Source organism: Argiope bruennichi, chromosome 3 (assembly GCF_947563725.1).
Source record: "Argiope bruennichi chromosome 3, qqArgBrue1.1, whole genome shotgun sequence".
Taxonomy (NCBI): domain Eukaryota; kingdom Metazoa; phylum Arthropoda; class Arachnida; order Araneae; family Araneidae; genus Argiope; species Argiope bruennichi.
Window position 1 is genome coordinate 30,392,058 of NC_079153.1, and position 117,622 is coordinate 30,509,679.

The 117,622-nt window shown below is 28.6% G+C and overlaps 2 protein-coding genes and 1 non-coding gene across 7 annotated transcripts; 1 reads left to right on the plus strand and 2 right to left on the minus strand.

The window, feature by feature from the left end:
- Positions 1 to 20,552: 20,552 nt before the first annotated feature.
- Positions 20,553 to 20,641, plus strand: Trnay-gua (transfer RNA tyrosine (anticodon GUA)). The gene is given in 2 exon segments: positions 20,553 to 20,589; positions 20,606 to 20,641. It is a non-coding gene; the product is annotated as a tRNA-Tyr (tRNA).
- Positions 20,642 to 26,254: 5,613 nt separating this feature from the next.
- Positions 26,255 to 35,390, minus strand: LOC129963799 (palmitoyltransferase ZDHHC3-A-like). Of its 4 annotated transcripts, none has more exons than XM_056078364.1 (6): positions 35,203 to 35,390; positions 32,454 to 32,748; positions 31,373 to 31,594; positions 30,581 to 30,662; positions 29,751 to 29,881; positions 26,255 to 29,654 (listed from the first exon to the last, which is right to left on the minus strand). In XM_056078364.1, the coding sequence occupies exons 1-6, from the start codon at positions 35,220 to 35,222 to the stop codon at positions 29,493 to 29,495; spliced, it is 912 nt and encodes a 303-aa protein (XP_055934339.1). In that variant the 5' UTR covers positions 35,223 to 35,390; the 3' UTR covers positions 26,255 to 29,492. The 4 variants fall into 4 exon arrangements, with proteins under 4 accessions (XP_055934339.1, XP_055934338.1, XP_055934337.1 ...); XM_056078363.1 differs by having other exon boundaries at positions 32,454 to 32,751; XM_056078362.1 differs by lacking the exon at positions 35,203 to 35,390 and adding an exon at positions 34,953 to 35,139.
- Positions 35,391 to 43,912: 8,522 nt separating this feature from the next.
- Positions 43,913 to 100,675, minus strand: LOC129963322 (carbonic anhydrase 1-like). 2 transcript variants are annotated; one of them, XM_056077625.1, is made up of 7 exons: positions 67,000 to 67,136; positions 61,331 to 61,528; positions 55,412 to 55,530; positions 51,934 to 52,029; positions 49,367 to 49,481; positions 46,732 to 46,838; positions 43,913 to 44,469 (listed from the first exon to the last, which is right to left on the minus strand). In XM_056077625.1, exons 2-7 carry the CDS (start codon positions 61,482 to 61,484, stop codon positions 44,332 to 44,334), a joined length of 729 nt encoding a protein of 242 aa, XP_055933600.1. In that variant the 5' UTR covers positions 61,485 to 61,528; positions 67,000 to 67,136; the 3' UTR covers positions 43,913 to 44,331. The 2 variants fall into 2 exon arrangements, with proteins under 2 accessions (XP_055933600.1, XP_055933599.1); XM_056077624.1 differs by lacking the exon at positions 67,000 to 67,136 and adding an exon at positions 100,363 to 100,675 and having other exon boundaries at positions 43,917 to 44,469.
- Positions 100,676 to 117,622: the final 16,947 nt, after the last annotated feature.

Genomic DNA, 117,622 nt, shown 5'->3' on the forward strand with positions numbered 1-117,622 from the left:
ATTCTTATCCCTTTCTTTCCGGATATCTAGGATAAATGATAAATCTAGGATAAGGTTGCGAATATCTTGCACGGTTTTGATTAGCAATAGTTAAGAAATATAGACCTTTAGCGTGAATCTCTCTTGCGAATATGCATTTTGCGCGCCTTTTCCTCCCGATTGATCCCAAAACTCGACATGAAACTGCAGTTAAAGTGACAAGATAACATATCAAATTTCACTGATATAAGTCACTACCTTAATGGATTGTTGCGTCTATCATCAGCAGGAATGGTCTTCCCAAAATTTTCTCGGATACTCTCTTTATTTGAATATTACGAACCGTGTACCACTGACAACCAATAATTACGGAAGAACATATTAGCGTGCGATAATCACTGGAATGCAGCTATTACTCAAACGTCTGAATACCGAATATACGTTTTAATTTCCTTTGTCTGACTACTTGAAAACCAAATTTGACACAGAATTAGAATTGTAGACGCTTTGAGCGAGATTGACGAAATTTGGATAGGTCTTCAAACTGAATATGAGATTTCTATCAAAATTTCAACATAATTCGTTTTAAGAAGTTCGTCTGTCTGGTTGTTCGGATATAATATATTAACTACCAAGCGAAGAAAATTTGATGTATAAAAGTTGATACACAGATTTAACAACTATAGTGAAGATATCATTCATACTTTGAGCCAAATTCAACACGGGATTGAATGTTTGTCGGTCCCGTAAACATGTAAACGGGAACATTCAAAATTGCAATGACTAAATACATCAAATTTGGTATGGGAATTTCTGAATGCAAGTGCAGTTTGTTTCAAATTTTGGTTTCAATTGGCTTTTACGCCTAAAACGCAAATTCGATTTTTATATACCATTAACCACTACCCAGGGACTATTCGCCAAAAAATTCGCCAAGGATTATACGACAGATTCAGTAAAGATGCTAAATTTCCGCCAAAGGTTAATATTTCGTAACTATTGCAAGCCATTGCCATGCAAGTCGTTCTCTGAAATAACTTTTATTGGAGACAGTGCGAGAAAGTTTTAGAGAGATCATTCCCACTGGTGGGTTTATTATTATTATTCACATTCTGGTGATAAAATATATATGGAATGAAATTAGTTCAATTAATTAATTAACTAATAATTAAGTTCTGAAAATATTAAAATGAAATGTTATTACACCGAACACACAAATGTACAAATTTCAAACTCAAGCTTATTAGGAAGTGAGTGAAAAACCGATTACAAAATTCCATCCCTACTACATGAAACTAATTAAGTTAAGTTAAAATTGTGCATTAAATACATTCGAGAAGCTTTAAATTATCCTTGTGGAAGAAAATAGAACATGCTTTTATATATATTTCAACAGAAGAGAATGTAATATATTTCCAAATAATGTTTAATTCATAAATACAGTATTTAAATAAATTAAATTATGTAATTTTTATAATAAAGCAAATAATTCTATCCTTAAAATATTGTAATGCATTAAGGGAGAGAAATTCACAAAATATTTATTTTATTTTCAATATATAAATAATTGTTTTTGTGTAGGTACTTTTCTTGATGCTTTGACTAACCCCATTTGATCCAGCGGAACTGCATACATTCATGAATCAAAGGTTAAAAAAAATTATACGGTATTTCTCTCCAATTAAAAACTGTCACCGTTGCTTTTTAACAGAAATTATTGGACTAGAACCATTGTATGGTCATCGACGAACCAAAGGAAGTTCCTCCATAGGCAGTGTATCTAAAAATCCGCAAATTTTTGCATCAAAAAAAAAAAAAAAAAAAAAGAAGAAGAAGAAGAAGAAAATTATTCACAATACCTTCACATTTCCTTCATAAAAATTTTGTGTTAATCTTCAAAAATTGAAGATATTTTTAAAAATATATTATCATATCAATTTATGAAAAAATAATAATTTCATCAAAAATAATCTGTAAAAAACATTTCAAGAAAAAGATAATAAAAGAAAATGGATATGAAAAAAATGAAGATAGAAAAACCGAAACAGCAAAAACAGAGAAAGGAGGATATTCAAAAAGATACCCTCTGCTGTAATTGTACTTTCAAATTGCATTCTTCTTGCTCCCGTATCGTATATAAAGAGATGAGATACTCAACAGAACATCTGTTGTAAATTTTGTTAGCGGAGACTTATTCTGTTTCACTTGCATAAACACAGATCCGATAGCTTTTACTAGTGGCCATGAGAGTGATAGCCAGACCGAGCCAACGGTTGGAAAACCGAATCTCGATTATCAGGTTCTGACCCGAAGGGATAAGAAATGTGACCACGAAATATGAATTTTTATGACCTTGTAAAGAGTGGCTATTTGGGAGTCAAATCAGGCCGACGCCGAGGTATTTTAGAATCCGAATCTGAAAAACAATATTTTTTTTATCACCATTTTACCCTCTCACCTTCAGTTTGGAAAGCCATGCGTCTAGATTGCCCAAGATTTAATGGATGACTTGAAAATGAGGGAGAGGTAAAAAGAAAAAAAAAAAGTGTCTGGAGAAAAATTATGTACCTTTCAATGCTGAATACGTGATGCAATTTTTGGCATCTTTGCGGATTGCCTGATTACTTTAATCTTGAGAAAGTGAATGATTTTTTTTCGGCTATAGAACTGCTACAAGATTCATAGAACGTGATTTGGCGGTTAAACATCGATGTTGAAAAATGTGTTTTTGGAAGTAGGTAGAACAGCAGTGACTCTGAACTTGCTTTAAATTTGCCCAATCTTTCTTTCATAGCGAATGTCGGTCCTTTTTTCTTTGATAGATTTTGATTTTTAGGAAGAAAAGAAAGAAAGTTTTAGTTTTCCCGTTAAACCATAATATAGTTATTCCTAAGTTATTGTATAGTTACTAGTAATTATATCATAGCATAATTACTTACTGAGGTAGTGCCTATGAAATATTTTGAATTTATTACCCTCTAGTATCCCCCACCTCACCCCGTAATGCATTATAATTGATCGTATTAAATACATTTATTTATTTCGTTATTTATCAGAGGTCATTTCAACAGTTATTTAGAGAAGATCGTAATTTATTTTCTAAAACTGGAATTCAAGCAGAAAACAATAATTACAAAAAAGAACTTTTAAATTTATTATAAAATGTATAAATATAATTGTTAAGTAATTAATGAAATTGAAATAAGCACACTACAGAGATTGACTCCATTTACAGAATACAGTAATTAAAAACACATAAGGTACATAAAAATGCAAGCAGCTAGCAAGGGTTAAAAAGTAAAATACACACAAGCACAATACCAACACAGAAACATGAGTACACATGAATGTCACAGTATGTATAGTTAAAACTAATGTGTAGTCAAGAATTTTAAAAAATAATGAAGTCAATAAAAAAGAAATAAGATCAAGTCGATAAAAGTTGAGAGCATTGCTTTATAAAAGCTTGAAGTGATTTGATGAATGTCAAATTCCCCTGCGATCCGGTTAAAAGGCTTATAAAATTTATACAAACTGAGCCTTTTGATATAGTTAAATTTAGAATAAACATTTGGAAAAGTACTCTACTTCTTTAAAAGATATGGTTTATACTGGTAGTATGGTATTCGCGGTTAGTATTTAACGATATTTTATAATTTGAAGGAGTTTTCTTAATTACCTATGAACTTAAAATGATAAAGAAAACTAAAGAATCAATCCCCCAGCTCAACTACTTCTCAAATTTCGCCAATTTCAGTTTCATATGAAAACTCATGATTTCTAAATATTTCGTACGAATAGTATATTGTAAAGGAGATGAATACGTAGGCGATAGGTCATCCATATTAAAGAGACTGGAAATGGAGGCCTGATTTTTCATTTCACCTATTGATCTTTCACAAACTGGTAGTAGAAAAGCCAAGGTCTCCAGATTTTTAAATGGTGCAGTCTAGCCAAAGTTGACTCTTGCGCCACTAAAATTCACATCCATCACCATCGCCATCCAAATTTTTAAATATTGCAACCTACTTATTAAAAGTCTGTAATGATGTTCTTGTCTTGCAATATTTCTCCGCATTTAAAAATCTGTTATTGCAAATTGCTTTTCCAATAAGCAGATTTATAATTAAGCTTTCAGAATGTGTGTGTCATTTTAAAAGACACGAGATTTGAAACTGCTGAAAAAAGAAAAAAAAAAGATTATAAATGTTTGAAATTATTAGATTAATATCAAGCCAAGTATCTTTAGCATTTTTTTAATTTAATGAAAGAGTGTATTAATTTCCAGACGTTATTTTGTTAAATTTTATAATTACAGAAGTGCGTGAACTTTTTGATTGAAATGCCATCTTTATCCATATTTCACAAAATTATCCTTATTTCGTAAGGTTCTAATTTTATAAGTCTATCAAAAAATTTTATACAGAGTATAAACTTCAAAAATTACTGATAAGAAAAAGTTATGCTCGGGAAAAATTCTGATTGGTGCGAATATGATCAGAGAAATATAGATTCTTTCTTATAAGAAAATCAAAAGGTAGCTAGCCGAAAGAGGGCGCTCACACGTCATACTGAGACACTGTATGCAAATCAGGCTGCCAATGAAACACCTGGCAGGAAATGGATTCGTCATTCGATCCCGGTAGCATGCTAACGATGGTGGTTAAACTTTTCTACAAGAATGTTAAATCTACAACTATTTCGTACCGAAAATTCCCTCAGAGAATAGACTGAAGACAACGAAGATGAAGAAAAGATTGAATGGAGCACTGAGTTTAGTTTTACGGAAACGAAGAGCTTGGAGGTTCGTTCATAAAGTGGCAGACCATCCTAAATGCCTAATTACGTCCATATTGTAAAAAGTGCCATGGAAAAATTGGCAGCTGGGACATCAATGGAAATAATAGAGCAATACTCGTGCATCTAGGAGAATAACGGGGATTCATCGATTGTCAGGACACCGATAAATCCCCCTTTATTGCCAGAACATCGATTCGACTATACTGCATAGATTCCTGAATCTGTAACCACCCAAGACACAGGCTTCTTAACTCTAATGAGCAGCAGATACAGATAGAAGTTCAAACTGCAATATGGGTACTGAACATATGAACCCACTATGGCTGCTGAAATCATATGGAAGGATGAAGCCACTTTTCACTGCATGATGATATTAATAAGTAAAACAGTAATATCTGGGCGAAGTCAAATGCTACTGAATACCTGACGAAGCCACTGCATTATCCTCATGTGACTGTTTAATGCAGTATAGCAGTGTATTTAATTTTGATCTTTTTTTTTTTTTTTTTTTTTTTTTTGAATAGCGTTGTCCGGTATGCAGTTGGAAAGTTTGAACAGTAACTGCAGAACTGTATGTTATACTTTTGCGTGACCATATTGTGTCTGGATTGCAGCAAAGACATGCATTATTTTCTTGCAGACTGGTGCCTTACCCCGCATTGCATGTGAAATTAAGAAGTTCCTGATGGGCGCTTTCACTGAAGACTGAGTGATGGCTGTAATTAAATTGATTATTCAGCGCCAGTGATTGTATTCTTCTACTCAATCTAGGATCATTTGTGGAACCTTACTGGAAGAAAACACTCTGAAAACTGCTTTTTGCTATTCTGATTTGGTCAAGTAACCGAATGAGGAAGAGTGTAAGGTAATGAAAGGAAATTAAACGAGATCAGATGAAAATTACTGGAGAACAAGAGTTCGCCTTAGCTTGTGGATACATTATGGTGGATTGATAGGCAGATTCCATTTAGTATTGATATAAGGAAATTTACATTTGCTGTCGCAATTTGCGTAGTAAGTCTGTTATTGAATTGTGAGATTTGGGTGGTCTATGACTTTCAAAAAAAAGTTTTCAGATACATGTTTCGATATCGAAGTTCTAAGTTTAAATGATCCTCATGATCACCAGTCTTGACTCAGGCAGATTTTTGGTTGTAGAGATTATAAAAGTTTCGTATGCACCGGAGATCTCAGTCGTTAAACTGAAAGATACCATTTGAAAGACCGTTGGTGGCATCGATATCGACATGCTACACTCAGCTGTAATAGACATAGTGATGCACCTCACTTACCTTATAGTGGTGGTCATATTGAACTTGTATTTTAAAATAAATGCAGAGTGTCAAGTTATTGTAATTTGTTTCATTGTCTGTTTGTGTTTCTCTGATTTGCATAAAACATTTCAGTATCATGTGTAAGCGCCCACCTTCGGTTACTTCTGGAATAATATTTATACATACACACACACAAAAAAAGAATCGAATTTAAAACATAATCTCGTCTATCAAAGAATTGTATTGACATCTATACTATAATAAAAAAAAATGTACTAATTGCATTGATATGTGCACAATGTATGTTCCACATTACTATGTAAAAAAATTTTTACATGCCCATATATGACATATTATTTAATTTTGGCAAAAATAAAAATGTAAATTGCTAGTAAAGCCAGTTTTTATTTAAATGGTTTGGAAACCTAACATAAAACACACAAAAAAAACTATTTTCTCAATTATAGAATAAATTTCAAATTCTTTTATATAAAAAAAAAAATACCCCACAAATACGTGAGCGAAACGCCTCACACTAAAAAATATAAATTTATACATCTCGTTGTCGAAAACCGCACGGCAATTATTCAAGGTAGAGCTTCGACAGCTTTATTATTTTGGAGTGGGGGGGGGGGGTAACTGCCCCTCAGCTTGGAAGAGTCCGTGTCTTCCAGAGACACGCTGAGAAAGACTGGATGTTAAAGGCAGTGCTGCTTGAAAAGTGCTTGGATGTGAAAGAGTTAAAGGATCTTTAATTCATAAAAATTGAATGGATTGCAAATAATCTTGATATAATGCGAACCCATTTGGAATTTAAAAAATTCTTGTAAAATAAACTAGACAATAATAAAAATGATTGTGACTTAATGCTTTCAGTTTGCGTATAAAATTAACTCGGCTGTACAGATTCAATGCAAGTCAGGGTTTCAATGAAAAGGCTAATTCTGGAATTAAGAGGGGAAAAATGGCACAAGCCTCCGTAAACAAGACGTATTATCCCTGGAAACCACAAAGAAAGCCTCGCACAAAAACTGGTCAGAAGTATGGATAAATGATGCAAGTCAATACATTTGCCTTTTAATATCTCGGTAAATTTTATAGGTAGAAGCAAAAAAATCTGTTTCCTTGTCGATAAATTGAGGAAAAATGTTTTAATCATTGACATTTTTCCTCCGTGAGGGGGGGGGGTCTATGAAATTTTTTTTTTGTGAATATATATATATATATATTTTATATATATATATAGTTTTACTTTTTTGAGACTCTCTGCGTACGGTAAAATGGAAAAATGTTATTTTGAAGTAAAAGTTGTGCTTCTTTTCAGTTGTAATAAGTTATTGTCCAACAAAAGAATTGATTACTAAAGATATACAAATTGCTATATTAAAATTTACAAAAGAAGTAATTCTTTTTTCAATTAAACACTAAATTTCATTTTCATTTGTTTCCCACACTTCTTCGCTACCTAATTCTTGTATTTTCCTATGTCCATCCGAGGCTCAGGGAAAGGTGTTTACTTTCATACTTACATAAAGTGAAATAGAAATGTTGTTTTCATTTTTTACGTGCATTTTCGATAAATTAGATCATTTTAACTGTCCATAGAAACTCTAATGACTAATCATACTTGCAATAAATATTTATATTTATATCCATATAATTCCTTTAGAAAAAAACTTTCATTTTTAGCCCCCAATCCAAATTTCTGTGCTTGATTATTGGCATATATTCGATTGTTAAGATGGTAATAATTATTATCGCATTTCAATTGTTATCGAATAAAAAATATTTCAACAGTCACTTCTGTTGTTATTGTCAACAGCAATGTAACTGTTTAAATACTCAACAAAATTGCAAGATGCAAACAATGTAGCAGAAGGAACAATGAAAGCATACACTGTTGCTTCCTATTAAAATTCATTTACTATTTTGCAACCGATCGTTGAATGTTTTTTTCTTGTTCTGAGCAATGCTTAGTGCGTTCCTTGACTGTTTCACTGTGGCTACGGCCGTCGGTGGATTCATCGTTTTTGTGATTATTTGGGAATTGATAAAATATTCCCTGTTTCCCCGCTTACCATCTTCTGGGGATTTTGTTTCTGATCCTGATTTGGATTCAAATGCGGTAGTACCATCTCAACCGCCTAAACCACGAGTTGCCGTGGTGCGTTCGTATGCCGTGTTCCGATTTTGCCAGGCATTGGACATTCCAGCTGAACTGGCTAATACTCAAGTCCAGAAAGCTGATGCACCGGTAGTGAAATCATACACGGTTTATAAAATATGCTGTGGATTGAACTTGCCGGCCCGATTGGCTCCCATTGGTGTCCCAGTTGTGGAGTCATATGCCATCTATCAACTTTGTTTGGCTCTGGATTTACCGGTGGAATACCAACAGCGCTAAGAGGCAGTTTTCCGAAAACTGTTTTTGGCTGATGCAAAGATTCTCTGTCGCCAAATGTTCAAAGACTGCTCCGGATACTGGTTCAAAAACTGTTACGTGCTTCTGGAAGCTGTTTAATATCATTTTCAACATCAAAAACTGTCGTTGGCTGTTATATAAAGTTATGAAACAAGCATGTTATCAACATCTAAATGCTGTTATTAAAAAAAAAAAAAAAAAAAAAAAAAAAAAAAAACTTTTGCCGGCTGCAGCGATGAAGGGAGGGTCGGTGGGTGGGAAACGAAAGTAGCCCACCTCCACGTGGTGTTCCCCGGGCAACGGTGCAGTTCACTGGAACTGCAACGGCTAAGAGGCTACTCAAACGTGTAATATCAATAAAGATCCTTTATTTCGTCTTTTAAAACTGCTTAGATATAATTTTTTATTTTTTTTTCATTATCTTGAATTTTTTTTATAGGAAATCAATAATGAATACTTGAGCATTAATTTCTGCATTTTTAATATGTTAATGTTTATGCATACTTTCTACATATAATTCGAGCGATATGTATATCCTGAAATATGTATATCCGATATGTATATTCAAAACTTCACTGCAAATCGAATATTTCATCCCAAGCTGGAAAATTCAGAAGAAATTACTTCTAGGGCTTTGGGCTTACATATACCAGATTACTCGAATCACCAGACAACATAAAAAGCAGAGGCAGTGGTCACTGCAAATCCCACTCACGCGTTCTCTAATAAAGCTGATATTCATATCACCCTGCATAATTACGTGCAACTGTTGTAGGAACACACATAACTTACATGTAATTGGCAAATTTTAATTAGGAAATATATATCATTGGTGTTAATTTAACATTTGTATTGAATATGATGCAGGGAGATGTATTTTCGAGCCCCCCCCTCTTTTTTTGACGTATTGTAACCAAAATTTGACATTCGTTAATTATTGCGTTAAAATGCATACAAAAATACATAGAAATAGACAGTCAACCCTTTGAAAGATTTGGGTATAAATCTGGGTAATCTGGGTAAAGATTTGGGTATATAACCTTTTAGATACTAAATATGTGTACCAAATTTTATACATCTGGCTATTTATGCTTTTTAATTGTTACCGAGCTCGTTTGCACTCGGGGCAGCTGGAATGGCACATTTCCTCTGAAGGGATTACTTTCAAAATTTTATAAATATCTACAAATGTAGTGTTAATTACACATACTAAATTTCATCCATCTTTCTCAAATCTTTGTTATCATTTTGCTGAGACAGCTTAACAGAACGACAGGCAGTTATATTTCCAAAAATGTGTTTTTTGTGGAGATCTGTCGAAATCTCGAGACTAAAATTCTGGACGATTACAATATTTTCTCCTTGCATGACATCGCATTCAAGAAAATAAAAATATAATATATATATATTTTTTAAATCTACGCTCTGACGAATTAAAAATTTTATAGTTTTCTACAGATCCTCGTTTTTTTTAAGTCCTAATTAGAAAAAGGACTTTAAAACGCTACGATTTTAAATAAAATGAAAGGTCCATTCTATTGCGACTAAAAATGGGGGAGTTATGAAAATTTGAATATGACTAACTTATAAAATTACAAGATCTTAGGCTAATACATTGAACATCTTTAAGATGGTAGGTAAATCAATGCCCGGACTTTCTCCAAGACTGATTGACGTAAAATTAGGAATTTTACGTCCATCAGTCTTGGATTTGATTGTCCTAAAATACTGTTATTCAAAACTTTGTAAATCGGTTAGATGTGTTCGCAGAAGAAAGAAAATATTATTTTTAGTTTCTGTTTAAATTTTGCAGTGTCACGAACATTTCATTCCATAATTCCTTAAGATTAAAGATTTAAGAAAGATAAAATGCTGGCTTCATAACATTTTCAGCAGTATACTTATTGACTGAAAGGGAATTAAATATTATTTTTTACATTATTTAAATCCTTTTGAAATTAAAACTAAAACTGAATTTTATGATGAATAAAATAAATTTTTACTGAAATTTTTTTTGAGAATTTACATAAAAAAATATTTTTTTAATACAAATAAGACTTAAATGCTGAATGAATCTATTTTCATATTTTTTTAAATGTTTAGATTCAGCAAAAAATCTTTTAAGATTAATTGAAAATTTATCACTTCCTTTGTATCGCAAAGTTCAAATTTTACGGGAATTGACCAAAAATTAGAGAAGTTCTTAGTACTCTTAACACAACGAGATATGGCTTCTATAATAGTGTGAATTATATGACTATCAAAATTTTAAACTTAAATATATTTTGCCGAAGGAAGTAATTATAAAATATATAATTGAACATAATTTATATAAAATATTTAACTGAACATTTTAGCTACCATGAGCACAGCGATCCAGCTGGTCACCGAAGATCATTAGTTAATAATAAACATGAATACGTGTTTGTAGGTGAAAGAGAAAAAAGACAAAAATGGATTTTTTAACTACATAGGAATGTCCTTTATTTTATATCTAGCTGAAATCAAGCTCATTGTCAAATGGTGTAGCTAGTATAGAATTGATATTTAAATAAATTAATCGATTAACTGACAAGTACTGAAAATATCTTTTAAAAAAGAAGTATGTTGCTTTCGATATCATCTGAATGTACAAAATTTTATATCTCTGGAACTCGAGGGAGTGAATTAAAAATTTATTAAAAAATTCCTAACATGAAGCAATTTAAGTATAAAAATGACATGCTGTTAATGTAACAGTCTCTTTTCTTCATACCATGTGTCTTGGCGCATCTCTGGCTCTTGTGTCACAAAAATCCAATCCAACCAAACCCTTTCCTTCATTTATTTTATGAAAGGACGATTTAAAAACTTCAAGGAACATTTTTGTAGAGGATAGAAACATGGAAAAACCTGAAATATGGAAAACTCTTAATTCAAAACTTGAAAGTTTTAAATTATTTTACTCCAAAAAGATCTTCCACTTAATTTTGAAACTGGAGGCCTACTACCTCAAAACTAAGGCTTCACCGTGAGGCCACCACACTTTTGGTAAACTAGGAACAATGAAAATGTAAGTGTTCATCGCAATGCTTTTTTCTGCGAGACAGGTAATTAATTTTGAACTACTAAATAGTAAATATCGAAAACAATTGGCTCGAAAATTGTTCACTATGACGAGTCGATTATTTGACTGACTTGCATACTTTTTTATTTCAGTAGATTAGATATTAAGGGGAAATGACAGTTTTATCACGTCCCTTCCATCTTTTGATATCGATGACTCATATCTACGAACTCGTTCGAAAAAATCACCCTCCGTACACCATGTTCCTCGCTTGTACGAATCCAATCAAAATGACTGTAGTAAGGAGTGTCATTCTAAATATAAATTTTAAAATATGCCTCAATATCCAGCTCAAATAAATTCATAAGCCTAAAAGTAAAATAAAAGGATAATTTATAGAAGTCTATATTTTTCAAAAGATGCAAAGATGCTCGCTGTGATAAACCGTGACTCCTTCAATAGCGCGCGCACACACACATCAAATAGATGCAGTCCATACTTGTAGTCTTCTCTGTATATTTACTGCCTCCAAATGGATATACGTATTCTTGTATCCTTGTTTAGGATTGTTCGAACTAGATGAATAGAATCTATCAAACATCAGAATTGTAGATTAATTGATAACAACATCAAATTTTGAACCGAAATTCTCCATTGAAAAAAGATTAAAATGCACATTTCGTTATCCTTAGTAGAAGATGAAACTACGCACAAAAAGTGTATCATTTTGTGGATGTAAGCGATAAAGTCGAAGGGAGTATACTATCTCTAGTTCATCTTATGACATAAAATTATATATAAAAGTTAAATATCAATGTTATGATTCTATAGAGCATCATAACATTGTCATTGTAACATCCATGCCAGTAGTCTGTCAACTCCGAAATGAATCAAATAAAAGGGATGAAACATTTCCTACACCTGAAGGCGATGCGTCCAATTAGAAATTAGAAGAGAACAAATATTTTTGTGAATTCAGAATTTAATGGATATATGAACCTATAATTTGCATCATGATAATGCTTTAAGACTGATTCGCCTACATTTATATTGTAAAGTTTGCTCTTAATTTTATGTATGTACAAAATTAATAATGTCGCAAAACTTCCAAGTAATAAATCCAGATTGTAAATTAAAAATGAATATCGCTGTAAAGCATGTTTTTAAGTACTCATAAAATTTATTGAAATTAGAAAAGTAAATGATTCTGAATTAAAACTGATGGTATTAAAAGGCTTTCATTTTTTATTTTAAAGCGATTCAGAATCAGGATTTGTGCATTAATATGTTCCGATGAAAATGAAAAAAATATTCAAATATTGATTAATATTAGATTAAAATGTTGAAGTAAAATTTCGTTGATGATTATCAACTAAAAACAAGTAACTAAGTGACGAGTTCGACAACTGTACAACTGACTGCCTTATTCAGTATTTTGAGAGATACTTTCATCATATATATATCTCTTACAATTTGTAGATATGTCGCATATATTTTACAGACAGTACGTTGTTCTACAAAAGAATCATATCGAAAGCAAAGGTACTTGCGTCAAGCAGAAAAAAATGCAAAAAGCAGAAAAAAAATTTAAAAACATGATTCTAAAATTAATTAAAATAAAGGAAGCCACTAAAAAAAGAATGAAAAGTGAGTTAAGTTTTAAAAAAAAAATCGAGATTGAAACATTAATCTTCAAAACTAATACTTTTGGAAAGGTAAAAACGGTGATGTGGATTCCATTTTATACAACAGAATGCTGAATGCTGACCGATATATTCAGCAATTTTTAATTGGATTTATAATTTAACTATGGAATGGATTTTCTTTCGTTGTAATTTTTCGATAAATTTTTGAAGACAATATCAAAATGCTTGTCTTTTAGCCATCAATGATGATTTCGTTCTCACATGTGAGTGTATTAGTAAAATAATGCAACTTCGTTTATGTCTACTATACTGTAAGGACTTTTTAAGAATTCGCCATGGAGAGCAAATTATGAACACATAGATTAGCAATGGCATCGATTAAAAAACTTTTTACTAGGCATGAAAATTCAGTAACCTTACATGTATGATCATCAATCGCTTGTCTATTACATGGCATTCATATATTATATATCCACCGCTCCCCTGTTTTCTTATTCATTGCAAACATTTTATTTAAAAACTCCGCAATGGAATTCACCAACATCAGCCACTGAATTTATTTCAAAAAGTTTAATATGGTACGAAAACTTTTGATCCCGAGATATATAATCATGGTTCGTTTATTCCTTCCTTTCTATTTTCAGTGATATTGCCAAATTAATCCTTAATATATCCTCCAATTTCACTAAATGGAAAGATTTCGCCACTTTCCTCAGCCAATTTCACTATTTAGTCACTTTGAAATGTATCTAAGCAATCAAAATGTCCCATCATTATTGTGCAGCTTTTATTTATTTTATTGTAACTACAATTTTACTGCATTTCTGGTAGTTTATCAAAACTCACTCGTATATCTAAATTATTCTTATTGGCAGTAGTCGCTTTTGGCAGCCATATGAATGATATTAATATAATCGGCGAACTTTAATGGCATCCTTTTATCAGAGCTTTTACACGAAATAAAAAGGGACAAAATCGATATATTAATTATTTTATTTTGTGGTTGTACCTGAGAATCTCTACCAAGATTTCTCTTCACAGAGAAATTCACTTTCGAAATATCTCCCAGAAATGGAATTATAGAAGGATACTATCGATTTCAGATGAAATTCATTACTTTTGACGACATTCATTTAATAAAAAAATAATAACTGGCGACATCAGTACAGAATTTTTGACTGAATGAATGGCTGTTTGATTTTTCCAATCATATCAAATATATCGATAATGAGCGAACATTTGTTAGCCGAAGGTGTCTGGCAAGAATAAAAATTTGGAGCATCTCTTTTACCAAGTAAAAGTGAAAAACGTTGCATTATGTGTCATATGAAACTAATAAATTTAGCGATAAAAGTTGCAAAATACTCAATTATTCAGTAAAAATTATGTATTTAAGTAACTGCTATTTATAAAATATTGGAGAGTCGAATTAATAACCCTTATTTCCAATGTAGTGACTATTTTGGAACGGTGAATTTTATGACTTGCATATTATAAGATCGCTTTTAGTTAAAATAAAACAGAATGCAAGATTATTCAGAGGAAATTATATGCATGTTGGAAATACAAGCGCAGTGTCTGCGACCATGATATTTCATGTTTCACTGTAGAAGAACAAACTTTATGAATCATATTTACTCATATTACACCCCTCCCCTTCAATTACAAATTATATTTGCTCGAGATGCAATGCTGTTCATCCATTTCTAGCCTCATAAAATCTGTTATATGAACTTTGTGCACTAGCTGCTGCTGGAAAAGAGGGCACTGATTGTGCGGGAGATGAATCTTGGGATAGACTTGAAGATCTGGCGTCTGAAAGCGAGACAGGTGACGAATCTTTTAGAAGATATGTCAGGTGTCTTGTTATGTTATAAGGTGGACAGATGGAAACGGTTACTTCGGATGACAGCTGTAGAAATAAGAATGAGTAGCAGTGCGCTTTGCTTTTATCCTTTCATGGAATCTTTGATCTGTAATCCAAACAATTTGTCTTGGTTCAAGTTCTTGGATAACTTTGTTATGTGATATTTGTCATAATGTTTTTTTTTTTAATTTACTCATTATTTAAATATTTTTTTTATATCTGCTGTGTCTGGAATTTTCAATATTACATTTGTCATAGGTAGATTATTAATTTACGGTCCCTCAGGAGTTCGGCAGGACTGAATCCATTTTCTATAGGTGTTCTCAAAACTAGCATCATTATAGAAGGATCATCAACCCATTTTATAAAATGATTTAGTGATTCTGTTTTTGAATGGACCCAATGAATCTACTCTTCAGAGAATATTTAGAATTTGATGTTACAACAGTCAAACCACGTTTTTTTGAAAACAACCTATAAATTATAATTGTCTCGGCAGTTGATGAGAATTGAGATCCGCCATCACTTCAAACCATTTCTGCCATCTCACAATTAGAAAATATGGACTTCAGGTGATTAATAACAGTTTGCGCGTTTTGATTTTCTTGCAGAGCCGTTTTAAAGAATATGGGTAACATTGTAATAACATTGCATGACATTATAAACATGCATAACATTGCCTTGAGTAAAGCCTGGAATACTTTGCATAACATAAGTGGCATAGTTAGGAAGTATAAATCTTTGACGTGAATCTATCAGGCAAATTTTGTTAACTTTGTAGGTATTAAATTAGACTGAAAAGTATCAAAACATGTCTTTATTTTCTCAAAGAACAAACTAACTTTTAGAAGGTGTTGCTAACTGGGAAACTAAAATATTACTTGTAAAATATGTATGTAATTATTAAATATGTTGGACGCCTTTTTGCCGACCATGTAAAACCAAAATCTGACACGGAATGATAGTTCTAGTCACAAGGTAACTTACCGAATTACATTGATTTAAGTCATTGCATTTGTGAGTTATCACATTCAAACATTTATATGTTTGTGAATGGACAGAACGACAGAAAGTCACCCTCCCCCTGAAAGGATTTGGTTCCAAATTTGATACGAATGTACCTTTTGGATGTTAAACCTGTTCAAAATTTTACCTATCTAGCTCTTTGTGTTTTGCATTTATTGAACTCACTTGTACTTAAACAGCTCGACAGCCAGAATTTCTCGGTATAGATTTCGTTCAATATTTCACTGAAAAATTTAGTCGTAAATCCATATACACATTTTTTCATCGAGCTCAAAGCGTTTATGAGTTATAGTGTTCACATAATGCTCAAAATTTGAGCAACAAATTGGGTGTAAAGACCATATGCCAAGTTTCATTCGATTAGCTCAAAGCGTTTTAAGTTACCTATAACAGTGACAAACATATATTGTATTTCCTGAGGTCAGGGAGATCTGTAACGTGGAAACTAGTCAAAATTTCGAGTTAAATTTTTTTGATAATTACAATAATTCTTCGTATACGAGAAAGTAAAAAAGAGCCATTTGTCATCATCTCGAAACTTAAAGTTTGGCAATTTACCTTCCTCGGTGTTAATCATTATCTCAACTTATTCAAAACGTGTGGTTTTGAATACTTACTCTATTATTCTTTTATTTTTTTATTTACTATTGTTGCATCGTACCAATTTCATGAATGCTACAGATTTTAAAATTATTTTTAGATCTACTTTTTCTCGGTTTTTGCATAGATATAAAACTATACACAGTAAAATAAAATTTTAAAAAATGGTAAAAAAAAAAGAGAGAATATGATGATTATGGAAGAATAAGAAAAGAGTCAAAACACCCTCTCAATTCCAGCCGGGCGGTTTGGGGCTGTTTGAGAATGTACCCTATAACGTCCAAGTGGGTTGGTTTGGGGCAGTTGCTAGCCGTTTTAGGGGAGATGGGTATTAAAAGCGGCTACTCTACTAAACACTCCAGGTGGTCCTCGTTATCTTCGACAATCGCGGCTTTTTCACAGTAGTTTCCCATGTGCCTTAGGCCGGTAGGGGTTGAGGAGGGATTCAGTAAATAAGTTGTTGGCGTATATTTTGAAAGGATTTTAGTTTCTATTTTCATGTGTTGTTAGTTAAAAATTGGAAATATTTTACAGCCATTTATTAAAAATTTTCCACTGAAGTGCTCTGTTAACGATGAATAATATATAAGGATACCGACAAGTGATTTATTTTTCGGATAAGCATCAGACGCTCTTTTCAGTATTAAGACTATTGTAATGATATAAAGACAAACTATTGCATTGTCACTGCTGCCTATTCACATTGCAGTTTTCTCACAAAATGGGTAGCGACTCTTGTTACTGTAGATGGAAGTCGTTTTACACTCCAAGCGTCTTATTCTGTCATCAAAAGACTGTGAAATTTCTAAGGCCAAGTACAAACTACCGCTTTCAAAATAGCAATAAAAGACCAGAAAAAATTGGGAGTATTCTTTATTGCCCCTTCGCAGAGTGAGATAAGTTATATAAATATTGAGTTCCTTTTCCAAATGCCATTCTGAAAATTTCTCTTCAGATGTGAATTTCTACCCTTTATTTTACGTACTGTGAATCGGGGTTTTGGATTATCAGAGTTATTTTTGTATTGAAACGCTTATTATTTCTTCATTATGAGTAAAAGAAATCGTGAACACATTGAAGAAAAAATTAAAGCAATTTTACTTGCTTCTGATGAAAGTGACTGTGATCTATCTGCGAAGATGATGGTTGGCCAAAAAATAATACTTTAGCTCATCTCTCGTTTACTCTAAACAAAGAAGCAGGAGATTAAACTAACGAGGATCAGATGAACGAGAGGGATGGAGATGAGGAGTCAAAAAATGTTATATAATTTACTTTTTATCAAAAATTTGCAAATGATTCTTTCATGCTTAAATTTGAAGAAATTTAATAGGAAACATTTGCTCAAAAATTTATCTTGACTTAACAATACTATAGAAAACTTCACAAAACGTTTTAAAATCAGAAATTCATCATGACAGTTTATACTAAAAAAGTAATATTTATGATGAATGTAATATGTGTTTATAATGTTGATATGTGTTTATAATAATTATGTTAATATAATATTTATGATGAATGTAATAAATGTGCTAAATCTTCATATTTAGTTAATGAAGAATGTAATAGTGATGAATGTTTTAGTAAAATGTTCAGGCTGAAAACTGAAGGAATGTATTTTCAAAATATATTTCGCTGAATAATTTTTCCCCGAATACTATTTCATAAATTTTTATATTTCAGTATTAAATAAAGTATTAAAAATATGTTATCTCATCTATCGAATTGTTTCGATAGATGAGATATATAACGTTTGACATAATATATTCCCTTGGTTAGACAAAAATTTTAAAAGTTATGTTTTAAAAGATTAGTAAATATCAGTGGCAAAATAAAGATATTTTTGAAATGTATATTTACCTCACATTCTTTTTCGGTTATTTAATGTAAAATCAAGGATGTGTAAGGTTTTGGAAATAAAATGTGAAAACTTATTTAAAAATTTAATTAAAGTTCTAAAACTTTTCTCTTAATATCACTATCGAAAATGCAAAATAATATTTTACATTTAAAATTTCAATAAAGATAACCGTTTATTCTAAAAAAAAAAAAAAAAAAGAATGCTAAAGACAATAAAAAAAAATCCTAGCTAAGTGTTGAAAGAGCATATTGTTTTCGAAACGTCTTTCAAATAGTGTAGTGACATTTTTTTTTAATTCAACGAATGTTTTTATTTTGGTATTAAATGAAGATTTAAAACACTATTTCGTCTATCAATGAATTGCATTGACATCTATACTATGTAAAAAAATGAACTAATTGCATTGATATGTGCAGAATGTATGTTCTACATTACTATGTAAAAAAATTTTTACATGCTAATATATGACCTATTATTTAATTCTGGAAAAAAAAAAAAAAAAAAAGATGCAACAGCCTAATGAAAATTAGATGAAAAGATGTTTTGAAATTGTTAGTAAAGCCTGTTTTTATTTATATGGTTTGGAAGCCTAACATAAAACTTTTTTAAAAAACCCTATTTTCTCAATTATAGAAAAAATGTCATATTTTTTGTTAAAAAAATACCCCACAAATACGAGAGCGAAACGTCTCATACAAAAAAATAAAAATACATTAGAATAAAACTCTTGAGCTGATAGAAAATGATTCTTGTTGTCGAAAACCGCAAGGCAATTATTCAAGGTGGAGCGTCGACAGATTTATTACTTCGGAGTTCGGGGGGGGGGGGAGTAACTGCCCCTCAGCTTGGAAGAGTCCATGTCTTCCAGAGACACGCTGAGATTACCACCATCATCCAGAGAAATGGTATTTAATCTTCCGTATTGCATAGAAGGATTTATATGTGTGATGTTTGATTTATGTTTTTAATTGTGTTTATTTCTTACAAAAATTTTCCTGAAATTTACTTAAACAATTTCTCAAAGATGGCAAGATTGTAATAAATAAATAAATATATAAATAAATCTTTATATCTCCGCCTTTGAATTTTTACTAAAAATAACTGAATCTACAAGTAAATCGGATTTTCCAAAATTTAGTATTACTTAGATAATTTTGTAAAGTTTGAGACAGAAAATAACAGTATTTTTTCAATCATTTAAAGAACATTAAATATTTGTCATCAGGACGTCTTTCAAAATCTGTATCCTGGATATAAGTAATTCCCAAGCTCCTTGACTAATTTTAACAAATGCTGTAGAAGAGGGCGTAGAAATAGAAGTTTGCATCAGATGAAAAAATTTATAAAATTGGCCTTGTTTCTTAATCGTAATTTTTGAATGAATTCAAATTTTTAAATTATTAAGTTGATATCGAATAGCCAGTATCTTCTTAGCTCATAAATCAGTCAGTAAGATTTCAATACTTTTTCTTACTAGATGGCAGCACGATCTATTAAAAACAACTTTTTATAGCAAGAGTATTTATTTCCTGGAGATTCATTTCGCACTTTAAATTTATTTATTTCTCCTTTGGAAAAAGAAAATAATATTAAAAAAAAATAAACATTAGGCTATCTCAAAGGTGCTCATAGCTGAAACAAATGAATTTAGAGATAATTTTAATGAAGTGAATTGTTTTGCTTATAAATGTTGCAAAATTCTTTCATAAATTATTTCGAAATGCATAAGTAACAAAAATATTTTTTAGGAAAATAGGACATCAGCAAAATTTTTCAGGCAAAATTTTTGATTTTTTTATATGCAGATGATCAAATGACGAGACACATAATTTTCTTGATAGTATATATACTCGCTAAATGATTGTTTTTCTTTAAATTTATCTCTAACAGAAATAAATTTTTTTTAAAAAATATTTCCTGTCCGTTAAAATTCTAAATAAAGCTTTCTTGTAAATCTCTAATAAAGCTGATGTGATATAATGTGAATCAAATAATATTGCTTTTATACTTTATTTTCGACTACCTAAACAACCGTCGATAGCTCAGTTGGCAGAGCGGTGGACTGTAGGGGTATAAAATCAGTCATCCATAGGTCGCTGGTTCGACTCCGGCTCGACGGATAGTATTTTTTTTCCTTCTTGTTTATAACATTATGTCAATTATTATAAACCTTTTTGAATATTGACAAAAATCTTTTCATAGTGATCTTATGTTTTCAGTGTAGTTGCCCATAAAAATGATTAAAATATAGCATTAAAAAATACCAGTATTTTTTATTAATTATGAAACGTGGAACAAAATATAATATAAATATAGTTTTACCCAAATATGTAAACGCATTTATGCATAATATTTCAATTTTTTTATTTTTTTCAAATTTGATTAAAATTTTCTGGAAAAATTCAGATTTTTTCAAGAAACATATTTCATATTTTCCGAGAATTAATAATGAACTTCAAAAGACATTATTTAAAATATTTCATTGCTTTTTTTTTTAATTCTTTCTATACTTATAGAAAGAATAAAAAACAATCAGTTGTACAATATATAAAAATATAGCAGATATTTTTGTTTGCTCGAACGTGTCTTCGATTTTAGATTGAATTTATAATGAATGAGAGGGAGCGGACAATAATTAATCTGGTAATAACTAATATAAAATTTTTATTATAAATTATTAATAATAAAATTTATACTTTTAAATTAATAAAATTATGTTTTTTTTCTGTGAATTCATGAAAGTAACAAAAATGGCTATTTCATAATATTTATTATATATATATTAATAATAGGGCTTTTTTTCTTTGCGAATGCAGTTATTGATGCTCTTCATTGAAACGACCTACATTTTATTTTGAATAGATAACATGTGACACTATGACTGTTGTATTTGTTATAAACCGTGTTTCTTAAGGCTACCTTGTTTTATTCTTAAAACTTTCTCTTCAAGATTTTGAATAGAATGACATAGAAAAATATTATGGTTGCAGGTAATTTTGAAAAACTCTTCTCCAAATTTCCAGGATATATAAGTAAAAACTTTCGATAAAAATAAAAAAAGAAATCGCTCGGGTATATCTGAAATATTCTTTTATTTATCACTGATTACTTTTTCCTTTATTATATGTGAGTTTATAAATCCCCACTTTGCTTGAGATCATAATTTCGTCTTTAAAAAAAAGAAACTTATTTTAAAAATGCTGCTCTGCGATTTTAAATAGTATCATAAATATGGATTTAAAGAAAAAAACTAAAATTTCATGTCTCCGTTACCAAGTTTGAATTCTTTTTTCAAAGACCATTAAGCCCGCGAGTCTTACATTTTATATTTTTCGAGAATCAATAGCCACAAAGTGAGACATTAAAAAAAAAAATGACCATCATAATTTCGCAATCGTAAAGCAGCATTTTAAGGGTCAGTTTTTTTTCTTTTTTCTTCCCAATGTTCGAAATCTGACTGATAAAAAAAATACTTATAGATATTTTTCGACGACTTCTTTTCTTTTTTTTTAAATCGTTTTTTTCAAAAAATGTTGCAAATATTAATCTGAGATTTTTTATCATTATTCCTTTCTATATAACATGTTCAGAAGAATTCCAAAAATTTCGCCCGTATTAAAAAAATTAGAAAACTGTTTTTCCAAATTGACACTTTTTTAATATTTACTCTTGATATAATTAAGATATATATACAATTAATATTTCCTCCTATACGTAGTATCGAAAAAGTATTGTAATAGTCAAAAAATTAAAATTCCGGGTTTTGACGAATCACCACGTTTTAGGCCTCCCCGAATTCGAAAAACACATTTTTGGAAAATGTCCGACTGTTCTGTCATAAAGATAACATAAAAACACTTTGATCTAAACGGATTAAATTTGTTATACGAACCAAATACCTTTATACCAAATTTGTAGAATTCTTTCAAATTTGGTGCAAAATCCGCTCAAATGAAGTCTGTCTGTCCGAATACAATTTAACACGATAGCAATAAAACGAAAAGAATTATATAGATAAAATTCGATGCACAGAATTAACATCTATAGTCTAGAAAACTTTCAAATTTTGTTCCGAATCCAGTAAGGGATTGACGGTCTGTCGATCTGTGCTTTCAAAAACACTTAATCATGATATCTCAAAGATGCAATGACTTAACTACATCAAATTTGATATGAGATTCTGTGACAACATTTGTAGTTCTATGTCAAATATTTGTTTCAATCGATTGGGAAAAAAGCGTCAAAAACACAAATTTGATTTCCGAATACTATTAAGCGCATGCCAGGAATTAATCGCCAAATACCTCCCAAGGAAAAATGCTGAATTCGCGCCAAAGGTGAATATTTCGTAACAATTATATGCCAATTAAATGCCATTCAAGGCGTTCTCTGGGATAACACATTTATTAGAGAGTATGCGAGAAAGTTTTGGAGAGAACACTCTCTCTGCTTTGATTTATATTTTCCCTGCGATATTAATTATTCTTTTCTTTCCATTTTTTTCCCCATTAAGAGAAGCTGATGAAATTTTCTCCACCACTCTTTATCTGACAACATATCAGTATAAAAACTTAAAGGCCTATTTTGAATAGTCAATTCAACAATTTAAATCGATGATGTCAATTCCGACTGGACTAAGTGGATACTTTCCCTAAGAGGGCTTTTATTTAGGGAACAGGTGATTCCTTATTACAAAAATTCGTAAAGCATTTAAAACATTATGACTTAATAAAAAAACTTGAGCGATATAATACAAATAGATTATCCACAAGCTAATAAAATATCATTCCGGTTCGTTATTGCAAAAAAAAAAAAAAAAAAAAACTATATTTGCAAATCAAATGGAAGTTCTTAAAGATAGTAAAATGGCTCCCAAAAACGTCACTTTTGCTCTAAATATTGATGTCGAAAACACATTTTTACATAACACACATACATACGCACAATTAATTGGAATAAGAAAAGTGGGAGGGAACAGAAAGAAAGAAGGAAAAGAATTCATGCTTTCAGAATTTTAAATTTATTCTTTTTCTGCGATAATTCAATCATTCAAGCATAAATCTGTTATTCTGAAATGTCAATTTCATTTAGTAATGTCACAATAAAAGACAAAAAACGTTCTATTATAAATCTGATAAGAACCAATTGCGATCAAGAAGATAATAATAATGTCTTTATTTGCTATTGCGCATTAGTCACTTTTGGTTCCGCGTGATGATTCAGCAGGATTAGTGCATGCCTGAAATTTCAATAAGACTTTCATGCGTAGCTTAGTTTTAATGCTTCCAAAAGCTAAGTGTTTTCGGATTTTGATAGGCATGTAGCCAGGGTTGATTAGCAAATACCTAAGGTTCCGATGCTTTGAAATGTATTTTTTGTGGTATTGCTTGTTACATTAATTTGATTACCAAGAGCTATGTACTCAAATTTATCAAATTAATATCAAGAGTAAGTTAACTTTCAGAACATTAATCTTGAGACTTTTTTTTTCACCCAATATTTTTATCAGATCCGGTCGTTTTCATATTTGCCGGAATTGTTCGCACGTCAATAAATCTGGTATAAAAATAATTAAAGTCAGTACAAAAGTATTTTTTAAAAATTATTTCATATTTTGTACAAAATTATTTTCAAGAATTATTATTTTATATATGTGATATTGAATTCTTTTCAAAGTGAGTTCCTGTTGAATGTTTATTATTTCCGATTTGTAATAATATTTATCTAAAAACTGCTTATATAAATATTAAATAAAAAATAACAATAATACACATTTGATTTTGGTAGTTAACAAGAAAGAGGTTTCGAACTTGTATGCCTCAGAGTCCTTAGAACCATACTCTGTCTGAATTTTAACTATTTTTTAAACTTGTTTATTGTACCTGTCACCTGTCAAATCTCTCTATCTATGTTCTTAACCATAATTTAAACTTTAATCTGAAACGTGCGATAACTCAACTTCAATTAACACAATAATTTGTTTTTTGAATTGAAACCTCTTCATAAAATATATATTCATTACAAAAAATATGTTCATAAAATACATATAAAGTGAAATCATTCAACATTTTTTTAAGGCAACATTCGAAGATGTCATTTTTTTTCAGAAAAAATAAAAACACAAAGGAAAACAAAAATTCAGTTTTAAAGAACAGTACCACATTTTTATACAACTTGTAATATAGCAATATTGTGCAGGAATCTATCAACTATTAAAAATATTTAAAATTTCGAAATAAAATCTTATTATTATTACAAAGTTATATAATTAGATATCCAAATCTTCATATCTTGGCTATCATTAATGGGAAAATTAATGAATAAAATACTTATAATAGTGGAAATTTTTTGAATTTCATGACAAAAGCAAGAAGCATTATTGTAATATAAATTTAAATATTTTTTTTTATTTATTAAGATTAGAGGAAAAAAATTATACTGCAACAAAATTTGTTTTCCCTCTGTTTTATATAGTGTAAAATGTATTTTTGTTATTATATATCAAACAGAAGTGTCATAATTCCTCTTAATTTTAATTAATTAAAATTAAAAAAAATATTTTAAAGTGCAAATGTATAATTGAGTCAGATTTTGCAAATTTAGCTCCAGAGTTTCCGCTTTACAGATCATTAACACAAATTCACCTTTATTATTTTAGTAGAGATAGAGATTGGTCATAATGCTATTCTCTGGAAGCGAAAATAATTTCCAGAATTGTACATCACACACTTACTATTTATGGTAATTTTAGTAGAAAATAATATACCATTATGTTTTCATAGAATTTTTACATCTTTTCCCTTCATTACATGGATGGAAAAAATATCCAGAAACAAAATCAATAATACAATGAACAGGATTTTTTAATGCGAATAATACATTTTTAATGGTTTACAAATATTATTAGAAAATAATATTAAACCACTTTTGTCATCTTTGTTGCATTACCAGGATTTAAGTGAATTAAAATAACTACATTAAATCTGTTTTAAGTTGGATCTCATTTTAACTTCAAAGTTTTCAAACTAACCCACATATAGAGTATATTTTATATAAAATTACTTTGAGAAGAAAATTCAGGCTAAATTATTTATTTATATGCAGTTTTATATATGAGAATTTGAAAGCTACATTCAATTTGACTACTAAAGTTTCATTTCATATTTTCTCTGTTCTTCAACCAACCTCTTTTCTTGTTATAATTTACCAAAAAATATAGAATAGATAAATAACTCTTAATTTTTTTCACTCGAACATTTTAAAAGGCTAATTAATTAAAGATAATTCATTTTTATATAATTTTTTGGCTGTCTTCAAAATGAAAACTTTTAAAAGGTCTTTCCCCTTATTCAAACCTATCAATTGAAAAACAATTAATCAGAATATTTTGAAAAGATAGAGTTCTTAAATCCAAAAATGATTACTCTTAAAATGTTGTTATCTAATCATGTCATTACCTATAATGAAGTAGAAGAAGCACAACTAAACAACATGATTCATTTTTATATAAGCATCAAGATAAATTATAATACTTGTCAATTAAAAAAATATATCATTAGGAAATTGATGATTCAGTGCATATTTAAAATATTAGCAGTTTGATCATTCATATTTACATTCAAACATTTTTTTTTTTTTTTTTACTTTTATTTATTTCTATTTTTTAGAATTATACAAACAATCATTTGCTGATTAACGAAAATATATAAAGGAAAATAAAGACAAGCTTTGTAAGTAAATATTTATTGGACGTTTCACTTTTTTAAAAAATCTAGCAATATTTTACATTCACAGTAATTTCAGAAGCAACTAACATATTAGTCACAATAATGTAGCTAATTAGTTGCAACATTAACAATATAGTGATGTTACATCACATTTCTTTCTAAATGTTACTACCAAGTGCCATACTTATATATTTACAATGAAACAGTCGTAATTTACAAACAAAAGCTCAATACTGAATTTTAACACTTCAAAATACAATTTGCAAGAAACTTTGTTTCATAATAGTGTAACTGCATTTAAAATATTTAATAACTACTTTACATTTGAAGCAAATAATATAGCACTGATTAATGTCATACAAAATTTTATTATCCATAACAAATTATTATTTATTAAAAATACAACAAAAATATTAAAACTAAAATATACATATATAAAAAAACAATGTGAGCCTAGAAAAAATTTATATTTTCCTCCTAAAATCTCAGGCAAAGGTAAAACTGTAAAAATACTTTGATTTATTTTAAAACACAGATAAGAACACAAAGGCATAAAAATCACTTTAAAATTTCAACTCTGATCTCATCAACTGCTACATATAAATATAATACAATTTAGTTTGTCACTTATTAAATTCAAGTATGTAGAAATTTTAACATTGATATAAAATATTTCAAAATCACAATTCTTTTAAATGTAACATAATACATTTTTTAAATTGTTTTGCAGGATAAGGTATGCTATCTGCATGAAAATTTTTATTGCAACTTTATTTTTCCTTCAAAAATGAAGCATGATACCATTGAAAATATCTACATAATGCACAAAACTTATATGTAGTAACAATATAAATCTTCTATCAGATAGAAAATAAATATTTAAATAATATGCTAATTTATTAATTGGACATCTAAATAATTATTAATCTACTAATAACACTAAAAATTTATTTAAAAAGCATGAATTTTCCAGTTTTAAACGTTTCTTATAATTATATAGCAATCATATTAAGAACATTAAGCAAAGCTCTTTTAGTACTATTTTTTAAAAAAAATGAAAAGATAATAATAACTTAACATTTAATAGTAATCTACCTACTAATTAATAAATTTACATATTTCTAATCAGCTCTTGTAATTTATCAACAAACACTACAAGCTTTTACCACTAATTATAAACATACAAAAACATTTTAGTGGTTTTAATTAACTCACTGTCTAAAACATGTGACTTGTAATGAATTACTCACAATTCTAGAATCCAAAAATGTAGATGACTTTTTATAAGTATTTGAAACATAGAAATATTCAAATTTTAAACAAACAATTCAATGAACAATCTCAAAATGAAATAACTTTTAAAACATAAACATGAAAGAAGGATTGATACACACTTGTATCAAAGAAAACATGTGGCTTATGTGAAAGGTTTAAATATTAACAAAATAAATTCACCTAAAAATACAATAAATAAATACAGAAACATCTTTACAAAATTTTCATGAAAATGTCAACTTTTTTTTTATAATCTCGCACTTACAAAAACTACTTCATTTTATCAGAATATTTCAAATTCTGATGTCATGGCATAAAGAAGTTTGACAGAAATACTTACATAATATTTCATACACCTTCACTGACAGATATGGAATGAAAACTAAGCAGTAAATGATGCTTCACTCCCAATTCTAATAAGGCAGAATGGAATAAGGAAATCATCATTAAGATTAATAAGAAAAATATGTAATTTTTTAAAAGGTAATAATATATTTCAATAGAGCAAACTGCATAACAAAATTATGACGAGTACAAAGAGTAGTAATAATACAGCAAAATGTCATCAATATTAAACCCGACAACATATTTTAAAAAGCTGTTTTAAGCCTTAGTTTGAAATTGAATATATATGTATGTATAATATTACTTTAAAAATACATTAATTAATTGGTATTATTAATAAAATAATTTTTATATGAAATTAATCTCTAGTTAATAAATGTACTGAACTTTTATGTGCCTTTTTAAGCCTCTTGTATTTCTAATATTACTTTCAAACACAATTATTTTTAAACATCCAACTTTTTGCCTAGCCAAGTAAAAAATGTTTTGTACCTATGATTCTGAACCTGTATTTTAGTAATGCAGTTTTAAATTTTTAGAAAATTAGCATTGTGACATGCAAATGAGCATTTCCAAGGTAGAAAATTCCTTATAATACGTTGCAAAAAATTCATCAAAACGTGAATGTATTTAAACATGTTTGACTTTCTAAAAACATCAAAACATTTCACGGAAAAACATGAATATTTTAGTACTCCTTTTCTACCATCATCAATTCAGACTCATTTTTTAAAAACTAACAAGATTAATACATAAAAAAGAAAACTTCAATATCAACGATGAGCAATCCGATATACTCCGTTTCTTTATATAATTTTTTTTAATTTATTAAAACAGTGTTTTTACTTTACTTCAAAAGAAGAGTAATTGAGATAGTTATATCAGTTGTCTTTACCCAGCCACACCCAAACAAAGCAATAGCATATAAATTTTAAAATGCAGCGAAGCATGAATATATATTTGTCTGAGAAAAACAACTCAATCCAAACTTCATCAAATACCAGTTACATAAGCTATATTTCAGCATTTGAATACATTCGATAAAATTTGCAAAACAAAATAATATTTTTCAAACTGATTCTCTTTTCCAATAAAGTTCATACTGATAATCATTCAGTAAATGAAAAGTCATTTTGCATGCATAGAAATTACATATTTTTGAATTATTAAGAATTTTTTAACAATTTTCAAAGTACAACACACACATTAAATTAATAGAAATATTTCAAGATGCCTAAATAAAAATTTTAATCCAAATAACAATTACTGTAATATGATCAATTAGAAAATAAGAGACAACAGATAAAATATAAATGGACGGTGAAAATTAAGAATATAGTTATCTGCAGAAAACATTTTGTTCTGCATTAAAATCCATGTACTAGGAAAAGGCATACATTTATTACTGGTATAATCAATTAATGTGAATACACAAATTATCTTTTTTTTCTTCATTTTTGGATATTAAATGCCTTATAATATTACAAGTGCCATTATAAAATATTTATTACCCAGGCCTTATCTTTCTTCCAATAACACAGGATTTGTTAACAAATTTCTATTAAAAAATTACATTCAACAGCAATTAAAGCATAGATGCAACAAAGCACCTACACATTGACAGTTATACAGCATGTAGGTAACCATCAAGTTTATTTAAGTTTAATGATGGGCCAGTGAATGGAGAAAACCACACCAAAGAAAAACGCCCAAAAACTGAACGAAGACTTCGCCATGGTGATCTCTTTTGCCACCGTACAGATTCTTTTTTTAATTGTTCTATGCCCTGCAATTAAGAAAACAAAAATTAATACATTTGTTTGTTTTACAATATATCTTTTTTTTAAAATTATTATTATTAAAGGGAAGTTATAAGTTATACCGTTTCATCATTCCAGATAGCTTGAACCTGAGTTCCAAACATGACACAAGTAAAAATAGCAAACAACAAGGCTTCAAAAATCAGCAAAATCAAGAGTATTACAGTAGCAGGAGGAGATTTGCTTGAGCATTCTATGATCAGTAAAAAAAATTTTGTCAGTTTTACGAACACATAAAACATGGATTTTACATTAACTCAAAAAATAATTTTAAACAAGATTTTAATAATTGATAAAATAATCAAGATCAATTTTAGAAAATCTTAATACACATTAATCCTAATCCTTCATCATGTTTAAATTTCGTTATTAAAACTATTGTCACTATTATTCAATTTGTCACTGAGTAAAAAATAAATAAATAAATAAGCAAATCAAAATTTGGAATTAAAAAGATTTTTTTATTACCTTTAAACATTTTAAAATATAATTTTCTATAATGAAGAAATTAAAATGAATTGCCAAAGGGAAAACTGTGTTTGCTTCTACTGGAATCTATCCAGAATTTTTAGTTAAGAGATTAAGTTAAAAAGAAAACTCTGGTAAAGGAAAACAAGACATTTTCAAAAAATTTATCAAATTTACGACAACAGAATGAAGAAGAATTTTAATTTAATCAATGCATGTTTTTATTCAAGCAACTTATTTGAATAATTAAAATGATTAACTTTATATATTACCATTCATTAAAGTTTTCTGAAAAAGGTTAATAATATTTTAAATGTTGTTATATTTTTCTTTTTTTTAATATTTCCTTGTGTTTTGTTTTATATTTTAAAAAATCAAATGCATGTGTAAGAATAAACATAAAATAACAAGAATCTTTACTTACTGTTCCAATCACTGTTAACACACATTATGAAGTGACTGATAGCAAGGAAAAAGGCATGAGAAGATATCACAGCTATATAAAACTATAAAAAAAAAAGTGATTTATAATGTATTGGACAAAATAATTTCAAATTCTAACTTTCAAGTAATTGATCAGAAAGCTTAAATTTTTCCCTCTAGGGAAATTTATTATAAATATTAACAAAAATTTACTGATTAAAAGAACAGATTCTAAATGCTATTAATAATTTTTTTAACTGAATAAATAAATTATTAATTATAAAACAGAATAAATTTTTGTCAATTATTTACTTCCCAAATAAGATATTCTAAATTAAGCAAAAACTGATATCTATTTTTGTATATACTTCCAATACTTTTGTATTTACTTCCCAAATAAGATATTCTAAATTAAGCAAAAACTGATATCTATTTTTATATAATTTACAATAGTGAAATATTACTGAATTAAAATTAAACTAATAATTTCAACATTTTTTCTATTAAAACATTTTTTTTCAGAGAATTAATAAAGCGATATGTGCACTAAAAAAATCATATGATACAGTCTTTTAAACTGCCTCTTCTAAATTTTATAAGTGCTATAAACTAATTAAATTTTTCGATAGTTTATATAATTACACTTTTCCTTGAACATTTATAATGATCCACTCAGAATCAAAACTATCATTTCATAATAAACATAATTCATGAACATATAAACTAAATTTGATTAATATAATTAACACAATCAATAAAGAAGTATTCTTAGATTATATTAAAAAAAACTTACTGTGAACAAAACGAAATACTTCTGATTTTTTTCTCCTACACAATTATTAACCCAAGGACAATGATGGTCCATTTTCTTTATACACCTCTGGCACACACTGCAATGGTGGGCTCTGTCAGGTTTAATACAACAGCACTTAGGACACTTATATACAACTTGACCATCACATAAGCCCATCTGTTGAATTGTTTCTTTGGTTGCATTACCTCTAGGTACAGCACCCTAGAAAGATATTTTTTTTAAAAAAAATCCATCGTAACTTATTTAGAAATTTTCATTTAACTTCACTTGACTTGTTTCATGATAGTACAGAAAGTTTTTTAATGCTTTTATTAATCACTTTCTGATGTGTTAGATATTTAATATTCTGATTACACATGTATTTTTCTATACTGTTATTCATCTTATATTCTGATAAAAAATAATAACACAAATATATCTTAGTTAACAAAGATATGGTTAAGATATCTTCATTCATAGAATTAATTTAAGATTTTTTATTTTAATTCCAAACACAATATAATTATTTTTACAAATAAAATGAAAATTCAGAGTATTATTCCTATATATTAGAATTTCTTTTATATATATATACTTTTGTGACATTTAATAGCACTGACAACATTTTCACTGCCTAATTTTGAGTCCAAAATACTTTTACTACACTCATAGCATTGAATAATGATTAAAAAAGCAAATTATTTCTTTCATTCGAATAAGAATGAATTAAATTAAAAAGGATCAGACAATTTTTAATGGTATTTTTACAAGTACACAGTTTTTTAAAATAGTTTTTTCACTCAGAGATAATGAAGAACCTAGAATTCGAGATGAACTTGTGGCATTCTTTCAATAGTATGCATATAAATTTTAAGTTTGTGACCATCAGATTAAGAAGTTCAGACAAAGACTGTAAATAATATTCAATAACTTCTAATATTTTATAACAAACTTTTATAAATATTTTCCAAAATAATTAATGTATATTAAGACAACAACATCTATAAAATTTTAAATCTGCGTATAAAAGGAAATACTTTTATAAATATTTTACAAATGAGAAAAATTATATAGAACTTACAGGGTCAGAGAACATAGTCCTGAGATGTGATATTATTGCTAAGAATGCTAGTGTCTGGAAAATGACAAAATTTACAGCGCTGTAATAAAGATAGGGCGATGGCAGAAGGATGACAAACACAACCACATATTCTGCATAAAGAACAAGCAGCCATGTTAAAACTGCACAGATGATTCCACATATATCTTGAACAAACCATAATCGGTTCCAGCAACAACGATTATTTGTATCGGCTCCCAGCTCTGGTGGATTCAAAACAGATGCCTGTCTTTGAACTGTCCTACTGTTTCGTCTACTGCTAAGAAAATAGGAAATACAGAAATTACTATGCAAATAAATAAATAAGAAAATATAGATAAATAGTTCGTGACTTTTTAACAGTCATTCACTTTAAAATGTATAAATAGAATGAATGCTCAGCAATGAGAAATGATAAAAAATCAACTTTTAAACAAATCAGTATTAAAGATTTTTCAGTATAGATTACGCATAATAGTAGCCAAATGTCAGAATCAAGAAGATATAGCCCCCTTTCATAAAAATGAGATGGCCATTAAAATCTATTTTTTTATTCTATAAATTTTTTTTATGTCACATTTAAATACTTCAACAAATATGTAATTTAAAGAAGCAAGATATTTAAAAATTCATATTATATTAATCCATTCAGATTTTAAAAAGCAATACTGTCACCAACTACCATTTACAAATTGGTATTAGATTTTACATGATTAATATTTAAACATGGATGAAAGTGTGTAAACCTGAAAACTGGACCACATTGCATTCCTAAGCCAAAATCTTATTTCATAAAAAATACAGAAAGTATAAAATACATAAAGCATAACAATTTTATCAACATTTTTAAAAGATATACAGGATACTAGGAAATTCAGAATTTTCCTCATCCTTAAGATTTTGTATACCTATTTAAATCATATTTCAGAAATATGATGGCAGAGTAATTCCATGTTTCTGCTCACTTTAGTATCTTAACTTCAGCAGCAAAAAATATCAGAAATAAATATATTGAACAAAATATATTATATATATCTCAATAAGGATAAATTAAAAAAAATATTTAATAATATTTAGGTATTCAATTCTAAAAAAGCAACATTTATAGAATAGTAAATATGAGACTGAAATTCTAAATTTCAAAAATCTATCAAATATATATTATAGTAAATAATACCAGCTGAAAAATGCAAATATGTAAATTAATTTTACACGAACATAGAAAAATAAAGGTAATAAAAAAATTTAAAAATAATAATACAAATTATTTTTAATGTTAATATTTTAATAACATAACAAATAGCGAAGTGTAATTTGACTATTTTCATCATTTCAAAAGGATCATAGTGACAAATTTTCCACTTCAGAATTAGAGAATCAAGAACTTATTCAACCAAAGATTTGTAACATATGTCAGTTTTGTATGCCCTGAATTTGCTCTTATATATTAAACAGTTTCAGGTGCACAAAAAATTTCTCAAAGTCCAATTCAGACTTTGCACATGTTAATGAGGTTTTCTGAAATAACCACAAATAAGATATTAATCTACTTAAACTAAAATCAAAATACTTAAAAATTAAATAATTACACACAAATCAGGTGACAACAACAGCATATCTCAATGCACATTAGAACAGGTAAATATTGTAAAACAGAAAAATTCTATGATTAACATGTATAATTTTTCATGCTTAATACAAATTCCGAGATTTCACATTAAAGGGGGAAAAACAAAAATTTTGAAATATTATTCCTAGCAGAATATTTACAAATTGATACAATGTAATTGTGAATATGCTTACATACAATTGTCATTAAAGTGAAACAAATATATCATGGAAAACAAAGACTTTTTATTAACATAAAATATCGAAGAAAAGGGCATCTCAATAAGTTATACTAAAAAGGAGTTAAAAATAACATATTTTACAAAACAATTCGACAAACGCAAAAATTTAATATATTTGATGGACAAGCAAAATCTTCTTCCCTGTCTTTTTATTTTGTTGTTGTTTTTCAATTTTTATAAAACATGTTAGATTACTGAAATGAATTATTTATTATTTACATAAATAAATTTTTATTCATGTGCCTATTCACAGTATCTAAAAATTATTACATATATAATATATAAAAACTTTCAATCTGAAAAACGTTTATTATGTTGTAACTGCATTTTTTTTTTAAATTTAAAACTCTGCATTATAATTTCAAACAAATTTTGTCAATATTTATACCCTTTCTATAAGAAAATAAAACTTAAATTATCAAATGCATACAAATTTGAAAGATTTTATAAACTAACTTTTTTTTTTTCTTCTTACTTCAACAGTCTCTTCGCAAGTGTGTTTCTAATCAAAATTTTAAATATATATGTTCCAGCTATTAATTATGGTAATTATAAATTAGGCTTTTATTTTATAAAAATAGTAATTCAAAGTAAGCAATTCTCACAATAAAGTCAAATATTATTATCTTACGTTTCGCACATTAAAAGGAAGTTCTGAGCACAAAATATAAGAAGATCAAGAATATCGAGCATAATGCCACGCGTTATAAAATATCAAATTAACATAAAAGCATTTATCCATTTTTGTTATGAAGTAGAAAATTCCTAAATTTTATAGGTAACATTTTAATTCAACATGGCATTACATATTGATCATTTCATACTTGTGCTTATCTAATTATGACATAAGATCAAGATATTTCTTATCAATATTTACTTACCAATCAAGCCTTCGTGCCATGAAACGGCATAATAAATTTAATCGTCGAAATCATTTATAGAAACATCAAAAAATTTTAAACAAAATCGAATGCGTTGAAGGAAATGTCATACAGTTAACTTGCTTTCATATTTACAAAACAAATTAATGAAAAGTAGAAAGCAAAGTGAGTACTAAAGCAAAATATTGTTGCCATATTTAATTTATAAAAAGAGAAAGTTTTTTAATTTAAATAATTCTTAGATGTTTATTATTATTATTATTTCAATGATATAGCATTATTATTGCTTCATAAAATTCGGACAATAATATAAACTCACCCAACAGAAAATATTTAGAGGGAATTGTAGAAAAATACAGTGAAATTCAGATTCAGATATAAAAAGTAGGACTTTCATTACGCCTCTCCAAGGTAACAAAAAAAAAAAAAAAAAAAAAAAAAAGAAAGAAAGAAAGAAAAAGAAAAACAGGTAAATCAAACTAATTCGAATTTATAAATCAATCATGAAGCATAAAAGTTATGAAAAGGAATAAATTATAAATTTTAATGCAACAAAAGAAGAAAAAAATAAAAGAGAAATTTGGACTGAAAAAAGAAAGAAAAAAAAAGTGGAATTCAAAGAAGGTTGCAAATTAGTTCGCTGTAGCTTCAGACGATGTATAAAATTAATAATTTCTTTAAAAAAATACAGAAAAAATTCATAGCTATCAAGTTATGTCTTCAACTTAAAAGGATTTTCAGGAAATATAAAATCGGTAGAGAATTTCAAAATTGATTGATTTGTTGAATTTGAATATCACAGCTTAAGGCCTTATCACACGGCCAAATACCGTCTACACTTTCGTGAACAAACGCGCACGGAAAAATGTGTGTAGTGACGTCACGTGGGGATTTGCTGTATGGTAAACCTAAAACATAGGTGTACTTTATGGCTAATTTATCGCTCTTTATTCGCTTTTTCTGTTTGGTGAATATCTGTAGTTTACACATTTCGTTAGTGGGATTCCTGTTCATACATTCCATACATTATATCCTGGAATATATTGCTGTTCCATCCGTTTTGTTAATTTTTCAGTAATAATGACAGGTTTACGTACAAAAAAAAATCTAATAATTGCATAATGTATCTGTATTTCATAGTATTGGTATTTCATAGATTAAATTGTGAAAATCAAATTGAACACAGAAATATGCTTAAAAAGCGATTTTGTGAGTTGGATGTGCAATTCATTTTAAAAATAAAAACTTCACTATTATTTATTAATTAAAGCATTAAAAAATAACAGAATCATTCATATTCTGCAGTTCCCTTAAATGTACTATATAATGTGCTGAACAATATTTCAGCGGTAAGAAAATGAATTGATCCTTATTAACTTTCACAACAGCAAAGAATTAAATAATTTTTCAACTGTATGGAAGATGTTAATTACATATTTTAGAAATTCAAAAATTATACCATTATTTAAAAAAAATTAAAGATTTAATCTGCTCAAATACAGTTCACAAAAAGAAGATAGTTCACATAAACATTAATAATTTTTTTTTAATTCTGAAAATACATTTTGTTGGTTTTAATGACTATCTACAGGTGTCAATATCTCTTCGTCTTCTGATAATTATTGTACGAATTTCTTCGTGTAACAATGTCTTTAATAATGAATATTCAGTGAATTCTAAATAGCCGGCTTTTGATGAATAAAGTCGATCAAAACCCATTTTTTATCACACGACCATAGAACATTTTGGAAATGTGTTTACAAATTAGTTTCATATTGGCGACAATCGCGCCATTCTTGGCAACTACGTCAGTACCAAAGCCGTGCACGATTGGTTGAATTCCGTTTGCAAACAATCTTTCCGTCGCTATCGTCTACATTTTCAAGCTGGTTGAAAAAAGCTCACGATGACGGAAAACTTGACCGTGCTTGACCATGCGGGTAAATACAGAAAATTGTCCACGAAAGTGTAAACGGTATTTGCCCGTGTGATAAGGCCTTTAGAATCATATTTTTACAAAATACTCAACAACATTATTATACATTCTTCATAATATTGTCTTTCACATCGAACAACATCTCGAGATATCGTACAATATTTTGCATTAATAAGGAAATTATACGAAGTCTATCCCAAGATAGACCTCAAAATTTTAAACCATGATCAAATAATGAAAACGATTCTTGACATGACATCTCGTCTCCAATCCTCTACATCATTCCAGTGGAATGGTATCATCAGCATCATCATTTGGTGAATTTTTTCTTAGAAATGATTCTACTACCAGTGCATGTTCAGTGAAATCCTTTGTAACTTCTCGATGCTGTACTTTTTCTTAATCGTCAAATTTTACATGGGATTGTGCAATCATAATACATCCTGTGATACTTGGAAGTGATTTTTTCTTTTATTTGCTCCAAATTTGTTATGGATTGAAAATTATTTTGAGTTATAAAAAAAAAATATTTCAGTTAAAAGCTGTTTAATAAATAAATAAATAAAAAATACTGAAAATTGTAAATTCTTACTCTATAATACAGTTCTGGTATTTTCCTCTTAGGGCAGTGGTTAATAATTTTCCGAATGCTGTGACGCATCAGTATTTGGTGCTTGATTATAAAGATATACTTTCTTGATTGTCAGATTGAAGATTTAATCCAGATGAGCTGATTATTACTATGTGGTCAGATATTATAACAAGTATTAATAATTTCATGTGATTGTGTTTAAACATGTTACTGTAAAAGAGATCTTTTTGACACAGTGGTAGAGTTATAGCATGTGCGTCTTATTTAAAGAAAATTAATTTCGTGCGTGAAATTGGGTGTCTGCAAGAACAGTGTTTTATTTTGACTTCTTAAAAGAGACTTTGAATGAATTTTTTTAAAATGATTTATTTCTTTACAGATGAAATTTTAGCGACAAAAATTATCTTATGTTAATTGGATACCAAGAATTAATTTCAAATTTTCTTACATTTTGATTTAGAAAGCTTGTGTGGGGTATTTTCCAATTCCATGACACTCGTAAATTGATTTTCAGGTACATTCTACAGTTTTCATGAAATTTCATTTCATACAAACGGTATTTCAGTTTTCATGTGAGTGAGAGCATTTCAGAAAAAGAAATTTCCCATTTTTCACTCTGAAATTGCAATCTTCTTTTAATAATTTTATACTGAAAATCATCACATTTAGAAAATATCTTTCTAAAAAAGGGATCCAACAGTAACAATATCTTGTTGCAGGTACAACTATTTATTGCAAAATAAATACTTAGTAAGAATTTTCACAGACAGATATATATAATTTGCATTTGTAGGAAACATCATTTGAATTTGAGTAATACCACCTATCTATGATAATATTTTTTCATTGGTGCTAGTGGAATTCCTATTTACTCGATGTATTTTGAATCTGTCTATAACGATAAATATTTTTATATGCATTATTTTGTTGGAAAATTGGTTCAATATGAGCATAATTTTATCAGTAAGCTGATACAGTATAAAAACAATTTTATCTCATTTAGAAGGCTGATACAGAGCAATCCCGATTTCGGGAATGGGGGTGGAACTACATTCCATGATTCAGAATGTGAGGAAACAGGGATATTGAGGAAAGAGGTTGGAAACAGGAGTCAATTGTAACAAGGTATCACTGTTGCTACAACAAGGCTGTTGCAGCGGTCCAGTCATTCAGTTCTTTATCCGTGTGCCGAGAGTCAGTGATATGACTTACTTGTTTGTACACATTATAGAATATACTGGGCAAAGAACTGTAGTGTCTAAATAAATAGGGCACTAGATTTTAGTGAATCTTCATGATATAAACCACCCTGAGCTATTAAAAGCATATTTGAAATTACAACTAAAAAACGGAGCGTTAGAAGATGAAATACGTAACATGATCTTTACATCAAAATCATCAATTTGAATCAAATTTTGAATAAAATCATCTAAGAAAATGAGTTCTATTTTTCATCTAAATCCATACGAAAGTGATAAATAAAACGAAAGATAGAGGGATGAAATTTTGTACAGGCTTAATCAACAGACTTGCTCTATCAAACTTTGAAATCCATGTTCTTGTAGGGAATTGTGATGAGCCAGGATAGAACCTGGGACCTTGTAGTTTGCAGCCCAGTAACATGACCACGATACAAAAGTAATTGCTCGGGTAGGGTGGCTGTTAACTGGGTTATAAGCTTTCACTACATTCTCTTAGAAAATAATGCTTTTCTACCTTTTTTCTTCCTCTTCCTAATGCTTTTCTTTTTTCAAATATGCTTTCTTGTATATTCTTAGGAACTGAAACACAATTACTCAACGTGCTAAAAGCGTGAAATTCAGTTTATAATTTTAACATCTTTGAAATGGGACGATGGAATTTAAAAGGTATATTGGATTGTCATCTCTAAACGGAGAAAACTTAACGAAAGCATATTTTGGCAGTAAGGAAAAATTGCAGAGTTTAGAATAGTGAATTGGCGGGAAACTTTCATGATACTTTTAAGTTCTTTTTTAATATATGTTAATTGGTATGCAATCTATAAACTGTGTAACGAAGCATGCAGAAATCCTTCATTGAAGAAAAAGGAAAGAAAAATTTTGATATTAAAAGCTACTGTATGAATCAGAGTGATGCACATTCTTTCTGTTACGCAACATGTGGTGCGTTCAAAACGAACAAATGCAAATGAATCTAATACATTGCCACACTAAGATCCTTCGAACTAGAGGTCCCAAATTGTATTTTCACATAAACGTAACTATAAAGATTCGCGTATTTATAAAGGGGTAATTCTAAGAATATTTTCAAAATATCCTTTACCTATTCAAGGAACCTTATAAATGAGTGCACATCATGAAGTCAAAGAAAGATATAAATAATAAGTGTTAATTAATTTCCTTATTTCAGTGGTAGTTAACTTACTGAGCAGTAAGAAATATTGCTGATTTCCCTCGAATTCTATTTTATTTTCTTGCAAACGATATGGTCTAGTAAAAGGTAAAAATCGATTAAATATTCTTACAGTTAAACGTATTGCTAGTGAATTTTATATCGTCCTCTTGAAAAGAAACAGATTTTTTTTGAAAAGAACGAAAAATTCATATTAAATTAAAATTGTTTGATATGAAAATATATTTTAGATTTAGCCAACTCGATATCATACTGCCGTTAAAGATCTCTTCGTGACACAGAATAAAAGATCTATAAATAAAAATAAATATAACACACGGTCTCACGAAAAGCGGGGGCCACCTATTGCCTGTGAGAATTTGGCAATTTTCTTCAATATTTTAGAAACTATAAGAAATATGTGCACAATTTTTGAATTACATTTTAGCATGTCTGCTTTGTTCTCATGCAAAAATTTTTCAATGTTACATTACACTTTTTTTTTCTTGCTCATTCGTGCTCAAAAGTTCATAAAAAATATTAAAATTTTATTATCGGTGCATTTATTTCATGATTTTATGAAGTAAGATAATTTTGTTTTAATGAATATAATAGTTTCTGAGATACCGTTGAAAGTTCATAAGACTCATTTAATATTGGATTTAATAACACTTCCGTAGAATATTATTTAGAAGTTAATATCATTGCAATAAATCTATCCAGGAAAAACATGATATCCGCAATAAAAAATGTAAGATAATAGTTAATTAATTATGTCAATTAACTCAGTCAGTCAGTTTGTCGATTGTATTGAATCAGACTATTTAATCCCCTTTAACCATTTCCATCGACATCTAGTTTGTGAAGATATTGTCTTTTACAGATGTATTCTTTTTCTTTCTTTTTTTTTTTTTTTTGAAGATAAGGAGCATTTGTAGGATTTCAGATCAAACAGCAATAAATCAATCGAATGTGGTTTTTAGTACCCGATGTTGCTTATACTAATCCGAATTGGATTTGTTAAAATTTTCTGTTATCTCAATTAGATTACCACCATCTGAAGAGATCACTGCTTTTAAGGTTACACTCCATCATCTAAGATCATAGAACAGTGTTCGGCAAACTGATAAGTCAAAAGAGCTAATTATCAACAGTTCAATAACTGAAATCTCTTTTGAAAGCCACATTTTTAAGAGTACCGTACCACACAAGAGTACCGTAATTAAATTACGGTACTCTTATTGTTATTCATTTAATTATTGTATTCTTACTTTGGTTTTCACTAAGAATGTCTTTAATCTGATCCATGGATAGCGAGCCACGATTTGCCGATCACTGTTATAAAAAGTTTATCACTGGAATGGAAAACCGATTGGCAAGCTGATGACACAACAGAGTTGTGAAAACTGACAAATCTCAAAGCAGTGTCGCGCAGGTAACGATATAGTTCTTTAAAGAAATGAACTGGTTTAAAAGAGGTTACTGGACATTATATAAACATTTTTCATTTGATTCTCAAGATTACCGAAGCTTGAAATCTAACTGTTGCTCTTGAAATGCGCATCATTTTAACTTCGATTTATTTCACAACGGGAAGCATAATTTTCATACAAAAAAAAAATAAGCGTTGTGTCGGTCTATATCTCGACATAAGAGAAAAGGAGACAGAAATTTGTCCCTTCAGTGATTTTACTATTAGATTTTTAATAGGGATTTCTTTTTCACGTGTAAAGGGAATTTTTAAAAGAATATTGTAATCATAAGGGATTTTTATCCTTTCACTCGGAGCGTGAAAAAATGATGATATCGTCAGTTCTCTAGAGAGCATGTTAAAAAAATTAAATAAAAAGTAGGAATTGGATCAGGAATTAAGAGAAATTTTAGAAGGAAGAGTCGTTGAAGTCTTATGTGCACTACAGAAGAATTTTCATAATTTAAATATCACAAAGAATTATTCAAAAAAATTTCATGGATTCAATGAAAAATTCAGTTTTTAGTTTTATTTTTAGAAAGATATAAACACTGTCAATAATAATATTTTATTTTTTCGGTTTATAAGTATATTTAAAAAAATTATGAAGTTTAAATTTTAAACAGTCCTTTGGTCCTAAGGAATCATATTCTGCAAAATATTCTTGAATCTCCAACTTTTGAATAAATAAATAAACGTTTCTATTTTCTGCGTTCAAACCGATTTATTAAGATTTGAATATTACAATATTAGAATAATCAACATTCTCATAATCTAAGGCCAATTACTCTTGAGAAACTCTGAGAGATGATTGACTTCTTTGAGACGTCAGTGAAGTGATCTATAATTACCCGTTTTTATAGAATAGTAATGTTGAAATTTTCATAAGTAGGTCAGTTTTAGTGGTTGATTTAGTTGATTGGAGTGCAACTCTTTTTATTTAAAATATTAACGTCTTAAAAATATTTTGTTAAATATGACTTACAGGGTGCAGGATATACGCAAAAATATAAAATTTGTAATTCATCAGCATAAACTGTTTAATTGAATTAGCAATATAGGTATTGTGAAAGATCATAGAAAACGTTTCCTTGCATTTATTTTTCAAAAAAATATCATGTTTCATATGTATTTCATTTCATACAAACACTTGATGAAAATTGCACTTTTATATATTTAATTTGGAATGATAGATAACTTATTCATTAATTTGAGCTTTTGTCAATATGATGGCAACACGTTGATAAAATTTTTCCCCCATTAACGTACAACGTGCTCATGCAGCTTAAATTTTATTTTTATTTTGCGTGAAATAAATTGTTGAAAAATATGATTAAATTATATTTTAAAAATTCATTAAAAATAGAAATTTAATTTGTTTTCTAAAACATTAGTATCATTGAAAAGATTATTTTTTGAACAATATGATGTAAAAATCAATTTTATGCTGTAGTATTTTCGAAAGTTACAGCGGAGAAACGCCAAAATTTCACTTAATTTTTAATTAATCAGAATTCGAAAAAAAGAATCGCTCCGAGGTGCACATTCCCGGTCTCCAAAGTATACACGTGCCAAATTTGGTAGCTGTCGGTATAACGGTCTGTAGAATGCCAAACACACACACACACACACACACACACACACACACACACACACACACACACACACACACACACACACACACACACACACACCTTTATTATAAGTATAGATTATAACTCGCAATGACGCGCATTGTGTATGCGCAGTTATTTAAATCTTTAAAGGCGAAAGTAAGATGCATAAATAAATAATAGAGGAAATTAATATTTGATTGAAATAATTCAAAAATAGCAATTTCTTAGTTAACTTTTTTTTATTAATGTAACTAACATCTTGCCAAAAATATAATGCTAAGTTTTATTTACTAATTAATTATTTAACAATTCAAAATGAATTAAACAGAGAAAAATTTAAGTAATGAAACTATCACCGTGCATTATAAGGCTTTGAACTCCACCACATTTGCAGAGAATTTGACTCACAGCATCACGGAATAATTCTGCATAAGTATTAGAATCTATAAATGATTGTTCTCTGAAATCTTAGTGAAAGTGAAACGATAAATTCTCCGAACAGAGTGGGACACTAATTAGATTTTTAAAAAGGGAATGCTCAAAGTGTCGAAAGTTGGTCAGCGAAATTACTGAAAAAGAACGACATGATGTATCAACAGATTTAGTGCGGTATAAATAAAAACAATTTACAGAAATGAAGATCTTTATTACTAATACATACAATGGAAAAAAATACTAAAGAAAACAAATAAACTCGCACAATTACAGTAGAGAGATTTCAAAAAATAATCATCATAACATTTTAATTAGGTAAAAAAGAACAAACAAAAAATATGAAAAGTTAATTACATTCACATTGACATTAAAGCATTGAAGTATAGCTATTTCAAACAATACAGATCGAAGCTATTTATCAAATTTTGAAAGTTTATGTTTATATTCTTAGCTTCCATAAAAATTTATGGATGTGAACGTCCAATTTCACCTGTCATTGATTTACAGAAATGAATAGAAATAAGCAATCAACAAATATTCAGATTCATGTTTTGAAAGCAAAAGAAGTAGCTCTTATTTACAAATCATTTAAAAAACTTAAATATAAAAAAATCAACAAAAATTATACAAACACTAATGTAACCAATGTATTTCTCTCAACTGGTAATATCACAATACAATAGAACTTGAAATTGAACACGTCCGGTTAATAGGGTGCTTCTCTAATAGTTCTGTCATTGAGAGGCTGCGTTGGGCGGACATTTTGGGTGACTTTTCCAGGAACTGGTTCGCCATTGACAATCGCCTTTATTGTTGATGAAAATAAATTTCTACATTTTTCGAGCTGGAAAGAAACCAAGAAGAATAAATAACTGAGTCAAAATAAAAATATTTATTTTATTCCATCTTTATTTGTGGCATGAAAGAGTGCCTTTGCAATTTTTTAAAAAAAGTATCAAAGAAACTATAGAAATCCATTCAAATTTACAATAATGTCATTTAATTTTGAAAATGAACTCTAATCAAATATTTGAAAAATACATGATGCAAGAACAAAAGATGCAACAATTTTTGCAATATGCAAGATGCCAACTAAAGTCTTGACCCCACCCCCACATCTCCTTTAATTTTAGAAGGCATCATTTATAATCATAAATATGGTATTTAAGTATGTTAAAAATGCTATGTACAATATATTTGTTTGGTGTTTTTTTGGCGCAAGAGCCATATTTGGCTATTCTGCTTGAAGCAAATGGTGCTATGTACAATATAATAGAGTGCCAGTTAGCAAACATATTCACAGTTGGCATCCTTATATCGAATACTTTAAGCATACCCTCATAAATTTCAGAAGGTATGCCACCATTAATTTATTTTTCCTGTAGTGATTTGGTCATTAACAGATTAACATCCTCAGACGCATAATATCTCAGTTTTAGTTTAGTTTAATTTAATTTAGTTATATTAACTTCCCGTTTTAAAGAAACACTAGGGCTATTTTGCGACGGACCTCGTAATTTTGAACCGCGGTCAGATGACGAGGACGACATTTGAGCTGCCATCCCCTTCTACACACCACACCACACCACACCACACCACAGCACACCAACGTAATCTCTCAGAAAAAGGTACTTTTCACACATACGACTTCGATTTAATAATTACATGATATTTGGACCAGCCTTAATTGTCTAAAGAAGACTTTTAGTTCTTTTATGGGGGGGGGAGGGGACCCACGAAGAACGTGCTTTATTCAAGCCTTGCCAGAAAACTTCATATTAATGGAAATATCGCACCTTTCGTTTCGCTGGGGTTTCTGAGAGAATTAAAGCATCTTATTGTTAGCGACGCTCCGATACAAAACAAGTTATTTGATTAAGAAAATGCGTATATAGTTTGCTTAAACAATTTTTTTTTATCTTTCACTTAGTCGTTTTTGAAAAGAATATTTTTTTTTTATGCGAAACAAGGCTGGTTTACCATCAGGCATGTTGACAATCCACACAGTCCACCACATGCATGAAAATTATAATAATATAAAAAGTTTACAATTAATACGAACTTTATTTGCTAATTTAATATCAAACTAAGTAAAATAGAAGCTGTCAATCTAAAATTTTGAATATTTAGTTTATTTTCTGAAATATTTTTGATAAGACTAACTTGTTTGAGTTTCAAGTATCATTTTAACTATAGAAAATTTCAGAACTGAAGTTACAGAGCAGAATCTAAGGAAAAACAATGAATTTGTATACATGAAAATAATGCTTAGTATAAATGATCGGTGTGTATAATTTTAACAGCATAAAAAACTAAATGGTTATGAAACACCGATTTTAAAAAACAGAAAATGCGAAAAAAAAAAAAAAAAGATAAGAAGGGAATCGACATGAAATCTAAAATAAATTCATCCGAACATGTTAAGCAAGATAGGTAAATTTGTGAGTTTTACATTCTAATAGAAAAAAAAAGATATTTAAATCGTAATGTCAACTATTCTGATATAATGATTTTAAATTCATTAATGGGAAACTATATATGCGCAACAATAAAAAAATGTAAAGAGTAATATGAAAGGATTATATTTAAGCATTTAAAGTATTATTTAAGTAAGAAAGAGTAATATATAATGAATAGTATGAAAATACATCTCCAATGTCTGCTCTCTAGATTATATATACAAGTATACATATATATACATTATATATACAAGTATACATATGCACCATACAACTCAAAAGGAAGCATTGCTTTTTTTTTTCTTTTCTTAGTTTGCCATTGATTTTTGTATTTAAATAGACAAACCGGGGGGAGAGGGACTCAATTTTTTATTATTTTGTTAGATTTATAAGTTATTTGAATGATAATTAATGAGGTCTCAATATTTTTGAATTCATAACTAATGAAATACCATCAATTTCGTTCTAAATCTGAAGTTCTTTTCATAAAAAATTTAGAGTCGTCACATCAATAAGGAATTGTGTTTAAAAAATAAAGTTTTTTTTTAAAGCTATTTTTCTAATCGTGCAGATTGGATTATGATTAAGATCACAAATTCCGTTTGAGCATTATTGTTTTTTTCTATGTTCATTAAAACAAAACTTACCTGTTCCTCGGAAACTTCAATGGGTTTCTTGAAAATAATCCAAGTGACACTTTCATGGCACGGCGGAGTAGTCAATGAACCTTCGTACGTCCAATAATCATGAACCTCTGAAAAGAAAATTCGAAATTGATGATTTTATCATATATTCTTAGGTCCTAATCTAGTTCAGGATCTCAAACACTAATCAATAATTACAGGATTTATTTTTGAATTGTTTTAAATCGAAAACTGATTTCAGAGATAACACATTTAAAAATGTTTAAAAATTTTCAAAAACTGTTTCTTATTAGTATTTTCTTTGTTTCAAATTAAAGATGTATGAGAAGCTATAAAGTACATATTCTGCTTATTTAATACAACTATATATTTATTATGTACTTCAAATATATATTTATAAGACATTTGTGACAAATAAGTAGATATTTTAAATTTCAGAAGATTATAGGATGCATTTAAATTTTTTTTTCATTTACAAAGCCAAGAAACAATAAATGACCGATATCAACAATTCAAGGATTTGCTGTGACATTTAAAAATTGTAAAGGAAGAAATTGCAGTCTGAAAAGTAATTCGATGCGTAATTATTCACCTAATACAAAGGCTTTTTTTAATTGTTCCGAAATATATATATATATATATATATATATATATATATATATATATATATATATATATATATATATATATTGTCACGTAGATACTTTAGTGTGGAACGCAATGTCACATACAAGAAGTAGAACTAAACCAATTTATTAACTCAATTCTGAACTGAGAACACAGTGACTGACAAATCTTCTGTTTTTATACTAGCATGGAAAGTTCTAGAATACTTTTCTGGAGACAGTAAGAAAAGTCCAGAACACTTGTCTGGTAAACTAAAGAATGATCCAGAATCTTCTGGAACATGAAATAAAGGGAAACATAAAATCAAGGAATTAAATATTTACACAAACTGTGAATGGCATTGTCTCTAGCGGGATTCGAACTCACAATCTCTTGATTATAAGATCAGTGCTATGACCATTTTGCCATGGAGAGTCGACTGCCTCTTTTCAATGCGGCAATATTATTGATTTAAATTGAATTTCTCTGAAATATTACTCTACATCTTTTTACCATTCTGTAGGCGTTTTTAACAATCAAAAATTGAAAATAAATAAAACGTCAGAATGATGGATGCACCGTCTTGAATGGTGAGTGAGAGGTGCTATTCGAGTGCAAAAGTTTAAAAGTGACTATAGATTAAAAGGTAATTTTAATCATCGGGTTTATGATGCTTCGAATTATTTGATGAAATTGGCGAGTATTTTGACATAGTTGAATATCATCAGAGATTTCAACACGTTGTCTGGGTTACGAACATGAGGAAATCGTTAGGAAGAAACCGGGCAATATGAAAAAATACATCGTTCGCTTATAAATAAGAACTGATAATATTCAAAATATTCTTAAGTATCAATAATCAATTAAAGCGAATTAATGTATGTTTGAGAATAGAGCTCTTCGACATATTTGTATGCAAGCAAAATGAAAAATTTTATGACAGATGAGATTGGTCATCCTATAAATGATCTTTGATTGCCAAATCTTATTGATGAGTCTCCAACTGAAAATTGCCTGACCTCTGAAATTTGCCTTTCGTGTAAGGTGAAGCCGACAGAATGCTAAATAAATGCTATCGGAACATTAGGGATTCATATTGCCTTATGATACTGATGTGCAAGTGTGCTACAACATCCCAGTATCATTTATTTATTCTACAAAACTGAGATTCGAATCTGCATTCATCGTGCAATGTAAAACATTCACAGCCTGATGATAAGTCATATTATTGAGTTGCAATGAACAAATTAATTTTATAGAATTAATCTAATACAGTAAAACTCCGAATCCTCATATGTGGGGAATTATCCGAATCTCAGCAATCCGCATAATCCATAAAATTATCCAATTCACTTAGAGAGGAAATAAATTTTATCGAGTAAAAACGAATAAAAAGTAGCGAAACATCTGATTTTTACAGACATGTTCAATCAGTACTACAATATTCAAAAATTCAAAATATTGATAACAATGCTTCATTGATACCATTAAATTAAGCACTAATTTAATGGTATCTATGAAGGAGAGGCCAATTTGTTGGTATCTCATTTTCCTTAGTGTCTAATAAGATGATACTTCCTGTTTTAGAATGCTTTGTTGTTGTGATTTAAATAAAATTCCATAGAATTTTAAAATATGCAAGAATTTCACATAGTTTTTGTTACAATTATAACATTTATATATAATTGAAATTAATTCCACACGGCACGGACAAATAAGTGGTTTATACATAAAAAAATCAAATTTCGTTTCATCTTTTTTAAGTATTCGATTATCCAGAGCGGATCCTTAATAGTACAAATGTTCAGCAATATGTCGTACGATATCATCACAAAGTTGTAATGCATTTAGAATAGTGAATAACATTGTGGAACTATTGTGCAGTATCTAACGTTAAGAGAGTTTGTTTTCAATTCATCTTATGATTTGAATTGCACTATAAAGAGGCCAATGATCTTATTTCATCAAAAATAAGATTCGGCACTTATCAGTGTTTTTGCCACAAACGTGCTAAACTTTAATAACAAATTACCTGGTATGAAGGCAGATGGGTCTACCACTCTGGGTAAAGTGCATTCATTTCCCTTGTTTGCTATATCATGCAACAGATCCGTTATCTTCATCAGTTCTTCATTATGTTTTCCTACCTAATAGAATGAATAGAACAAAACACAAATTGTTACTGAAAAATGTATGTTTGTTAATAGGCAATTTAAAATTTCAATAATACAAACAATATATTACGAAATAATGTTAAGTTGTTGGATTTGTTTCCCGAAAATAAACTTATTTTCTGAATTTGTAATGAATTCACGCAGATTAATTGCATTTATAATTTTATTTATGAAGAGAAGAATTAAATTTTCCATCCGTTTTCTACTTTAATCTTTATAAAGCTTACTACAAACTCTTTAAGAAAAAAGGAAAATTTTCGAAATATCGCGTCTGTATTAAAAAGACTCGTGGAAAAAGAAAAATATTTAATCAAGTAGTATTAGCTGTTTTTGAATTTGTAATCTTGATAAAATATTTGACAGCAGTATGAATATTGAATCCATATTGAACATCTGTAACTGTTCCTTTTTACTAAATACTCAAATTTAGACAGTCATTGCTCATTTAGAAATAATTAAGATTTATGCTACTAACTAATGTTTTTCTTCAAATTCCTCCCAAAAATAAAATTGTTGAGTTATTTACATGATTGTGACATTTCATATTAAATAAAACAGCAAATAATTGTAGAAGCTTTAAAAATTGGAGGACAGCCTTTTACCTTTCATATGAAAAAAGTCTAATCGTCTTTTAAGGCACCAAAACAGACTGATGTAAATGTGTCTTTGTTTTCGAAATATATATTAAGCTCCTACGCATTTTATACGACATTGATAAAGATTGGAATGAGACGAGAGAGGGCATTATTCTTGTATCGACTTTTCGAACGAAAACATTTTCCTTGATCGATCGAATATATGCAACACGTAAAAAAAAGTTAGCTTTATTAAGATTGTAGTAAGCATAATATTCGAAAATGGCCCATGCTACTTATACAGTTTTGAGTTAAGTATTTAGAATAATTGGTTTTTAAATGCATAACGATGATTGCCAATTATTTTTCTGAAATATAAGTTGTACAGATATAAGATGGCTGATATTCTTTTGTAAAGCTGATTTTATTTTCAACTTTTTTTTGACATGCTTAGGTATACAACTTACAAAGATTAGATAGTTAATCTAATTATATGCGAATGAATATTTGTCTATATTATATTCCAGTGCAGTTGAATCAAATTATAATGTTTTTTTTAATCCAAAAGCTAATGAAAATGTCTCTTAAATATTTTAAAGCAAATTTTTCACTTTCCATGCAAAAATACACTTTTTCCTTGATGAGACTGATGAGAATGAAACCGATTTAATTGTCGAATAATTTTCTCTAATTATTTCATTTTTCTTGATTTTCAAAAATACTTTTCAAATGTTACAATGAAAATCAAAATATTTTCATAATTTTGTAGTGGTGCGTCTCTGTAAGATATTATTCTGAGATATTGAGACTATATTTGAGTGAGATCAAGGTTTTTATATATATATATATATATATATATATATATATATATATATATATATATATATATATATATATATATATATATATATATATATATATAATTACAATTGTACAAGGGGACATGTTTCCATATTTCGATTTTATTTATTTATTTAGATTATAATTATTATTGCAATTCTAAAAATTTTAAGTTACAATTTATAATGAGTATTAAAAACGTCTGCCTTTTTTTGTATTACTGACCTTTTATCATTTCCTGTACCTCCACAGTTTGTTATTAGATTGAGAAAAAAATTACTCGTTACAAATTTCCTTATTTGGAAAAACTTAGCAATTAGCTCTTTTTATTGATATTTAGGTTAGATTTAAAAACGCCTTTTGACAATAAAAATCAAATTTTTAAAGCAGTAAATCGACAAATGTGACATTTTATATGATTAAAATATAACTGCTATTTTGATGCTTCACGCTTTATTTTGAAAACGTAAAAAGAATTCATTTTTCAGATGAATTTCAATTTCCTATAAATCCATACTTTCGTTCTTATCAAATGCAAGAGTAAAATTTTAGATAGTTAATGCATTTTGAATCAATAGTTTATCTGGTAGACAATAAAGTATTCCAGTCGAACAATTTGCTAATTAAAATATTAATAGACAGCTAGATAAAATATTAAGTCATTTTTCCGCACATTCATCCAGCTGTTAATTAAAGTGTTATGGAATTGAAAAAAAAATTGATTAACCTTTCAAATCAAACTAGTGGCCACCTTTATAAAGTATTATAGCAGCTGCATTACTCTATCTAATCTTTCGTATAATAGATGACGATACCTGTTTGGGTACGCATCCCATAGTGAAGAATTTAAGAATTTTCTGCTTTTAATAATATTTTGAATGCATATTAAAAAAAAATCAAAATTATATAAAAAGACAATGCTATATATCTAATCAAGAAGATTCACTTATACAAAATTAATTAGAAAAATGTTCGTTGCATGTTGCTTTTTAATGCAAGATTCAGTATACCTGGAAGAATATTCCGATGACAGCAACTCCTTTTGGCGATGCCAAAGCTTCTTCTACGCTATTATACAAATCGACGTTCCAATGTACTAGATGCAACTGCAATGGAATAAAACTTAAAATTATTAAAACCATAGTCTAATATTTAAATTTTTCAAATCATTTAAAAAAAAATGTTGCATTTTTATTTTAAGCGCTGTTTTAAATTAAATTCCTTCGTGTTTCTCAATAATCAAAGTAAATTGAGAATCATGAAGAAATCCGATAAATTAAAAATAATGATAAAAAAAGAAATTAAAGGAAGGAAGAAACGGAATGAAAAATAATCTGACATGAAAATTCATAAATAATAAACTAATGTATTAGAACTCCTACGCACTATAATACTTATATAAATAACTATAATAACTATAATTATTAACTTTTATTCAAAACTTCTATACCCTACCATTTGAAATGTTTTTTAAATAGTACAACAACGACATTCTACATAGCCTCAACGCATTCAATTTGTTTCACCCTCTGTTTGTAAAATTTAGTTCTCTAAATTTCATCTTCAAGATACAGAGTTTCCGAATGGTCAGTCAAAATGTACCAGACCGCAGTCTGTTTACTCAGGAGTTAATTATCGAATATTAAATCTGAAACTTTCTGCAGATCTTGAAAAATGATCTCTAAAATATAAGAGAATCATCTCCATATTACAATTCGTAATTTGTTTTTTCGAATGGCAACATTCAAGTTAGAATGCGAACTAAATTCTCCAGCTAAAATAAATGTAAAATGTTGTTTTTCGAAATTGATGTTGAAATAGAACTGTTGAAATTCATGTCACCAAATGTTAAATGAAATTCGCCGTTTTTTACCAACAAATCTTTAAATGTAATTAAAATAAATCTTTCTTTTTATTAAATTGCTATTTGACACAAATAAAAACAGTGAATTTTTTTCGAAATTTAAATAATATTTTAGTGTTAATTTATTCTAATTAATTTTTGTAATTGCTCCTTAAAAATAATGTAATAGAAGTTCGGAAATTTGGCAATTATCAAACAAGTGGCAATTGAAGATTCGCTGTGCAAAATTTCAGACATTTCCATTTCAAAAATATACAGCAAAATTTTAAATCGAGACGACTATGGCATTTTGACTGTTTTTGTGCGATAATTACAATTTAACACATGCACTATCTAAGGGAAAAGTGTTTCTAAAATGAAGCTATGAAAAAAAAAAAATTTAATTCACAGATTTAGAAGCTAAAATATACATTCTTCTCAAATTTTGAGCCAAATCTGCTAGTCTATGCTTTCGCATGCTTGTAAACGCCATAATTCATAAACTCAACGACTTAGTGAAATTTAGTAGGTTATTTTGTGACAACTGTAGCTTCGTGTCAAATTTTGATACCAATCAGTCAGAAAAATGCATCCAAAATATATATTCTCACGCTGCATTCAGTAAAAGCACTAGTGTTTATGCAAAAGATCTAAATTTCGTAACTATCTTCACTATATTCAGTTAATGAAATTCAAAAAGTGAAGCAAAGAAAGCCTAAAAATAAATTATAATTTCTTTTTTTTTTCTATAATCATAAAAAAAAATCCCTAATTTTTTTTTTTTTTTATAATTACATCGAGACATTTCTTAGATCTTTTCTTGGGTATCTCTGGTTGTTTTGAGTTTAATTACGAAAAATTTTATTTTCAAGCGAGTTCATAATGAGACAAATCATTTAACCGATAAAATTTGGGGGTTGCATTTTAATAATTTGGATATAAAAATAAATATTAAGACGTCCCCTAACTAAAATAACGATATTAAAGAAATGTATTTAAAGAAAACACATTATTAAATCAAATAACACGTTTTGTTATATTTTATCATTTGTAGACTTGTGAATAATAATGATTTATCAGCAGGTAAAGGTTTTATACTTCGAAAAAAAATAAAAATAAAATATTTTATGTTTCTAAATTTTAAAATTAGTGAAAACTTTTGTTTCATAAAGATCTAGAAAAAAAATTCTTTTTCTCACACTGTTACTGAGAAAACAGGCGTTCACCTGAAATTTTATAATTATACAATGATATGAAATTTTGAAATCTAGTTCAGATCAAAATTTTTGGATTATATTATCCTATAACTTTTGGGTTATTTTGGATATATATCGGATTATATCATTGATTTATTTTGGAATGTTTTATCCGATAACTAATTGTATTGATTAGACATCAACATTCTTCTTAGACCGGCTTCAATGTTTCAGGAACAACATGTGCCCTTGTGAATTTTTGTTCGCCACTATTTCAAAAGAGATGGTGTTCATGGAAATTTGAATTGTTTGCACTTTATTTTCTCGTATACGAATAGAAGATATTGCTGTTTTCTTTTCTTTTATGCGAATAGAAGATATTGCTATTTTATTTTCTTTTATGCGAATAGAAGATATTGTTATTTTATTTTCTTTTATACGAATAGAAGATATTGTTATTTTATTTTCTTTTATACGAATAGAAGATATTGTTATTTTATTTTCTTTTATACGAATAGAAGATATTGTTATTTTATTTTCTTTTATACGAATAGAAGATATTGTTATTTTATTTTCTTTTATAAGAATAAAAGATATTGCAATCGTCAAATATTTCGATCTCAAAATTTTGGCGAATTTCCACGTTTTAGACCTCCTTGAGTCCGAAATACACATTTTCGGCATTATGTTTGTCTGTGAACACGATAATGTAAAAATGAAATCCATTCAGAGGGAATCTGACTATTCGAATATAAGTGAGCACAATAAAAAAATAAATGTTCTCGACAAAATGAAGAGAACTAGATGGATAAAATTTCGTACACAGATTTAAAATCTAAAGAACAGATGCGTAACAAATATAGAACCAAATCCGTCAGAGAATCTGTCGGCTTGTATTTTGTATGCATATAAAGATTATAATTAAAAACACATATCAACTTAAGTAAATGACATTTAATGCACGGTTTTAACATTTAAAGTTTAGATTTTTATCAAAATTTGAACTACATTTCCAAACGGGTGGACTGTATCGGTCTGCGTTTTCACAAGAATTCAAACTTGATGTCTCAAAGATGCAATGCTTCAAATCAAAGAAATTTGGTGTGTGATTTTGGTTTCAGTCGGTCGTAAAAGAAAGTGTCCAAAATACATATTTGGTTTTTGTATGTATTAATCGCATCCAAGCGAATTATCGCCAAAATAAATAGCCAAAGATAACTCGCTAGTAGGTTATTTCGTAATTTTTTTTTTTGGCCAATGCTATGCGGTTAACAATGCAAAAGTACATTTATTAGATAGAATGTGAGAAAATTTCGGGAAAACCATTCTAGCTGGTCTGAATGCAGAGATAAATTTTGATGCAACGCTGTTTAAGTGTAACTAGAAAGAAAAGAATTTTTTTTTTTTTTTTTTTTTTTTTTTTTGTGAAAATGAAAGCTGTAAACTCACCTCTCCAGCATATCCCTTTCCGTCAACCGTATGTTCAGAGCCAGAACTGCAGCACTTGCCCCAGTGGCAATGAAATTGCACTAATTGATATGAGTGTTCAAGAGGTCCTCCTGTTAGACCTATGAAGAAAACATATAACACTCAACACAGCTAATATAGATCTAAATTTACAAAATAAAACGTGCGTGTGTGTCGGCGTTCTGGGAGATAAATAATTTGACATAACGTTATTAAATTCGGGCAAGAAATTGAAGGTGTGTGCATCGAAACTATTTTTAAAATTTTCATTAATTAATATTTCATAAATATTTTGAAAGTTTTCCTTTTTAACTTCCTAAAAAAAAAAAAATAGCGAATTTTGAATTTTTACCTCATCTCAGAATTAAAAAATTCAATTTTTAATTTTTCGATTTATCTCTATTGTGGTTTTTCCTCTGAATTCTGATAATAAAAAAATATTCGTTGCCTGATTTTCAACGATAAATTTCATTGTTGTCATGAAATTCAAACCCTTCTCATTGTTTCATCAATTGTTTATTTAATCGGATGATTTTCTTCTACTGTTGAAAGTAAAGAAAGAAAGAATTTGCCAATTACACGAACAGTTTATATGGGGAATCAGAAAGTGAAGTTATAATTCCGTAAAAGACAACGTGCAGTTAGAAACAAATAGTCCAGACACTTAATATTTTAAAGACATTATTTTATTAATTCATTCGATTTCATTACTTCTTCAAAATTACTTATTTCTAAATTACTTATTAACTTTTATTACTACTTCAAAACTTCTCTTTCATTAAAAAAAATTGTGAATATTGGAGATTTAATTGAAATTAAATACAGTAGGTGCCACCTAATGAAACAGAATTTTGATTATATAGGTCAAAACTGATAATAATAATCGAATTGGTTGAATATTCTTGGTTGAAATCTATATTCTTGGTTGAAATCTATATAAGGAAAAAACACTTATTTCCTGTCTATCTCTGGCTTATTTTTAAAATGTCAATTTAAAATTTATTAATTGTTGCATATCGGCAAATATTCCTTAACGGTTTTCCTGCATATTTTTCCTACTTATATATATATATTTTTCCCACAAAAAAAAATAATCATGGTTTTTCAAAATTTTACAAAGAAAAGGCTGTGAAATTTTTAAATGCATTGGAACTTTGCATTGTCTTTATTTTTTAGGTAAATTTTTATACATGTTAAGAATTTCAATTTTTTTTTCTTCAATACTCAGATCATTTTTTATCCATCCATTCTGTTTTTTTAATTCAATCGCAGACAACAACGGTTTATGGCTTTTCAACAGAATTTAAGTCAGATCTGTCAGCTTAGCTGGAGATTTAAATCAATCCAGATTTCTCTAGTCCAAACAGAAAAAAAAAAAGTGAAGAACATCCCCTGGTAAAATCGACTCCCAGATGTTGCCTTACAAGCAGGGCAAGAAATTTCACAAACATAAATTATTAACAAGATTTGAAAATAAAGGATCTATTATTTCTCTAATTTCAAACTGATAACATTAAACGATGTAGTGATCTTACTAAACGAAATTTTTGTATACATTTGAATGTACTGGTTGAGAACCAGGGAAATCCGATAACATAAAGCATACGATATCATTAACCGTGATCGCATTAAATGAGATCCATTGCGCAAACAATATTTTCTAGCAATCAGCTGATCATCAAAGGCAACTGGTTCAAATTATAACTAAATGATCTGTTTTTTAACAGTCATGTTTGCTACCAGCTGATTCAAATAATTCATTAACAGTTTCTCTACTACGAAAAGCAGCGATAAAAATTCGATTTTGTAAATTCATTAGAAACCTATTCATTAAAAATGAATGAAGTGATGATTTGCATAATGTTGTCAATCATTCAGAGCTCAAGCAATTTCCTTAAGGAAATTTTTTTTTATTATTATTTTTTCATTTTTGTTAAGTATTCATAATTATTTGACAAGTTAATAAGATATGAAATATTTTTGACATAAAACAGATCGAAATTCCCATATTTTTAATGTTGTTTATGCATATGTTGAGCGTAAAGGAAATGACTTTGGCGCTGTGTTTTCAATAATGGTCACGCTTCACCAAGTTTTCATTCATTGAATTTGACATTTCAAATTAAAATCTTTGCCTTAACAAATAAAATAAATATTTCATGTATATTTAAAAACCTTGATTTTTTTTGATAAATTTTACCAAAGTTTATCTTCAGAAATTAATTTTTAAACGATAAGAATAATTTCATTTAAATAGCAGTGTTGAACTGCTATCACTTACATCACAGATATTAAACCCTTAGTTTTTCAGCTGGTGAAGATTGGGAAATTTGGTTTCGGTTGAACTTCAGTAGCAATTTGGAAAAAGTTCACGTTACGTTCGCGAAAAACAAATTGCATAACGAGAAATTGCTATTGCAAAAGCTATCGTTAGAATGACAAATAACCGGTAGAAAGGGAAAAACTGAGCATTATTTTTAAGTTCTGGACTTAAAAATGTTTAAAGAACATTTACATAAGCAAATCCGTTGACTGAAAGCTCTAATATTATAGATTTGGGATGCCGAACCAGTGGCATGCGTTCCATCGATGACACGCGACACAATATTTTGGGCAACGCCAACGATCAAAACGATTTACATTTTACGATTTGCAAAACGGCTTGCATGTGATTTCACTTGATAAACTGAATTTGTTCCAATTCGATTGGTTGGAAATCGGAGAATTTGAAATGCAACTGATTGATTCCCAGTCTAGTTCAATATGGATTCAAAAATGCATTGAAACCAGGAAAAGTTGGAATTGATTGAAACAAAAAGGTTGACAAGCAACATAAGTAAAAATGCCAATAACAAAATTTTGGAAACATGGAATTCGATTCAACCATTTAATTGTTTGAAGAAGCTGGCTCATTCTATTTTAAGCATATTTTCATCTATGCCTGCGAGTCATTTTCAGAGAGGAATAACATTAAAGACTCGCTTAGAAATCGTTTGGTAGATGATTCCAATTCAGCGTGCATTCTGAACATCTTACAATTGTAATATAAATTATTTGTCATCTAATCTGCAACAATAGAAGTCGCAATGCTACTTTAATTTGAATTCCACGTATAACTAAAACATTTACTACTATACAGTGCAAAATGTATTTTTTCGTAGTAAACGAAGAGTTTTGAGTTGTTAGTATTTAGTTTTATTATCTTCCCAAAAAACGCAGGCCAAAGTTATTGACGGCATGTCTATACCCTATTAGACATTTCTTTAGAAAAAATGGCACGTTAATCCATAAAGGTTCGCCACCCCTATTATAGATTATTTACGAATTTAAAATTATATTTTAATATTTGTGAATCGGAAAATAAACTCAGAACATTGTTAGTATTTTAGCATCATCTAATATAGAAGTGCTCATTTTTATATTGACTAAATAACTGATTTCTAAATCCTTAGAGATAGACATATAGTTCCAATGGGAAAAAATGCTTTAATTGATGGAAGAGTTATATTTTATTTTGTTTGAGAATAAGTGTACGAAATCTAATTTTATGTACAGCTTCCCTGTCCTATCAATCATATTTAGTAAAATATTCACGACAATGTGAAATTTAAAAAAAATCATATCTTCTGCGATTAAAACTAAATAGACTTATGAAAAGGTGAAAATCACTATTTTAGAGCAATTTTTATGGACAATTTCAGTGCCACGAGAGAGATTTTAAAGGATCGTTCACAAACTGAACTTATGCACCGTTATGCTACTTTTCAAATTGTTCCTTAAATTAAATTTGCATAATGACCCCATTTATGTTATATATCTGCCAGTTGGTCAGTTTTAAAAGATGAGATTTTTTTTATCGATGATTTAGAGTGTCGACAACTAAATAGGACTGGGGAAAAAAATTAGAATTCATGACTTTTTCAGAGATACTTTTATTGACTCAAAAAAATTATAACTCTTCTTGTTATTTAAAGTATTTTTCCAATTAGAACTATTTATCTACCTCTAGCAGTTCAGGAATTAGCTACTGGGCCAAGATAAGAGCTGATACCTTATATAATTTGTGACACAGTAAGTACTTTTTGCATATAAATAAATGCATTGCTATCATGCATATCAACAATGTTCGAATGCGTGATAACACAAATTTTCATGCATTCGAAGTAACGATGTTTACGCAATAAGCACCAATGGACTCATCGTAATTTTATGAATACTTTTGTGTAATAAAAAACGCCCGCTTGAATTTAGTAATGCATGAAAGGATTCTGTACATTTCTTACTCAATTTTAACTTAATTGATTATTTATTCGATGAAACTGATTAAAAATCTGGATGTATTATTTCTGGATTCTTGAGATGGTTTATTAGCAGTAATTTTTGTTAAAGGAATTGGATGGTGCTTTCAAGTTTGACACAAAATCGAATGCTTTTTACAACATTACTTTAATCCTGACATTAAAGTCATAAGTGTTTTTGAGTAAGCTGTTATTTCTTTGACGAAGAAATAATTAGTCAGTTTATTTAAATAAACATTGTATTTTATAATATATAACGTTATATCCATATTTAGATACTTATAATGATTAATAAAAATTCCATAATACTATACTTTGAAGTTCTTGATGCAAAATAAATGGAATTCTAAAGGTTTCAATAAAACATCTCTCTCCTCTTCTTCAAGTAATTTATTTACAAAATTTCGTCTTAAATTATAGAAGAAATCAAAAATATTTGAAACCGCTATTGTTGTTTCAAGAAAACTCATTATTATTGATGTTTCTCTATTACAAAATTGACAAATGAAAACAAATATTGCTTACAATCTCAAAATAAACTTCTGTTTACAAGTGCTTTACAATTTTCGATGATTTTCTGTCTACAAGAACAATTCTACAGTTAAAAAAAGAAGCATGTTTAAAGGAGTATAAAATGTCAAAACAGCTTATAGAAAATTGACACCACTTCTAGTCCAAGGTCAATTTCAAATGTCGCTATAAGATTTTAATGCTCCCTTATTGTTTCTGATGAAACAATTGAGAACAATATAGTATTATTTGTGTGTGAAGGAAAGGATTCCTTATTTCCGTCTTTGACGTCAATTGGATCATTTTCCAAAACCTACGTAAGGTTTTAGTTTAAATCAATATGTGTTCGAGTCTTAAAATGAATGTAGAGCTAATAATCCGCAAATTTGGAGAATGGTTCTTTAATTGCAATTTATGTTTTCCGTATTTATAACTTGAAAGTGAATTTCTAGGCATTCATTATATTGGCATCTAAACACAATTGTAGAATGAAAAACAAAGAAAAATATAACTTAAAATTATATAAAATAAAATCAAGAACAAATTTTGTTATTGTTGCGAAATGGTCATAAATTGATTAGTAATATCTTCAAAAGATTTTTTTTTTCTTTTAATATATTCATTTTGAAACATTTATTTGTCAGGGAAAATAAAACAAATATACTGCATATCAACTAAACCTTAGTTAAATAACGGTGGCATTAATATAGAATTGTAGAAACTAATTTTTCATTAAAAGTCTTTGATCATACACATTTATTTACTCAACTGACATAAAATACGTTTCTTACGAGATTTGAAATATTTGTTCTAACTAAAATTGCATGGCTATAACAGTTTGAAAATTAGTTGCTAGACTTCTATCAGAGTGGGTGTCCTGTATTTTTCAAGTTCAGAAAGCGTACTCTTGGAAATATTTAAAGATCTCTCGATTAAATTATTACCAAGTAGGAGCATTCGACCTCTTCTAGATCCTGTTGAATGTCGTACCCTACTATCTCCCTTGAAAAAAAAAGTTAATTTGTATACTTCTGGTAATGTTTCACAATTTTGAGGGAATTTTTACCCTTAATTTACCAGGAGAAGTACTTACAGGAATCTTGTCCCTCCACAATGACTTTCCATCCTTCGCCGGTGTTCAGCAAGGACTTGCAGTTCTTGGGAATGTAGGTCCAGGACAAGGGTCTCTGCAACAGCTGGGGATCTTGGACGACGAGGGAGGTCTTAATGTCCACGGGAGACTGCATCTTCCCAGCAGCATGCGGAAACGCTTTGAGCCACGTGTTTGGACCTGTAGATTGATTGAAAGGATCTCTGTAAGCGAAGTTAATATGATTCCGATTTCACACCAAGCACGTTTTTACAGTGAATGCCTACTAAAATACCTTCTCTTTTCTAGTATTTAAGTAAACATCTAAGCACTTACTATAAAAACATCTTTAATTTCTTTCTCTTTTTTTCTACCATGGTAGGTACATCAATTCAATGTCTGCGATTTAAGATAAGATTTATTTAAAAAGAAAAACTGTTGCCAATTATTGAGAAATTTCCGGTTTTGTTATGCTCGTTCTTCTTTCGAAAAAGAAAAAAATAATAATAAAGTGGATAAGTATTCTCTATTTCCAAGTGGCACTGAAAGATAACAAGATTTGCATCTGATAAAATATTTATTCCAAGATATTTATTTCAAATTTAAGTAACGCTCCAAATTTTAAACAAAAAATTTCGTTACAACATCGTTTCAAGATTCGAGAATTGTTTTGAGATATTGAAAACATCAAATTTTACGAGACTAACTTTATATAAAAGGTACATAGATTACTTGGTTTTTACAAGTTACAAGATACATCCATTAAATTTTACGTCAAAAAATGTGTGAAAAGTTAGTGGACATATCATGCATGATACAAAAAAGGATGCATTATGTGTAATGCATCGAGGTTGTTTGGAATTAAATCTAATTCTGATATTTTTAAAGAAAATTTTGCAAATCAAAGTCAATTTTTCAATATATTTCAGTTCTTATAAAAAAATCTACAGAAAATGAATGATATAAAATGATTAAAAAAATATACGACTTGGAAATATTAAAAACAAAATTCCTTATAACATATTCTCGCTATTTTAGAGCTCCATTGGATAAAATTGACTTCAAAACATGTCACACTTCACTTTAATCCAAAACATACAATTTTCCCCGCCATTAATAATTTAATAGACGAACGAAGACTCCTGTAAATAAATTCAAACCAAATGATTATCATATCTGAGAGTAAACAACTGAAAAGGGAATATATATATATATATAGATAGATAGATAGATAGATAGATAGATAGATAGATAGATAGATAGAAACATTACTAATTAAAATCACCTTGTTTTCTCCCGTCTCCAGAGGTAAGCATATGTGGTGAAGAAAATGACATAGCTACCGATCAATCTCTGAACTACAATTCTACCAATAAGCATATCTTGAACTTATCTGCAGAGTGACCGTCATGGGCTCCCGAACTCATCTTTAAACATTTCAAAAGTTATATTTTTAGAATTAAAAGACGTCATAAGAACACTCAAATCACTACAATAAAATAGCCGTATTGCCACAACTCGGTGGGGAGTCATCAATTGCTTGCATTTTGACCGAGATTTAATGTTACCATTAGGAGACTACCTGAGGAGTTCGCCAAGAAATTTTTATCGATATCCCACTCTCACGAATGATATTAAAACAAAGCTACTACATGTTCTCTGCTGTCATGAGTCTTTTATTAATGTTGTCGTTTAGGTGATGGATTAACGGAGGTCTATCTGCTCCTCGGAAACTTGTCACGAGCAGTCAATAACTCTTCAATGATGAGGAAAGAAACTTTCACAAGTTAGGAAGTTAGTTGATTATCTTTCAAATTTTATTTAGTAAAGAAACTTGTAGCATAAAGTTCAGATTATATCTTGATAAATGTTGTGGTAATTTTGAAGGTTTCAGAAGTTTAATCGAACTATCCAAACATTAATTTGATCAAGCTGATGTTAGAAGTGTTCATTTTTACATGGTCTTCTTGTTGGAAGTTCTCTCTAATAGTAAGCGCAAATTTAAAACCGGAATTCACTCTCGTGCACGCTAAGTATGCCATCTAAAAAAGAAAAATAAAGGAAGTGCAAATCTGTATTTTCTGAAAACGCACATTTTTTCTTATCGAACGCAGGGAATTTTTTTCCCTTCCAGAAAGTACAATGTAATAAATTAAAAATATAAAATTAGTATCTTTAAATGTATCTTTAGTATTTTAGTAAAAATTACTGTCCCCTAACACTTATTTTATCTTTTTTGGCGCAGCATTTTGGATCTTTTCAGTATCGAATAATGAAATAGGCAACTGTCTCAGAATTCCTTAATTTTGTAGTCCCCACCACCACCATGTCAGCTGAGGGTTTGAGATGATTTTTTTGTGGCATTTTGTTAAATTAATTCTATATTTTCATGTAATTTATAAGGTCTGTGCTCTTGAAACTGTTCAACTTAAAATCAATCACAGTTTAAATTTTAAAACACCACTAAGCAGCATTTTTACTTAAATTTTATAACTTTTACATCATGTTGTTTTAGAATTCTTATAAAATATGTTGCTTTATAATTTAAAAAAGTGTCCGATCAAGTAATTAAATATATTTAGTTTGTGTTAACATATTGCATTTTTTCCTGTTTTGTTTTAAAATACCTTTACATTTTAATCTTGAATTTTTTTTTATATGTGAGACACTATAACCAACTCCCTTTATAGTGACACTTTTAGCTATCAAAATTTTCTTGTATGGGAATTAAATTAAAATTTTAAAATATCTGTATATGAAAACTGGAGTTTCAGAAAGGAGCGGATGGAGGGGGAAGGGTCTCGAGAAGGCACGATTCAACCCTAATTCTAATGTCATAATGATTAATTTCAGTACTCACCCCACCTTAATTCTGCTTCTTATAAGAGACTCCTTCGTCTTCAAAAGTACTTAGAACTTATGCCCTGATAAATATTAATAAAAATGGAAATGATTTCACTTGCATTTTTTCAAATGCTCTGGATATATTTTTAAATTTTACAAGATAAAATCTAATTTAACCTTCAGATTCTCTTAATATTTTTTATCAGCCAGTCTATCTACCCTCCCCCTTCCTCCAACGTGGCACTTTAAGTATGGAGATGAAAAGCTTTTGGAATGATAGTGGTTCTCGCCGCCTTGGTGGGTACAGAAATGGTGTGGGCTGATTACCCCCTTCCGATAACGGGACGTGCCTCCCATGGGAAAAGTTGTACCGTGGCCAAGGATGGTCCCTAGGACTCAACTTTAGTCCCCGCTAATGCTGTCACGACCATACGGTCGTTCAGGATTTTCAGTGTGCCTGTGGGTGGGTCGGAGTAGTGATGATGATTATCAGCTGGTCTCCCACCAAAATTGGTTTATTTTCGTCGAATGTTGCAAATCAACAGAAATATATTTTTCTAATAATTTAGGAGGCAGCATCTGCGTCTGCTGCTACGCAATCTGGCACAAATAAACGTTGGAGGATCGAATGTGTTTGCTGGAGGAATTTTGTAAGATTCCGTTAGAATTTTATTTTAAAGTTGCATTTTGGCGTTTTTTCTCAATATCTACATTTTACAAAAAAAGATTTTTACAACATTTTAAAATTTAAAAACACAATTTTTAATGATATCTATGTAATTTTCGTGCAAAGTTCTTTGATTTTTGACAATTGTTTTTAAAAAATATTTTTGTATACTTTTCAACAATAATTTTTGTTTTTGTATAATAATTAAAACCGTATGGATATATATATTTACTTGCATATCTTACATGATAGAATTCACAATACTGCGAAGGACAATAAGAAAATATGTTTCCTGGATGGTTTTGGGCTCGAATCACTTAAGAATGTTCACGCATGCATGTAAGAATTATAAATAATAAAAATTTACTAACAAAAATGGATTTAATTTTTTTATGTAATTAAAAGTAACAAAGAACTTTTTCAGCCAAAAATATGAGTAACTGAAGAAAATCATAAAAGCGTGAGTCATTGGTAGAAACGCTCAGGAAATTGGATTTTTAATTATATCTCTACTAATAATAAAGCGGTATATCTAGGAAGAACATATACATCAATGAACGTAACTAAAACGCATATTTATATAATGAAGTGTGTGTGTGTTGTGTGTGTGTGTGTGTGTGTGTGTGTGTGTGTGTGTGTGTGTGTGTGTGTGTGTGTGTGTGTGTGTGTGTGTGTGTGTGTGTGTGCCTTTTGGTGCTCTATAGGCCAGATCGCTTGATATCAAGTTACCAAATAATCTCACAAAAAGTACGATCAAGTGGTATGGTTGATAAAATAAGCCTCAGAATCGTGTTGGGAAAATAACTGATAACTCTACGTTTAAGAGTTCATAAGGTTGTTTTTTAATGACAAATTTTAAGTTCCTGGCTGATATAGAATAAAAAATAATGTGTTACTAAAAAGAAGAATAAGGAATATTTACTATGTAGGCGTTTTTATCTATTGTGAGTCAGCAGTAAGAAGAATGTCGAAAGCTAATAACAAATATAAGAATGCAAATACTAGAAAAAGTAATACGCATTCCATTTGCGATAAATTCAGGATATTTGCACAAGACAATCAAAATACATATGAAAATGCAATATAGATGGCATGAGAGTGCTTTCAATTTGAAAAGACGAAGCGTAATGGTCTTCGAAGCTGCAAATTTTAATGCACCTTCTTGTTTGTATTCAAAATACCCAAGTGACTCCTTCTCGTTAAAACCCAAAGAGTATTCATTTCCTTCACAATAGAAAGACAATTAAAAAGAATCGTCTTTTTGTACAGGTAAGTTATAAAATCAATATAATGCTAAAAACACAATAATCAAAAGTGGGCTTTTAGAGCGTTTATTTTACGAGAAGATCTAGAAGGCTACTTAATAAAGCTCTATAAAATTAGCTAAAAGGATCCTTCGTTTAGAATTCACACATACAATTTTTGCTTCATCGATTGAAAACAAAAACAAAACATTTTTTTCCCTAGTAATCGATCACCACTTGGTATCTTATATTTGTAACAAATATGAAAAAAAAAATATTCTAAATATTTTCTTATTTTTGCTATTACTGACAAAAATAACAAATCAATTTCGAATCTTAAAGTTTCATGCTATAAAGAATTAAAAGATAGATATACAACTATAATGCATCTGCAATGCCATTGTTGTTTCAATCTTTTCATATAAGACAAAGGAAAAACAATAAGACAATAATTATTTCCTAAATTTAATTAATCAAAACAGATAAAAGTTTCCTCCGAAATATTCAAATAATGAGACAATTGTGAATATTAATTAAAAAGATCTGGACTGAAGATTACTTTTATGATTGAAATGAATAATACTGTTAATGAATGTTTCTAATTGAAATAATGGAGACGAAAATTCCCTCTGTTTTTCCTTTATGAAGCTTATGAATCAACAATAATGCTTAATGTAAAAATTTTCAGTGCGTGGGTTGATAAGGATACGAAAATGAAAAAGAATTAAAATAAACTAAATATTACATTTAAAAAAAACATTTTTTTAATCTAAAGACAAAATGTCATATTCATCCATTTAATTGGTATACCCTTGCATCATACGGGTATTGAATTATAATTTCTTACACTTATAAGCTAAAAATAAAGTTAAAAATGCTACAGATCGATGCAAAAATCATGCATAATTCACAAATACCTCAAATATTCAGCAGATCTTCAATCGAATTACTATGAAAATGTATTCTAAAAAAGGAAAATCTCCTCCAATAATTATAAGATAATAAAAAAAGCAAAACAGTTAAGAAGTTCAATCACAATAAAACATATCAAACCCAAATAATATTTTAATATTACCTATTTCAGAAACTGGCAAGTTACTTGACTTTTAACTGCCAGACAAGGTCAAGTAACCGTCAGTTTATGAAATAGTTAATATTTATAATCTTTCTTAACTTTTTTCAAGATAATTATCTGAAACTGCGATGCGCAATTTCTCTTTCTGCAAATAGCTGAGGCCTATATTCAGCGGCGAAATTATATGAACATTAATGCCTTTATTTTGTAAGCAACAATAATGTTGTTTTGGACTTCGTAAATTTGATTCTTGTTTAGACGACGAAGTCACACTAGCAGAATGGCGGTTATCTTTTGATGTTAGGATTTACGCGCACCATTGAACCATCTGCATATAATGTGGACCTGTCATGCAATCGGGGTTCGAACCTAGAATCGCCTAATCTCGAACCCAAAATCTTACTAAAAGCTATGAGGGACAATGGGGGACCACGGTGACCTGGTGATAATATCTCGACTTCGGAACTGGAGCGTTTCAGGTTCGAGACCCGATTTCAGCGAAGAGCCTTCTATAAGCGGGTCTAGTGGACATTAAATCCGTCGGGGCCAAAACCCTCCCGTTGGTGTGGTGTGAAAGTTTGGAGAGAGGGGATGCCAGATCAGGTGTCGACCTTGTCATCTAACTATGATTGAAAATTACGAGATCCGTCCCAAAATATCCCTACTGTTGTTTTAAAACGGGATGTTAATATAACTAAACTAAATGAGGCACAATGCATATTTCTTATACCATTCTTACAGAGGAGTGTAAAAGACGGGTACAGTCTTTTCACATCTAAATCAAACATGTTTAAAAGGAAAAGGAGGGATGCTTTTTAACAATAATAATTATTATTAATGTTACAGCTTAAAGAAGTGCTGGGAATACTTTGTATATTGTCTCGTCATTTTGAACGGCAATTAGATGACGAGGACGAAACCTGAGTTAACATTCTTTCTTCAAACATCGCAACTGCATCGGCGAAAGGGTATTTGGTACGAGTGGGCATAAGGTGCAATATATCAGTTTTTTCGGTGGAATCGTGATTCGAATCATTCGATCCCGAAACCCCAACCCTATCACCAAGCCACTGTATTCTAAAAAAAAAAGAGAGAGGGAGAGAGAGAATAATATCTTTGAAATGTAATTTTTCTCTTGATACACCCCTGTTTTTATACTATTTTCAGTTTATTTTTAGTAAAAAAATTCTGTTTTGCAGAAACAAAATATAGGAAAAGGTCACAAAATGAAAAAAGAAAAACATATGAATGGAGAAAAACTGATATGAAAAGCCAGGTCATAAATACAAAAATGCTTAAAATCTCAGATATTATCATGTAATATTATTCATATTGTGATAAAGGAAACGACGATTTACCTGCTCAGAATTTCTTCATCCAGAGCGCGCGTTACGAGTGACCATGAAATTAGCCATGCTTTATTGCTTATGAATTAAATCAGGAATTAAATGAGAAAGAATGGATTGATAAGCATATACATCAAGATCTTGCCGTAAAGAGAAGATAAAAATAGATTGTACGGATCTACGGAACCGGTTCCGTAATGGTAGAATATTTTTTTTTAAAATATTGGTTATGTTTTTATCATGAAAAGAAAAGAACGCAGTTTATAAAATTAAAAACATTAGGATTTAAAAATTTTGAAGGAAAAAAAAAGAATTTCTGGTTTTTGTTGAGAGTTTTCGTAGTAGCATTGTCGTAAATCATTAATTTGAAATCACTTTAAAAAGTTGCGCATGTGCTCGATTGCTTCCATTTTTCGATGTTTACAATAGAAATGGAAGTTCTGACAGAAGAGTCCTTTCTGAATGGTCACGTTTCCTATTCCTCCCCCGTTACATCCGTTTTTAAACAAATAGGATTAACGTAAAATTGGATAGAACGCCATTTCGCTTCCCGTGTTTAATTGGTTATAGAATGTTGAAACCAAAATATTGCAACAAAAAATGCCAGTCATTTTTATTAGAAATTTAAACTGAAATATAATACAATTGATACACAAATATAGCTAAAAAAACTGTATAACAAAAAAAAATAGGGATGAAATATCGAAGATGATATTTAAAACTATTATCATACATTAGGAAATTTGTAACACTGATAATAATTACCTTTGTAACACTGATAATAATTACCTTTGTAACACTGATAATAATTTCCTTTTATCGAAGTCATACTTTAAATGGATATGGATTTTATTATTTATTTTGTAAATTGTTTAATGATCCACATATTAAACTATCTACATATAATTTAAGGAAAAAAAATTGTCGATTTTACATACAATACATTTTTTCATTGCTGTTATTTTTTTCTGCCTTAAAATTGGAATAAACTTAACTAAATGTCTTTGGTGACCACCTGGTTCGATGAGAATGTTTGTTGCATTTCATTTCAATTAGCTCTCATGCAGAAATTATTGTTCATATTTTCCCCCAAACAATTACTTCAAATCAAGTATCAAATTATGACAGATATTAAATACATCTCAATAACTTTGCACCTATTCTGTTTATCGCACACTTGATCTTTCTTAATGTAGTCAAGTTCCATGACATCATAGTGCATTAAAAAATTAAATGCCTGACTAATCTATCTAATTCACTTTCTGATTGCTCATGTAAATAGTACATCTTCTTATTCTAATAATTCTAATCTTCTAATTTATCTAATGCTTCCATTGCTTCAAATGAGAGATTAAATATTTGATGGGGCAATGAGAAAGTTTCAAGAGCATTGCAACAATGAAAATAATTGTTAAAGCTATAAAAATATTTAATTTTTTTTTAAAATTCAGGTAGGATTTGCTCATCTAAATTGGTATCATTAAAAATACGATTTTCAAAATCTTAAATGATCTAAAAATTAGTTTTGTACAATAATATTTTCGGAAATATCCCGAAAAATTTGCAATATCTTCCTCCATTTTATATTAACTAAAATTCCAATTAAATTTCAAAAAAATATCTATTCCACTTTCTAAAAATATATCTGTACCACATTTGCTACTTTAGGTCAAATTATCCTCCTGTAGACGCTAACAAACGTATACTATGTTTTATTATTGATTGATATTACAAATGCATTTATTATTAAAGATTCAATTTTTTTTTGTTTATTTAAAGTAGAAAAAAACTGAAATGCTCTAAAAATTTAACTTTTAAATTTTGTTTTATGATTTCTCATAAAAACCCATTATTCCCTAAATGTTATTTTAAGAGCCTCACGTTTCGTTATGGTTCCATAATTTGTTTGAAGAAAATATATGACAGCAAACGACTTTTCACATTAAATTTACCGAAAAATAAAATGCAAAAATAATGTTATTTAAAAAACATATTTTTTAAATCCTTATTTCTATCAACATACGATTGCAAGAGTCTGGAATTTTTGCAATAGAAGCATAATGAGAGAAAAACAATGAAAGCAGACTCTTTCTTTAAATTGTACACTATAATTAATATAAGATTAAAGATTTAAAAAAAGCAGCTTTCAAAATCCTCGCGTGATATAAATAACGTAATGCTGACATTTTGATTGTATTTCTTAAACAGAGACAAAAATAGGATAATTCATTTTCTTACATTCAGATGCGATTTTTTTTTTTTTTAATTTTCAAACTTTTCTAAAATAGCGGTCATGGGTAACTGATTGTACTTCAACGTAACTTGTTTGCCCGCCTTTCCTTAAGAATTTAGAAAAAAAAGTCCATAATTGCGCAATTAAAGGTTCTCTTTGTTTTCTTATTAGCACGAAACTAAATCCAGCCAAGCATTGACAAGCAGTACTTCTAGCAAGAAAGATAAATGTATAATTTATGACCATAAAAATTAGCCTGGACTCCATCCATCTCATTAATTGTAACTCTGTCTGTCGTGTCAATTGTGAAAACTTAAAAAAAAAAAAATATTCTCGGTAGAAAACAGAATTAGAACTATTCGACATCAGCGCTTCTCAACTTACCTCTTGATTTTAATTTGAGTATTTTTGAAATGCTGCTTTTAAAGTGAGGATTTGTGGATAAAAAAAATCAAACTGATATATTATGAGGAAGGGGAAGTATGTAACAAAAAGTGACGTTTGGACGTTTGCTTATCATGCTAATTATTTTTGTACGGTTCAGTTAACTAGCAGCAAATTGAAAACAGAATTACAGCGTATGAGTACAGGTTTATGCAAATGTTTACGAATCAGCGTGTATATATATATAGATATATATAAATGTATTATATCGTAGTTGATGCTTTCATCAAGTATGCATTTTGTATTTTTTTTATGGTTTCCCATGTTCTTTATATATTGAAATCGTCACTTTTAAGTTGCCGAACCACTCTTTACATGTTGTATTTGATGGAGATAAGGTTTACCATAAATGTCTGACAGCAACCACGGTGTTTTATTGCAGTTTTTTTCCCCCCCTTCCCTTTTTTTTTTTTTTTTTTTTCGCAATGAAATAATGTAGCATAATCTCTCACAAGTATTATTTATTTCGGACGAAATATGCCATATTTTCTAAGATAAAAAAAATACTTTTTTAAAAAATTATTTACCAATCGTTATACACTGATTTTTAAAGGTTGGTGCCAATCCTTTCGAATATAATTTTCTCGATTTATTTATAGGTAAGCAGTACTACTCATGGCATCTTTAATAAAATGTTGGTGTCATATGTATGGCCTCAATATTTTTGAACATATAATGTTTTGAAAATGAATGTGTCTTATAGATGGCCTGTACAATGGATTTTGTTAATTAATTTTGTTAATTAATTACTGCGTCAATACCTTGCATCTGTCCACTGCTGGCTTGTCTTATGAGGCGCAATCAATGCTAAAAAAGTTCTCTAAAAACAATATAAAATTAATTTATTCTCGCAGTTGGAACAAAATTTTAAATTATAATGATCTAAATTGTATTTTTTTTTAAAATTCTGGTGCACTTTTTTTTTTTGATGGCTGAGTTTTAACAAAAAAAATCGAATGTATATTAAACTAAATGTAATTCTGAATAGAACAATAAATCAGAAATAGCGATGAATGAAATTGTTATATTTACGCACTAATTTAACTGTTTACAACATCTTACATATATATTACAACTAACATATTTATACATTTTATAACTTCGCATTCTTACATAAAAAACGCAATAGATTTCAACAATAGTGAAATGGTATGACGTATATTATTTGTATTGTATGAGCACATTTAACAGCGTATTATCTGGATCAAAACATGTAGAAAATTAAAAAAAGGGAGAGAAAGAGAGAATACACTGTGCTAATATAGCGGATGTATTACTTAATATCTTAGAGGATTTTATTAATATAATCCTTTAAAAAATTGATGAGATAAAATAAGAAAAAATAAGCTTTCAGTACTGCTTGCCAAAGAATATTTAGAAAAGAATACAAAGAATATTTTAAGAGTATTTACAACGCTTAGCTTTAAAAAATGGAAAAAAGACTTAATAAATATTTAATGAAACAATTAAAGCGGTTTGAATTGCATTGAAGCAGTTACAAATTTGTTGAAAATTATTCAAAAAATATTTTTAAAACATTGTCAAGAGATGGATTAAAAAAATTCTCTTTGAAACTTCATTATTCTTATTTTTAATAATTTATGAATGTTAGGAAGAAATAAAAAAAAAAAAAACCATTTTATGTAACAATTATTTTCCAGTTTTGCATTATACCAGCTAAAAGTCAAATAATATTTTTTTTATCTAAAAAGATAGTGCAAAATCGTAGAATATAAAAGATGGATACATTCGTACTAATGTTGATGAGTATTCAAATGGCATACGTAATTACATTTATAATGTGATGTCACAGTAATTTCCTGTCACACTCCTTTGATTAAAAATTTTACCACATGGCAATTATGAACAAGCTCAATATTTTTTAAAAAAATAGTTGTTAAGAATACTTTTTTAAACTTTACTAACTCAAATCACTCATTTTTTTAAATCTTTGTAATAATGAACTGTAAGAATAAATAAATTTGAAAAATATTCTACTATTTTTCAAAACCAGGAATGAAACCTTTTAATTCATTTCCCAGGAGAGAACATTAAAAGTTACGACTCATTCATAAAAATGTTATGCCTCGAGTCTAATACATAGAGGCCTCCAAACTCAAGCTCTGTTAGGAATGTCAGTGTGAAAAATGAATAATAGACTTGATTTATGAGCAAAAAAGAATAAAGTTCGAGGAAGAGAAATGACAAATTTATCATGTTTTAAGACTCTCATGAGTTGCACCTCATTTTGAAATCGAATAACAACTTTTTTTTTTTTTTTTTTTGCCCGAGGACGATATTTTTTTTATTGGCGTATTTTTGGGATACATTTTATAGAATGAATAGATGTTTTCACTCTTGAATGATGTCAAAGATGAAATAGTGAAGAGTCAAAAAGCATGCCAATCGGAATATTGCAGATCCCTTCACATTTTGACAATTTTTTTTTCCCTAATATGTAAAATTTATATCAAGTAAATCACTCATTTAGTTTAAACTTTCCCATGCTACATGAAAGATTCGAAAATGAAATCGCAAATATTACTTGATTTCCAAAGAAAAAAGTAATTGAAATAGAGAAACTTAGATTTATTGCATTTATTTATGCATTACGTGAAAGCTATCATTATTTCTCATAATGAGATTCTAATGTATTAGAATGTAATGATTATCATTAAAGCTTTGATCATTATTATAACGTTTTTCCTGACTGAATGGAAGTTATTTTCACATAAAAAAAAAGTTCAAAAGAAAAAAAAATCTCTCGATTTCTTTTTAAACTTATACAAAAATGTTCTTTCAAAGAAAAAAATCTCAGTCCTCCTATTTAAAATAGCACGTAGATGCTAAAATTATTAGTTAAAATTTTTTTATTCATTATTAAATTAATTTAAGCCTTTAAAAAGCATTAAAATTTTTTTTTTACTTTTTTTTTTTTCGGAGAATTTTCTTTTTATGGTCGCTGCATGGAACGTTTTTTCCTTCCAAATTAAATCAATTCTTTCTTTTTTTTCTCTTGCAGCTTATTATAAATTTATACAACTACAAAACAATTTATTGTATTAAGCGATTCCTCATTTCTTATTTAACCAATAAATTTTCTTATGAAAAATGTCTATGCCAACAGGTATATTTTGTCTTTCTTAATTTTATAGCTCTTTAACTACTAAAGCGGCCCAACCGGCCGTACAAATTCTATACTGGCGGTTCAGTTGCTGTATGAAAGGAATAGTGCGGAATGTAAAGCGAGAACATCATATGTAATAATTCTTTTTACATTATATACTCTTCGCTTCAGACAGAAATCGGCTCACCAGTATAGAATTTTCCCGGCCGCTTGAACCGGCTCAGTAGTAAAAAAGGTTAAAAATATAAACTGCAATTAATTTCACTTTAATTAAACTGTACAAGTAAGATGTTCTTTCAGAATCAGTGGAACTCGGTAACTTAGATTATTTTTTCTTTGTTTATCTCCTCATTCTTGAATTTATTTTACTTGCTTATGGATGTGAAAAGTCATTATTCAAATTGATTTTTTTCTCGTAATTCTAATTATTCGAGTTATAGATTTTGATCAGTTATTAATTGAAATTATCAACACTTGATAACTGTTATTAGTGAAATTATTAATTGGAGAGCAGGATATTTGTATAAAAACGAACCAACCCTGGAAGCACAAGTACAGTATTAATTTCTGAAAAAAACAAACAAAAAAAACAACAATGGAAATAAAATGTCTGAGTCCAAAGTGGTTCAAAATTCCGTTGAATAAGCAGCATACAAATAAAGATAATGATATATAAAATTAGAGTACCTACAGCTTTGAAGCAATTAAAATAGAAATAAAAACGCAAGAAAAAGTCATTTTTAACCCCGTTTTGAGCGCTTTTAAATAAAAATAAAGAAATTAATATAAGAAATATGCTCATATGCCTTTAACAGTTTAAAGTTTTTCACCAACACGAGGAAGAGAAATAAAGAGAGTAGAAGAATTTGATAATCATCGTATAATCACTTTTAATTATTGGTTTAAAAAATGTCTCAAATTTGACAGGACATTTAATCATATCTGAAATACAGGTTCTTAAGACATAATTATAGGCATGCTCTTTGTTCTTAATGGATAACGCATCTGTTACCGTTTCAAGATGCTGAGAATTCGACTCAATAAATATGAAGATGACACACTACCGGATCTGCTATTGTTCAATATGTGGACACTATTGAAGCTCTAATTTGTAAAATTAAAATTCTACTATTTTATTAACAAACTCGCTTAGTTTCTAGTTTCTAAAGTAAAGAAAAAAAATCAAAAGAGTGACGTATAATGCTTCAAAAACGTGGATTATGCCAAGTCGGTCAATTTCTACCAATAACAATGAACAATATGTATGTGTGTGTTAGCTCTCTACAGGATAGACCGTTTGACTTACAATTTCCAAACCTGGCTCATATATAGTTTGGAAAATGCATCCTTCGGAATGTTTTTAAATTGGAATTAAAATTTTAATTAATTAAAACTGAGCGATATTTTGGCGTTTGAACACGATAATTTCCAAAGATATCACAGCATAAAAATAATTTTTACGACGCCTTGAAATTCAAAAAATTATTTGTTCAATTATACCAATTTTTTTGCAGCATATTTTTTTTTAAAATTTTTAGTTTAAAAAAATATTTTTAATGCATTTTACATCCCTATACTGCATTGTTGAAGTGAAATGAAATTGTTTTTATTGTTGCTACAAATACTTTATCTAGTTTTTTTTTCCCATTGCTGATGATCAAGATATGAAAATGCGACTTATTTCTCCATGTTGAATAGGTTTTGCCGTAAGGTTTACCGTAAATTTAATAAATTTTTGGAAATTTTGCAAAAATTAAAGTTTAACTTCGGAATTAAGAAATGGTAAAAAAAAAAATTAAGTGTTTTTATTATTAATTATTGCTGTCTTTCCCGTGATATAATTTTATGTATAAAAATATAGACAAAATTGGAAATGCATAGCACAATGAACAAAAACGGTGTAAAACTTATAAAATAGGATAAGTTATATGTAGTAATTACATATAATTGATATTTATAGGTGGATATAAATATTGATTTTATCTACTGCAAGATAATGCGAAAAAATTAAATACCTCTTTCATTTGGAACAAACTGTTCCAAATCACATAAGAATATTCTAGACCTAAACCAAAATTTCACTTTTGAAATCATCAACTTCATTGACTATTTCAGAATATGCCATTTGAATAGAAACTCTAACGAACTTCAAAACTCAAATTTGCTATAGCAGAAAATTTTGAACATTTCTATTTCTGGACCATTAAACTGATGCATTTAGTGTTGATTTTCCTTTTCTCTGCTTTAACGCTATTCGTGTTTTTGATAATTTACTTCGTTTCACTTTAAAACCACAAATCAAAGTAAAACAAGGGAGAAAAAAAATATGTAATATTTCTATCCTTGACTTCTTTTTTATCCGAATTCGATAATTCTGTTCCACCCGATGTCCTTCACTGTCTTGTCTCACGTGGGAAAAAGTGGACATTCACTGGCGTCTTAAACAGCACGCTTGATTGCCTTCTGTTTATTTAGTCATACCCAATAATCCCGTTCTCCTAAATTCAGCCAAGTCGAACTAGAAACCTTATTATGCACCGAAATGTAGCATTAAGTATAGGCTTAAGTTCGAAAACTGACGAGCAGCCGAAGCATAATGCCAAAACAGCATTACTAATCGATAGGACAGAAATAAAATAAAATGTGGACACTGTTCGACAAACCTTTATCTTTAGAATGCAGCAAATCAGATATCGTTTTTTTTTAACCGCTAACAAAACGAGTTTTTTTTCAGACGATAATTTTCTAACCACAAATTGAAATTTTAAAAAGAATTGATATGCGGATTATAATCTTTTTTATTTTACACTTTTTTTTTTTTTTTTTGTAAAATAAAAAACAAAACAATCATGTTTTTTCCCATTAAAAATGAGATTTTAAGACAGAAAAAACATTTGTAAGACAAAAGTATTAATGTAATGTATTAATTTTTCAATTTTTCACACGTATTAATATTACTCACAAAACTATTAAACGCTACGAGTCAAGTAGTTCTTTTATACCACAAGCTGGATGAATTTTCATTCAGACGATAAATTTTCTAACCACAAAATCTAATGACTACGAAAAAATTAATATAATCATCATAACCTTGTCTTTCTACAATTTTGGGAAATCCATTAACGACTAGATTTTCTGATAACCTTGATACTCAAAATGTAAAAGTTTATTGAGAACTACAGAATGTTTCGTACATTTAATTTTACAAACAAAATTGTTTTTACCTTATAAAACTACAAGTATTTTTTAAATCAGATTTCTGTTACCCAATTCTTTTTAGCATTAAAACTGAAATTGTCGAACTAATATTATGACACAAACATTTGGTTTGTAATTTCTTAATATTAGTTAAAGTGAAAAAAGTCGTTCGAATGACAGCAGTTTTCATAGAAATAAATAGTTTTTTTTTAAGTTGATTCCATTAAGATAATTTCCATCTGCACTAATAATAAAAATGAATGTGCGTATGTGTATGTGTGCGCGCGCTAACTTCCTACATATCAGACCATTTGATCTACATCTATTAAAGTTGGCATACATATATATTAGGGAATAAAAATGTGGACCTTGTCGGAACAACTTGACTTTTTTAATTAGAATTTAATTACTTAAAAATTAGGATAAATTTTGGCATTTTTCTATGATAATTTTATAAAATATTGTTGTTCAAAAATAAAATTTTTAACGAAGAAATTTTTTTAATGATATCCATTTAATTGTCGTAGGAATTTTTACTGAATTTATCTAATTTCCTACTATAGATTGCTTTGAAATTCAAACTGTTTTCATTGTTTCGTCAAATATCAAGTGACATTCTTCTGATGTTGAAAATAAAAGCCTGTTTACTATCTCTGTAGTTTACAACACAAATAAAAAAGAAAGCTAAAGTACTTTGAAAACTAGAAGATGGATGAAGCGGACATTTACATTTTTAAAAGCATTGTGTTGTAATGATGCTGGTCTCCATTAGAAAAGTTCATGCACACAATAAACAGAACTTAAGTAAAACAATAAAATAGCATGCCTTTAATGTCAATCATTTTGGCGGAATCATGGACATGAAGATATATCTAAATGATTTATCTGAAATCAGATATAACTAATATTCTCAGTGAACCAGTTGGTCACATGAGGCGATTAGTCAACTAATACTAATGAAGAATACGCGCTCGCATGCGCGTTTGTATATGCATGTGAGTGCTTGTTGGCGTCCGCACGTACGTAGGTGTGTGTTGGTCCTCTACAGGTCAGACCGTTTGACTTAGTGCTATCAAATTTGTCACATATATACTTTGGAGGATGCAAGTGTGCATCTCGGAGTGATTTTTTTAAAGTTTAAATTAGAATTTTAATTAATTGAAAATTAAGAGAAATTTTCTCGTTTTTTTAGCTATAACTTCCAAAAATATTATGTCGCAAAAATTATTATTAGATCATCTTAACATTTATGAAAATTTCTTTTTATGATAATTTTTGCCGAATGATTTTTTCTCCTATTTTTAATCGCTTTAAAAAAATATTTTTAGCATATTTTACAATTGTATATATTTTTGTTGTTGAACTGAAAGTTAAATCATTTTCATTGTTGCTACTAATCTTTCATCCTGACTCGTTTCATTTTTTGATGATAAAAGTATGAATCTAAGGCATTTTTTTCTCGAAAAGGAGTAAATTTTTATTTGGAGTATGCTTTTAACATCTGATGTACATTTATACTAAAACATAACTTTATACGTAAATAATGATAAAATTATTCTAGAAAATATACCCATTTTTAAGCACTGCTTCTCTTTAAGATTGTATAATCGAATGTATAAAAATATATTCTTCTTATCGCTTGAAATCACTCTTATCCCTAACGATATATATATATATATATCGTTTCTTATCACTCTTATTTTAGTACACAGAATGTTTTGTTGAATTCTCACTGAGCTATTAAATAAATTATGAAGAACATTTTGTAGATAATATGTGCTGCATATCTATCAAATCCAAATTTTAAATTGCTGGGGGAAAACCAATAAGAGCACTTTAAGTAAAGATTTAATTGAAAATTTTAATAAATAAATTATTTTGGATGAATCAGCTGGTCACTGAAGGCAGCTAGTACCATATCTTTGCTTTTGTTTAGTACTGTTTGGAATACAGTTTTTTTCACTGGTAATTTGCAAATATTGAACTAGTTGAGTTAAATATCATCACTGCTTAAAAGTAGTAGCTGAAGATCGGTAGGTAATTACGTTGAAACGTCGAATTTTCAAAAAATTATGAAAATTATGTTTCTAATTTTTTTTTGGGGGGGGGAGATTACACTAATTTTTATATTTGTATTTACATGCCGTTTAACATCTTTAGATGCTGTTTTCTCAATTTCTACTTTTTGATAGAATTTTCTTACGAAAAATTTCATAAAATCTAATGCACATTTTTTGTTCAAATTTAGAATAATAATTTCTCAATATGTTTTGCAGTTCCTGAATTAGACAATAAATAATCGATTCATTTAGCAATATTTTATGGTTGTCTTAGTGCTTAACAATGTGAAAAAACAATTGAAAATTTCATCTTATTTATCAATCGAATCCCGAAATATAAAGAATGGACAGAAATGCATTTTGCTTTTTAGTTCAGGAACTAGATAATATATTTCTTTGGCTATCGGTAAAATTTTAGGTAAATCTTTTGAGAAACTTCTTAGGTAGAAGATTTTGGCTTTATTGCTTTATACCTCTTTATATTAAAAAAAAAAATCTTTTTTTCCCCTTCCCCAATTTTTAGGAACTTTTTGCTACCTAATTGGTATATTTTGGTTACATGAATGGGTTTTTTTTTCATTCTTTTTTATGCAAATATTCAAAAATATAGTTATTTTCAAATTTTTTTCAAAAAATTCATTCCGAATGTCGTCATATACCTCAAGATATCAGGTTTCATTTTGACAATCAGGCCCTTTTATGCCGTCAGAGGAAGACAGGTTACTAAAACTTAACTACTTACTACAACCTTTTATTATTAAAAAATAAACGGTAAAATCCTAGATGGGCCCACCTCTTGGCGACTTATCTGAAATTTCGCCAAGTTGACTACTAATTGAATATTTGTTATTATTATTATTTTTCAATTAAAAAACGATACTTGAAGGCCAGAAATAATAATAAATAAAATAAAATAAATATGATAAAAAATAAATATAATAAATAAATAAAATAAAATAAATATAATAATAATAAATAAAATAAAATAAATATAATAATAATAAATAAAATAAAATAAATAATAATAACAATAAAATAAATATAATAATAAAAAATAAAATAAATAAAATTAAAAAAAATAATAACAATAAAATAAATATAATAATAAAAAATAAAATAAATAAAATAAAAATAAAAATAAATAAATAAATCCGTAAAGGTTGCCACATTGGCGAATTTATCGCCACTCGTTTGGCGAGAATTCAAAAAGGCGCCAAGAGGTGGGCTGTGCTAGGATCCACCCAAATAAACTGTTCGATTATTAAAATTAACAGATTAAATATATTGTTAATAATATCAACGCATTTCATTTTCTAATAGTAGATTGGGATTACAAGACCATTAATAGTTAGAAATATATATTTACAATATGAATGCAAATTACATATATAGAAAAATAAATTAAAATTTATGTCGTGTATTGAAGAAAGAAAAATATATCGTAAAAAAAATGAGAGGGGAAAAAACAATAGGTAATGCGAATCACACGAAGAAGGGGTTATTATCATCAGAAAGCCATCAATCGACAGGAGATCTTTCCAGAAATGGCTACAAAACATCTTATTGTCCTTCGCTCGCATTAAATGGAGTCGTTTTGTTTGACTGGCCTTAACGGAACTGCCATTCTGCTGATGTACAGATAACGGAAGACAGGCGTAACACACACACTTTTGACAAAGAAATGGACGTGTGCCTATAAATGATTTATTTGGCCACCATCTTATTAAGGAGGCAGAGAAAGCGATGGATGGGGTTGTTGGGAAAATAAAAGTTGAGCATATATAAGTCACTCGCTCTTTTCGATTTGTTTTCAAAATGGGATTCCTTTTGGAGTAGGATAAAAAATAAATTATGAGCAATAAAATTCACATTGACGAACAAAAATTAAAAAGATTATTCTATTAATGAGTGTTCTGACATCGCAGAATGTTTTAGATATAAAAGAACGGAATTTAATTTACATAGTATAGGTGTAAGGTCCCCAAAAATAAAAAAGATTATTCTATTAATGAGTGTTCTGACATCGCAGAAAATGTTTTAGAATTAAAAGAACGGAATTTAATTTATATGGTATAGGAGTAAGGTCCCCCCACCCCACCCCTTCAGAACTGAAGGAAAATTAATCACAAAATTTTATAGTATAATTATCCGAATATTTATACTCATTTATGTTTCCGTTATGTTCCCATCAATCAAGATAACTTGTTGTTTTATGTTGTTAAATGAAAAATTATTCGAATGTTTTTAAAGATATGTTGCAATTTAATTACGTCAGTCAGTTTTTAAATCTTAATGTATTTATTATGTAGGTTTGGTCTAAGTAACAATTTTTATATATTATTGGGGATAATGATTACAAAGTACTGTAATACATTTCTTACTAAATGCTGTACTGAAAAGCTGGTAAAGCATAAACTTGTTAATTTTAAATAACATTTATGGATCCTAAATTCGACCCATCAATACATGCCATTATTATAGTTACTAAACGGAACAAACTAAAAATGTGTAGAGGAAACCAGATTGAAAACTGCCTATTTTAAGCTCCTAGATTTATACAGTTTCACATTTCAATGAAGATATGAAGTTTTTATAATCTAATAATTTCAGTATAATAATGAAATATTTTATTATTTTCTACATACTTTCAAATTTTATCCGAGATAAAAATCATATTCATTAATGCATTCGTAATCTTGGTACTATTCTGTGACAAGCCGAGAGCTTAAAAGTAATTATAGAAAATCCGAAGCTTTATTTCAAAACACAACATGATAATGGTTTTGGGCTGACTCGTCTGCCTTTATATTAAGAAATATAATACTTTCTATACTTAAGAAATTTTTCTTAAGTATAGAAATGAAAATTACACAAAAATGTATTTAATGTCATTGCAATGCATGAGTGTATAAATGGAGTTCCTAGAACAATGAAAATCATTGTTGTGAGATATAATTAAAAATATTTTGAAAATGTATAAGAGTTAGAGAAAAAAATTGAATAGAAATAAAATGGATATCCCTGAAAATCTAATTTCTTGAATTTTAAAGTAGTTTAAAGATGAGCAGTTTTACAATAATATAATGCTTTTCATTAAAAATCTAATTAAAATTTAGAAAAACTCCTTTTTAGTTAGTATTTACTAGCTCAAAAGTTCTTTCTTCAAAATCTTTCAAATTTGGTATATCTCTAGATCTAGCGACTTATATTGCACATTATTTCGTACGATGTTAAAAAACGCTTATCGCAATTCACAGACAGTACATAAGTTCAAAAACATTATCATGTTGCCAACAACTTCTTTATAAACTATGTCATTCAATATTTTATGCCGCAAAATAACAAATAGTTTCCCATAAGTCACTTTTTGTTGTGATAGAGCAAATCTAGTAATTATTAATTACAAATTTTTGAAAGGAAATATCAAATTTTCCGAACTTTCCAAAGAAAGTTTTCTGATTCTGAAAAAAAATGCCTTACATACTATATTACGTACATAAATAATAAAATGAACAAATATTCTTACTTTAACAGCAGCTTTTCTTCCATTTACGTTCTCTTTTTCATACACTCGATCACATGCTAGCTTTTGTATGTAAAAGTAGGAGGAATAAGGCTTTTAATATTTAATGCCTTTGTCAGTTCAGATTTGTGTAAACAGCTGATACTTAAGAAATTCGCTGTTGAATCACAAAAGAGGTTATTTTTATTATTATTATATCTTTCTCACAATTCTCTTTCGTAGAATAATCTTCCAAAAGCACGTTACTAGGTAAAAATGATATACTGGATATATTTATAAGAAAGAAAAAAATTCCCTCAAAGTATGCAGATTACAGAATCATCTGTATTTATTTCATCAAAACCTACAAGGGAAAGAGACCAGGTGGGGATTATAATAATAAAAGAAAATATTATGTTTGAATATTTGACATGTAACTGAGGACTTGTTAATAATATATAATTTATTTTTACAAGAAACGAAATCAAAGAGTCTCATATATACTTAAAATACTATGGATAAAATTCATAATATTTATGAAAAAAATGAAAAGAATGGTACAGATGCAAAAAATAGCCGCGATCGTTCGCTCTCATGAGTGAAATAACTTATTCATATATTTCTTGAGAAATTCGTATGTGTGTGTGCGTAATGATATCTTTTAATATGATTTAAATCCTAATTAATTCCCTACTTTTTATCTTAATTTAGCCCATATTAACTTCATTCTAAAATGGTCTCTTTATTTCCTGATCCACTTTCATTTCTTGTTTAATTAATTAAACAAGCGCTCTATAAAAGGGCTGGCTTCAGCATTTTCCCATACTCCAAGTGAAGGGTTAAAAAAAAAAACCTTAATATTTACAGCTTTCTTTTAAAGATACCTACATTTCCCTTTATTAAGAGTACACGTGTCAAGGAACTCCCTATCAAAATTTCATAGTAAAAACCAATGAAGAGAAAAAATTTGGATTATATTACCATGTAAGGGAAAAGCCAGAAAAACTGAGCCCTTATCCCAAGCTCTTTTCATAACAAAGAAAATTCACTCAGGACATATTGAAAGTTATAAAATAACCAAATTACATTACAAATACATAAAGAAGACATAGATGTAGAATAATTTTTGAGACTGAAAACCATTTTAAACTTGAAAGCTAAATCGGCAGCAAAAAGATATCCAAAATTTTGGGCAAAAGGGAGATATGATGTTAAAAAGTCTAATGGGAACGGATTAGGATCATCGAAAGATTCTCTGAAAGCACCCCACATGCAAATTCCGATTTGTCAGAAATGACGTTTTAAAATAAATTTTTATAAGTATATGTTAATCATATGTACGAATACTTTTAATCAAAGTAACTATAATTTTATTTGTTATAATTGTGTTTAAAAATAATTTACTGTTTTATTTTAATTAGCTAATTAATAAACTTAATTACAGTTAATAAAAGTTTCTGAAACATGGTTTGATTTGTTTCTTGGAACTGTGAAATAAATTTCTGGTGCATTTTTGTTATTTTCTGCTTCTTCAGTTCTTAAACTTCATGATCTTGACATTCATCTTTGTTCCGGAAATCAAAAATTTAAGTTCAGAATTTTTATTTTACTGCTAATATTTTCTAAATTTCCCCCCCCCATTACCCCCCCCTGGAATTAATTTTGTTTGCTAATTAATCAAAATGTTGTAATTATTATGATTAATAACTAAAATTTCAGAAAATTGGAGGAAAAAAAATAAATGATGGAATCTAACATTAATAAACATTTCCTAACAGTTTTAAACCGTTCCTCTAAAAAATAGAGTATATTCATAATTTAAAATTGATGTTTATATAGCAAATGAATCATTTTCTATAAGAAAACGAAAATTCTAACAAATTTTCCGTTTTCTAAATTTATTATATGGATTAAATATTTCGAAATGCGTCCAAAATACAACAATAATTAATTTTTGTATTAATAATCAGAAATCATGCAAACTGTCAAACGATAAATTCAATGTTGAAGTGTCCTTGACGCTTTTATGATGAAGTCAAAATATATATTAGCCTAAAAATCCAATTATGTTTTTCATTTGCATTAAAAGAAAAAAAAATCTCGTTTTGCTTTCTAATTTTATTTTATTTTATTTTTATTTTACCTTAAGTGCTACAGATCATTAAACGATGCTTCATTATGTCATTATGTTAGTATTCAAATGGCAAGCCTCATACCAAATACTTTTTTTTTTACATCATAACATCTTATTTCTATGGTACTATAATATTTTAAACAAAATAAGTTAATCTCATTTGTAATCAAAGCTGAGTCATTTTGAGGAATCAACAGCCGCCTTGAGTAATAACCATGCGTTGATTTTGTGATATTTCTCAAGGCGGCAATTAACATGATTTAAAATAGTCTAATATAATTATATTCAATCATCAAATTCCCATTAATTTTAGTAGCAGAAATGTAAAACATTTTTTTATTTAAATATTAAAGTATCAAGATTATTTCGCTAAATATGACAAACTGACTGTAAGAAAAATAAATTTCGTAATTTTCGTATATAAATGAGTGTAAGTGTGTCTCTGTGTCTTTGTGCTTGTTTGTTTATGTGTGTGTAATGATATATCTTAATCTAATTTAAATCTTAATTAATTTCCTGATTTTTATCTTAATTTAGTGCATATTAACATCATTCTAAAATTTTCTCTTATTTCTTGACTTAGTCCTCGCTTTTTTAATTTAATTAATTCTGCACGCGCTCGAGAAAGCCGATGAATTCAGCGTGTTCTCATGCTCTGAGAGAAAGAATAAAAATCCATTCTTTTAAAGATACCTAAGAATCACTTTCCTAAATCTACATGTGTCAAAGAAATCTCTATCAAAATCTCATAGTAAAATCACTGAAAGGAAAAATTTCTGTCTCTTTTACTTATGTATTGCGATGTAGACTGATGCAGCTCTTGCCGCATTTTATCTGTATAAATTATGCAACCTGGGATGAAATAAAAATTTCAAATGTTCCTTCTATTGGGCCACGCAACTTGTATAACTTATCTTATCTAGTCTTGTTACCAATTAAAACTATAGGCATAATATACTTAGTAGTTTAAAATTGGATATTAGACCTTGATTAGAGTATTTAATAGTTTAATACAGTATCTACTCTATTTAATATGATTGGAGAAATTAGATACTAGAAATAAACATTTTTCCCCTGTCTTTAGTATTGTACTATATACTATTCCAGAAAAGAATTGATCAAAAAGCCTTTATTAATTCTTAGTAAAATAAACATTTTGAATGAATTAAAGAAACTGTGCATACTTCCGATAGAAGTTGCATAACGTAAGTATTATGTCCGTATAATTCATGTAATTTTCAATACGAAATAATTTTTTTTCTGCTTGCTAACAAAAATAAGAAATAGTTCAGTAAAGGTTTAAAACTAAGTCTAATTCTCTCTATATACATATTTTTTTCAAATGTTTCCGTTCGCGACCTCATCTTAGTGGAAAATTTTGCGATCTCATTTCCATCTGAAAAACGTTTATCTCATACTTTGAGTATGAAAAATCAATAAAATAAATAAAACATTAGAATGATAATTCAAAGGAAATTCATTTAATCAGGATTAATTTGAAAATATGTTTGTTTGAAATCTTACTGCTTTTCTTTTCTATTTTTTGCTTATAAAATTTGAAAAGAGAGGCGCTAAGGGAACTATTGTGAGATTAATATTTTTCAAAATGAATCTACCACGAATTGTGATAATTAATTCGACAAGCCCACTCTAATCAAATCTAAAATTCTCTCTTTTCGTTACTAACCATTGAAAATAGCATCTAAGCTAAAGCAATAAAGAAGAATTAAGATAATTAGCATAAAAATCTAATTTACTAATGAAAAAAAATGAAATGAGCTTTGAAAGAAAGGATAATTAGGATTTGTACGTGAAAATGAGATCACATCTGATTAGTTTGTGTGGGAAAAAACATGGCTTTTTGAAGTTGCTCGAAGCTTCCTTGTGATAGCTCTCGGAATGTTGAATCTTAAACAAATTATAGGAGCGACACATCAATTAGTTCTCCTTTTTTATGAGCTTCCCCATTATGCAAACTGTTCATAGGGTCAAATTTGTTGTATATCTAGCCTAAAAGCATTGCGAAACTTCTATAAAATAGCGACTTAAACCTTCAGTTATCCAATTTCTAGGTCCACCATCTACCACCACTCCATGGCAATCTAAAATGAGATCATAAAAAAGAATTAAATACCATTTTGAAGCAATATATGGACTATTTTGAGACGGATCTCATTAATTTTTAACCATGCTCAAATGATGAGGACGATACCCAAACTGGTAACTCTCTATTCAAACGTCCACCCAAAACTAACAAAAGGACATTTAGGCTATTAGCTTTAAGATGAAACAAGCCCTCGCATACAACGGATTTTTTGTGAATTTGAATTACGAATCTAGAAGTCTTCCGACTGAGGAACCGATATCTTATCGATAATACACCACGGTCTTCGGATCTAAAAAAGAATTAGTCCTACCCTTCCTACACATTCGGGATGAGATTACATGGTTCGGCTGCCATTAATAATAATTTCGAAACGACATATAAAAGCCCACATCACTATCAACTAATTTTTCCATTCCTCGAATAGAGGTGCAATCCGTCATCGGCGATTGGTCCGTTACTAAGTCATTTCTTCTATTTCTATACTCTTCAGAAAAGTGAGAACCTGCTTACTTGGACAACTTCTCATACTCATATTTGAGATAACATATTCTCCAAGAAATATCTTAATTTACTAAGAGTGCTGATATTTTTGATACACACCGATTTTATTTTTTTATTTTTGCATCGTTAATATTTTAAAATTTAAGAGCAGAGCATAGTTCATATGGCACCGAGAAATAAAGATACGATCTCAATTTTTTTATGCCTTTGTAAATTGCAACTATCTTTTATATTTCACAAACAATTATAGTAATTTCTTGATTAGTGTAAATAATTTAATATTGTAATTTGTGTCATTTAAAAAAAGAATTCCAATATATTTGCTTATGTTATATGCTCTTTCGATAAGTATTTAACTCTAAACCGTTAGACGTTCAATGAACTTTTTATAATGAAAAGTAAATGGATTGGCAGACGAAGTGCATAATCGATCATTCATCTTAATCGAATATAGTATTGGTAAAAAATATTGATATTCATTTAATTAAGTAATGTTCTAGAGAACGAAATTGCGTCAAGAGGCTGAATATCAAACAATGACATTCGAAAATTACTTTATAGTTGAAGTTCCTAATTCATATAGTTTTTTTAAAAAAAATAAAATAAATAATTATTCAAGTTTCTTGGCAGTACATTCTCAAAATAGCTGATATTTTTAAAAAGGTAATTTGTATTCGGACAGCGGAGAAAGTTGCTAAAAGGCTTAGGTTAAACCGGAAGAAATTTCAGCTTGAATCGTGAAGCATGACTTCTGAATCATTTTTGTGAACCTTTTTGCTTAGATGGTAATGTTATTCAAAACAATCGTACGATAAATGTTTTCGACATTAAAATAAATCGTTTGAATTTAGAAACCGCCGTGAGCCTAAATTTTTCTTTATAAACTAGCTTCATAGTTTATGATACAAAAGAAGCATATTATTAGGAAAAATAATTTGTAATTAAAGTTGGTCATTGCGTTGAAATGTTGATTTTTTTGTGGAAGTATCGAATACTTTGTTTCATTCAATATTCTTAATTTCTAAACAGTTTTCTTTATGAAACTTATCTAATTTTGCTTGTACGTTTATTCTTTGGGAATTTTATTTATTTTCGTATTGCACATGTGAGGTTCACATTTATGTTTAATGTTATTATTTCTCTATTCATAGATACTGTGTGGCAACAGCAGTTTGTTATGAATAGTTTCGCTACTTGTATTTGAAATCGCATAAGTCCTTTAATATTAATTAAATGTTTATTCTGTCAACTGCGCCTTTCCATTCTTGAGATAATCCTCGTACAATACTACCACCTATTATACATAAATTACCTTTCAATGCTATTTTGCATCTTCAAATGTTATTTTCTCAAATTTTAAATGTTTGCAAAATTTTCTTGCTGAAAACTTTATAAATAAAAATGTAATACATATTTTTTGTTCAAATTTAATATGATAATTTCAGAAAACTTTATGCGATTTTTCTAAATTAAAATCTAACGCATATTTTTTGTTCAAATTTGATTGATAATTTCACAAAATTTTCTGTTGTTTTTCTAAATTAAAATCTAATGCAATTTCTTTAATTTGGTACGATAATTTCACAAATTTTTCAGCAATTTCTGGAGTACAGAATTAGCAATATGCTCATTTAAATATTTTTTAAATGATAAATTTTGATGCTTCAAGAAACAAAGGTTTTTTTTTTTTTTTATTTCATGTAAGCTATCATGTCGAACCTCAGGACTTCTAGATCAGCCAGAAACGTAACTTATTTCTTAGGTCAACAACTTGGTAATGTACTTTTGTTATCTATAAAATTATTAAAAAAATTAATAAACATCTCAACAAAGAAATTTTTATTTCGTACCCCTTTTGAAACCCCCTCCCTCTAAAAAAAATATTTTTACCAACTTTCAGAACGCATTTAATTTTTAATTAGTATATTTTTCATATGCATTTATGCATTATATTATTTAATATAAATTTTATTCCTATATGTACATATGTTTCTAATCTATTTAATACAAAAATATTACATTAAGACATTTTTTTAAAAAATTCCTGTCGTAATCACAATTTTAAGCTTTTGTTTCTTTCATGACTGCGACCTTTTGATGAATACAGCAACTAATATATTTAAAAAATGATGAATTTGTGATTTTAAGAAATATTAAATGAACCAAAATCTAATATATCTAAGAGTATTTAGTTTTTTTTATATGCAATAAAAAAAAACTACGGTCGCTTATATTTTTAAAAAAAGATCCATGAATCATTTTATATTCCAACAAATAAATTTTGATACACATAAAAGATTGAAAAAAAGTGACAAAAAATGATAAACAATGGAAAGCATGTGATACAAACAGAAAAGCAGCAAATAAACTATTTTGCATCAAAGGAAGTAAAATGGTTACAGTTTAATTATGGAACAGACTAAACAATAACTTCAAAATTATAAACCAAAATATTTAAATAAACTACGACCTTCAGGATTTTAAATAATTATTCAGATGATAATCATTCCCACAGAAATTTCAAAAAATATTTAATAATTACAATATTTTAAAAGTAGATCCAAACTTCTATTTCCCTTTTTTTTTAAAAACAGTTTCGGAAATAAAGAAACTATAAAAATATAAACTAATAAATAAGCCTATAAATAATCATTCGTGTATATTTTTAAATCTCAAAACTGAGCAATTTTTAAAATTTTCATAATAGAAACTTTCCATTCATCATATATATTAAAATTTGGCTGCGGGCTTTTAGCCATAATAAACTAACAGAGTAGCGAAACCTGGGTGCACGGCAGGATTTTTTTACAACCAAAAATAATAAAATTATCGATCAAATATGAGAAAAGGTATAATTAATATTTTAAATCTCTTATCTATAACTTTCAGTGCAATTATCAGAAATTATCCCTTCATCATACATACTGAAATTTGGTTGTAGTGCATTTAAACCATGATAAACATCAGAATATGAAACTTGGGTTCAAGGTTAGTTTTACAATCACGAATATAAAATATGAAATCAAATATGGAAAAGAGTATAAAGTTATTTTTAATATGAAAAATATTATGAATTTACTGATAATCTACATTAATGTCCCAATGAAGCACAATTCGAGGATAGAAAACTTGATTACATCCAAGATCTGTGGTATGAATGGACGTAACATATTCAAGTATCATATGTCCTCCAGCTAATATGACGTGAAAGTTCGAAAGTAAGAGTTGTGTGTCGTTTTCATTATCTCACCATGTTCCAAATTATACGATCTATCTTCTTCCAAATTATACGATCTTCATGCTATTGTTGAAAAACAAGTCATTCATTTAACAAAATTAAAATATGGAATTACCCTATTGTGTTGCCAATTTTTAATTACATATCTTTTTATCATTTTATTTTAAAAATTAAATATTAGAAGCAAAGAATTCAAAAATAAACTCAGACTTCGTAACATCCATTTTTCATTGTTTCTAATTGAGATTTGCCAGTAATCTCTAGGCACTTTCGGTAATTTAAAATAACTTGGTATATACTTCTAAAATATTTTTTAGGAATTATTTAATGTCATGATATTTGTCACGCTTGTTAGAACAAATGTCGCAACGATTTGCAAGTTTCCCTAATGTTAATCTCAACACATTTTTTTATGCTTTTTCAAATAAATAAAATGCAGGATATTAAATCAAAATAGATAGGTTAAGACGTAATCAATTTTACATTAGAATATATAAGTTATACATGAAGCTATGTTTCAAACATCCGTGTCATCCGTTCAAGAAAGACGAAAACGAACGTCCGTTACAAAAGAACATCATTCTAAAACAGTTAACAGGGAATAATTTGTCCCATTTTTTTATCGTTTGCGACAAAATTTGACTGCGAACTGTGAATTCGTGCTATTATTCTTTCAATTGGAAAATTGACGCTGAAATGACATCTTACGAAACGAATGAAGGAAGCTCATGATTTGACCATGATCTTCCCAGAATGAAGTTAGAATTTCGTAACATTTCTAAGAAGATAATTTGTGAAGTAATAACTGTTACTTAGAGAAAGAAGTAACACGTGTGTCGCATATCAGACTCGAAATTTTTCCTTTTTCTTCCCATTGAGATCTGTTTCCGTATAGAAATCACTGTGGATATAATGCTTCTAAAAACACGTAGTGGCTTCTGTAATGGTAGAAAATAATTGCTAAATTATTAAGATGTCATCAAAGAATGGCATTGCAAAAAAAAAACAACTGGATTATGAATAATGTAACAGTTTTGCCGCAGTCATTAGTTTAGTCTTCAATAAGCGAAAATAATAACTTATGAAGAACTCATTTTATTATTATTATTATTATTATTATGTAAACATAATAAAGAAAAGTATGCAGTAATCGAAAAATGTCACCTTGGGATTTTAAAGTATTTTTACATTCTAGAGTTCTTTAAATCCCAAAAAGCAGTTTTTTGGAATTATATTTGTCTGTTCGTGAATAGGATAATGAAATGAACTGCTTGAATGAAATTTGGCTAGTAATCTTCAGATTAAAATTTTATATTCTCTTTAAATTTTGGAAGAATTCTATCTAATTATAAGAATTATTAGAAATAAATATTAAATTTACAGCCAAAAAATCAAAAAGAAAGATAAAATGAATCCGGCCTGAGACTTTCTCAAGGGTCACGAGGGGTCAGTTTATTGGACGAAAGTCAGACCCCTCACAGAAAAAATGCCTGGTTTGAATCGTTGCCTGAGGGTGACCTTTGAGAAAGTCTTCAGGCCGGATTCATTTTATCTTTCTTTTTGATTTTTTGGCTGTAAACTTAATATTTATTTCTAATAATTCTTCGAATTTGTTTAAGTTCATTTGTGTTTTAGTTGTAGCATCATTAGCGCTCTCTAAATACAATGTATATTTTATTATATAGATTCAGGAAATTTTATATAGGTGAATTTTCATATTGATAATTTTTGAATTGATAGTTTCCTATCTAATTATATAAGTTTTCAAATTGGTAATTCAAAAATAAAAATTGCTTGGTGTGTTTCAAAACGAGCAAGTGTCTTTCTTTCCGTATGTTTATACCATTTTTGAAATACCTGACAAAAATTACAATATAGGTCATTAAAATTGAGAATAGAACGCATATTGTAAATTAAATAAACTAATAAAGTAATAAATAATTAATTTCAACTATTGATGGAAAAAATATTAATTTATCTTATTTGTTTTAGAAACAATATTTGTCTCTAATACAAAAAATAAGCAAAAAGCAGTAATATAGTTTTAAACGAAGCTAACTTTAGATTAATTGCTTTTATACGCAGCGAAATTGACTGTTATCTTGAAATAAAGCTAAAATTTAAAAGTTTAATACATATTTTTGCTTGTTGCGCCTGATTTACGCCTTTTCCATTTTAAGCAATCGGCTTTCTCTTTGTATATATTTTGATGAAAGATAAACCAAGTGTCCTTGTATTAAACAAGTCATGTCAATAACAAAATATCACTTTTACAGACTGCTTACTTCAATTTTACAACGATAAAAAAAAATCATTTTTAGGCCAAAACGATATTAAAAAATGAAATTTTGCTGTTAGAGGAATTGACAAGATAAGTCTTTGAAAGATTGTGACTCGCATTGCTTTTTTTAGGTCATTCATTGTTTACTTGACAGAATTGAGTTTTAAAGCGCAGCTGCCAATTTCAAGTTATGACGAAAAATTTTCCTAAAAAAACATCGAATCATTTTTTTTTTTTTTTTTCTTTTGAGAAAACAAGATTTTGAAAAATTTAAGTTCGTTTTACAGAAAATCAAATTTTGAATAAATTCCTTTGACAGAAAAGATGATCGTTTTTTTATAGATTTCTTTTACTTTCTAGGTACAAAGACAATAATGTAGCTTAAATGCATATATGCACCCTTTTGCTATAATTTAAAAAATATTTTACATAATGCTGAAAAATAAAAAATAAATTATAAATTTGTTTTTCTATCTACTGCTATTTGCATTGACTTTGTTCGAAATAATTGTACAATTTAGTTATTTAAAAATGGAAATTACACTCTGAATTTCGAAACTGATATGAGTTGTATTTACCAAACAAATCTTTGGAATAAGCAACTATTCAAAACACCAAAAGGTGGCGTCCTTTTTCAAAGTTTGACAAAAATAAAACATTAAGAAGAATTACAATATAAACAATTATTGAACATTATTTGCTATTGTACTATTCTATTGCTAAAACACAAAAATATTGTGACAATAAACAAACCCCATTTCAAATATGCAATAAGATTTTCAATTTAATTGAAAATAGTTTTAAAACAGGCATGCTAAACAATGTAAGCTGTGATAATCTAGATATATTATAAGCACATGAAAGACTTCCATTTTATGTCACTTTTTTCTGATAATTATTGTCGAGGAAATTGAAACAATATTTATGTTTAGATTCCAGTTTCATCATCAATGGAATAAATATTTATATGGAATGAATTTAAAAAAAATAATGGACATGCATAAAATCAGTTCACAAAAATTACTTACTTAAACCATTAAAAATATACTCCAAGAACGTTAAAAACATATTTATTTGTTTAAAAACAATTTTTTATTAATAAAAAAGTACTTTTTAAAATAATATATTATTTTTCAGTCGTCAAACGAATGCATTTTCATATTTTATTTTCAAACACGATATAATAAAAAAAGAGACAAAAAGAAAACCTGAAAGTTTACATGATTAATTTTTTTATGCATGATTACATGATTTCTATGGCACGAAATTGGTTTTAAATTAGACGGAAAACGCCTTTTTTTTTATGTTTAAAACAAAAGTAATTGTTTCCTCTTCTTTTTCTAAATTACAAGTAACTCGCAGACTAATTTAAAAGCTTTCAAGAACTGTACGATCAAGAATTCATCTGTAAATGCATCTATCTTAGACTGGAACATTATTTTAACTTCTAGCCAAATTAATAAAATCAGAATATTATTAAAAATTCCACGCTTCTTGAAATTAGCTCTTTGAAGAAAGTTAAATTTCCATGAACTGTTAAATATTGTATACTAGCCGCCTTTGGCGACTAGCCGGTTCTCCAATCTTAACCCTGGTTAAAATTTTAATAATGAAATATTTTATGTAATTCTTCTTTAATAGCTTCTTCATCAAAATATTTTAGAACTTCAAACTTTGATAGTCATATAATTCAGTCATAATATTATAAAGGCCTTCGGTCATAACGTAATATGTATATCTCTAATTTTCTGTTAGCTCCGGTAGAATTTATGCTTTAAATTAAAGTGGAAACGATTAATCTGCAATTAATATAATAATATTTTTTATTGAAACAAAGCATTTTTTTTATAATATGATTACTGAAAACAGAGTCACTGTGCACTTAAACCTTATTGGTACTAAAGAATTCTTAATTTATGTAATATCGCAAGAATTTGTCAACAAAATTTTTTCAGATGCATCATGAGCAGATCGATTAATTAACAATGTTTAATTTTAAATGCATCAAACACTAAGAAAATAAACAGAATCGTTTAAAATAATCGGTCGAAAACAGGTTAAAAAATTACTTAAAAAACGATGTACTTAAACTAACATAAATACAATTTAATTACAAAAGCATACAACTAACCTAAAAATAATTTAAATCAACCTTTGAAAATAGTTGTCAACAATCAGAACACAATGCGCATGCGTGAATTTTCAATGCCAGTTATGGTAACGCAAATGCCTGAATTTTTCTACGTCAGTTGGGATAATGCTATGCAGATTAGAAATTTTTAATTTCCTTTATTCTGTTTTATTTTAATTCAAAAGTACTTCAGAATGAATCTGAAAGATCGATTAATTAACAATGTTTAATTTTAAATGCATCAAACATTAAACAGAATCGTTTGAAATAATCAGTCAAAAAATGTTAAGCCTAACCTTATTAGTGTGGGGAAAAAATAATGAAGCCTTACTCATTTGGCGGTGGGGAAATGAAGATTTTTTTGGTGGGAAAGTTAGTTTTTAATTAATAATTAAAATTCTAATTAAAATTTCAAAAAAAGGGACTCTAGGAGCACATCCCCAACCTGCAAGGTATACATGTACCAAATTTGGTAGCTGTAGGTCAAACGGTCTGGTCTGTAGAGCGCCAACACACACACACATTGAGCTTTATATAAGTAGAGATATGCATCGTACATTGAATTATTACTTTAATTAATAATAATTAAAAATTCCAACCGACAATAAAGTCTTTCGCTGCTATGAAAAATTATGAACAATGTTTAAAATTTCCCTTAATATATTCTGCTAAAATACCAGTTCTATACCTAAAACTTCCATTCATAATGTTTCATAAAATATTTTCCACAATAATTTCTTACTGCTTAACTCATTCATTGTGCTTATTCCTCCCCTTTTTTTTTATGTACTCTGCGTTTATTTGTATAGTTATGTCTTCACTCTCAATTATAAAGCGAAAATTAATAAAACAGAAATAAATATGCAAATAAATTTTAAATCATAATTATAACAACTCAACACATATTCTTAGTTCGCTAATTTGTTCTTGCTAATTTGTTTCCGAATTCATCTTGATTTGTTAAATTGTATTCGACTTAATTAAATTTAAATAATCATTGGAAAAGAAACATTCTTCAGCTATACTGTATTTCTTTAAAAGAGAAAGAATAAAATATTTAAAATTTATTTTAATAAAAAATTTAAAGAAAAACCAGCTAAATTCACGACAAAATATTAACTTTTGTCGTGAATTTAGATTTTTACTGAATCTATTGTGTCATTCTTGGTCAGTTTTTTTTTTTTTTTTTTTTTTTTTTTTTTTTTGCGATTACTTCTTAGTATTCGGTTAATAGTAACCGAAAATCGAATTTATGTTTCAGTTCAAACTATTATTGAAACAAAAATTTTACACAGAACTACACTTGTAGCCATAAAATCGCATATCAAAATTTATATATTTAAGTCAATGCGTTTTTTAGTTATATTTCTGAAATCACAGATGGACGGACAGTCAACCCCTTGTTGGATTAGGTTCAAAATTTGACAAGTGTCTACAATGAAGCTGGTAAATCGATGTACCGAATTTTACGTGTCTTTTTTTTTTTTCTTTTGTAGTTATAATATTACATACATTCGGACAGTTGTACTGTCAGACTGCCATTGAACAGATTTTACTCAAAACTTGATAGAAACCTATACATTTTGTGTAAAGGTCGTATACCGAATTTCATCCGTATAGCTCAAAGCGTTGTTGAATTATGGTGGTGACAGATGGACAGGCATTTTCCAAATATATCTTTTCCGTACTCAGGAAACTTTGAGATTCGTCAAAATTCCGAATTCGAATTTTTTGACAATTATAATACTTTCCATCTACTCTTTCTTTATATTTCTTATATCAGAAAGTAAAAATTGCTAGAAATCTTCTTTTTTCTTTTCTACAATGTTCATGTCTTAACATACCTATTAAAGTAACTAACTAGAATTAAAAAGCCTTATATAGAATTTTAGATTCGTTTTATTTTTTTATTTTCAATTTGTTTGTTTCGTATTTTTTCCCTAAGAATATTAGACACACTGCAAATAATGAATGAGCTATCTTTTTTTATTATAAATATCAGATAAATTCATTACAGTAAAGTAAATAATATCAACTTTAATTTTTAAAAAATTACAGATATTGTCTATTTTTAAATATTGATTTATGTTTATATAATTAATGAGCATTAGAAACTACTTAATATCTCAATAAAAATCGCCATATAAGAAACAAAATGATGGATATAAAGTAAGAAAATAAATTCAAAAAGTATATTCTTCAAAAAGACCTTGCGATCTTTATCTTACATGGCAATGGATTTATTAATATTTTGTTTATGTAAATTCTTTTAAGTGTTTGATGAATATTCTTTTAAATTATAGTTTTCCTTGTTTGAAGGAAAAGATTTTAGCTAAAGGAAATGAATAATTAAAGCTACTTTTTTACAAAATATATTGTTTGAAAAGTATTATAGTTTATTTTTGATTTCTTATCATTAATAATAAAATATTTTAATTTAAAGTATTTCATTAAAATCATGTATTATTTCACGAATATCTTCCACTGACACACTGATAAAGTACTAGTTATCTTCATAAATTATTTTGTCTAATGATTGTAAAAACGATAAGTATTCTATTCTGAAAAATATGGAAAAAGAATGACAATTTTTTTCTTATGATCCTTTGGCATCGCTTATTATTTTAACAATTTTCTTTCTTTAAACAGAATGTGAAAAGTAACGGCAAACATATCACATTTACACATTTGTACGAAAAGTTTCGTTGATTGGTTACCTGTAAATGCTTTACTTTTTTTGTTCAGTACATTAGAGAACTTACCAAAAATGCATTTTACACATGGTGCCGTAAGAATTAAGGTTTATATGGCTATGAATATTCATTAGTGTCAGTTTTTAAATTCCAGTAGTTTTCTTTTTTTTTTCTTTTAAAGAAGTATAACGCTTTATTATTGGTATTATTTTAACATTTACATCTTTTACTAAGAAAATTTAATTTTAACTCGTGTTTAGAGGAAAGATAAAAAGAACAACTTCAATGCGATAATTGCTATGCACTTTTTTATATATTTAGTCGTTTCCAGTACTGAATAATTTTGTATTAAAAAAATGCTTTCCTCTATTATATAGAAACTGCAAGATGTAATTATATTGGATTAATATGCTTATCGAATGCTTATAGGCAAAATAAATAAAATAATTCTATCAATAACCCAAAATTAAAATCTATGCTATAATATTAATTTATGAATTTGTCATTGTAACTTAATTATAGATTTTAATGCTACCAAAGTATCTGATCAAAATTCTGAACCTATAAAAACGATTTAGACGTTGAAAATTATTCAAGGGCTCAATATTTAATCATAAAGTTTGATGTCCATACTTATATTTTCCTCAGTAATTTTTTTTTATAAATCTATTTCTATACCTCCAGTTTATCTCGCAACTTTTCCCTTTTCTTAAAAATTGTAAAAGTACTCGTATTAATTTTTACATAAATTTGTAAATATTTTCTAATGTTTTAATTATGCATAGTAACTTTCTTAAACAAAAATATTAAAGGCATTTCCAGACAAATAATTTCGTTTTAGAAATTTAATTAGAATTTTTTATTGTATCTCGCTGAATTAGAATATTTATAAACTCTATATTAAAAAGTAATTTATGGTTTATCGTTTCCAAAACACTTTATATTCAGTTTGGTATGATAATACAAATTACAAAAATCAAATTAAAATACATTATTCTTGGCACATTTTAAAATAACTGTGGTTCTTTTTTTTTTTTTTTTTTGTAATTCGCTTTTTTAAAATTTTAATCCAAAATAAAGATATCAAAAAGAATATCAAAAACTAAAAAAAAGTACAATAAAGATATTTTTATCATGTTTAATTTGTACTTAATATAACATGATTTTATTAGAAATCGTATTATTATAATAAAAGACCAAAATAAATGAGTTTGCACATCTCTTTATAAGATATATTTTTATCCAAAAATTCAAAATGGAATCAATATATCTATGCAATAAATAATTATATAATCTATGAAAAAGCAAGCGATTTTCAAAAATTTATATATAAATATGAATTTTTTAAAATTTGATGTTTAAGGCAAACGTTCTTGTAATTTGATTCTCGAATTTACTTCATACAAAACTATCCCTTACTATCACGTTTTCCCATAAAGACATACTAAACACTTATTTGATAAACAAAACAAGAGGTGTTTACAAACAACTATTACTGATAAAAATGAGTTCGAAAGTTGTTGGTTCATTTATTCGTGTTTTTCTGTTTGCATCCTAAATTTTCCCTCTAGGAAATCACGAGATTAGGGCACTTTACATATTTAGCAGATTAAGATTACTAATATATTGATTCAATAATTTACTAAGGGAAATTAAATATTTATTAAAGGAAATAAATAAAAAAAATTATGTGATCTTTTGAAGATTGATTTTCTTTCTTTATACGCCTATCTTTGAAATAAAAACTATGAAGTTTTCTCTTTAGATTTATTTAAATTAAAAACGATTACTTTATTTTGTGTAAGTAAAACTGGAACGCAGAGATGTGAAATTTTTAAAACTGAGTAGCATTTAGAATTAATAATAATTTTTCAAAAAGGGGGCAGTTCATAAATTTTAAATTTGTAGGATAGTTAAAGCCGGAGAGAATAATCTTATCAAAAAAAGGGGGGGGGGATTTCCTTTTCCTCAAAGGAAAGGAAAAAGGGAGGGGAAAAACGAAAACAAGTACTTTAGATTAAAATGAAATTAAGAGACTAAGCATATAGCATACACATGAAGCTTTCAATTTTAGAAAATACTGAAAAATTAAAAAAACACAATATAATATATGAAAATTTAGAAAATGCACGTATCATAAATATGCACAAAATATTTTTCTTTCTCAAATAATTTATTAATTTCTTCTTTTTTTTTCTTGTTACACTTACCATTGTGGAAGTCGTATCCCCAGGACAAGTCCGCAGAGGGGGACACCGAATGAGTGCGGGATAAATAACTCACGCAAGTACCCAGCTCGAAAATTTAAGTGGGAACTCCGAAACACACAAAAACAATGGAATTCTCCCAAATGTCAGAAACTCGAGGCCCGCCTGGGTTGTTTGTTTTTTTATTCTCTCACCGACAGCTGCTGCTTCTCGCGTCCCTCATGGCAGTGACAAAAACGCGGTTCTGTTGATACCGAGAGGTTTATACGCGATCTGCGAGCGCGAAAAAACAAAACGATCTGTTTGGTACATTCCTCGCGGTGCGCCGACGAAAATGAAACCTGTTACGCCAGCTGTGTTGGACAGCACGGAGCATGCGTGCAGGGGTGACAGACTTCGTTGGGTCAAATTATCATGTTCTCTTTTTACTTTTTAATAGGTTTCATAACCGCATATAAATCTGACTTTGTCGCTGATCGCTTATCTGGCACGCGGATAATCGTTTAGAAGGAAATGTTATCCAGTCTTGGGAAAGTATTTTATCTTTAAAAAACACCGAGGAGAATTTGGTTTTCTCACATTTTAAATTTTTAAAACTTAGATATCAGAGGGAAAGAAAATCCAAAATTTATACCGGGAAATTTTTACAATGGAATACAGAATAAGATGAAATATTTTAAATATTCAGTTGCGGCATCTATTAAAACTTTCTAGCTCGTTAGAAATCTTAATAACTTTAACAGTGACCAATAATTTTCACTTTCATTTTGAATTCTGCCGGCACTCATGGTCTATCTTAATCTTATTTATCAAAGGAAGAAATTGCATAGTTTTTGACACACTAATTCAAAAGTTACTTTAGTTTAAAAACCTTGTTTAATTTATATATATATATATATATATATATATATATATATATATATATATATATATATATATATATATATATATATATATATATATATATATATATATCTTAGAGTATTTTAATAGATTATATAAAATCATTATATAAATCACTGTATAAGATCATTTGTGATCTGTTTAACTCAGACTATATATGTATCTCTTTAATTATAAATTAAATTATATGGAATATTTTCTATAAAGTTATATGCATAACTTTAGTGTTTTTTTATTTATTTATTTATTTATTTAATTGCATTTCGTCCTACTTCGAAACTACACGATAATGATTTTGGATAGCATTCGTTATCCTTAATCATAATTAGAAGATATCTCAAAGAAACCGTTTTCAAGGTCAGAGAGATTATGCCTTGAGAGCATAATTGAGTTTGAATGCTTGTCTATGACGAATTAAAAGAGTTCGAAGCCCATGCAAACGCTGATTCTTTGATGGAAAAAAATCTCAAACATCCAGCCTTCATATCTCGAAACCGATATTGATTCATCTGTAGACTACGTATATTCAATTTTTACTTTCTCTTATACGAAGTACAGAGAAAGTATTGTAATAATTAAAAAATTCAAACTCGAGATTTTGACGAATCGTTTTAGATCATCTGAGTCAGAAAAAAAAACACATTTATGAGATAGAAAATGCCTGTCTGTCCATCTGATTGTCTGTAACAAAGATAACAACAAAAAAAGAAGAGCTAGATGGATGAAATTTGGTATATGGTCTCTAAACCAGATTCGTAGAGTGCTATTAAATTTTGAAAAAAAATCTATTCACTCACTTCATTTTCATATCTTTTTCAGGAGTGACTGCGCGAATACTACAGTCGGCGGATTCAGTGATGGCTTATGACATCAACTAAATTTTACCTTTTTTAATTAATTTTGAATCACTTAATTATAAATCAGTACAAAAATAATGTAAAATTTTTGCTTATAATTTAATAAAGAAATTGCAACTAAATAATTTCATATTTTTAATTAATTTTAATAAAATAAAATCCCGGTATCATTAAAATGTAAAATAGAGTTCAATTTTTTATTATTATTATTTTTGTCTCTCGTTTATAAAGATTTACTCATTTGCAGCTAACAATATAAAAAAAGTCACGAAATAATATAATTAATATAAATGTAGATACTGTGAAGTTTTTTATATTTTTTATAGAAATAATTTATGGCATAATATTTTCGATTAACTTTATTTATTAATAATTATCCTTCATTTTTTAAATTTATATTCAAATTCCAGGTTGGTGAGATAGTTTTTTTAGCAGGAAAACGCTTTAAGTTTTTCTTCTACCGTCTCTGGAATAGAAAGGCCGCGGGGGCCTGGTGGTAAGGTCTCGGCTTATGAGCCGTAGGGTTTCAAGTTCGAGACCCGATTCCACCGAAGAACCGTCGTGTAAGAGGGTCTGTTGCCCGTTAAATCCGCCATGCCAAACGTCCTCCCGCTGGTGTGGTGTGAAGAGGGGGGGTGCCAGCTCAGGTGTCGTCCTTATGTCGACACTAGGGCCCCAAGATAGCCGTAGTGTTGCTTTACAACGGGGCATTAATATAACTAAACTAAAAAAAAACTAAACTAGAATGGAAATGGGTGCTGCGTTTCCTATAGTGCCTTTTTCCCTTCACAAACTATGAAGTGGAACAAATATGTTTTGTAACTGCGCATGCGCTATGGAAAGAATCGGTGTCGCTTGAAAGTTTCTTCTCTACGAAGAGAAGATGTCCTTTATCCCTGACTTTCTCTTGAGTATTGAAAACGCTAAGAGAATTATTATTGGATTAAGGAGGGCTTTAAATATCGCATGCAAAATTAAATAAATTGATGCAACAATTTTTTTTTATATATTTATGCAACGAAATAAGATGTGGGTGTTGCATCCTGCAGTACCTTCTTAAAAAATGATATTCCAAAATAAATATTTTGTATTTCCAAATGCCATGATGAAACAAACATATATATATATATATATATATATATATATATATATATATATATATTTCACACCAAGCAAGCCGAATTCAAAGTAATTAAAAAGAGAGCCGAACAATACCATCTAACATTGGTATATTCTTCCTTATATGGAGTGCGGAATTTGCCCTAAATTTTTTTATAATATAATATTTTACTTCCTCGTTGAAAGATGTTGAAATTAGAATATCGATTCCATCACAAATTATTATTTATATAAGACTGAGATAATTAAATTAGGTTTCAGTGTTGAAAATACTCTGGAGGTGTCCTAAGGAAGTTTGGAAAGGATACTGTAATGATTTGTTCCTGCCCGATCAAATAAAGGGACAATAAAGGGTTTATAGACAATTTTCTTTATTTACAGTCTTATTTACATAGAAACATCTAAAAACTCTTTTTCATCTAAGTTTTTCATCTAATGAATTATAATATTTACAACACAGTTGAAAATTAAACAACAATAGTTCCTCGAATAATTTCGGAGAAAACAACTTCACAGAAACAGCTAACAGGCTGTTGGCGTTTCAGGTTACTACAGGGGTAGCTCTAGGAATCCACCGAATTTCCTTCGGGTGGAATTTTACTCAGAAGTCCGATTCCACACAAAGCTTCTCTGACCTTTCCTCACGACCACTCGCTCTCTTCTTTTCTTCTTCCGAAAAATCTCACTTCTTCCGAAAAAAAAAAAAAAATAACGTATGATCAACGCTTGACTTGTATATGAATTGGAAAAAAATGATTTTATTCCCTTCTTTCAAAGTGGTTTCCGAAATGAAAGATGCATCATTGATAACATTATTCATTTGGAAACTCACATTCGTAATGCCTTTGTTCGTAGAAACCATCTTGTTGATGTGTTTTTCGACATTAATAAAGCATACGATCGCATATGATATGAATAGGATTCTTCGCACATTATTTGATTTTGGTCTTAGAGGAAGCTTGCCTGTTTTTATATAAAAAAAAAAAAAAAAAAAAAAAAAAAAAAAAAAAAAAACTTTCTATCTTGTCGTATTTTCAGTGTTCGAGTTGACAGTTATCTTTCAAATACTTTTGTTCAACAGGAAGGCGTTCCTCAGGGAAGCGTCTTGTTACTTTGTTTATTCTGCCTTTTAGCCAAATTCTTAAAGTTTTACCAGCAACTATTACTGGAACCTTGTACGTGGATGATCTTTAAATTTCCTGTCAAGAATCGCATATGCCTTTCATTGAGAAACAACTGAAAATGGTTATCAACAAATTTTTATCTTGGTGCGATGAGAATGGACACACACTTTCTCCTGAGAAAAGTTGTTGCGTTCATTTCTGTAGAAAGCGAAGTCTACATCCAGATCCTGTGGTCTTATTCGTAATACTACCCTTCCTGTTGCTGAAGAGATGCGCTTTTTAGAAATTATTTTTGACAGAAAACTCACCTTCCTTCCACATATACTTCATTTACGGAAGGCATGCGAGAAAAACTTTATATTCTAAAAGTCGTATCGAATACAGCTTGGGGAGCGGATCGACTTTCGTTACTTCGCATTTATCAAGCACTAATACTCTCACGCATTGATTAGAGCTGCGAAGTATACGGTTCTGCTCGATCCAACATTTTACGAAGACTCGATCCATTGCACCACACTGCATTACGTATCTGCATTGGAACCTTCAGGACTTCACCTGTTCAAAGTTTGTACTTGATTTCCCATCAATTTCCTTTGCGTTTAAGACGAAGAAAGCTATCAATTCGATACTTCTTCAGCATGCTTTCTCTTCCCAAACATCCAGTTCAGAATTTGAAGGTGCCTATTAGTCTTCATAGACTTCACAATGCCCGTCCTTATAATATTCTCCTGTGGTGAAAGCTTATAAGCCAGTTAACAGCTACGCTACCCGAGCAATGGCTTTTGTATCGTGGTAATGTTACTGGACTGCGAGCCACAAGGTCCCAGGTTCTATCCTCGCTCATCTCAATCCGCCACACTCCCTTTTCATGAAAGTTGATATTCAGGATTTGAGTCTTAGAAATGTCGAGGTTCATCCGGTTAACTTTTTATCTTTCCCTCTTTGGGATTATCCAAATTTTTCATATTTTAACCCTTTTTTGAATTTTAATAAAGCTACTACATCTTGTGTAGTTTTCCAGCAGTTATTTAATTTTCATCTTCATCAACTTTCAGCTTACACACCGATATACACTGATGGATCAAAATCCTCTCAATCTGTTGGATGTGGTATTGTCTTTCCAGAGGTTACATATAGTTACCGCCTGCATGATTGGTGCTCTGTTTTGACTGCTGAACTATCTGCAATTTTGTTAGCTCTCGAAAGAATTTCTCTTTCTAAAGAGACTTATTACTGCATTTATTTAGATAGTATGAGTGCTTAGAGACACTGTGTAACTTTTCAAATTGCAGGCATCCTATTGCAATTGATATTCTTTGCTGTTTGTGAGATCTTCAGACTAAGGGGTATGACATCCTGTTCAGATGGATTCCTAGTCATGTTGGCATAACCGGCAATGAAGCGGCTGACATTGCTGCCAAGGAGGCTAAGCATACTTTACAGTGCTCTTGCCCACATATTGATCTAATTAACATGTATAGTGGTTATATACTTTCAATTTGGCAAGAATCTTGGAATCAAGAAATTCAAAACAAACTGCATTTTATCAAGCCGACAATTGGAATGTGGCCTGCTGCTTCGGTTCGATGGACTGACGTAAAAGTAACTAGACTACGTATTGGTCACACCCGCCTAACTCATAAACACCTTTTGTTTGGCGAGAGGGTACCGACGTGCTGGAATTGTAACGTTAACCTTACAGTTTTGCATATTTTAATTGAATGTCCCAAATTTAACTTTTATCATATGCATTTCTTGAATTCATCATCATTGGATTTGTGTGAATTGGTTGGAGAACAACCTCACAGTAATATTTTCAACTTTTTAAGAGCTATTAACTTTATTCGTTTTATATAAATATCATTGTTTATTAAAAAAAACATTTGTTTCAGCCACAGACTTTTATCTTATTTAAAGTTTCGTACCTTTTTATAAATGCTTCTTTTAACAAAATGTTTTTATCAATTTTTAGCCTGGAGGAAACATAATTTTTAATCGTATGGTAATATATTCATACCATGTGTCTTGGCGCAGCATAGCCAATTCTGGCTCTTGCGCCATAAAAATGCAGATCAACCAACCAATCGAAAAATCTCGCATTTTATTTTTCTCTCAAACTTCACCTCTCACTTCACACTGGTGGATTTGGGCTCTCTGATACCCAATAACCGTTCAGAATAAACCTGAATGGTCCCCGGTTGACCGTGGGAATGTCCGTTGATGATCCACCCTCCACAATGGGAAAAAATGAAGATTTACATCTGGAGGGTTTGACACTCTCCCCTTTCGAAGACATGATTTATGTCCCTGGAAAACGCACTTGTGGTTCCTTATCGGGATTCACACTAATTGGCCAGATGACCGTACTTAAAAGGAGAGTCCCCCATCTGACTGTCTGAAGGCACTTAACACTGTGGGAGTTCCGTTGATGATACAACTGACCGGGAATGCAATTATCGAGTGTGGGGAAAAGGAACGTCACAGTCGTCAACAGAGTTTCAGGGCATTTGAGTTGAATCGTTACAATGCTGTTCCTGGATTATGGCTGAAATCTATAAAATCAACCTCTGAAAATCAACAAAAATCTATTTAACATGATAAAAAAATCACATTTTCCTTTTACCTTTTCTTTCCTTTTACGTTAGAACGTAAATAAAACAATCCGCATACTTCAATTATCTATATACAAATGAGTTGAATTTAAAATTGCCTTAATTTACTTTAAAAAAAAATTCATTAATATTTTCCTTTAAAATATTACAGGAATAAATGTTTTACATTAGTGTGATTATGGCATTCAGAGAGGCAGCAGAACGTGCCATGTGTCAGTTTCATTGTATATTCATAGTAATGAAAATGCATTTTTTAACTCCAGAACTACATTATAAGTGAGATAAAATTCTTCTTTTCTTCAACTTTTATATATCTTAACATAATAATTGATATTTTTTTTTCAAAATTCTAAATCTGTTCATATCATTTAAAGTTTTTTTTTTTTTTTTTTTTTTTAAATTTTAAAGAATGTATTCTTAAATCTTAGTCTATATATTATTTTGCTGAAAGTTCATTTCCCTCAATTCGATCCCTTCCAATCTTCAGTAAAGGATCGAATTTTATAAGAATAGTGACGAAATCAGGTAGTTTGCAGCCTTGGACAATGCACTTAGTGAGACCCCTTTTAAAATAACCGATCAACTTAGCTTCACATTTCATTCCTTTTTAACTTAAAAAACAGTTTAATTACTTATTTTATTTGAATATTTTTTTATTTTAGTACTTTTGTGAATATATATATATATATAAGTAATCGATGAATTTCCTATGTAATATTTAAAATTATTATTTTACCCGACTTGTCAAGTGAATTATAATATAGTCAGCTCGATGAAAAATTAATATTTCAATACAATATAAATAGGTGATTAATTATACATTAATTTATTTACATATGATTTTAATAATTCATTATAAACACATATTACAATTCATAGGATTTCTATATTTTACCGAATTATTTATTTGACAAATAGATCAATAATTTTGAATTAACCTGCCTGTGGGCCCTTTTATCTCGGCTGTTCTAGACACTTACCTAATCTGCCTAGATGGAAATCTGTCGCTGTGTGTGAGAATTCAGGCAAATCTATGAAATTTATTATCTTTTCAATTATTTAATTTTGTAGGGAAAAAACCTTTTTTCAGTTTCAGTCAAATTCATATTTTGGTTAAAGAGTTTGGTTATTAACAATACATTTCATCCTTAAAAATGCATGATTTTGACCAGACTGCGCCTGCTCTTCCAGTTTTAACGTACATTATAACAAAGAAATTTATCGTGCGTATTTAAATCGAAACAAATACTTTGTATTGATAGGGCAATAATAAATAATAATCAAATTAATCTGTAGTATAGTAATAATCTTCTAATCTAATTTTGATGATGGTTATTCAAAATCATCATTTTTGGTTGATAATTATACATTGATAATTATACACAGTTAACCAGCCCCAATTGATCTTCTCAAAACTTTCTCGCATACTTTTTTAAAAAAGGTGGCATTGGTGTACAACAGTTACGAAATACGAATCTTTGGCGTCGATTTAGTATTTTTACTGAATATATCATGTGATCCGTAGCGAATTTCTTCGCGATTAATTCTGAAAACCTAATTTGTGTTTTAGACAAGTTTTTATCAACAGATTGAAAAAAATTTCAAACAAAACTACTCTTGTATTGACAAAATTACTTACAAAATTTGTTACATTAATGTCATTCTCTTTACATGTTTTTGAAAGTACAGACCATCAGATGGTGAATCCTTTGTTGGATTTGACTCAAAATCTGATAGGTGTCTACACAATCGATATTAAATCTGTATATAGAACTTTATTTATCTAGCTTTCTCTATTTTATAGTTATCGGTGTTAACGTATATTCGAATAGAAAGACAGACATACTTCCTCTGAGTGGAATTTACGTGAAATTTGTTTGAAATCAAAAATTTTTTTAAAAAAAACCGTACACCAAATTTCCTCCATCTAGCTCAAAGCGTTTTTGAATTATCTTAGTTACAGATAGACAGACAAACTTAGTGTGAATGGATTATGCTCAAATTTTGATAGAAAGGCACAAATTCGGCGTGTAGTCCACATATCAAATTTCATTCCTCTAGCTCATAAAGTTTTTGAGTTATCTTTGACTCAGAGAGGCAGAAATTTTCTAAAAATGTGTTTTTCAAGCTCAAGCACTTCTAAAACGTAGAAATTCTTCAAAATCTCGAGTTCAAACTTTTTGAGATTACAATACTTTCTCTATATTACGTATACGAGAAAGTTAAAAACAAATTCAATAGTTGTCCTTTCCTTCTTCGTTTTTTTTTTTTTTTTTTCCATAGAATAACTATACCGCTTGTGATATCGTCTGATTTGATCTAGTTTAAACTGTGGAATATGGAAGCACAATCATTTCCAAAAGGTCAAAAATGAAATAAAATTAAAGAAATATTTCATGCTTTGTAGACGTTTAAAGCTGTAAATAACACTATCAAAGAAATGTTTTGCTCTTTTTTTTATTTTTTAATTGAATGGAATTGAAAAAAAAATGGGTTGGGTTAAAAGTCATATTGCGTGTGTGGTCTGCTGCAAATAACTTCACGCTTCATACACTAGAAATTTCTCGCTCTCATTTGGAACTTTGCTCAGATTACTTATTCAGAAAATCGGTCGTTTATTCATTTTCTTCATTTGCGTCATAAGAAGAAAAATATCACATTTAAAATAGATCTAATATCGTTTGGTATTTTTTTTTTAATTCCAAACTTATTTTCTGATTTATTTAAGCGTTTTTCCTTGAATCATTTTTTTTTTCAACAAGTACAGTTAATGTTGAAATTGAATAAAAGATATATCTGATGAAGATATATCAAACTGTTCAGGGCTTTTTAAAACCTAATAGGATCACTTAAAAAAATCTGGGATTATTAAAATTCTCGCGGTATTGACATGCTTTAGATTAATCCATATTTCTGATTAAATCTAGACAGAATCATATTAAATTTTCCAAATAAATATTTTTATTTGAATTCGATCTAATTACTCTTTTTTAATACTTAATTTCCTTATATATATTCGAACATTGGAGAAAGAAAAAATTTTCCCCTGAAATTCACATTCTTTCAGGATTGTTTTATTTATGAGCTATTATTAATGGGTTAATAGGACTAGGAGCCAAGAACAACATTGATCCAAAGTGCATAAAAATTGCTGCATTAATTTTATTCTAATTTTGAAACAAAAAAAATCGTTTCATTGTCATTTTAAATATGTTAAAAGTAAGAATATATTTTTGGTTCATAACTAGAGATATCGATTTTATAATAGTACAAAAGCATGTACGTCAGTTTATGAGATATCAATTCATAGCTAATATACATATAACTTTTATGTTTATAAAATTGTTCATATATACTATTAGAAGTAGTGGAAATAGCCTGCAAAATCCTATTTAGGAAAGGCCCCGATAAGCAAAATTGTGGAGCATTATTCACAGATCATATTACTTTTTTACTTTCTAATAAATGTACTAATAGAGAAAGTACAGTAATGGTCAAAAAATTAGAAATCGGGATTTTGACGTATCTCCACGTTTTAGACTACTCCGAGTTCGGACAACAATTTTCTGGAAAAATATCCGTCTCTCTGTCTGTGACAAAAACAATTCATAAAACGCTTTGAACTAGTTGATTGAAATTTGATATATTGTCTTTACAACAAATTTGTAGATTTCTATTAATTTTGTCTAAAATCTGTTCTGAGGAAGCTTTTCTGTCTGGTTGTCCGAATATACGTTAACATGATAGCTACAAAACGAGTAGAACTAGATAGATAAGCTTCGGTGCATATACTCAGCATCTATAGTGTAGACTCCTGTCAAATTTATATATTACTACGTTTTGCGTTGACTGTCTGTCAATCTTTAGACAGACAGGACAACTTTTCAGAAACGTGTAAACGCTATAATTCAAAAACTATCAAATTTGAAATAGAATTTTATGACAAATTTTTGTTTTAATTATTTGAGTTAAACGTGTCTGAACCATAAATTTTATTTTCGGATTTTATTAACCGCATACCAGGGATTAATCGCCAAATAATACGCCAAGGATGACATGATGGATTCACAAAAAATGCTAAATTCCAGCCAAAAATTAGTATTTCGTAACTGTTGTACGTATCATTAAGCCGCTCTCTGGCACAAGTTTATTAGAGAATATGCTAGAAAGTTTTGAAAAAAACCTCTCCCGCTGATTTTTCTTTGCTCTTTGATTATTTTACTATGAAAGTATTTTAATTGTACAAAAGACGCTAATATTTCTAATTCAAATTCTGATGAGATGTCAAAATACTTTACCTCAGGACGCTCACATTTATTAATGGATTCTGATTAACCAAAGGAAAAGTCTTATCATTTTTTATTTCATTTATAGCTCGGCATTACTACAATCATAACAGAATCATACAGATTTGTCTGCACTTCTGGAACCTTTTCAATTTTAGATAAATCAGATTTTTACATAACAAAATCAGAGTATTTGTCTTCAAAAAAAAAAGAAAAAAAAAAAAAAAAGGAAGGATGGAAGGGAAAAAATAGAAAAGAAAAGAGAGAGAGAGAGAGAAAGAGAAAAGAAAGAAAAAAAAGCTTTCTATCCACCGTTCTTTCCAAATGTCAGTTTGAACCTTGAGGGGGAGGACTTCATTATTAGATGGCAATTTAAAATCTAAGAAAAAAACTACTGCTAAAAACTGTGTCAAATTAAACTATTGATTATACGTCCCTATAAAAACGCTCAAAAGTATGTAAGCAGCTTCTATATGGGCCATTTCCAACTGATCAAAAACACTGTTTCATCATCGGCACTTGATTTTCTATTCATCAAGCCTGTTGCCAGATCCACATGAAATGTTAAGAAATATACAATTTTTTTCAAAAAATTTGAAAGGCGTGACAATTTATTTGTTGGTTTCAATGAAAAGCCTTTGATGTGATACTTTGAATTACCCCGAATAGCATGAGTCTCAAATGTTTCTTTCAAAAAATTTCGGATAACATACTTCGTTAAAAAGATACATGGCAATAATGAGTAGAGATAGAATGGAGTAGATTTAGAACTAAAACAAAGGCTCCCATCACATTGCCAGAAAATTTTTTGATAAAAATAGAATTTTTTTAGCATTCAAAAAGAAAAAAGAAAGGAAAAGAAGAAATAGTAGTATGTGGACATTTTGCATATTTCAACTTACTGTTGAATATTTTTTAATCTTTATTTCAGCGCTTTATATTCCTGCTTTATTGCAAATAATATATTTATTATATATATATAATAATATATTTATTTATTTATTTATTATTGCAAATAATATATTTATTATTTTATTTCTATAGACTTTTACTTTAAGCACAGATTTTTATAAACTTAATAGATATTCATTCGCATATTGCAAAAATATTATTTCGATTATGATTCTAATGGCATTATTAATTATAATTCTGAGCAACACCTATGATAATTTCTAGCTTACTAAAGTTTCGTAGGGATATGAATTAATTACATCCAAAACTTGTCATCTGCAGACTATATGACACCTGACATGCAGTCTCCAGTAGCATTTAGAGCTTTAACTCGTGACTTCGATGTACCTAGCTGAATTTTTGAGAAGGAAACATCAATGACAAATTCGCCATTTCTTTTATTTCCATCTCATTGATATGAAGAAATAATCCCGCTAACAGCCGCTTGTTTAAAAAAAAGATAAAATTATCAAGAACTGTTTCATTGGTATCAAGAATTGGTATTAAAATTTTTACATTGTATTTAAGAAAGAATTTTGCTATTATGTACTAAGTAAAAAAAAAAATATGTGAAATCTTAGAGAAGAAAGAGTTACTGCTCTTCCAGCCATCCTCCCTCCTAGCTCTTCTGGTGCTACTGGTCGCTGCACTATTCACTGATACATATTTCAGTTAGTTAGCTTTGCAAAAAAAAAAAAAAAATCAGAGGTTAGATATTTTTTTTTCGGCATAATGGTTCTATAACCGAATCACACATCAAATCATTTTCAACAAAAATGGTAAGAAATAGGAAAGAGACTTTAAAAATTACTTTGACAGAAAAATATCAAATACATATACAATATAGCGAACGCAAAATTCTTTTATTTCATATTAGATCATAATGCCACTCAAAAATTGTGCATGAAAAAAATAATTTGACGTTTTATCCATCATTCTATAAACAGAAATGTTTTAATGATTGTTTAAGAAATGTTTATAATGCTATATGTTTTAATGACCCATTCATTGAAATCCTTGACTAACTGAAAATTGCAAGAAATTTGAGAGAAAATTCTACAAGTCCATTTCAAAAAAATTATTGCATTTCCGAAAGATAGAGAAATTACAAGCAATCTGAGGTGATTAAAATATCTTGTTACTATTATGACTCACTGGTAAAATGATGCAAATGTTGTTTTGGTTTTTTAATAAGAGATTATAAAGCAGGAAATTCGAACGATTAAATTATCCATTGTGCATTCAAGCGTTAGACCTAGTGAAGAAATAGAGAAAGAACCATATTAATTCTTTAAAATTTAAAAATTCGTTAAAGTTCGAATCAACAAGTGAATATTTCCATAATTCTAATAACCACCTGTAATTAAATTATTTTCAGATACGTTTACTAATTATGTAGCATTATATTGACGTAATCTGTGCTAAAAAATTAATAATTTAAATAATTAGATTAGGAAAGAAATATTTCAGTAATAACATATCAGAAGAATGAGATGTTAATGCCATTTTTTTTTCTTTTAATTTAATCATTTCGAAAAATTGTTTGTTATAAATATTTTAGAATAAAAAGGTTCAAGAGCGAATATAATCCGATGTGAGAGAAAATGTTTCAAACTAAATTAGATTATGCACAGTATTGTGTTTAGAGTTGTGAAACTGAAAGTGTTTCAAGTTCCAATCTATATCAAATTAATTTATCTAATATCTACGAAAAACTTTAATTGTTGTCTAAGAAAATCTTTAGAAAATCATTCAGATAATTAATAATAATTTAATTAATAATAATAATAAGTAATTTAAAACAAGAAACATATTACATTAATAATCCACTAAAGAAATTCCTTCTGTCGTTTTCATAATAAACCTTGGTATTTGAGATATTAACATTTCATTTATTTAATTTTAAAATGTCTGTGCCCCCCCCCCCCCCTCCAGACTCATAATTCTAATGATCTGAAGAAACGAAGAATCAGCTTCAGTCAGTTGAAACTTATCTCACAGGTGAGACAAAATTATTTTTTTCAGAAATATCTACAGACATTACTACAATTATAATAATTTCTAGAACTTATTGCGAATAATAACAACATTTTATTATCTACAACTTTTTCGTGCAACGGGAACAAATATTTTTGTTTATACCAACGCTGAAGCTTTCTATTTACATGAGCAAGATAAGATTTTATTTCAAAAATAATAAATTTCAAAAATAGATAGATTAGATTTTCAAAGATAACAAATAATAGATTTTATTTCAAAAATAATAAATAATAGATTTTATTTCAAAAATAATGTGTGTCTAAGTGCAAATTTATTTATAATTGAACGGTTCAAAGCTTTCTATTTTACTTCACAAAACGGAATTAAACAATTTTTTCGAAAGTGGAAGAAAAAAATAAAATGGAACAGCATTTTTGTTCTTTTTTTTTTTCCCCCTTCTTTTTCCTTTTACTCTCAGATTTCGAATCACAAGATATCTTTTTTTTTTTTAATTTATTTATTGCGAGAATTATTGAAAGATTTAAACAGACCTTAATACTATACATTAAATTTAATTCTTAAATGGGAAGTCCTTATAGTTTAAATTATCAAGCTGATAAGAGCATTCGGTGGACTAATACTTATTTATCTTCCAAATGAATCGAATATATATATATATATATATAATAGAATTTTTAAAAGATAGAAAAGTAAGTATTTTTTTTTATCTGTAAATATGTTATCAAAAATAAAACTTAAATTGTATCATTTCTTTTTTTTTAGTAATTGTAATCCTACTGTCACGATATTTCGAGGACGGAAATTGCAAATAAATTCTTCGTACACAAATTTATCGAATTCCTGGACATTTAGATAATTCTAAATTATTCTTCACAAGCATAAGTTGCTATTTATTTTTATTGATACATTTAAAAGAAATATTTTATAAGTTTTTTAATTTTGAAATTTAACATTTCGATGCATCATGTGATGATCATATTATTAATATAGATTATGGTTCCGTTTTGGTACGAACTTTTGAATTGTACTTAGAAGTTAAAGACTATATCGAGTTGTGACAAAGTCCTTTCTTTAATCTTCCATATCATGGCAATGGAAAGAAGTTTGATCCATATTTGATTTAAATGATAGGATTGAGTGTATTTCTAATCTTTGACGGAATCCTATTTCGAACTTGCAACCATTCTCTACGGAAATCGAAATGTATCATTAGGCCAATGCTTATTCACTCATGGTTTTTATCAATAATTTATATTTCCAAACTAATTTTTCTAGTATTATCTCGGTCTCGATAAGTTTAATTAACACGTTAATGGTTAATAAGGTCAATTATACTGAAAAAAGTGGCGTCTCATAATCTCAGAAGTCAGTATGTTGCAAAAATATTTATCCAGAAATTTAATTTTAAAAATAATTCTACTTAATCCAAAAGTAGCTTAAATTTTTAAATTTCAAAATCAGATATCAAATTTGCTCTTGCTAAACATTGCTATATGTATCAAATTCTTTTAGTTTTTCAGAATTTTCGTGCTTTTGTTTTCCCCAGGAAAATGACGTAGATCAATCACACCATGTTTAGACTAAATTTAACAGCGAAATTTTCACCGCCGTTTGGATTTTCCTTTTTGGAAAGTTTGAACAGTATTTAAATTTGGTACAGAGATACTTCTATTTTTCATATTCAATTTTTTTTTTTTTTTTTTTTTTTTTTTTTTTTGACTCAATGAGAGCTGTGAAAATACAATTTTTGGAAGATCTGTAACGTTTATCACTTTTGCATGTGATAGTTAATAACAATTGTTTCTTCTTTATAAAATCTTTTATTACCTTTTTTTTCCGAAAAGCAATCTCTAATAAAAGAAAATAAATGTTCAGTAAATCAAATGTTTCCGTCGGGGTAACAAGAAGTGAAAGCGAAATCAGTCAATATGAGAACTATTAACCGCTTAACTGTTTTGCCCGAATGCCATACGTGCACCAATTTATCGAATTTTGATAGTTGTAAGCAAAAAATAAACCATTCATAACGATTATAATTCAATATTAAAATTTCTTGGAAGACATAGATAAGTCAAGTAGTCAATGGACTTCCATTTGAATCAAAATAAGAAAATATTCACAAAATAGAAGGAATCATTTTATTAGATAGTAAAAAATAATAAAACAGTTAAGTGGTTAAATGCGTGCTTAAAGTTGCATTCTTCGGGTATTTTCACTTTTCTGGTGAATTATTTCTTTTACTGCTTGATTTAATTTTATCTTTTTTTAATATTTTCAACGTATTAAAATGCTCGGTTGGCATATCATATGTCTCTTTAATGACTGTCTTGTGGTTTAGGGAAATTGGATAAGATTTGTCAACAAATTCGTCAGTATTAATCGAATTATTACATATTTTATCGCACCATCTTAATAGTCATACTTTTTAAAACGTGCCAATGGATATTCCCTTTTATCTTACTTAATAAATTACAAATTTTTGTAATCTATTTAACTTTGTAGTATCTAGAATGACGACGTCCCCCTCCCCCCATTTACCAATACTTCATATCATCAGGACTAAAAATTCATATATTGTATTTTGAATATTTGAATATATTGTATTTTGAAAAATATATCTTCTAAAACAGAAAATGAGTGCAGATTTTAAAAATCTACATGAATTCAAAAATTATTCCATAAAAAATAAATCAGCCGAAAATATTCTAAAAAAAAATAAATAAGTTTGCTTTCATGTGCATTTACATTTCGCTGAGGAGATATTTTTGCTTCATGGAAATTATTACTTGAGCGTTATCTGAATTTTGTAATTATTGAAATTCAGTTTTTATTAGCAATTGTTAGTACAATTGTTATTGCATCAAGCATTAAATCCAAGAAGTATTATTTGATAACGAAGAAATTTTTAGATTGTCTGTTATTAAAATCATTAATATCCTAAATTAAACTTTAATCTTAATGTACCCAGATTCAACCTAGAAGCTTCATATTTCTCCAACAATCAAATACATGTTGCCAAGTTCTGAAATGAGAACTCCAAAACAAACTTTGCTTACACCACCAGAACCAAGCTAAGAAAATCATTCACCCAAAAGCTTTAGAATAACAATTAATCCATTATTATTAATTTGAAGATTCTAAAACTTCATACAAGGTTGAATTTAAAAATTATATATCATGGGATATACACATTTTTTTTTTTTTTTTTTTACATTCATACAGAACAAATCAATGCATGAATAGATGCGAGTCTAGCAGTAATAGATTTCGATATGGTTTTGAGGAAGGTATTGGATTACTATTAATTTAAAATAATCAATTTGACTATAATTTAATTTTTTTTTAAAAATTAAGGCACACAGTAAAATTCACATTTATAAATTTAAAGTTAATTTTATAAGTTTATAAAG

Bases quoted from the DNA above. Each gene is read 5' to 3' on its own strand.
- LOC129963799 (XM_056078361.1), bottom strand. From the start codon at position 35,014: ATGCTCGATATTCTTGATCTTCTTATATTTTGTGCTCAGAACTTCCTT. The intron at 32,752-34,952 runs GTAAGATAATAA...CTATTTTCTTAG, and splicing joins TTCCTTTTAATGTGCGAAAC to CAGTAGACGAAACAGTAGGA. The intron at 29,882-30,580 runs GTAAGTAAAGAT...TACTGATCATAG, and splicing joins TGTTAACAGTGATTGGAACA to AATGCTCAAGCAAATCTCCT.
- LOC129963322 (XM_056077625.1), bottom strand. From the start codon at position 61,484: ATGCAGTCTCCCGTGGACATTAAGACCTCCCTCGTCGTCCAAGATCCC. The intron at 52,030-55,411 runs GTGAGTTTACAG...ATTCCATTGCAG, and splicing joins GAAAGGGATATGCTGGAGAG to TTGCATCTAGTACATTGGAA. The intron at 44,470-46,731 runs GTAAGTTTTGTT...GTTTCTTTCCAG, and splicing joins TTGAAGTTTCCGAGGAACAG to CTCGAAAAATGTAGAAATTT.